Source organism: Chelmon rostratus, chromosome 3, assembly GCF_017976325.1.
Source record: "Chelmon rostratus isolate fCheRos1 chromosome 3, fCheRos1.pri, whole genome shotgun sequence".
Taxonomy (NCBI): Eukaryota; Metazoa; Chordata; class Actinopteri; order Chaetodontiformes; family Chaetodontidae; genus Chelmon; species Chelmon rostratus.
The window spans coordinates 11785896-11907791 of record NC_055660.1 but is presented as its reverse complement, the minus strand read 5'-3'; the positions used below and the strand labels follow the sequence as shown (position 1 = coordinate 11907791).

Here is a 121896-nt window from a genome sequence, read left to right as displayed (position 1 = left end):
TGAGCCACTCACTGCTTATCACCCATGTTTATACATATAAGCATACATTTTTAGGAACATGTGTTTTTATATATATATATATATATATATATATATATCATAGTTGTTTTCCTGCGTGGAAACTGTCTTTGTAAACATGTTTTCAACAAAATATGCAACAATATACTACCATGAATCTTGTAGATATGTATGGAATCCAATATCATTATTATCAAAATAGAGTACAATATTGAGTGATTTTTTGGTAAATGCGGGCAGTTTGACTTGTAAATGGACATATTGTTGTTGTTGTTGTTCTTTGTTGCTTATTATATGCACCCATTTTTGTCACCTGCTTATACAATTCAAGCTATAGATTAAACTACCCATCAGTATATAAAGTAGTTAAAATTAGCTCATCTTATACATGAACAGGAATTAAATACAACATACACTGCATACGCTGTAAAACACTGGCAGGGACCATCTTACTGCACTATGAGTACTTTTAGTTTTGATACTTTAAGTAAATTTAGCTGATAATACGTGTATACTTGTATTTGAATAAGGTTTTGACAACAGGACTTTTATCTTTTCTTGGATTATTTTCACAATGTGGTATTAATTTTGCTGTTAGAGCCGCACACACTGTTTGTTGAGATCAGACAGGCTACATCATTTGCATCTTTTAATTATTTATTGTATTTTTTTCAATTTATTTCATCCTCTGTTATTTTATGATCACTATATTGTTCATTGTTCTCCAGTTTTAGTTCAGTTATTAGTAACTATAATTCATGTAAAAATGTTAATGAATTCAAAGTATCTGATCTAATCTGAAAATAAAAAGTGTGCTCTCACTGGCTATTTCAGGGCTACGTCAAGGTCACGCGCCTTCCTATTGGCTGCCGGATGGACACCTATTTCTGTCTGTCCTAAACCAGCAGAGTGAAGGTGAACCCGGCCCGTCTCTCTCTGCCCGTCGCTGGAAGTACCCTCTCCCCGTTTCCTCCTCCTGCACCGGGATCATCTGCCTTGACCTGAGCCATGTCCATATTCAGCGATGTCCCCCAGGCCCCTCCGGTAGCCGTCTTCAAACTGACTGCTGATTTCAGAGAGGACAGTCACCCGCAGAAGGTTAATCTGGGAGTTGGAGGTAAGAGATGTTTGCTGCCTGCTAATGCTAAAGCCAAAGCTAAGTTAGCTTGCCGGCAGCAAAGACAGCCCACCAAACGCTGCTGCCACGGGCTGTGTTTGCTAGCCTCATTTAGCTGTCTAGCTTTGAGTGCCGCCGTGGCGCGGTGCTAGTGTCATTATGCTATCAAACATTAGCAGCTTTTTCATTTGACCTTCGCTACTAGCTAACAGGAAAGCTAACGTACTGGAGTACATAGTAGCTTCCCTGCATGCTGACAGCTAGCTTACTTACGCCTGTCAGCTCCATGTAAATGCTACTGCTCCTGCATCTGTGTTACTGGAAGAGATTACACTTTACGGAAAGCAGGCATGTGATTTTTCTTTCACCATTTACCCAAGAAACCGTGTCTCATTGAATGCGTCATTCTCTACATAATAAGTTTTTGTAGATGGTATTATGTAACAGCTCGTGCACTTGCAGGACCATACAGATTGGGGCTTAGCTGTTTGATAACTTCTTTACTTAAAGTTCTGGTAATTTTAAATTCTAATGTTGCTCGTTCTGCCAGTTTTGGAGCTGCAGGATCACTGTGCACTTGTTGCATTGTGTTTCAGCTGACTGGCACCATGCCATCTCAGATGAATGCCTTTGTAGGTTACCTGATAAACAATCTCTTTTTAGTATTGCAGATGCTGTCTCCTTTGCTGATGTGTTGATGACAGTTTACCTAATTAGTGCTGGCAGTATGTTAGTTAGTAGTATGATGCTACCTACACCCTGGGACTCCACTACATCTTTGCTCTCTTTACCACCAAGGACCACAATTAGAATAAGTCTTTGAATTTAATATGTCATCCTTGACATTTTGTAGTTGAATATTTAATGTCATCATTCTCATGATGTCAATGAAACAAAAGCGACCCAATGGAAAGAGTCCCTTGTTATTGATTTCATTAATCTCTGACACATGAGTTACTACAGAGAACTGTGTAACTTTCTCAACATTACAGTAACCACAAAACTGGGAGATATGCAGTCTCGTATCAGTCAGTCAAAAACTGTCAAACAGTGTTCTGAAGAGCTTCTGTAAGAGAATTTCTCCATTGTGAGATCAATAAAGTCTCATCTAATCTAATCTAATCACCATATCCTATGATGCAACATTGGACTTGGACCGAGGCTGCACATTAGCACCTTGTTGCTCAAACATATTAGTGTGCACCAAACCAGTTTGGCCTGGAATAAATCAATAATGGAGCCAAAAAAACCCTGAAAGCCTCACCAGTGTGATATAGCCAGCAGCCATGGCTTCATGTCTTCTGTTGACTGTTGACTTGAGTGATAATACATACTCATTGATTCAGATATGCTGTATGCGGAACTGAAAATGAACAAATTGATCAATAAACAGTATTCTGTAGACGTTAGTGCTGTTTCTTACACTATGTAAGTTAGCCTTCAGAAGTCCTTTTTGCCACCCGATCACGTCACACTCACTGCCGAGAGCCGTGGTGCAGTTTCTGCCCTGAACTCTGTTAGAGGTCTTACATTGTAATTGCCGTTTCCTCCATTCTAATCATTTTGGCAGCACACCAAAGTATTTTGACGGCCACCAAATCTCCTTTCAGGTGATCCACAGATCCAAAACCAGCAACATGTTTGTTTGAACTTTTTAAGCGTGACTGCCTTTTGATCCATAGTGACTGTCTACAGCTGTGGTGAAGGCCTGATATTTGATACAGCTCTGTCCAGGCGCCCCATACAGTATGAGGGAGCGCGAGTTCTTAAGGAGTCAAATATGTGCAACACCACACACACACACACACACACACACACACACACACACACACAGTTTAGTCTGGCTCTTAAATGTGACCTTCATAGACTGTCTGTTATTACATGAAATTAATAGTACTGTTTTTCTCTCTCACACACTCCCCTCACTCACTCTACGTCCCGCTGTCTCTCTTCCCTTTATAATTTCAGAGTCTAGCTGTCATTATTGTATAGTCTGCATACTTTGAAAGGATTGTATTTTTCTTACTAATAGAGATAATGAAGAACTTTTATTATGTATCTATGGCTCCAGCCAAAAAAATACACATATATGATTCCGTATTGTTTTTGCCAATGTAAACATGTGGGTTTTATGCTGAGACATTGTTTTTTTTTTTAAAACAATAAACATTTCTGATGCAAATACTTGAATACTGACCCGAAATGCATAATCATGTTTTGGGTAACTAGAAACACTATGAGTGGAAGATTTTTTTCTATAATTCTAGCTTTTCTGTGACAATTTGGCACGAATAGATGCCTGTTGTGCACCGCAAAATTATAGAGCGAAATCTTCCACTCAAAGTGTTTCCAGTCATCCAAAACATGATTATGCATTTCTCGCAAGTCTATTCTCAAGCAGTTTCACAAACAAACTGTTGCACAAAAGCTGTTTTTGTACAGTATGTTTGATCCAGTTTGAACTCCAGCTGTGACTTTCTGCATCCCTGTCACCCGTCTCAAGGCTGGAACTAGAAGGCTTCATGGCTTGTTGATAAAGTGCTGTCACTGCTTTGTGTCTCTCCAGCTTACCGTACTGATGACTGCCAGCCCTGGGTGCTGCCGGTGGTGAAGAAGGTGGAGCGGCTGATCGTGGAGGACGACAGCCTGAACCACGAGTACCTGCCCATCCTCGGTCTGCCCGAGTTCCGCTCCGCCTCCTCCAAGGTCGCCCTGGGAGACGACAGCACCGCCATCCAGGAGAACAGGGTGAGACACACACATTAAGCGCTTACACACAACCTGGCCAGCATTTTATTCAGATGAAACTGTTGCCATGAGGCTGTGAACATGTGTATGTAGGCCCTAACTTACAGCAGTGACATTTAAAAAATACATTTTAAAGAAACACTCCAGCATTTGGGGAAATATGCTTGTTTACCTTCTTAGCCAGAGTCAGATGAGAAGATCAGGATCAGTTTTGTTTCTGTTTGCTCAGCACAGAACAGTGTGGCACACTCTGGTGTTTAACCAAGCTTAGCACAAAGATGAAATCAATATACGATCTTTTAATCTGATGCTTTCTAAAAAGACAAACAAGTGTATTTCCCTAAAGTTTTCATTTAAAATACAGGTTGTTAGCTTCTGTTTTAGCTGTTTATACGCAGTATTAATACCCATCAGTGCTGCTAATGTTATTCTTACTATGCTTAATAATATCCTGCGTAAGGTACTGATATCCAGTTACCTCACTAAATGATTAATGCCTGATAAGGAGTGTTAAATATTACTTACAGATTCAAGAAGAGTTAATGATGTTGTCAATCAAATATCAGATAAAAATCAATGTTAGTTGCAATCTTATTAACAAGTTAAAATTAAAAGTTTTACCTCCTGATTTGCAAATTTGTCTACGTATTATTTATGTTTAATGCTTATGTTTTGTTCCATCCTGGATCTTTTCTCTTTCAGGTGGGAGGGGTCCAGGCTCTGGGTGGAACAGGTGCATTGAGGATCGGGGCAGAGTTCCTGCGGCGTTGGTACAACGGCGTCAACAACACGGCGACGCCTGTCTACGTCTCAGCGCCCACCTGGGGTGAGTAGACAGCCGAGCAAGGAACTGAGTACCACTCTGGAAACAGTGATCTAGATTCCCTAACGCTTCTCTGAACATTTGAGAAGTTTGTCGTTCTTGATGCTGTTTTTGCGATGAACTGGATGGGAGTAGTAAGTGCCACAGTCAGATTCACAGTTGAGATCAGAGCATCTGCTGTATGTTCTTCTTCCTCCCAGAGAACCACAATAGCGTGTTTGCTGATGCTGGTTTTAAAGACATCCGGCCCTACCACTACTGGGATGCTGCTAAAAGGGGTCTGGACCTCACTGGGCTCCTGGATGACCTGGAGGTGAGAGGGGACGACAGTGATAAGTGAAATAAAACTAGAATGGTAGGAATATAATGTGGAATTTCTGGGTGCTTACAAGGCTGAATGGAGGGGAAAAAGTGACTATTAAGTAAAATAAAAACAGTAGCTGATGAGAATTAAGCTTTTTGGCTGTATGTGGGCTTTATCCAGGAAGAAAAGGGTTAACCGTGGATGTAACAGACTCCTAAGGCAGTTGACTGCGTGACGAGACTAATGTGGTCTCACTTGGTCATGTGACTTTGCCTCTCACATTACAATGATGCAGACATCTGTGATGTTTGTCACATGTTACTGATAAACAACTTTAAACATCTACATACAGTAAACACTGTGTTGTGAGTAGAATTTTATGACCTTATAATTTCGGTGTTGATAATTTAATAATACACCTGGAATAGTAATTGTTGCAAATGACATTGCATCTGAAACTACTGGTTAGTCTATGTTTGGTTAATGCTGCTAAGCTGTGTGCTAGAAAGGTAATGAATAAATAACTAACTAAATAATAAATAACTAGCCAATATTGTTTGTGTTTTTCTACCTTTCTCAACAGAAAGCTCCAGAACACTCCATCTTTGTCCTTCACGCCTGCGCACACAACCCCACCGGCACCGACCCGACCCAGGAGGAGTGGAAGAAGATCGCAGAGGTCATGAAGGTAAGCCGGCGTTGTAGTTTTTCGGATCATAAACATCCTGATGTGACTATTTTCACATCTGATTCATGGGATAGTTACATTTTTATTACATGCTTTCAGTAATTTTTGCCCAAAGGTGATACGTGTCTTTAAATCAGACTGCATGCTAAGAGTATTGTCTCAACTTTTATTGTTCTTGCTTTATATTTTTTGTCTTTTTTCTTTCTTCTCTAGAGGAGGAAGTTGTTTGTGTTCTTTGACTCGGCTTACCAGGGTTTCGCCTCTGGCAGTCTGGATAAAGATGCCTGGGCCATCCGCTTCTTTGTCTCAGAGGGCTTTGAGCTATTTGTGGCTCAGTCCTTCTCCAAAAACTTCGGCCTGTACAGTGAGTACACGTGATGTGGACACACATTGGGTTGTTTAGTGCATAACATGGCCCCAAGGACATATAGATGCCAACAATAAGTTTAACCCCCACACGTCCACAGAGTATGAATATTTTTCATGGAAACCCGACCAATTCTCATTTATAGCGTATCTTTTGTTTGCTGATGTTATCAGATGAGAGAGTTGGCAACCTGACCGTGGTTGCCCAGGACAACGAGAACCTGACCCGCATCCTGTCCCAGATGGAGAAGATTGTCCGGACGACTTGGTCCAACCCGCCGTCTCAGGGAGCACGCATTGTCAGCAAGACCCTCAACAGCCCCGAGCTCTTCGCTGAATGGTATGCTCCTACAGTCCACGAGTCGACACTCTGGCATTAAGCAGTTAGCATCAGCTGACTCACCTCTGCACCTCCAGCTGATGATTTAAGTATACCTGAGAACTGATAGCTACCCTTCACGTTGATATTTAAATGTTATTTGTATGCATCTTAAATGCTTTATACTAAATATTAACTTGGCAGGTTTTCAGGGCTGTGTGTGTAATTAGTTCATTTCAGACACTCATTGTTTCGGTTGTTTCCTGACTGGTGTCCTTTTCTTTTCTCGCTCGTCTCACTCATTTCTCCCCCGCTCCTCCCCTCTCTGTAGGAAGGCTAATGTGAAGACCATGGCAGACCGTGTCTTGTTGATGAGGGATCAGCTGAAGACCAAGCTGCAGGGTCTGGGAACCCCGGGGACCTGGGACCACATCACCCAGCAAATCGGCATGTTCAGTTTCACCGGCCTGAATCGTAAGTGGAAAACACACACACACACACACACACACACACACACACACACGCACAGTTGTGTGTTGTTTAGTGAATTAAGACACAACTCTCAATTTGTATCAGCAATCATCTGGCAAGGGGAGGTGTTGCCACCAGATGTACAGACATATTGCTAGATGTCTGCTGGCTTCATGCAGAATATTAATATATCTATATTAAGAATTATCAAGTGCTATCCTGACGGAAGGTCTGCTTAACTATCTTGAAAACCATGACTCTGGACCTTTTAAAGGATGACTTTGGTTTATTTCAATTTGGGTTTGTTTGTTTTTTTCAAAGACCCAATTTTAGCTTCTCAAAGTAAGTTTATCTAACTTTTGTTTTGTTTTTTTTTGACATTGTGTTGACATTTACGATGGTCTGACTGCTGACTCCTCATGTTTCTTGCCCTTTCTGACTTTCTGATTTATTGATGTTACCCTCTTTTATGATCTCAGTATTTAACTTACTGAGTACACTGTTGAACTTTAGTATATTTAGTTTATTCTTGATCTTGCAGATTATAGTTTGACAAAACAATTCCAAGTCAAGGTTCATTTTTAGCTTTTTCCAGAGCTTTCATCCGTAACTAAAACTGCAAAGCTGGACAAGTTCTGTCTTATCTCATGGTCTTTATCAGGGACTGGAGTTTTTCTCTTTTAGATGTAATTGAAATTCCAGAAAAAGCTAGTAAGAGACTCTTGAGTATGGACGGTTTTGTCAAAAAAGACGTATGAAAATGCATGAAGCGTCAGTTCTTCTTCTACTCTGTGTGACTGTCCCTGTGTTGTGATGTGTCTTACAGCCAAACAGGTGGAGTACATGATCAAAGAGAAGCACGTGTACCTGATGGCCAGCGGTCGCATCAACATGTGCGGTCTGACCACCAAGAACATCGACTATGTCGCTCAGTCCATCCATGACGCCGTCACCATGGTCCAGTAGAGGTTGCTTCTGTCCGCCCACTTCCTGTCTCGCGCACGCCACAGGAAGTATCGTCGTGTGTGCCCTTGTACCCCTCCCCTGCTTCTCCTAACCTCTGATTGGTTAAACTGCAGCAGGGATTTTGCAGTTGAACCAATGGTAGGGTGTATGATTTTCTGTTCTCACGTGGAGGTACTGTATAAACCTTTGCGAGGTGCAATGATTTAAGGAAGACACTTGAACGCACATAGCCAGGTCTCACTGTCAGCAGAGCTTCACATCCCAAAGCGTTGAAGTTAAAATGTCCGTTATACCTTCATGTGCACATTGCCTGTTTTTGTGTTGTTCAAATCATTTCTGGTCACAAAAGTCCACTTGAATTTTTTTTTCCTGTAAGATTTTAAATTAAATCAGTGGTTCCTCAATCATTTCTAACACTTGAAAGGATCAGATGTGATGTATCCATAGTATCGAACAAAATGCTGTTAATGTAAATAGACGTACTCACTCATAGAGGTCTTGCTAGTTCCTGCATAAGCACTGAATCTTTATTCAGCATTACAATAATTAATTGATATTGTAATCTGTATCACTGTATATGGTGCAACAAAAAGGCACAGTCAACTCATCAGGACATTTATGTTCAAGCCTAAAGAAGGTTATTATGAGAATGGTTATTGTCTGTCATGTCACCAGGTTTGCTCTTTAAGGTGTAATGCATGCGCCTGACGTAGTTTTTGCCTTGTCCGACCTGTGCAGCTACGTAGAAGATCATACTGCTAGTTGAAGTCCACAAAGCGATGTTGTGCCATCACTGAACAAAATCACCTCTCTTCTCTGTCTCTTATGTTCTGTCCACCCTGCAGTGCCCTTATTCTGTTACAGAAAGCCTCTGTAAAGGCGATTGTTGTAATGAGCCACTCTGATCAGACCTCAGAGCCTGGCACTTGTTAGCCACAGAACCGCACGCCCATTATATGGTGTTTGTACTGGCACACAGCAGTATGTGTGTTCCTATTGAAATAAACTATGAACCACAGGAACTAAATCTTTGCTTTCTGCCTGTTTTTTTCTCTCTCTCCAAAGCTCTTCCTGCGTTCTAAAATATGTACAGTATAAAGGTAATAGTCAGTAAAACCTCTCAAAAAACAAGATGGTTTGGATTTAGATGGTCCTTTTGTTGTTATAATTTTGGTGAGCTTGTTTTAGTCCATCTCTCAATACTTTATGATTTCCTACTCACTGTGTGGTTGTCAGCCACTGACCAGTAGGCTCCCACTGAAGATATAAATCTTTTAAAAATGTCCCTCATAGATCTCCTTTTACCTTTTAAATAGGCTCCGTCATTTCGTAAAATAGCTGGGCATGGTGGTTTTTAGCAGACTGGAGGAAATAGTGTATTTGTTGGGGGCTATTTTCAGTGGTGGATGAATCCACATTTGGTGCTCTATCTGGGGAAGCAGGATGGCGTTAGAATGTCGGATAAACTACAGTCTGAGTTCATAATGAAGGAACATGTTGCCAGGCAGAGGGTTGTGGCTCACTGATGTGTTTTTGAACAACAATGGAGCTCTGAGGCAGAGAGGAGTACATTATTTCAGGCTTTGGCTAACTGGCAGAAGAAGTACTTAGATCCTTTAGTTTTTCACACAAAATTGGTTTTACTTAATGTAACTGCACTTGGATGTCTGAGGAAATAAATGTAATTTTATGTAATAAAATTCTGAGTATTTGTATGCGTCTTATGACATATCTCAAGGGGATCATAAAAGTAGTAATGCCACTGTGTAAAAATACTCTATTACAAATAAAGATCCTGCTTTTAAGATCCTACTGAAGTAAAAGTATAGATGTGTTATCAGAAAATAAACTTGAAGTGTCGAAAGTAAAATTATTCATCATGCAGTAAATCGGCAGGTCAAAGTAAAAACAGAATATTTCCCTCAGAAAATTTAGCAAAGTAGAAGTACATAAAGTATATAAAGTAGTGAAAAAATGAAAATGCTCAAGTACAAATACAAAACTGTACTTAAGTACAGTCCTAGACTAAATATACTTAGTTACTTTCCACTACTGTTGACTACACAGACAATCCTTTTTTGTAGGATCCGTTCATTGTTGGTTTTCATGTGATTTGTTGACAGGCAGAAAAATATCACCTGACTTATTCTTAAAATGACATGAAGACTGGAGACTCTGAAATGCTGTGTGTTGTGGAGCTTTATATTTCTGTTTATTTTGATGCAAAATACCATCACTTAGTTGCTTTCTACTTTACAATTAATATGTCATATTCTTTCCCAAAACACTTTATCTACACGTCTTTCCATTACAAAATACAGCAAAACAGAGCTGAAAACAATACAAATGTCCTCTAAGCAGCAATCAGAGATCATACGGGCTCATAGCAGAAAGAGTGAAAACACAAAACTGACCTCAGAGTCTTTAAGAACGCATACTGATAACCAAAGATCAGATGGATCCGCAGCAGGAAAATGTACCTACAATCTAATCAACAACATCCTGCAGCAGAATCAGTTATTGTCTGTCTTTGACCTCAATGGATGATGCTGATTGGCTGTGGCCGCTGCTCCAATGCAGCAAAGTGACTCAGCAGGTTTGATATATTGCACCCAGGAGGGATGTTCCCCCTGTACACCCCCCCCCTCCTGTTACATTAGCCAATGAGCTGAGTTGGAAAGCACCCCTCCTTCTTTTTCTGCTGTCCCCAGCCTGTGATGCATCAGTTTGGGTGTTTAAAAGCCAATACTGCTGAGAGGCTGCTCAGAGCAGTATTTTCTGCCAATATTGAGGATCTTTAATTTTGATGATTGTCAGTTTTTGAATTCCATCCCGTTTCCCTAACTGTCTCTCTTTACGATAGAAAACCTGCAAAATGTGAGACATGTTGAGACCTTTAAAACCTCCAGTGAAACTGTAAAATGCTGCTCTTTGATGCAGGCGATGCAGTAGCCTAAATTATATCTTGACTGGCTTTTCATGAAAAGGCCAATAACAGCTTTTATATCGGTCAGACCTGAAACTTCAGACCTCTATCTGTATTTCCCCCTCATCCTTCCCTGCATCTCCCACCCCCTTCCTCCACCTCCTCCTCCTACGTGCTGCAGTGGCACAAAACTGATCCTGCAAATGAAGTCGGACAGAGCCACGCCCGTCCACCCTGTCCCCTAAACACTAAGCAGACAAAGACGAAAAAGTCCACAGCAATGCAGGTTCAGGGCCACAGACAGAACTGAAGGATTCTGGGTTGCAAGAAGTCACTTCAATAACATTCAGCTGCAGCTGCAACCAGACCCTCCAAGATGTTCGGTTTGAAAATGTTGAGCCTGATGTCATATTTGATCATAGTGTAGCTGACAGGATTATCAGAACTCCAAAAACATTTGATTCTCCTCTATAGATTAATCAAATTTGACGTGCTTACTGAGGCATCACATCCACAAAACCAACACTTTTATCAGCTTATCTCGGTTGCCATCTCTGTGCAGTGAGTCCCGTAATGAGAGCAACACATCTTTAATGTCAAGGCTCCAGAATTAGTTAAACAGTAACACTGTGACTTCAAAGATGGTAAATTAGGATTTTCCAAACAGGGATACCAATAAGATTACAGCCACTAATGATAAAATCCCCAGAATTCTGTTTCACCCCCCTTTTATTCCTAAAAAATATGTATCCAGTGTACATTCATTCATTTGGCTATAATAGATGCAACAAACAGAAATGCAGAAACAGCTGAATTACAATTAAATCTCTGCCAGATGAGTATGTGACAGATCATCAGCCAGAGATCCTGTCAAGGTTTGTCTTGCTGGACAATGGAGCTTTTTCACAGCAGACAGGTGTCCCAGTAAGCAGTGACAGCGAGCCAGCATCCACAATACCACGACCCTGAAATCAAAGCAGCTAAATGGAACTCAGCCGACAGTAATTGTATTTACAGCTGTGCTTCTTAAAAATAGCCTGTCCAAGGCCGATTCAGTCACACCAAAAGCCACATTTCATTGATTTCTTTTGCCTAATTAGTGAAATCAGCTGGTGCTGCTTTTGGGCGAAATAAAAATTGTCTTGACTCTTGTTCATCATTTCTCTTACACAATCTGCCGAGTCGTTCGCATCAATAACATTACATTAAGTGGTTTCAGTATTGCTGTTAGACACAAAACAAAAATAAAAGAGGGTGATAAGAGCTTGATAAAAACATTTAACGCTAACTTAAAGTGCAACCATTCAAGTCATGCAGGAGAAACTCTGCCATTAAGATTTCATTTGCATTCAAAATAAAAACCTCAGCTCCATCAAATAACCCTTGAATTCACTTTCAAACCCATGCAGCTAAGAGGCAAAGGAAATACATATACATTAGAAAGAATATTCACTGATACTGGACACATTCTTCATCTCAGTTCTCTTGTTTCAGATATCCCATTTATGTTGCCAATGTGGAGACAAACAAAGCTGAAATCAAATCAAACAAACAGCAAAACATATAAACAATATATCTGGAAAAACAGTCTGTCTGCTTGAACTACTTTGGAAATCACTGGAGACACTGCTGAGTCGTAGTATATATGAGAGACTACAGCCATGTGGAGGTCTGCCTGTCCAGTTTGGCTTCATAAACCAAATGACATGTACAATCTCTGCATCCTATAAAACACAAGGGGATAGATGCTGTGTGTCATCCACATCTTGTGTTGTGGTGAACAGTTGCAGCAGCCAGACGCTCAGTTTCATTCTGCCTCCAATAAAGAAAAGCCAGAGAGAATGACATTCATTTATAATTGAAATGGATCTAATGAAAAGGGCTCGGTTCAAGCAATGATTATTTAAAGAGGTTCAGTGGTCACAAGTCGTGTCATGAATAAAACTGCACTGAAATGAAAGGCTGACACCAAATTTCTAAAATCTGTATGCAGACATGCTCCAAACGGTCTTTAATCCATGTCTGAGTCTGATAGTTCTTGCTCTATGGTCCAAATAAAAAAGAAACCAAACAAATGGAAAATCCATGAGGTGTGAAATGCATTTAAAATCATAGATCTAAAAAAAAAAAAAAAAAATCTCAGATAATGAAAAAAGACGGGTTCAGGAGAAAAAAGAGCAGGGAGGGGGTCGACTTTCACCACAAAGCAAAAAAAGGAACATAAAAACTGACCGTAAATACAGCCGCAAGCAGCGATTCAGGGTTCAGGCCCTTTAGTGCTTAGCAGAAAGAAGCAACAATGAGCGGCTCTCAGGCCTCGCAAAGTCACTCTAGTTGAGTTCTGTTTAAAGGAGTGAGACCAATCACACAGTTTATGACAGCCTTTTGTCCCCCTCTATCAGATTTGATCTGTGTGTGTGTGTTTGTGAGATAGCGCACAATGTCTCCAGTGAGTTTACTCCGATTTCTTGCACATCATTTCCAGTTACTGGGCTGAGTTTCATGTTTCTAGCTCATTCCAGCTTATGGCCACATGAGATGTAGCAGAAAAAAACAGAAGTAATAAAAATAATAAGAATAAACTGGCACAAACAGTCCAGTTGTGGTTTAAACCCTTAAAAATCAACCAGGAAGTATGAAAACCAACCATTTGATCATTGTTAAACAACCAGGCAGACAGTCAGTCAGTTATAGTAGCCCAAAGCATGTTATTAGTGGAGACAAGTACAACACACACCACATGATCAAAGGTATGAGGACACCCAAGCATCACACTCCTTAAAACCACCTCAAAACCACTGGCATTAGTCTGCTGCTCTAACAGCCTTCTGGTTTCATGGTGATCCACTAGATTTTAGAACCTGGCTGCAGGGATTTGCTCCCATTCAGCCACAAAAGCATCAGCAAGGTCAAACACGGATGCCGGGTCAAGTTCTGGCTCACAGTCTGTGTTCCAGTTCATCCCAAAGTTGAGGTTGGTGCTCTGTGCAGACCACTGCAGTTCCTCCAGGCCAGACTGGGAACAGCATTTCTTTATGGAGGCTTTGTGCACAGCAGGCTCTGTCATGTTGGATCAGACAAACACAAACTGTTGGCACAAGCACACATCACCGTGTACTGTTGCTTTTCCCTTCATTGCAAATGAACAAAGGAAACCAGGAAAAACATGGCTGTCCGCATACTTTTGGCCATGCTTGGAGATACGTTTGTCGACCTGCATTTTCGAAAGGGAAGAACTTTTCAAAATTGACATCCAGACATAATCTGGATATGGGGCATGTTTCCAACATGTTAGGATATAGAACTAAACAGAAAGCAGGTGGAGCAGTTTGTACAAAACAGTAACATCTTTGGCGTCTTTCATGCATTTCCTATGTACCTTTATTCCATTTAGCTCCGATGGAGAAGTGATCACAAGAGGAGGGTGTATAGTGTATAAAAACTATTTTTACTACAAACCTTTTACATTCGCAGTCATTCGTTTATATATGAGCATCAGCATGAAAACTCTGACGAAGTGAAGCTACGGTTTAATGCATATTACCAAAGCTGCACCCCCCCCACCATGTTTGATAAAATGGCGTCTTCCGTCCATGTGGTCAGTACATTCCTGATGATGGGTCCACTTTATTGTCTCCTGCAGAGGGAGTGTGTTGTTTTCAGATAAAACTCTGATAGCTGTAGTTCACCGACCACATCGTCTTTACAAACAACTTAAAGAGCCATCAGATGATGGAGTGTTCAGGTCTGTATCACACACACACACACACACACACACTGCTAGGTTTTCACCCGTGGCTGTTCTGAAATGTCCTCTGGTGTTTTCTCTCCCTCGCGGGATTTTTTCCTCTTCTTGTGACCTGAGGAGACATGAGATGTTCACAGGAACAGTTAATGAAAAGTTCACACCTACAGTGCATCCAGGGCTGTAGCTCAGATCAATATTATTGTTCCTAATCAATACCGCACTCAAACGAGATGAAGAAAACAGAATGGTTTGTATCTGCTGGTTTGACTCACAGGGATCTGAAACTTCATATTTTTGTCATTTGAGGTAGTTGCTGTGTCATATTTGGTGATCTTGGACTCATAAGTTCTTGCTGTGACTCGACTGAGGCACGTGGCAGCAACAACCAGCCATAGTTTTATGAATGAAAGTGGAGCTGGAGCTAATCCCAGACACTCGGTGAAGGAGCATGTAGGTGAGCGGCACAACTGTGTGCACAACAGGTGGGATTCATTTGGTGTGATGTTCCTGAGCAGACGGTGATGGTGAAACAGTTACAGGCTTGCTGCAGTGAAATAGAACTGCCTTCCTCTTTCTTTCCACCGTGTTTACAGCTGTATGTTGAAGAGTATACAGAACTAAGAGATAGAAGGTGACACGATAGGCTTTTAGCTCAGATGCTGCATCACTGAAATGTGCATTTGTGCAGACTGAACTCAACTCATAGCAGACTGAAATGAACAGAAACTTATGGCTGTCCTTTCAAAGACCTTACAAAATGTTGTTTGAGCTTGTTTGTATTTTATTTTTTTTGGTTTATTATCTATGTTTTGCAAATTGGTCAACAATAATATATACTAACTATATATATTTATACACGTATATATATATACATATACGTGTATATATACATATATATGTATATATACGTGTATATATACATACATATATATGTATATATACATATATATATATATATATACATATATATATATATAGGACAAAAAACACTGGTATGGCCCTTTAAGAAACAGAATACCAACTGGCCAAATTGGAAACAATAATGTAAGTTTAAGTGGGAGGCAGATTCTGGAGGGGGAGCTGTGTGTGTGTGTGTGTGTGTGTGTGTGTGCGTGTGCGTGGGTGTGTGTATGGTGGATTTGTGTTTTCTATGGAGGTGTTTGCATGTGAATGAACGTCAAGGAGGAAAAGAGTGAGAAAAGCATAGAAACAGTTGGTGAATAAGTGGTTTGTGTGTGTCTGTGTGTGTGTGCGTGTGTGTGTGTGTGTGTGTGTTTGTATGGGTGGGCAGGTCTGCTGCCTTTGTGTGGTCTTTGCTGTCTTTATGTGGACCAATTCCAGTTTCAAACCCTCATACTGAGGACATTTCTGCACAGTTTGGAGTCAAGACTTGGTTTTAAGACTAAGGGTAGGTTCATAGGTTTAGGTTACGATATCGGTTGTGTTAAGCATTTAGTTGTGATGGTGAAGGTTGCGGGTTCCCCACAGTTGTATAAAGACAAATGTTTGTGTGTGTGTGTGAGTGAGACTGACTGAGTTTGAGCAGGAGTTTCTTGCCGAGTGTGTCCTCTGAGCCGCTCAGCGATAGGCTGCTGATGAAAGGAGACGTGTCCGTTTCTATGGGAACAGAGGCCATGTCTGTGAGAGAGAGAGCGAGAGAGAGAGACACAGTCATGACCCTGTCAGTGATGAACAGCTTTGGTCCCTGTGGGAGGAGAGATTAAAGTCTTGTAGGGCTTTCAGCTAAAGTTGTGTACAAGGGGAACTTGCTGCTTGAGAAAACACTTGGATGTGAAAATTGAATCAAAATCTGTGCATTCCAACAAGCATCATGAATCGAACATAGACTGTACAAGACATGGACGTGGCAGTGCCTGACTCCGCACAAACAACCAACTGTCAGCTCGGCCAAATGAAGCCTGGTTGCTGAAAGCTAGCAGCTAGCTGTCACTCAGAGTGGCCACGCCCATAATCATGCATAACTTTAAGCCTTAATATAATTTAAACAAATGAGTTATAGGCTATATACATTCACCCCCATACAGTCCTGAACTTTTCTGACCAATCAGATTTCTTGTCTGAAAGCAGCTGTTTCAATGTATGGAGTTGACCGTCGTACCAGTGTGTGTGTCGGTCTCAGGTCTGTCCTCTCTGATGTACGGGATCTCATCCATCCTGAGAAACACTGAATCACTGGGACTCTTCTGGCCATCAGACTTACTTCCTGCAGCACACACATGAACACATACACACATCAGAAGTCAGATCTTTCCATTTACTACATTCAAACCCTAAACCTGTTTTTCAAGCAGGTAAATCCTCTTATAACTGCTGGTGGCCATAAATCACACATCCACCAACTGACCACTGTTTTTGTTTTAATCTGTACTCATGATTGATTGATTGATTTTTCTTTCTTTTCCTTCATATTCAACCTGCCATTTCTCTGTCTCTGTCATTTAAAAGCATCTCTTTGCCGTTTGAGCTGGCTGAGGTTATTGAACTCTATTCATACTGGATATTGTGCCCTAATGGATTCAGAAAAACTCATTTGAAGGAGCAGCTTTTGTTTGTCTGCCTCCGATGGCTCAAATCCTCTTTTATTGACTGACTGTAAACCAGCCGCAGGATTGTCATTTCCTCTTTGACTCTCTTTGTCTGATCTGCCCCTGGTCTGGAGCTGAGGATGCTTACGGACGATGCGGTTCTTCTCGTTCAGCAGGGAGGTGCTGTGCGGGACGCTGGACTGCTGTCCTCGTGTCCGGGCTGAGCCGGGTCGGCTCGGCTCTCTGGGTGGGGGCATGAGGGTGGTGGTAGTGGTGTGCTGTGGGGGCATCAGGGTGGCTGAGTGCTCGGCCGCCGGGGCCTCTGGGGTCAGCGTGTTGCCCTCTGCCAGACGGGCGTCGGCATCGGGCGTCTGAGGAGAGCTGTCCATCCGGGTGGCTGTTACAGCGTTCTGGTAGTGGCTCCGGGTGATCTGACACACAATACACACTGTTAGCTGATTATTTGACTGATTGTTGCTCATTTCCATGTTTTAATTTCAACTGAAGGGTCACGTGTTCCTCTTTCCTTTTTCCTCGTTCCAGGTTAATCCTAAATGCATGCTTATAGCTTTTGAACCCCTGTTGAAATCACCAAATATATACATGAAAGGAAGACAACCCAGCCTGCAGCTGCACACAGTAATGTCTTCACAGATCATAGTGATGGTGAAAAAGGTAATGTGGGGTTCAGGTGTTACCTTGATGATCTGCAGATGTGTGAGCTGTCTCACTGAGTAGTCTGGCAGATAGACGTTCCCCCCTCCGTTCAGCTGGCCCATGCTTCCTCCGTACAGCATGGACTCAGAGCGGTCCAAACCACTGCTGCGAGAGGGGGATCTGTGGACTGCAGAGCAAACTTTCACTATTACTCTAAACAAATTCCAGCAGACGAGAGCTGCTATCAGTCAGTGTCAAATCATGAGTGATCTCAGGGACGCTACCTTATTTCACCCTGCTAAATATGCAAAGGACTTGGCTGTTGTCACGTTCATCTGAGTCCGTTTACTCAATGAATGCTACATTCACTGGTTTGGCAGTTAAATGACTTGGAAGTGTTTGCATATTTTAAGCTGTTCAGAGCAACTTTAATGGCCTGACTGAAGATTTGTGGAGAGTCTAATTTGTCAGGTTTGACCTCTTAAAGTGCACATCCACCAACTAACACACACAGCACACACATAGTCACTCACAAACAGTGCTTTTCCTGTAGATTCATTCAGATTTTTGTTTTTTGTCATTGAACTTGATTTCCTTCCTGTCCACTAAGTTAAAATGATTTAGGTGTTCAGGTTAAGGGAGGAGTTTGGTTTGGGAGTTAGGGAGAGAACTACAAGGCGTATGTGTGTGTATTTGTACCTGTTGGCATGATGGCAGGTACTCCAAAGTAAGAAAAAGCTCCGTTCTCAAACTTTAGCGCTTCTTTACCGAACTCCACCTCAACTCGACCCTGAAGAAACACACCAGAGATACACAAAAACACCACGTGAGCGGAGCATCTTCTGTTTGGCACAAGAAAATGTGGATTAAAGATAACATTATAAGATACACATATTTTTAATTTGCATCTTATCTTCTGCTAATTCATGTGCATGTGTGTTGACATAATGGCCTGGGCTCTTTATCATCCAAAAACACATCCGTTTATCTTTTGCAGCTCTCTGACAGGTCTCAGACAGAAAAAGGCTGCACAGGTCAACTTTGAAAGTAGGTTATTATGACCCATATTTCTGTTTATTGTTAGGCGGTGACCTCGAGTGGCTGTAGTAATTATGACAGAAGCAAAGGAGGAAGTCAGGTGACGTAGTTTAAAGAGCAAGAAGGTCCACACATGGAGGAGGTGGAGTGGATGGATGGATGGATGGGTCAAACAAACACAGGACCTTCACCCTGGAGACCATTATTCCTTTATTGTATGAAACCGAAGGTCAGTGTTGACCCATTTTATTTTACATGTTTTACATACATCTACTTAAGTTGTGTCATGTACGTAACAGTAGCATACGTATTTTAACCTAAACCTAACCAAGCAGAACATGTTGGATGCTAAATGGTACCTTGCGAGTCTGTATGAGACCCTGAACGACAGCGACTGCACAACAAAGTGTTGGTATTTGATACTCTGCGAATGAGAACATGGTTTGAGGATGTGTTGGACACGTTAATACCCACAACAGCCACTCAAGAGGTCCTCTCAAAATGTTACGGAGGGATCGAACCATTGTAAGTCCTTGTAGATAAAAGCACAAATCAAATGTCTAGAAGATAGAGGCAGGTACCTGCAGCACCAGGACGAAATATTCCACTGGTTTGTTGCGCTGGAACAGGAAGTGCTGTTGCGCTCGCTTGTTCTTGTCATCAAACTTGAGTTCTTGAACCACACTGGGGTGTTTGATTAGTCTCAACAAGATCTTCTCTGAGATATGAGCTGGTTTGAAGGGTTCCACCTCTGATGGAAGGAAGAGAGCGTACCTGTAACTGAGTATATTTCATGTTTCCTCATTCTTTTTTTTACTCTTTCATGCATGAACCTTTATCGTACATCAATTTTCGTTACCTCTGCTCTGAGATTGGTGGGTTTTATGAAGATGCAAAAGACATAAAAGCCAAAGTCAATGTCCATTTTAAGGCTGTCACATCAAAGACTAGCAGAAACTTTGCAACAAACAGCAGGAAATGTGAAGCCTGAGTTTGTTTCTCAGGTCTAGTAAGATGTATACTGAACCACCTCATGATTTCCTATAGGTGAGTCATGTAGGCTAATCATTCAATCCCATCCTTGTCCTTTAAACAAAATCCTAAACCTGGACCTTAATTCTAAACCAAACACCAAACCCCTTTAAGAATCAGGAACAAAATAGTTCACAGTTTGGACGATCTTCCTTGTCTCTCCTGTTGTTTGTTAAATAAAACAGAGATTGGAAAAGACATAGCAGTGGGCTGATTGGCTGTTACCTGTGGAGAGGAAGCGGTGCGTTGCCAGGAGAAGCTGAGGAGAGATCTTCACTTTCATCTCATTCTCTGACAGTTTGAAGATGGAGAAGTCCTGCTGCTTCCGCTCGTGGTGAGAAACACGACGCTTCGAACGATTGTCAGCTGACAGGGCAGACACACACAAGCATACACAAAATGAGGATGTTTAAATCACACATCTTTAATGATGATACCAAATATTGTGTCCTATTATGTGTGTGTGATTGCAGGCATACTGTAGAGGTCTGTCTCATCCAGGATCTCTGACTTGATGATCTCCTCGATGACGTCCTCCAGTGTGACGATGCCCATCACCTCATAGAATGGGTCGCCCTCGCCCTCGTTGTTCACTCGCTGCACGATGGCGAGGTGGGATTTCCCTGGAGCAGAGCATTAACAAGGCGCCTCGAGTCAGCATTACGTTTAACCCAGAATGCATTGCTTAAATCCCTTCAACAGCAGAGAGAGAGTGAGTATCATGAAACATAAGAATTAAACTGCAAACTAAAATCAGTCTGATTTAAAAACATCCAGCATTCAAACCAGCAGCCTTGTAGCCACTAAAACTTCAAGAATATGAATATTAAAGTCTTGTGTTGCAGATGCAACAACCACAGTCTTCATCCAAAGCCATTAAACTACGAGTATGGCCCTTTATTCGAATAAAGCAGCTGCACCACTTCTTCATCATAACAGGAAATTCAAATTTAAATGTGAAGATTTAGACATAAATCTGAGAACCTAGTTTTTCCCTTTTACTATGTGGGAAAGGAGGGAGGTGCAGGGGGAAATAGAAGCCAGAGCTCGGAGCACATTTTAGGAAGTTACAGTCATCAATATTGCATATGTCCGGATATTAGCCAAATATGATTAAATTATGTATATGTGTGGTTTGATTATTGATCCGAGTCTCCTTGTACAATTGGTTTGCCTTCATTAACAGGAAGTACTTGATCACATAGATTAAAAACAAGATGCCTGATTGGTTGGTCAGCAAAACAACAGATGAAGCATCGCAGTACAACAACAACCTGACAGCAGGCCAAATTGAGTGATTTTAGTGAAAATGCATTGGCTAAGGACTTTAAACGATATTTAAAAGGTACGGATGTTTTTGCACCTTTGCATATTGTGAAATAAGACTGTTAGGCTTCATATTTAGAGTTTGGATTGGGTTTGAGTAAAGCTGTTTTCCCTCACATGTGTGAATGACTCACACAGAGTGGGAGTGGAGCTCTGCAGTCGATGTTCAGTAAGTAAAGCAACAGCAGAGGCTGGATGGAGTGGGTGTAACAGCAGGGAGGATTCGACACAAAACACGCACACACAATAACTGGGTGCAGGAACAGAATTCATCATGTAAATACACTCAGGTGACATTTCCAGAGTCTGCAGAGCCTCTGCTGTGTTTACCTCCAGGATGATGAGTGCCTGTGTTTGGGGGTAAAAATCTTGGGGCATTTCCAAAGATAAATGGAATAATTAATAATCTGTGCTCTGCTGGATAAAAGTCATGTTCAGGAGATTTTGCAGGAGATGAAAATAAATCAAAACAGAGCAGTCTTTACTCAGGATCTTAAATACGACTTATTTAATTCAAAGTGGGTCTGTAAATGAAGAAGCCGAAGAAATAAGAGGGAAGAGTTGTGTGTGTCCCGATGCCAACATGTGTCTTACTGGCTAACGAGACACTGCACTGCAGACGGCAGCAGTTGTGAGTTGCATCACCCACTCCACCGTTGCATAATTCACAACTTTACTCTCTGAAAATGTGTACAAATGCACAAATATGCCACGATGCGCTACCCTGCACACATGCATGCACTGACAGAAAACAGAGTGAATCTTTGTTTGTCTGGCTCCAGATCAGCTTCCTGACTGAGATTCTCTCTCTGCTTCTACACTCTCTGCCTGCCAAATACTACCTCACACACACACACGCACACACAAATGCACACAATTCTGGCAGAGCCGCATGCAGCTAAGTAGGTCAGCCTTACATACAGGATAGGCTGAGAGTGAGAGGAGAGAGCATTTGCAGCTAATGTGCTTTATGTTCTGTCTGTCTGCATTCTGTAGATTTAAGACCCACACCTCTGTTTTTTTGAGTCCTTGATTTCCCCCTAAGCAGCCTCACAGTTATACACAAATCAGGTTTTCAGATTGAAACAATATCATGATTATACAGAATTGAATGATATCGAGAAACCTGTATACATTTAAATCTAAGACACCGTTAAATCAAAGACAATGAAGACAATCTGTGAAACCATGGATGGGAACCTTCGGATCTTGACCAGAATTTAAAGTTCATTTAATTGTACTTGCCAATAATGTTTATGCTAAACAAAATGTGTTGCTTTGTGAGCGAAATCTTAATCTAGTAAGAATATTTGAATTGAAAAAGCACTGCTTTGGTGAATGAATGGGGCAAAGGTGATGATGCTGGGAAAGAGGGAGATTGGATGATGCCCGACATGAGCTTAAGTCACTTTTTCAACTTTTTTCAACTGGATAATTCTTCTGCACAATCCAGACATTTTTTTTTAAATGTATGTCAGTACTGTAGGTAACAAAGCCCTTTCCCGTCCAGGTGGCACAGAGGGATGATGGACTTAATTACACAAAGATAATGGAATGTGGTGCATGACACACACATTCAACATGTTTATTCATCATTTAAGGCTAGAAAAGTTTAATATAATTAGAAATAAATGTTTCCCAGCAGATTAAACCACTGATGAATCGCCCAGTTCATGAAGCATCTCTTCACGTTTGTTACGTCACAGCAGGAAAAGCACAGGTGTAAGTAATAATGCTAATTATGGCCCAGGATAATTTAAGTGTCCCAGGCTGTGAGCAAGCACCCACAAGGGCCCAACAAAGTGCACACAAAGCTGGAATGATTAATTAGCTTTTTCTGCTGCAACACGTCAAAATGTCCGCTGTGAGAAAAGCTCATGAACTCAACCATGTCAGAAAGTGATAATAATCCAAGATAAATACTCTACATTTATATTTTGATGGAACATTAGCTCAATATTGCTGTTTGATGATACAGCCATTGTTGGACATGTATCACAGGGGAACAAACTGGAATACAGGGACGTCTTCACTAACCTTGTCAAATGGTGTGAACAGAACTGCCTGCGCATCAGCGCCAGAAGGCAAAGGAGGTGGTGATAGACTTCTGCAGGAAGGTGCCACAGATCTGTTCGATCTGTTCGACAGATCGTGGGGGAGTACAAACACCTGGGTGTTCACCTCAATTGCAGACTGGACTGGACCAACAACACAGGCGTCCTGTACAAGAAGGACCAAAGTCGTCTCCATCTGCTGAGAAGACTGAGGTCCTTTGGAGTATGTAGGGCACTGTTAAAAACTTTTTATGACTCAGTGGTTGCATCTGCAGTCTTCTACGCAGTGGTCTGCTGGGGCTGTGGAAGCTCTGAGAGGGACAGAACAAGAGTGAGCGAGCTGGTCAGGAGAGCTGGCTCCATCCTGGACTGCCCTCTGGAGTCCATCAAGGAGGCAGGTGAGAGGAGGATGTTAGCCAAGCTGACATCAGTCCCAGGCAACCCCTCCCACCCCCTGCTTGTTTATATTTATGCACATATTTAAGCTAATTCCTAAACCATGGCTTTTTTCTTGCAAAAATCAAACTTAGCATTTCTTTCATGAGGGCCATTTCAAGCCAGACGAGAGATAAAAAATAATACTAATAAATACAAGATAATATTTACAAATGGAGCTTTGTAAGAGCTATTTCAGATGGCAATATGTGCAAATGTGTGGCCTTCAGACGACTATAGGTTGAATTCACTCACAAAATTCACAAGTGTCACTGCAGGGTCCCATCTGTAGCTTAACAGTGACCAAAAGTAAACCTATTTCAGGCTACTGAATGTGTGCTGTGGACCAGGAAGAAGCCCCCCTCCCAAAGGTTAAACTCAACACGGCTTGCTCGCTCACTGAAAATGCTTTCGATTCTTTTTATGAGTACATGTACCGCAAGTAACACTTTATTTCGCTGCATGAATTAGTGTTTGCACAATAAGAGCTGATCCGCTGAATGTGTAATAAATAGCATTAATACAGAGAGCAGATGGCAGGGAGACAAACTGGAAGTACAGCTCACTGAATATTTTATACTCAGCCTCCTGGGGAACTGTACAGTGACAAGGACAGAGAGGGGAAAGGATTCAGAGGGAGAAAGTAAAAGGCTGTAACATATAAATCAATTTTAAGTGGCAGTATATCAGGTATTTGTCTTACTTTGTCAGCAATCATCACACAAATTCCATGATGTGAACCTTTCTGAGCTTCTTCTTCCTGAAACTTTATTTTTTTGGTCTTATTAATACAACACAATTTTAATTAGCATTTTTTGTTGTTGTTATGAGGAAGACTAGCAACCACTTTGCTGAAGCCATAAATAATACATAAAAAACAATAAATTCACCACATCTTGTACCTACTACCGCTCAGGTACGTGGCTGCAGGGAGGTGACGAACGGAAAGTTGAAAGTCAGGAAAAGTACTTGGCCACATCATTTTGAAGCTAATGATGTTCTTGTTGTATATTTTGGCTCACCGTTGAAAGTCGAACTCCTTCCTTAGTTTGAGCTTTCTGGCAACGGGTTTCAGACTCTGGTCCAGGATTGGTGTGTAATGTTCACCGTTCAGCTTCCCATCTGTCTAAACAAGATCCCCCTGGCACCGAAAAGGTTCTCCGTACCGGCGTGCTACCGCTGCCGTTGTTCACAGCAGGGAAGGTGTTACTTGGCCAGTGCTGTTTGTGCCAGACGTACTGCTTAGCATTCAGGCCAAAGAATCCCTCTGCAGTCTCACCAGACCAGCAGACTCTGCTACACCTCTGCAGTGTATCTGTACTATGTAGTGAAATCAGTGTTTTACAAACTCTTGGCAAGAAAAGATATGATTTACTTTCCAGATACTGATTCTCCCATCCAACTCTTCCTGCTCTTCCTGCAAGCATGGATTGTCATGTCCAAGAAGTTATGTTAAGTTATGTTTTTGTCCTGTGTCCATGTTGTCTTGTGACTTCCTGTTTTATTGTGAAACCTAACTCTCCTCTCGTTTCAGGCCCTTAACTTCCTGGTGTCTTTCCCGCTTGTCTGATTGTCTACCCCGCCCTGATTGTTTCCACCTGTTCCCCGTTACCTCATGTGTATATATAGTCTGCGTTTCCCTTTGTCCCGTGCCAGTTTGTCTTGTCTTGTGCAGTCTGAACCGACGCCATTCCATGCCATGCCATGCCATGCCATGTCTTGTTGCCAGGTTTTGTATTTCTTTGTTACTTTGTCTCGTTAAATACCATAGTCTTGCCTTGCTTTATTTTGATACTTTGCCTTGCCTTTTCCTGTCACAGTCATTTTCCTCGTAAGAGTGATTTTTGTTTTCCTCCATGAGAGCGATCTTTAGTTATTCGAGTAGTTTGTGTCTTCCTCTGTAAAGAGCAATTTATTTTGTTACTTTGTCATTAAAGATTGTTTGCTTTGCACTTTGTCTCCTGAGTCGTGCATTAGGGTTCAGGTCCTAGTTCGGTAGTGACATGGATTTGCTTTTTACTGTACATGTCCAGGTCACATTTACAACTTAGCAATAATAAATATGCAACATCCAGCTTCAGTTTCAAAATCGAGTTTGCTGAGAACAATAATCAATAAGAAATCAAACTTGACTTGTGTTTTCACAGGGGAAATGAACCCTGGTTTCTTGGGAAAAAGTCCTGTGCTTCACCTATTCAAACACCCCACCTTCATCCACACGTGGACATATCTTGCTCTTTATACTACGTCATTTGACCTGCTGGGAGTGAGAAATGGCAGCCTATGGAAGTCTATCAGACTACCTGACAGGTCCTGATCAAGCGCAAACAGATCTAACAGATCTATTTAATTCTTTTAATTTTAATTGTTTCAGCACCATTCATTCATTATGCAGACAACACACAATTCTTACGTCCCATTAAAAACCAGCAAAAGAGGACATTTTCATCAATTATTGTCTTGTCTGCTTGATTTAAAATGCTGGATGTCCCAAAATGTTTTCCAGCTGAATGAAAACAAATCTGATATCATTATTTTTGAACCTTCACAGTTCATCCCAACTTCACAAAAACAACTCAGCTCTGCAAACGTTAAGCCTGCAGCCAGAAACCAGGGCGTAATATTCAAAACTGAACTTTAATTTTAGTCATGCTTTTATCAATTGAGGAGCATCACCTAGGACTTAACAGCCAAGATTTGAGAGTTAACTGTGCGTATAATACATTGCAAAACAATGACTTTGTCCCCCATCTGCCTTTACCCTTTGGTAGCATCAAGGCAAATCAAATGTGTTAATAAGACTACAGTGATCAAGCAATGCATGAGTGGAGAAATAACCAGAAACAGATCAGAGAACAGCTGCAGTTAAACTGGTCAGAAACACGCCACTGTTAGCCAGCAGCCGAGGACCTCCACAACACAGAGATGTAACTGTGGGTGTGTTGCAGGAATTAGGAAGTCCATTGATTTACTAAATGCCAAGACGCTACACAGCTGAGTTCTCTGTATCAGCATCCACTGCTGCAGGGTTCTCATTGAAATGAATGAGGGAACCTGTGTTTTACTGCCGCAGTGCCTGAAAGTGTTGTTACAGAGATAGAAAGGCATGGGAAGAGAGAGACAGAGGGAAAGACCTCGTTTGTAATCCTCAGGTCTGTGCAGATTATCTCATTCAGACCCGTCTGAGGCACAGTGAAACAGGAATCATGTTTGTGCTCATCCTGCAACTCTGATGACATCTGGCTTCATCCAAACCACCCAATTAACACACACGCATATGGAGATCATACTGGATGATGTAAGATTACCCACGCATTTTGGAATCGCAGCTTTTCAAGGTGTGGAAAATTCTACTACCTCTCCTGCTGTAAAGCCTTTAGAAAGGCATTTAAATGTGTTTTCAAAATATGCAAAGGGGTCAAGCTAAAAACAGTCTCGAAAATATGACATTTAGGTGATTCCAGATTTTCCCTCAGCGCTTGTAAAATAAGTAAATATGAAAACATTTGTGCTGTCACTTGTTTCCTGTAAACAGATGCAGCCTTGGTCAAGGTGCCCTCCTGTGTTTACTTTCGTCTCTTCCTGTCCTCACCACAAACCCAGCAGAAAATGCTGACTATGCAGGGTCCCTGAACATGCAGCAAGGCAGTGATGAAGAGCGAGGTCTGTGATTGGCTGGTGAGCACCCCACCCAATTCTGAACTCTACAGTAAAGCAGGAGTAACAGCTGACTCCAGACAGGAGAAAAGACTGTTCTGCTGCAGCAGCACTGCAAACTGGGTTTTACCTCCTTTTTGATGCAGGGAGGGGCTGTGCACACTGCAGGCTCGTTACCGGCTCCCCTTTACACAGCTGCACATTCACAATATGCAACTGTTAACTAATCAGCAGCCTTAAGGGAGCAGATATAGGTTCAAGAACGATGCTCAAGGGTAATACAGCCAGTCCAGGGACTCAAACCGGCAACTCTACATAAAGTCAAGGAAATGTATTCATATTAATGTAAGTGGTCGGGCTGTGAATGGTTTTTTTTTTTTTTTTATTTTATGGTCCTGATGAGCACACCTGGGAAGCACCATCAGAACAATCAACGTGCTTGGTTACATTTACCTTCTGCATGATCTGCGTTTGATCTCCTGCACACTTATCACTGTCAGGTGACAGTCTCACATCCCTGGATATGTACAGTATGACTAAAGGCTGCATTTATTTCAGCTACTTCTACACATTTAAAATGGTGCTTTCTTCCCGAAGGTTGCTCAAATTTCATAACCACCCAAATACAAAAAAAAAAAAGAAAAAGAAAAGAAATCAAACAGATGATGGAGGTGTCAGGTTGATGACATGTAGGTTAAATGACTGCTACACACATAAAAAGGAGTCAGGATGAACTAGTCAGTACCATGCACCCTCACCTACTGGTTACCATGGTAACTAAAGACCCCTCAGATGCCAGTCTCCCCTTTAGCATGCCAACACTAACTCTGGCACTACAGCTGCCAGAAGTATGAACCATGAGTGTGAGAGTCAATAGAGCCATTGTAAATATCCCATAATCATTATTTGTACACATACTGATTTATTGTCATTTATATACACTTGTGTGTACAGTATGATATGCGAATGGTTGATTCTGTATCAATAATAATATTACTAATATCACATCTGAATAACATTTACCTCTGATACAGTGGCTTCAATTTATAATCTTGAACTTCATTTGACCTCAGTAATTCCACTTGCTGAGCTGTTTTCAGTACATATTTCCAGCTGCCACACACACACACACACACACACACACTCCTCACCTTTCTTGAACTCCTCCAGCATGGCGTCCAGTTTGGTGTCGTTGAAGACGCAGTGCAGCGGGTGCTTGTAGAACTGGGTGATGGTCTTCAGCGGGGTGCAGTCGTCCGGGTCCACGAACGCGAGGTCCTTGACGAACAGGATGTCCACGATGTTGGACCGCTCGTTCTCAAACACCGGTATCCTCGTGTATCCACTCTGCATGATATCTGACATGGTGTTGAAGTCAAGCACCACGTCCGAGGCCAGCATGAAGCAGTCGGTGAGCGGCGTCAGGACGTCCTCCACGGTTTTGGTGCGCAGCTCCAGCGCTCCCTGGATGATGTTGAGCTCCTCTTTGACTAGGTCGTGGTACGGGTCGGTGACGCGCAGCATCTCCAGGAGTTTCTCTCTGGTGTAAAAGTTGGAGATCTCCTGGTTGAGGATGAGGTCCAGCAGTTTGCTGATGGGGTAGGAGATGGGGAAGGAGAGCACCATCAGCAGTCGCGTCACCCAGATGGTTTTGGAGGCGATGGCCAGACCGTGACGCGACGCCACCGAGTGTGGAAGGATCTCCCCGATGAAGAAAATACCGAAGGCGCAGATGACCGTGGAGAGCCAGGTCATGCCCAGGATCTGGCACATCCACACGGCGAGCGAGGCGTTGATGATCGCGGTCCCGAGCAGTAAAGTGCAGAGGACGTAGTTACCGTGCCGACGCACCGACTCGATTTTGCGCGCGTAGTTCTGCTCCTTGTCGGTGCCGCTGTTCTGCAGGACCTGCAGCTCCACCGGGTCCAGCGCCAGCAGGCTCAGATTCAGCCCGCTGAACAGAGCTGAGAGCCCGAGCAGCAAGACAGACACCAGCACCTGCAGCCAGAGCTCCGGGACAGCCGAGCGCTCCGCCACGGCCACCCAGAAATCCCTGGTCCGGTAGTGTTCCCATTTGGATCCGTCGAAGGCGCACATGGAGTAGTATTTGATCTTCTCCCCCCTCCGCAGGTCCTTGGCCAGCAGCTCCACCAGCACCGAGTTCTGACTCGAAGCAGACTTGAAAGAACCTAAAACCTCGATGTCGGACGTCCTGGCATTCTTGTCCATGCACATGTTCCGCTTCGGGTGAACTTGTCCCTCTCGCCCAGGAGTTGGCTCCTCGATGAAGGCGATCCAGGGTGCGGCGTTGTTGGCGCGAGTCCCCGCGGTGCGGTTGAGCCTCTGCGGGGAGGTGGAGTAATAAACCCGCAGCATGAAGCGGGTCCCCTCGGTGGCTTTCAGCACCCCGTCCTCCACGGACAGCTCCGCCCCGGTCTCCTCCGGCCGAAAGCCGAGCAAGCCGAGCGCCGGGGCGGGGAGCAGAGAGCAGGCGGACAGGGAGAGCAGCAGCAGGCGGGACAGAGAGAGCGGAGCCCCGCGGGAGAGCAGGGCTCCGGCTCGGAACCGCGCGGCCGCATCCTCCGCAGCCATGATGCGGTGTGAGATGCTGGTTCAGTCCAGGGCTCCCGGGTCACGTGGTGCTGCGAGGTTCCGGTCCATGTGGGAGAAGGAGGGACCCGCAGCTCTGTGCGGTGATTATGATGTTCTGCCGGGCCGAGAGAGGGACGCGCGCTCCACTCTGCCGTGACGTAACTTTCTAATAATAGCCTCGAGCTCACTACACTGACAATGAGTAATGCCACTGTAGTACACCAGCAGCTCAGTGTTATTGAGCATAGCCGCGGATTTATAGTTAATTTCTGGCTTTAGGATCATTTGTAGCTGCTTTTGAACCAGTTCCGGGTGTGGATGCGTAGACTTTGTACTGACTCCATCATATATAGCAATACTACAATGATACTATTACTATTATAGTCTTTACTTCAAGATATTGACCACTCTCATAGAGTGTTTCTAGTTTCTAGTTATCTAACTGTGTTCTCCATCTGTTTTAACCCCCCTTCCTCCTAAAGTAACGATGGTTGGTAGACTGTCTGCATTTACTTTTATTATAATAAGGCATGAGGCTTTTACTGGTTGTTTCTAGTGGCAAATGTAGACAGAGCATAGACATTTTGGGTTGCCAGATTGTGCTAAATCCTCCTCCAGTCAGATGTTTTACTGGGTAGTTAATCGGGAAGAATCCTCCAGTGGACTGTTAGACCAGACAGCCTACATCCTCTGCAAAATGCTGAGGAGAAATTAGACCAAAAGCTTATTATTAGCACTTCATCCATCTGCTGACTTCGTGGATTATTGTAAAACAAACAAACAAACAAACAAAACCAAACCAATCAAACAAACTTGATTAATTACTTACTAACCACTATAACTGCACACATGATGTTTATTAGACTGTGCAAACCCATGAACATTTATTATAGATTACATTTAACTGTGATACTGACTTTTTACATCTGGCAACCAAAAGGTTTATTATTATTTTCTTCATAACAGATCTAGCTACAAAAAGAAAGCAGTATAGTTTGTTTTGTTTCCATCAGTGGCAAACAGTCATTTCTGCGACCTGCAGTGGCTGTAAAATACTTCAAGCACACATGTGTAGGATCTAGTGGTAGACTGATTAATCAGTCGGTTGATTAATTGAATGATATCTGGCATTTTGAGATAATTAGCATCAAACGATACCAGCAATCACAAGGCTGATTAAACTAACAATGTCTGCAGACAGAGACGATGCACATTTCTTTTTTCAAATATTTTCTGTGTTCGGGTGAATAATACTTTAGTGTTATAAAGCAATGCTGCCTGGTGCTACTGTGTGCATTAAAATGATTTATTTATCTTTTATTTATTTATGGAAGTTCATAAGTGCTCCTGCTGTCTGTTGATAAATGCTTCTGTTAATACTTCTTTTAATTGAAAGGCTGGGGAGCATTGCTCTAACATGAGGTTTAGACGTTCTTTCTTTTTAAATGGAAACTTAAATAAACACTGAGATGAGAATATCATTTAAACACATTTACTGTCAGTGACCTGTGTACTAAACACACGTCTTCAGTCTTAGTTAATGTGATATTTGGATGAAACCCTCTGACCCCTTCTGATGTTACTGTCTAAACAATGTTTCCTGACCTTCAACATCAGACTGAAATTAGAAAGGCAATGAAGAATTGAGATCTTTCTCCTTTTTACACATCTGCTTTGCTCTAAACCTGAAACTAGAAATTAGCCCAAACCATGAAAAACAGCTTCAGACCAGCAGTAGACAAAAGTATGTGCAGGGGTGTCCACTTACCTTTGTGCCTTGTAGTGTAGCTGTGCATACAATGGAAACAAGGGAGTGAAAGTATTTCATTTCAGTATTAAAGGAGATCACAGTCACCCAGCTGAGCACCTATGGGAGCTTTTGAATGATGTGTCTTCTGTTTATTTGTTTTTAAGATGCAGACTGATTATCAGCATTCATGACAGGCTGAAGGTAAAAGAGAGAGGTAAACAGTTGTAATAATTAAAACTAACAACGGTGCTTTGGGTTTTATTTGCAGCAATTAAAGTAAATTTCAAGGCACAAACTGCAGAGGACTGGGGTTACACGTTTGTCCACACGGTGGCGGTAGAGTAAAGGCTATCAGAGGCTGTGGAGGTCCATCTCAAACACAAACTGTGTCACATCAGTTAATAACACGTCAGCTTCAGTGATACACTCATTATTGTAATTCATATTTCATTGGCATGAACCTCAAGGTGTTCATTCCAACCTGAGACACCTGCAGTGGGTGGAGGCAGTTCAGTCCGATTCAGCTGAGGACCTTTTAGTTTTACTGTTCAGGTTCTCTCATCAAAGGAAAATTTCAGCAGGTGTTGGAGTCTTTGACACTTGTAACGTTTTCATTGGGTCCCACCGATCGTCCTGGGACAAGCTTGTGGTTGATGAGCCCTTACAGCCGCTGGGCGGAGCATTGGCCCTGTTGCAGCACACTTGGCTAACCCTGCACGGCTGTCAGTCACTTCAGACACGTCTCAGCTCAGTGAAACTAGCAGAAAAACGCGCATTTGAGCACCGAGCAGAGCCAAACGTGGCTGATTACAGACCCACTGGTGCATGAACCGAGTCGTTTCAGCTGGGACGGTTTCAAAGTTGTTCAGAAATCACAAATTCTGGTCAATATTTACAAAAGCGGGTTAGTGATTAACTATCCTCGGTTAAAGCAGCTGCTCGGAGTCCCAGCACACAGTGAGCGAGCAGCTCGGTCACTCTGTCCGCTTCACAATGCTTTGCTTCCGGGCATGGAGAGGTCTGCGGCCCCTGCTCAGAGGAGGCCATTCATCAGCATGGAAACGAACCCAGAGCTGCTCAGCAGCTGCCACGCTGGACCTCAGCGGGATTTACCCGCCCATCGCCACTCCGTTTACCAGCAAGGAGGACGTGGACTACCAGAAACTAGAGGAAAACCTGCAGCAATATGTCAAGATACCGTTCAGAGGTGAGGCCTGAGGCGCAGAGCGCATATTACCGGACTAAACTCAGGATTCAGACAGGCCTGCGGAGTTTAGAAAGGTTCCCAAAGTTAGCCCGGGTTGCAGGGGTCACCGAGAGGGATCCAGAGTTTAATCTCAGTGTATGGAAGCAGTGAATCTTAATCACCAGGATTCAGGTGTATGTGGGACTCAGATGAGGTCCTTTTCTGCATAAACCTGATGACTTTATCTGGAACATTTAGGCAAACTTAGAAACTTTTATCTGTTGTAAAAGCTTCTCACATCGCCACCGGCTGTTTGTTCAGGGACCTGACAGACGGGACAAAGTTCAGCACGGAGAAAAAACGCAAAATCACCGGGTGGCCTGCAGATGTTTGTCGCCCTCTGCTGGTTCATTATTCCTACTACATACATATTTTTTACAGCGATTATAGGAGCGCACCACTGACGGTGTCGCAGCTGCTTTAAACATAAGTAATACTTTGAAATTATCAGTACACGCTATCACTATCAATTCTGCAATATAGCCTACTTGTATCTGCTGATTTTACGACTATGACCAATAAAAGTTCTAATACTAATCTTATCTACACAGCTATGATTACTAGTTCATATCATATACCCTAATGTACACATATATTATTTTTATAAAGGGTTTTACCAGGAAGTAAAGAACTACTGAGGCCTGATATCCTCCGTGAGGTTTCACATTCACAGTCAGTGTCAGTGTGTGCGGATGACAGAATAGTTAAGAAGAGTTTGGTGAAATGATGGCATGATAAAGGTTAATACAATACAATACAATAAATGTAAACCCTCTCTGGCCACGAGGTACAGACGTGACATTTGCAGAGGAAACAGAAGGAAAATAACGTGTTTTGTGCTGCAGGTCTGGTGGTTCAGGGCTCCAACGGTGAGTATCCATACCTGACGGAGGAGGAGCGGGTGGAGGTGGTGAGGACGGTCAGGCGATCCCTGCCGGCGAACAAACTGCTGATGGCCGGATCAGGCTGTGAATGTAGGTGTGTGTGTGTGTGTGTGTGTGTGTGTGTGTGTGTGTGTGTGTGTGTGTGTGTGTGTGTGTTAGTCAAAAACTGTTTATGCAGAGCGAAAAACATGTGCATTTTACAAGACGTAGAGATTGTTGATCTCATTGACAGTTCAGACTCCTGTATGTGGAGCGCTGAGAGCTCTAATTGATTTGTTGTGTGTTTCTCAGTATAGATTTTAGTGACCTTGATTTTAAGCTCATTAGGAGCCGGTGGTGTCATTAATTTTTATGGGCTGATAATTGAAGTCAGATGGATTCTGCAGCAGTGTCATTGGCTGCTCAGTTCTATAGCACATCATGAACATTCAGAGAGACGAGAGATGTGCATTAACTCGTCCTATAGCTCCTCTCCTTCCTCCATTCACTGGTGATATAACAACCTCCTGGGCTCTCACTTCATCAATTATTCACAGATATTTATTCAGTAAATATTGCAGGGACATAGTTGTTACAAAAATTGTCTGGATCCTGCTTGGCCTTTACACCATGAAATGCTGCTGATGGAGGAAGTCATTTAAATCCAAGGTCTGTTTTCCTCTTCTTTTTTATTCCTTTACCTGGATATTCAGTCTTTCCGTCTGTCTTTCTCCTGCCCTCCTCTTTACTGTATATACACTGTGTGCAACCGAGGTCAAGGTTTTCATGTTTAGCTTGCTAAAGCGACATATTTACAGTTCATGTGGAGGCCTTGTACATGAAAGCACACATGCAAATAATTAATATATGCTATAGAAATGTATTGAACTGAGGGAACAAACAGCTGCGACAAGTGCAGGATAAAAAGTATAAAGTATAAAACATGCTGCATTTCCACCTCCACTCCTTCAACTCTCTGTCTTGATTTGAACTTTTTGGCAGGTATGTTGCACCGTTACAAAGATGCAAATGAAAGCTAAGTTTGATGGCAAAGCTGCTTTCCCCTCTTTTGTCTGTTCAGCCACGAGAGCCACGATCCAGCTCACAGAGAAGATGGCGGCAGCCGGAGCCGACGCCGTCCTCGTCGTAACACCCTGCTTCTACAAGGGCAAGATGGACAGCCGCGCTCTCATCCAGCACTTCACGAAGGTCAGCTGACAGTCTCACACCAGCCTTAATCTTTTAACCTAAGGCCAAGTCGTAACCACCCAAACAGCTGTTTCAAGAAATGAGGACTCGCTAAAATATTTTTACTGTTCAAAAATGTTTGAAATGTGTAAAAATGGATGCAAAAACATCCAGAATGGTTTTAGTCAAAGTTGAGTGTCTTGAGGACGAGGTCGAGGGTGCAGCAGGATTTACCTCCATCTTCTGTTTGCTGCACATTTTTAGTAATATTATGATGTTACGTGCCCAAATGTATCAAAACGACAGAAAAAAGCTCATTTTAAGATGATTTATGATGATGAAGTTTGGAAACCAGTGATCTGGAATACTGGAGTATTTCTATTCAATGGACGAGTGTAGCCAGCACACTGATATTGCAGCATTATAATAGTATGTAATTTAATGTTTTATTGTTAGCATTCTGTGCTGAAACTGCGCTGAAAATCTGTTAAACCAGAGTTCAACAGGATGATTAAATGAGAAAAGCTTGAAAAAAAAAAACTCCTGTGTCGTTAAATGTATTGTAAGTGATGGAGACATTAAGGGAAGGAGGCGAAAGTGTGGGATTTAAACATGGACCTGTCTGAGGTGTTGTATTTAAGGGCTCATCTCCCCCTCCCCTGTAGGTGGCGGACAGCAGCCCGGTGCCGGTGGTTCTGTACAGCGTGCCGGCCAACACGGGCCTGGAGCTGCCGCTGGACGCTGCGGTGCAGCTGTCTCAGCACCCGAACATCCTGGGCCTTAAAGACAGCGGAGGAGATGTAAGAAACACTCCCACAACATCCTTTTATTCCTCCATGCAGCCTGTGAGTCATGAAGAAATCCTGACCGGCTGCCAGTGCAGCGCAGCAGTCACTGTGCTGCAGGTAGAGAAACATTATCTCTGTATATGTCAAGCAGCCACACCGACGCTCAGTTTGACCTGCCAGGCTGCAGATTTCCACATAATGTATCAGGGTTTGAATCTCGTTTACATAAAGCTATTTGATATTTACTGATGAAGCTGGACGACATCTCATGGGGTCAGTTTTCGCTATGAGTCCAAAAAACACAGAATTAAATTTCCGACAGTCAGCAAACTGAGTATTTGGGGACTTTTAAAAACTCCTGAACCTCAATAACAAACTAGATGTTAAAAATATAAAATGAAACATGGTCTTGTGACCGCATTGAATGTTCTTTGTCAGAAACTGATTTTAGTGTCTTGTTTAGGAGAAAGTTTATGTTTCCACATCATGTTTTCTAGATGGAATTCTGTAATTCAGCAGGTCATCCATTCAGGTGTAGAAAACGGTCATTTGATTTTTGCTGTACAGCCTGTTGAAAGGTCACCTGTCCCAAGCAAACAGGTCATGCATTACCACAATGAGAGAAGTGGACCCTTGGGGTTATTGTGGTAAGCCTCAAAAATCACAATTTTCCTAAAACTGAAACAAACCACTAAAAGTCTAAAGCCAGGCTCGCTGCCCCGTGAACAATTCTGTTTATTACACCAGAAAATAAAACTGATGAGGAATATAAAAATGCAGAGACCGATTTGCTGTTCTCAGAGCTTTTACTCCAAGTGGGGCAAAAATGTGAAGTTTGTCCAGAGGGTGGCGGCATGGGAAAGGCCATGTTGTTACCTACAATCGCTGTCTACTATCAAAGGATTCATTCTCACAGCAAGGCTCAGCTCGATATTAATGCCGCATTTGCATCATATTCATACCATGTTTACTTGACTCCTCATGTCAGCCTCCGACTTGTATGTCAGAGGCTGAGAATGGAGAATTTCTGACAGAAGAACTACAGTCCATGACCTACTGCCAACATGAATACTTAAATACAATCCAATCTCAGCAAAGAATCATTTCAGGAGCCATAAGATGCCTGTTTGTATGTGCTTTCACTAGTATCTACTGTACTTGTACCACACATACACATATATATACGTATATATAAATATATATACGTATATATATACACACACATATATGTGTGTATTTATACTGAGTTTTAGCTTATTGTTCGGGTTCATTCTCACCGCTCTTGTAGCGTCATTATTGTCCACAGCAGGAAACTGTTTTCAACCCACTGCTCTGTCTCTTCTCAGCATCAAATGGCAGACAAAGTTAGCGACTAGCTGGTGAACATAGCATTTAGCTGATGAGACAACCAGATAACATGACTAGATAAACAGTGGTGTGAACCTTTAGCATGCTAGCTTTCCTGTTGTTAGCCTGTTATTATGCATTTTCATTGTTAACCTTTAGTGTGTTAGTGTCCTAGCATCATTGCTAAACATTAGCATGTTAGCATGCAAATATAACATTTAGTATGTTATATTTATATTAGCTAATATAACATTTAGTATGATACCAGAATTTCGTCTCAGCAGTCACTATAAGCTAACCATGACCTTCTCACCTGTTACATTTTAGGGGTGGACGATATGACCTAAAATTTATATCATCGTATTTTTGGGTTTTTTTTTTTTTCACTATGATGGGATTATCATAGCATTCCAAAAAAGGGATACTCTACTCAAAACATCATTATACCTCTTTCTTCTGCTGGTAATGTAAGGGAACATATTTTAAGAAAGGAGAAAAGAGACATGTCTATCAGGACATTTACATATGGCAGAAACAATAGCTGCGAAACACGAATTCAACAGGCTAATCAGCGAAATAAATGAAAAAATCCTAAACAGTGAGTTAGCGAAATAGCAAAGAAAATCGTAGTTACTTGATGTAACTCCGGTTCTATGAGTATGTGTATAGCTCTGTGCCTGCATGTTAACACAGTGAAGCATGTTGTTTTTAATATTGTGAAATCCATGCTGTGGCAGAATCTGACACTAGTGACAAAACTGGTTTACCAGCCACCCCTATCACATTTATGTTTGGTGAATTTTGAGTGTTTTTTTCTGTTATATCCCAAAAAACTTTATAAGATGGAAAAGAAAAAAAAAGTAAAGCGAACATTTTAAATTTAGATAATAATCACAAGAATATTACAAAAAGCTGTAAAATGCTAATTTGGCAGTAATAAAAGAGCAATGTAAGTCCATTGTAATGCTGCACATTCAGCAGAAACAGGCTTGTATTCCTTTGTTTATTCACTGATTTTTAGTAAACTAGCTGCTTTAGAGAAGAGAGTAGTGACTATTGAAGAACCTAAAACTAAAGTGTGTGTAGTTTCATTCTGCAGGGTTGATTCCAGGGTTACGCAGTGGAAAAAAAGAACAGTTTGCTCTTGTTGAGCTCTGAATACCTTTTCGTCTGTGTGGGAAGTGCTTGCAAGAAGTTGCAAATGGATTTCTGATTTGGGAAATAACATGTTTGTCCACTTGCTGGGAGACAGGAGTGTGGGTGTAGTTCAAGCACAGAGCGGCCCTGCTCAATTGTAGGCGTGAAAAGGCCAAACACAGAAAACAATGGGTGATGGGTCAATTTGAGGAAGGCAGACATGTTGCAGAAATACTATTCAGAAGAAACATATATTTGCCCACATCAGCCAGCTCCTGCTATTTGGCATCAACCATCAAAAATGTCTTACATTCTCAGCAGGGATGGTGATGGAATTGAAGCTTGTTGTGTTTTGGCCCAAATACATTCGAAATGGGTTTTCAGCGACACGATGACATATTTCCAGAAAAGAAACTGGTGTTTCATTGGAAGAGTCTGGTATGGACAGGCGTGTAGACCAAGTTTGAATTTTCCCACAGCAGCCTCTCACTGCATGACCATATCTGATTAATCTAAAATAGCATGTGATTGGTTGTGCTGCCATGTGGAAAAGCTTCTTTATTGCCTCTTTCCTTTTCTCTGCGTACGTCTCCTGACAGCAGGCCATACATTGCACGAGAAACGCAATGTATGGCCTTGCAACTTCGGCTGTACGCCTTTACATTTTATCAGAGCTGATTGTGTAAGCCTCCTGCTGGTTAGGTTAGAACTGTTTATAACAAACTGGGTTTATTCAGCTGGGTCAGAGCAACAGCCCATGAAAATGCTGATCACATTTAATATGTGACTATAAGTTGGTTAATATTACAACGAGCTGACGGCATCAAACGAAAACAATTACCAGCTTGTGACACAGATTAGTCAACCACCATAATGAAAGTATTTTCAAGGATTATGGATGGACATTGTCAGTCGTGCTAAGTTTCCAGATGTCAAAGATGTAAATGCTGCTAAATGCGGTCCAACTCTCACTGCCGTTGGCTTGAAATGTAGCTCTCAGCAGTGAGTGTTGATATTTTTGAGCATACAGTAATGTGAAGTTGGCTCCAGGGTTAGTTTGTAAAGCTTCTAAAGGCTTTTTTTGTTACAGTTAAATAGCATAAGTCCAATGCATAAAGATTCCTGCTCCGCTTATTTCAGGTACTGGAGCTGAGATCCAATGTGAAGAAATGGAAACAGCAGCAGGTCTCTTACTGAACGCTTGTCTGCGAAACAGTAGAAAGTGCAGTATTTCCTTCTGAAGTATGGTGGAGTAGACGCACGGATAGAATATATGTAGAATAAAATGGAAATAATGAAGTAAAATTCCTTTAAAAGCAGCTGTTTTGAGACTCACATTGCAGAGCTTGTTAGAGAACAGCTGCAAGATCTTCTCTGTTGCTTTTGAATCAAACTCACAGTATGAAGACCGTGTGTCTATTTTGGGCACACAAGACTTAGCGGCAGTTTGATTGCCGCGTTTTTCTGTTTTCTCTGCACAGCGGCGAGATATTGTGATCTTGACGATCAGTAGAGAGTGGCGGCAGTCAAATCTGACAGATGTGGAACTGGCTATTTGTGTATAAATGAGAAAGACACACTGAGGGTGAAAACAAGGAGGAGGCTCAGCTGGCAGGCTCAGTCACGTCATGGGTTCAAATCCTGCTTGAGACATTTCATCCTCCCTTAGTCTCTCCTAATAGATTCAACTCATCTTTGTTGTAATGTTCTTGTCATGTCGTTAAGATATTAGGTGCAGTCTTCCCCTCAGGAATCATTAAAGTTTCTCACATTAAAGTATCACATCTCCTCTAATCTGACTCCCACACTGTTGCACACACACATCGGGTGTTTTTGCTGTAAGTCTGTGCACCTCCTGCATGTGCCAGACACCTTTGCCTTCACGCGCAGACTAAACTCAACCTGTCTGTTCAATCCAAACAATTATTCTGAAGTTACTTGTGAAATCATTACAATGCCTACTGTTACTTATCCCTGGAAGAGAGCCAGGATCACTTATCCGTACGTCTTAATGGCTCACACCTGAAGATTAGTCACGAACACTTGAATATAACACGATAACATTTAACTAACGCTAATGCGCTAATGGTAATTTTTTCATCAACTGTCACAAAAACGTGGTTTGAGTAAGATGACAAGTTCAATATACGTATGTTCTGTCAGACTAATAACAACTGAATCTGATTTCTTTTTTTTTACATTTAATATATAACAATTATGAGTTTTAAAATTCAGGTTTTTAGAGACAGAAGCTCTATATTGAATGGAATGGAACTGAATTGAATTGAGGTTTCTGCCCGTTATGAGGAGGTTTTTTTTTCACCACTCCAGCCAAGTGCTTGCTCATGAGGGAACTGTTGCGCTCTGTAGATAACGAGTTTGGTCTGTACCAGCTCTGTGTGGAAAGTGTCCTGAGACAACTTCGGTTGCGATTTGGCGCTATATGAATCAAAGAGAATTGAATTATATTTCCCTTATGTCAAAATGGAAGAGCCTACACCACAAAATATAAAAAAAACTATCCCTCTGCTGCATATCAGAAAGGGCTTTTGCCCGCACCCCACCAATATTTATGAAGATTTTCATTTTTACATGTTGTAATATGTCACTTGAAGTGGGTGGAATCACACTTGTGGCACACTGTCAAAAGTGTTATGTGACTATTTAACACCTTTCAAATTAGGATAATTTGTTGTAAAAAGCATTATCATGTGCATGAATCTCTAAAGAAGCATACTTATCGGTTTAACAATCCATCCATCTTTCCATCCATCCATCCGTCCGTCCATCCATCCACACTCAGAACATTTGTTGCAATGTGCTCAACAATGGAGATGTAACATGGTATAAAATGATGACCTTTGTCAATGTATTTGCTATATACTGATACTCACAGGCAATAATGGACAAAGGTACATGTTATGGTCTAAAGGTGCAAAAGGAACCTGTGCGAGTGCATTGTTCAGGTCTTTTGTAGTGAGGGCAGTGGCCTTGAGGACAGTGACACTGAGGCATAATGGATCCCACGAGCAGGTTTAAAAGGTGGTTGTGAGATGGGATGAAACTCACATATTCTTGGACCGTATAGAATCAAAACAAGACTGATTCATATTTGCCACAGTAGGAACAATGTATTATAAAGTGTAGGATGGAACAGGGTGGAAGTAAGGAATAGGAGAGAAGGAAATGTAGCCATAGCCATGTATTTTATTTCCCGGTCGAAGGCAAAGTGCGATCTCTAACACAACTAAAGCATAATTCATATCTAATGGTTATGAAGCTTGGTGTGACCTTATAATTACGACTGAAACTGGATTTCTCCTGCTGTTTTTATTCCCACATTTCACATTGTTGCCCTGAGGCAACAAAAAAATATCTCGAGCGGGGATGATCAAGACAACTATCTTCAGTAGAGGGTTAAGTTTCCCCGTGCTCTCAAGTTGCATGCCACACGCTAATGACGACAATGAGACTTAAAAAATAAAAACTAATGAGTGTTTTTCCGTCGCCGGGGCAGACAGTACTCTTGCTGCGATGTTATTTTCCCACTGGGGAGCTGTATCAAAATAGCCAGAGTGCTCAGGCTTTCAGGAGACCAGCAGGAGCTCCTGTAACCTGATTGACTGACTGATCAATTACAGTCCTGCGTGTTTGAAATGACTGATACGGGGAAACTGATTGACACCCGGCAGTTATAAATAGACCGTCGTCGGTAACGGTGGTGGAGAGTGAAACCGGAGGCTGTAGGTTTTCCCTGCGGAGTTTTCAGCTTCATGTGCGGAGCAGCCGCCGAGTCGTCTCCCGTTCCCTTTGAACATTTCAGGTTTATTTGGATTCTGCGCTTCATATCCGGATTGACAAAAGAGAATTAAAAGAGGCAAAACAAAATAGGGAGCTTATCAATTATTCATGCACCTTCCCCATCCTCCACCTCCTCTTTTGAAGTTGATTCCTCTTTTTTTTCTCACTTGGGACTTGTTTTCTTTTCTCTTTCTCTTCTGCCTCCTCCTTCTTCTTCTGCTTGGGATCTTGAGTGATCCCCTCCTCCCAAAACATCCGCCATGCGAGGAGTCAATGCTGGTCTCAATTTGAGCGATTTGTTTACCTTGTGACATGTTGGTTTTGTCGTCGTCCCTTGTGACAGCCTCTCCTGGGATTAAAAAAAGACACCAGACATTAGTCCTGACAGCAGGGAGGAGTGACAACAATGAAACACCATCTTTACCTCCTTCTCTCTCTCTCTGTTTCCTTTTTATCCGTTCCTCAGATCACACGGATCGGCCTGATGGTTCACAAAACCAAAACGCAGGATTTCCAGGTGTTGGCGGGCTCAGCAGGATTTCTCATGGCTGCCTATAGTGTTGGTAAGAAGCCCTAAAGCAGGACTAACAGTGTTGTTCCTTCATATCCCCCAGGCTGTTTTCTCTCCATCTAACTAAAATGCAGAAGTTGAATCTGTATATCTTTCTGTATATCAAACAAACATCCATATAATTCACAAATATCTAGTTTGGATAACTAATCATCCACATTTAACTGCTGATTCTCAGATGTCAGCATCCCGCTCTCTACCCATAAACCCTTGCATTCAGGGGTCACTTCCTGTAGTTGTTTCAGATTTCGCTCACGTGGAGCAACTTCCTGAAGGGATTGCGTGTCACTGATACTGACTTAGACAGGCTACACGTCCTGATTTTAATCGAATTAGTCTGATTTCCAACCTCCCAAACAGATTCTATAGTTTAATTTCATTTCACTGTAAAATCAATTTTAAAGATTACTTGAGATAGGTAATCTATCACAGCACAATTGATCAACTTTAATTAACTCGCTTTATCATTGTGTCTACAGTTGAGCACAGGAGCTGCTTTAAAAACTCTCCTCTGTGATGCAGTTGAGGAGATTTCCTGACGTACACTGTAATTAATTTAAGATTTGACTGTTAATTTCAGTGTCAGATAGATTCACTCTTGTGCCCTCGTGGTGCACGGCCATGCAGCGAGCTAACGAACATCCAACAAAGGCTGAAGACAGAAGTTGATATCTGAATTATTCTGTTTTTATCTATGTTGAAATAGCCATTGTTAAGGGAAATACGAAAAACATCAAACATTTGAATGGCAGCGCACAGAGAATGATACCAAGGCGAGTGAAGAGAGGTTTGCCTAGCATGGGCCGGGACTTTAGCTCTTGTGTTCATTCTGAGAAGAATGAATGAACGACTCCACTCGTCGCCGTCAACCTCTCTTTTCTTTACACTGGCTGGTTTTGAACACGCCGTTTCAAACTGTTTCTCAACACTCGCTGAAGTCTGGAAGATAGCAGGTGAGGCCATAGAAAAGTGGTCCAGGTCAGGTCACACTGACATTTTGTTCAGGGTCCGGATGAAATTGTAGCCCAGAGTCCACCTCTGAGTGTGTGGTATCTAAGGAGTCTAATGTTTTTCACCAGAGTTACTGAAACCGAAACCCTATTTCTTGAGAGGCAAGTCTGAATGTCACAGCCGTGATGTTTGTCACCTGCGCTCAAGAGGATTTTATCTGCCCAGTTTTATTTTCACATTTAAAGCCCTCTCATGTCCGAAACGTCAGCTTCTCAGGAGTGAAGGCTAATGGCCCTGTTTTGATACGGACCGCGGTGTGTTTTTACGTTCCAAGTTTAGTGGAGTTCTACTCAACCTGCGGGCACGCATGTGATCTGAAGTTGCAGTGAATCATAAAACCTCAGCAGCAGAGTTATGATGGATGTCTTCTACCTTCTTGGTATGTTGGCCACGTTCGGTGTACTGCAAGCCTGGATGAGATAACACTTTAGGGGATAGCCATCAGTATGATGCTAAGGAACCTAATGAGTCATGTTCTCCCACTGCCACACACACACACACACACACACACACACACACACACACACACACACACACACACACACACACACGCGCGCACACAGCTCTCTGATCTTTGCTCCCTGACATACTCTCATCTCCATAACTGAAATATGGGAGTAATTGGCTGTGTGTGTGTGTGTGTGTGTGTGTGTGTGTGTGTGTGTGTGTGTGTGTGACTGACACAGCTAATGCAGAGCAATGTAGCGGCAGTGAGTGATTGATATGATAATGTGTCCATGCTGTGAGTGCATGTTTAAGTTTTGATGCCCGGATTCATGCTCTCAACGCTTCCCACAATGATGCTGACAGGGGCGGGTCGTCCACCTGTCAGTCAAAACCTCCACAGCAAACAGCTTTGATTTATGAAGTTAAGGCTGTTCGCTCACGTCAGCTACCTCTGTTCTCAGTGAAATTTGCAGACTTGGCTCGCGTGTGTTTTGTGAGGTTGTCAAATTCTCTGGTCTCAAATCCCAAAGTGTTATCCAGTTGTACGTGTCATTATTATGCAAGAAACTGTTCTTTTTCAAAGGGTTGTGCATGTTTTTGCATCAGCACGTTGACGGGAAGCTGCTGGTGTCGTCGGCACCTTAAATCATACAGTGTGACGGTGAATTTTTTAGCATGTTTAGTGTCAGTTCAGCCGCCAACATGAAGTTTGTTAAGGAGAGCCGAACTGAGGGTGACCAGAACTTGAGGTTTTGTTCCACAATTAAGAAAGCTTCAAACATTCAAAGTCAAGGCAGCTCAGAAGTTTAAAAAAAAAAAAGGCAACGTTAGAGGAGCATTCACGGATAAGAAAGGTACTTATACTTATGTAGATAGGTAGATAGATAGATAGATAGATAGATAGATAGATAGATAGATAGATAGATAGATAGATAGATAGATATACTTTATTTATCCCAAGCTGGGAAATTGCAGTGCAGCAGCAGCATTACACACAGTGAAATAAGTGAAAAATTCTGAAATAAGACTATAAAGAGCAAACTATACATAATAAAATATCAAAATAGCGAGCAGTAAAAAGATTATATACATAATAATAAAGTAGCAAATTAGTAAACAGTAGTAATGAAAGAGTATTGCACAAAAAAGAATATCTACAGCAAATGGCAGTGTGTAGAAAATAAAGTGTGCCGTGACTGTAAGCATACACACAGTGAAGAAAGTGAAAATTTGTGAAATAGGACTAAAAGGAGCAAACTATTGAGAATAAAATCTCAAAATAGCAAGCAGTAAAAATTATATACATAATAATAAAAATATCAAGAGTAGCAAACAGTAGTGGTAAAAAGTGTTGTTTTTTTTTTTTTTTAGCTGTTATTGTACAGTGTAATGGCATGTGGCAGGAAAGATTTCCTGTATCTGTCCCTTCGACAGCGGAGCTGTAGCAGCCTGTGGGAGAAGGTGCTCCGTTGTCTGTCCACTGTGTGATGGAGAGGGTGCTGATCATTGTCCATGATGGATAACAGTTTATTCAGCGTCCTCCTCTCCACCACAGTCTCAAAAGACTCAAGTCTAAGTCCAAGTACAGAGCCAGCCTTCTTGATGATCTTATCAAGTCTGTTGGTGTCGCTGGCTCTGATGCTGCTGCCCCAACAAACAACAGCAAAGAAGATGGCGCTGGCGACAACAGACTGGTAGAAGATCGCCAACATTTTGCTGCACACGTTGAAGGATCTCAGTTTCCTCAGGAAGTAGAGTCTGCTCATCCCCTTCTTGTACACAGTGTCTGTGTTGGATTATGTTTCATATAACACATCCCGCCATGCTGGTAAAACTGCAGCTGTTTCTTTTTTAACTTGAAATTAAGACGAGTTTACACTTTTAATAGTTCTAGCAGGTCCACAGTTCAAGGGGATGTAATGAAGAAGCCAAAGCAAAATTTTGGTGCAGCATAGAAAAGTCACATGATGGTTAATCCTGTATTTGGTGCAACAAAAGGCAAGAGTAACGAATCTCTGCTTTTGTTACCAGGCAACAATGAGTATTATGAGCTGAATGAATTAGCTTATAATCCATGTACTGACACTAATACAGATAACTAAGATTCTCAAAAGTAGAGACGATCTCTTTTGGTTATACATTTGATAGTATCAGCATAAAACAGATCCACAATCAGATTTTCAACCCAAGGCAGCAGCGATGAAACTTAAATCAGCTGCTCCTCAAGCTGTGTCTGTTCCGGCATTCTCTCCAGCAACAAACCCGCCACGTGACTGGAGGCGGAGGCCCGAGCCGTCAAGCACTGGTGGATGTCTCAACCTGCCACTGAGCAGCTGTCCTGTGTTTGCAAGTGAAGAAAGAGAAAAAAAAAACAATACTAAAAGCAATAATAGCAGCATAAAGAATGTGTAGGCCCACAAGGCAGCGAAAACATCTAAGAACAGCAAAATTAATCTCAATTAACATTATTATAGATGTGTTGATATGTGTACAAAGAGGTAATTTAAAAAAAGAAAAAAAAATTTGTGCCTCAGACTTTTTTTTTTCTTTTTGCCGCAGTGTCAGATGAGGAAGTTTAAAATTCTGGTATCTTGACAACATTAATTGGAGCTGTTTTCATTTTCAAAATGAAAAATAACCCAAGTGCGACGCACAGCGGAGTGTGCAATTTATCATTGTTTTTATGTGAAGCAATACAGCTCGTGCCTCCAGAAACTGTTGCTTATGCACCTCTATTTGTGCGCTGATTAAACAAACATGTTAATTAGTGTGGTTTTAGTCGGTGTATTATTGAATTTAGGGCAGAGCCAGGCTAGCTGTTCCCCCTGCTTGCAGTCTTTATGCTAAACTAAGCTAATTGCCTTTCAGCATGACATGCATATGTGATTAGTTAGTCTGAAGCAGTCTGCCAGTCCAACAGTGTAATAAATCCTTAAATGACTCATCTCAAGGATTTAACTATCAAAAATGCATTATTTAGGGGAATCTGTGAAGGAGAGCAAGTATTTAATTAGCCTGAATGTGTTTATTTCCATGTGCTGTTGATAGAGATCTGTCTCAGTTGGCCTCACTGTTCGTCCACTTTCCTGGACATTTTGAACCGGATGCCGCCTCTGTTCCCGAGCTGGTACCCGCAGCGCAGCGAGGAGGCGGGGCCGCTCTCGCCTGTCACTCAGCAGCGTTAGGTAAGCCGCCGTCAGCTGTGTGATCTGAGCGGCGGCGGGCCACAGAAATATAAATCAGACAGATAATCCGCCCATCAGCAGCCGCCGGCTCGTCTATCCGCAACAACAACTCCAAGGCCACGGACAGAGTCTCTGCTTTTCTCCTCCACCAGACACAGACAATGAGATGTCACGCTGAAAGGCCATGATATCTTGTTGCCTGGGAAAATGTATACGTACTGTATCTAGCTCTGGAAATAAAAAAAACAGATGTTATAAGAAGCGCCGCTGCCTACTGATCTGTCAGGAAAGAAAAATAACAGGATGAGACGCTGGACTTCTATCTCAAAAACGATATGTGTTGACAGTAAATCATTTATGCTCGTGTGTTGACAACTGCAATGTGAAAGCAGGAGAGTGATGGATGGCTTTATTTAAGAGGAGGCAGAAAACATACCTCAGTCCTTTCTGTCCAGTTTCATCTGCCTGTTGTTTGAACACTGAATTCTCTCCTCACGCTGTCGGGGGAAAACTCCAGCTGGAGGATTGCACGGCTCTCCGTTGGTTGAGGAAATTCTCCCACCTTTTGGGCAACTCAAGCGCTTCTCGTACTGCGCTGTGACGCATGCTAATGTTTTGGCGCGCTGTGCATGATTGGTGGGTGTAACATGAAATGTTCTAAACGTAGAAGGAGCTGAGTTAATTGCACACAGTGAACCGATGAGACGTGATTTCTCACGCACACCATGTGAAACCACCTTAAAATCTGGACAAGGTGCGTGTTTGCAGACGTTCCCACCCAGAAATCCATCAGTTCAGAGCCTCACAGAGCTGCTAGCATGGCTGTTGACTGAGCCTCGTTTTCCCCTTTATTCCTTTTTAATTGACACAAATTATATTCAAAGGATGCTGAGGTTCAGAGGGTCAAGACCGTATCTCATTCTGTAACATTTTATAGAAAAGACAGAACACTTAAAGGAAAGCTGCAGCTTATAGTGATCCTTTCACTGTGACCTGCTTGTCTAGGTGCGGTTGGCGGAGTGTGTGCGCTGGCCAACGTTCTGGGCCGGGAGCTGTGTGAGTTGGAGCGCTTGTGTGCGTCAGGTCGCTGGGAGGAAGCCAGAGTCCTGCAGCAGCGTCTCATCGAGCCCAACGCCGCCGTGAGTACCATCTGCCGCACGGTAGACGCTTTTATCCACCGCACCGCAGAAAACGCTCCTCAGAGACAAACTCCCACAAATAGTGACAGACTGGAGGTTTACTCAGTCTTCTTAGGACTGATCTGGAGCCCGAAATAAGCTCACTGGTTGCATCAAACCTCAGTGGGGGAAGATAAACCACGCTCGAAGCAGGTGGAAAACTGCAGCCTTTAGGGTTCTTTTCCATCGAGATTTTCATTCTATAAGATTTTGGCTCACTGTCTGCATTTAATGACGTTTAACTGAACAAAAATCTCAAATCATATCTGCCTCTGAAAAATGTTTTTATGAAGTCCTGCCTGCCCAGAAACAGCAGCTTCCCCCTCACATCGGGCACTCGTAATGCGATCCATAAAAAGCAACCTGGCTAATTATGCAGCAACCTTAATTAATGTAATAATGATGTAGAATCAGTAGTTCTACCTCTGCTCTAGATGACTTGTCAGAGTTGTGTGCTGCATGTTCCCTGAGCCTCAGTGAGATTTGTGAGGAAACTGAAACTGCGCTGGATAATTAGCTTCAGGCTACAAATGTGTCTGTTAAGGTGTGTTAAATGTCACTGCCCAAACGGCATCAATCTACCACGCAGACACCTCCACATGCTGCACCATGAAAATCCAGCTTCGCTCTAACATCATGTGGCACGTAGTCCGACTGCAGCTCAGCAGCATCATCGATCACAAATAGTAAACATGAGTTTAAGCGACATTATTGATAAAGCTTTGAAACCACACTGCAGATATCTGTTGGGGGTGTATGGAGGCTGACTGGAGCTCTGTGTTGCTAGGTGACCAGGAAGTTGGGAGTTCCCGCCCTCAAGCAGGCAATGGAGTGGTTTGGTTTCCACGGCGGCGCCTGTCGATCACCTCTTCAGCCGCTCACAGAGGCCGAGACTCAGCAGCTGAGGTGGGACTTCTCCTCCAACGGCTGGCTGTGAGGTGACCCGGCAGGTTTTAGGGTCAGGGGTCAGAGGGGCAAGGGAATGTGTTATGTCAATGGAGTGACCCAACAGGGATAGTGATACAAACGATTGAGTGTGTGCGTGTGTGTGTGTGTGTGTGTATGTTTGTGTGTGTGTGTGTATGTTTGTGTGTGTGTGTGTGTGTATACACACGTGTTACTCACATTATGGGGACTCGGCTTCATTATGGGGACAAAAAAGTCCCCAATAGCTGTTAACCCTTAACATGAATGTACACACATTCATTCCATCAAATCCATCCAAAAAGCTAATCAACTCAGATTAAAATCAAATACACATGCAAATTCACTTCATTGCTGCTCAGCCTTTAATGCAACAACACAGTGCAAAATGTTTTATATTTTCTTATAAGCACAGAGGCTTGTTCCAAAATCATTTGCATCCACATTTTTTTCTTCGTGTCACAAAAGAAGCTGGAATAAAAAATATAAACAAACAAAGGAGGAACGGTTAACATTTAGATCTTTGGTTGATGAAGACAAGAACTTTTTACAGTGTGCATCACAACACGTTCATATGGGTCATATCAGACTGTATGGTTTATTAATGGGTCAATATTTTTAACAACATGAATGCAAACTGTTGATACTGTAGAAGAAGAATGTTTTTAAATGAGGTTTATATTCATTCCTCTGTTTCCTTCACACTAAAACAAATCACTGTCATACCATTGAGTAGCTACAGTCACGAAAAGTCAGTAAACTCAAAAGAAATGTAATGCAGGAAGTGTTGTAAATGCATTCGTTTCAACAATAAAAATTGCAGTTTACTTGAATAATGTAACGTTTTCCCTTTATTCTAACTGTGGCGAAAAGGGGGCTGTTTGTTTTGGTGCTCCTCATGCAGACAGATTGCTGTTTAAACTGCTCACAGAGGCGAGTGTAAAAATGATCCGCTCAACCTCAACCTGTTTATTTATTTTAACGGGAGCTCTCTGATTGGCTGCTCGGCGTAGTGAGGCAGTGATCTCCGTCATTTAGTACAGTTTTACTTACAGTACATGTTTTTTTTTTTAATGACAGGTAAGCACTTTGCAAGAAGTTTATAATGGTGAAATATCTGTGTTCGTGTGACTGTGTGGCCAGTATGGACAGATACCTATAGGTCTGTGGCAGAAACATAACGTACCTCATAAACAGCCACATCGTGGTGTTAACCTTAGCAAAACAGTTTTAATAGTAATGGCTGACTTCACTAATTGGCTGTGTTTTGACATATGTTTGCTGGGATAAGTGGTCTAAACACTCATAGTTAGTGAACAGTGCTGTGGGAATCAAGTAGTTATGAATCCTCATCATTTTGCACCATCACTTAAAGGTGTAGTGTTGTAATTTACACATGCTTAAAAGGTGCAGCACTGCACTGATGGATTTTAGAAAAAAGTTCCATGGATTTATACACAAATTTATTAAGGGATAACCCCTTGAGATGCATCATCTCGTCTTCCAGGGGGTCCTTGGGGGCAGCCGTGGTTGGAGAAGCGGCTTGTGACCGGAGGGTCGCCAGTTCGATTCCCCCCACCGGACTGGCAGAGAAACTTGGGTGTGGTGGCTGATGTGCCCTTGAGCAAGGCACTTAACCCCCCAATATGCTCCCCGGGCGCCTGATGCGGAGCCCACTGCTCCTGTGTGTCTCACTGCATGTTGCATGTGCATGTGTGTGTTTCAGTAAATCAGCGATGGGTGAAATGCAGAGACTAATTTCCCAGTTTGGGATTACTAGAGTGAATAAAATTAAAATTAAAAATTAAATTATACATGAAAACAATCAAACAATACAATACAATCACTTACAATCACAACATACACTTACAGTGTACACAACAGCTCCCGAATCCCTCCCGCCTGCCCCATCATACCCCATCAGCCCCTAATCTGATCACAAGGGCAAAAGGAAATAATAATAATAATAATAAAGAAAACAATAATAATAGTTAATTAATTAGCAAAAACAAAACAAAACAAAAAACTAATAGCACCAGCAGGGGGTCTGAAACAAGGATAATAGTGAAGTCTTGAACAGATGGAGGGAAGTGACAGATTTCTTATTTTTTCTAAGGCCTTGTGTAGTACATAAATGTTACACTTCAGACACTAAAAAAGGCACAAAGTAAATAAAATGCATGTGATAGTGCAGGGTGTTTCGGCATCCTTGTATAATCCTGGTCCACAGACAAAGTTGGAGGTTCATTCAGTCTAAAATACACACATGATAAATGTTTCCACTGGTAGATTTGAGATCAGCCATCGTTCAGTAGGAGGCAGAACTGCAGGTCACATCCACAGTTTGGAGCAGAGTAAACTGCCAGAACACTCTTAGACATAGAAAAAATTAAAAGCTTGTAATTATGGCGGTAATTAAAGCCAAGCATAGCAGGTAGCCATGGCAATGAGAGCCTTCAGCTTTTTTACATAGCAGTCTCTTTTCTTTGATGTAAGTGGAACTCCAATTAGCACCTTTTTAGCAGGAGATCTTTTCAAAAATATTTTCTGGATCATAAAGAAAGGATGCATTGAGTCCCTGTATGATGAGGACGCGGCGCAGGAGGCTCCTGAGGGAAGCGCTCATGTGCCACCAGTATGTTGAAATCACCAGCCACCGTTTTCACGTATATTTCTGTTTTTTAAAGGCTTTTAAGGTAAATTCCAGCCTGAAATCATCATTCTTATGTACTGTTCAATGTTCCATAATTTCAAATATTTTTACTGTGGCAGACCTTTCGTATTGTGGATGTTTTGACTTGTTCAGTAGTATAAATACTGGCTGCATTCAGGCTCATAATTACCACTAAGGTACAGCCTGTTACTAGGTGTAAGTTTCAATTTTGGTGGAAATCTGAGAGTAAAGTTACTACATTGGCTGTAGAAATTTAGGCCTTGGCTGCAGTATATTCTTTCCTGTGGGGCATACAGGCCTTGTAACCACGTTCCATGATAATAGTCTTGTGTGCTATATCTGGTTAATAAACTAAAGCTAAACATGTCTAATACACTTCACTTTCAACTTGGTTGAAAAACTTAAAGTGTTTTTTAAGAAATGTGGATGGAAAAAATCAAATATTATAACTGTGAGCCTACTTGTTTGTCACTTTTTCTTTCTTTGATCAAATTCAAGGATTTGATTCAATTGTGTAAAAAGGAGATCTAGTGTCTCTGGAGGACTGTTTGTCTCAACCTGCACCTTCAACCCCCAGCATGTTAGATTGGAGGAGGAGGAATTCATAAATTCGACCACAACCGCTTTTGGAAACCAAATGTTTGCATTTATTGTGTGAGCTGAGTATTTGATATATAAATACTTAAAAATACATTTTTTGGATATATTTCACATGTCACAAGTGGTAGCATACAAATAAAGCCCCATGTGATTAAAGCAGTATTAATTGTAACGGCCCCATTTACAGGATGTTACATGTGCAATTTGTTTTGCTGGGAAACGTATTTGCTGCATGGACTTTGAACACAGGAAATGTTTTTTGCAGTGATTTTGAACCACGTGCAGGTTGTCAGAGGAGTTCAAGGTGGATTGTTGTCGTACAAGGTGCAGGACTTTGAAAACTGGAGAAAAGGGTTTCCATCCTGACCCCCGCAGTCAGCTTTATGCAGCAGCTTTGGTTAAGGAATGATTGAGGAATTGAGAATGATTGTACGCCTGTTATATTTCACTCTCCTCACAGCTCTGCTTTTGGTCTCCTGGTGAACTCTCAAGTTGCTTTTTCTTCATGCAAAAGTTCAGTCGAGTGATAAGTCTGTGACGCCTGCAATGAAACTATTGTGAATCTACATAACTTAAAATAACCGCTGAGTGGCCTTTAAGTTACTAGATCCACCTCTACTGTTGGAAAATTAAAAAGTCTGTTCAAAAAAGATGGGTCGACAACTTCTTTATTTAAAGATCGTGACACGAGTGCGAAGTCTGAAAGACATTCCAGCGTTGAGTTCATTCATCCATTAATTTAATATCCATCAGTTAATTCACCCATTTGGGAGCATTACTTCAATACCAGAGAAAAGGCTCTGTGCAGCAGTGAAAACATCTGCAACCCCTTTTCTTACGTTAAGGCACCTGTTCAAGGATTTCTGATGCTATGAGGTGAATTCTTTTCATTCAGTCGTTGTAAAGCCTCTCTCCAAGGGCAGTCACAGTGCTTAAATTTAAAACCTCTAACAGGATTTTTTTTTCTTCTTCTTAGGCTGCTAAACATCTAAACATTACGTTTCCTTTCAGAAACTGGGAGCAGGAATCATTTTTGACATTCCTTAAAGTTTCAGATTTTTTTTTCTTCACTGTTGATTTGTCGAACATTTGCTGACCCCTGTGATCCTAAAGCCTCTTGAAGCTCAATCAGTGTAATTTCAACAATCTAAAGTTCCACCTGAGGATCATCACGTTGGAGCTTTTTGTTCCTTAAATTAAAAAAAAAAAAAAAATGCAGGTATTTGGTTTGGCGCTTCTTCCCTCAATCTTTGTCTGAGTTGCAGTTTCCTCAAGCGGCCACATGGAGGCGACACGCCCCACCGCGCCTGCTCTGCCTGCTCTGTGTCAAGGGCATCCCTTTGATCTCAATTAGAGGATCTTGCACCCACAGGGCGAGTGATGCCAGCACTCCCGGTGGGCACACAGGGGGGAGGGAGCTAGTGTGTATCTCACTTCTGCTCCCGGGGCGAGCGAGTGGCGAGTCAGCAGAAGCTGCCCTCGGCGCTGCAGCGTCACAGGGAGGAGGGTGCATGACATGGAGAGGACATCATGTCGAAATCTCCCCCCCCGACACACACACACACACACACACACACACTCACTCTCTTCCCCCTCCTGTTTCCTCTGCACTTCATCATCCCTCCACACCTGACAGTTTGTCGTTCATCTCCTCCTCTTCCTCCTCCCTCCATCATCTCTCTGTCCGCTCCCTCTTTCAGTTTCCTCTCTCTCTGCATCCCAGCCCTCCAGGCGATGTGGTGACCTCTCTGTGTAGCGTAGCATGTAATGCCCAGTCCCTCTCTCCCTCTCTGTCTTCGCTCCAGATTAAAACCAAGCTTAAAACACTCCCAGATTCCTCCCCATCCCCCCTTTTTGCCTTCCCATCTCTTCCCTCCTCCCCCATCTTTCCTTCCCCGTGGTTAGCTGCTGCCGCCTGACTCACACCACACTCTCTCTCTCTCTCTCTCTGACACTACATCCACCCTGAGCCGGGTAAATATAAATATGTATGTTCTGCTTTCTTTTTTGGCCCTCCACAGATCTCAAAAACACAGACCTCCTGGCTTTAATGTGTGTGATAAAACAATGATACTGTGTAAACCTGCTCAGACACAGCTGGAGACTTTCAGGCAGTAAACTTTCCGTCGCCTCTAACACACACTATGATCACTCATTATATGTGTCCGTGTAGCCGATCACATTGCGTTACACCCATTTGTGGCAGATGAACATGTCAAGGAGAAGCGTTTATTATCTGCATGATCAAATGACAGCAGAAAGAGAGGAGCAGGCAGCAGGAGGCGACTGAGCAGAGGTTTAAAGAAGGAGCCTGGTGATATTATCTATAATTTCCCTACTGTCAACAAATCCCATGAAAAGACACAGCATGGATAGATTCCACTAACTTAGCGCTGGCTGTGTATCAAAGCCTGATGTGTCTTCTTCCTCTGTGCTGTAGTTTGTCCAAAAACTAACACTGTATCTCTAAATGTTCCTTTGTTACCTAGAACACACACTGTGGATTCATCCGCCGCTGAAAATAGTCCCCAACAAATGCACTGTTTGAATAACAATTGATAAAATCTGCAGTGGGCAGCTGTTTTAGGAAATAAAAAGTTTTTAAAGAAGTATTAAATGAATGGTTTTGGAAGTCTTGAGAGTGCGATCCATTGTTGGGTTTGGTCTTTTCATGGGATTTGCTGATTATAACAGAATAATTAGTATCCTTATTGGTAGCCTTCTTCTCAAACTGGCTGACACTCGGCAGACTGTCAGTCTCTGCTCCTGACCAGAGCAACAGTTTTGTTGTTTACCAACCAAAAGAGGAGCAAGAACATATTTAACCATTTTCCCTTTATCCAGTGAGGAAGACGATCTTTACCAAAACAACCTGAAAACGTCACCATAAACACATTTTTACAGCATTTTCAGATTTAGCGAGCAAAGTGTGGAAGTGCTCTTATTTTATTTGACTTTCTTTGTCTCCTCCAGCCACATCCAGTCCAGCTCACCACTCTGTCACTCCCTATCTGTGAGACACACAGGGAGGAGAGGGGAAGCATGGGAGGAAAGATGAGACAAACAGAGGAGTGAAGGGGAGAAAAAAAATCATGTACAGGTTGGAAGGAGATCAAAAATGACAAGGCCTGTGTGCAGGTCAAAGAGAAAAACAACAGAAGGCAGAGAGCGGTGGAGAAGGTGGCAGATAGAAAATGGAAAAAGAAACAAATCAGCAGACAGATTTGTTTGATGGACGGTAGCATTTCTGGGCCCATTAACGAGCCAACAGTGGAAGACATAATGTATCGCAGAGATTTGACTGACAAGTGTTTGAGGCTCAGTTTTCACAGTGAGATTTCAGTCTCGGATGCCGGTCCAATCAGAGAGCTGCAGGGAGCGATGAGCGACGAAGTCAGCAACAACCTGATTAACAGCTAGTTAAACTGGGCGTTGTAGATCTAAAATTAAGCATAATTGAGCAGCTTCGTGACCTATTTATTGCCTCAGATGGAGACTGTCTTTGGCAGAGAAATGAAAAATCAGCAATGATAGTTCAAGCGACCTGTTTTTTAATGTACTGGACAGTGATTAATAACTACTGTCCTCTTTAAATAGCATGACAAGAAAGAGGAATAATCTGTTAAGAGCAAATACCACCAATAGATTTGGTCTGTGAGGTGGCTCCGGGATGTTGTAGGTTACTCCATGGAGTACAGAGCTAAATACTTCTATATCACAATGCAGTAGCTCTAAACATTCACAGCAAAATGTTCATTTAGTGATTTATTGGCAACCCGAGGGATGTTTGCAGTCCAAATGCATGCAGTACCCTGAGTTTGGCCTCACAGTAAAATTATGTACTGCAGCCATCAGAAACTAAAATCCCCTTTCCACCACAGGAACTTTTCAAGGGACAATTTTTATGTCCCTTGAAAAGTCTGAAATAGCTCTACTATTGGATTCGATTGCATTGAAACTCACAGACATTCATGGTGCCCAGCAGATAAATGCTACCGACTGTGGTGATTGCCTGATCGTTCATCTAATGCCATTTTCGTAAATGCAGAACTGTACTTTGTGCACACTACGATGGTGAACATTAGCAACATGGTGGAGCAGCAACCAGCTCAAGCTGCACCCCAACAGTTTGATACCTTGAAATCGGCTTGGCCCCCGTGTCTGGTATTTTGGTGCCCAGCAAAGAGCGAATGGTGCACAGGTGAGAGGAGAGAGGTGTGAGAATAGATGTCTCAGAACCACATCTGTTTCTGCAACAAACTGCTGACACTCTGCTGATTTTCTCAAATAATTTATTCAATTGATCGTTTGGTATTGACTCCTTCACAATGTTTGTTTTGTCCAACCAAGAGTCCACATGTCAAAATTATATATATATAAAAAAATTTTAACAAAAGCGATTGTTTTTGCATTTAAAATTATGCAAAGGATTATCAAAATACTTCCTTTTCTGTCAGTCAATTAATCAACCAATCCTTCACAGCAAAGTATCATATTTGACAAGCTCTTCATCTGTTGTGTACAAATCTATCTGTTAGATAAATGTGAAGTAAAAGTACCATATTTCCCTCTGACATGTAGTGGAGTTGAAGTAGAAAGTGGCATTAAAGGACAAGACTCAAGTAAAGTACAATATTTGAGTAAATGTACTTAGTTACACTGCTGAAGTTCAAACACCTTTGAGCTAAAGAACAAAAAGTCTTTCAACGTGTCTCACAAAATAGCAGCTGGAATCCACTGAACACCGCAGAAGGATGAGACGTATCTGAGCATCAAAGTGTGGATTTTCCCTTGATGGAACTCTAAATGTTGAATATGTAGATCATGTCTTCACATCCCTCGGTGCACCGCCGTCCCTCCCCCTCCCCCTCCCCCTCCTCCTCTCCTCGGGTCTGCTAGCTAAGCTCAAGTGTTATTCCTCCTTTCCAACATTTACACATGCGACTCCATCCCTCTCGCCCTCCTTCAATCTGCTCATCTTCCACTCTATTTTTTTTTTTCTTCTTTTGTGCCCGAAGCTCCTGCAGGGAGGAGGCGGTGGCATGTTGAAATGTTAAAATGTGACCACAAAATTAATGTGTGCTGGTCTTAAAATCAAGATGTGCATTGATGAATTGCCTGATATTTAATCAATCTTTCAAAATCAAATAAATGCACAAGTTGCACAATTATCCTCCGACATAATATGTTTATTCCCACAACTTTTTAAAGCATTGTTGGCTTAGTACAATAAGATTAAACCATTCGGACATTCACTTTTCACTTAACAATATGTAAGGGAGTCTATGTAGAACACTATTATATTACTGCTTTGGTTATTGAGAGTATTCTTAAGGCACAATCCATAACAATTCAGGCACAACTCATGTGCTTTCAGCTGTCGGTCATCTAAATTTATCTTTTCCTCTGTATGAGCACTTGATGCCATTTAGTGCTCAGTCGCTGACCACCAATTCTATGCATTCATTGTGGGATAATTTGAGTCCAATATATAGGGTCTAATAAGAATAATCATGGACAGCTCTACAAAATGGCACCATGTAGCGGACTAGACGTGGTTATATACAGTGAAGAGTGAAGGATTTTTTCACCATCTAAATGTTGTATTTAGTAAAACTTTTTTTTCTTATTTCCACGACCAATTAAGAACTTTGTCTATAAAATGTTGCAAAATAGTAAAACAACAAAAAAAGTTCCCAGTTCCCAAACTGCAATCCATAATCAATTCTAAATCTGTTTTCATTCTGTTTATATTTTATCTATTTTTACCCAGTACAGTGGTTGTTTTGTGTGTATATCTTTAAAGTAGTATTTTTTCTTACCTACTTCAAGTCAGATGAGAGTGTTGGTCGTTTTTTCCACATTTGATAACTACAGTAGTGAAGGAAGCCAGCCGAAACTCGTAATTAAACGAGTAATTTTCAATCCAAAATACCAACCAATGATCCTTATGTAAAGCACATTGGTTTTTGGCCATAACTCAAGAATTCATATGCTAATTCTGACAAAATCTCACACAAATGTTTCATAGGATAAAGTGAAGTGATGACATTTTATATCCAAAAGGCCCAAGGTCAGCTTCGCTGTGACATCATTATGTTCTGCAGAAGCACTTTTCTGGACATTGTTCAGCACCATCACTCAGCAACAGGAGAGACTGTGACCATGTTTCACATCTGGTCAGACACTGAATTGGTGACAATAACCTCTGACGTCCACCTTGAAACTGTGCTGACTGTATACGTGTTCTGTGCTGCCGGGTTGAAGATGCATCCATTTTTAACAGTTTGTAGCTTCTTTGCAACATATTCAAAGCATTGTAGTCCAGCACAGGCTCATTAGTTCTGCTGATATTGATCTTCAGGTGATTGTTGTTGCACCATGTGATGAAGCTCTCTATCAGTCCTCTGTGCTCCTCTGTAAAAACACTCTCTAAGTTAAGACAGCAGGTTTCTCACTGGAAATTATTCACTGGAATCATACATGTCAATATAGTGATAACTTCCATTTCACCACAAAATACACTCAATACCTTTTATTAAATTCCTTCAAAGCCTTCACTACATATTTTATATGAGTCTGGACAGACATGGATGTGAACTGCAACTTGACTGGTTGGTGCAGGCATATGACCGCGAGGTGGTGATTCTAGTCTTTTAAGGTTAGCAGCTCTTAGAAGCAGCTGATATATGATTTTTAATAAGGAGCCAGTATCAGTCTGATGTAGCCGTCTAACCCTCCTCCTCCTCCTCTCATCATTGAGCTGCAGCAGCTCAGAGTGGAAGAGTAAAAGCTGCTGAAATTTTTATTTGGCAGATGAATACACCTACAGTATTGTATACCTCCCCCAACGCACTCATGCATGCATGTTTACACTCAAACACACGCACAAACTCCCAAATGTGCAGTTGAGAGTGGAGGGAACCCAAAGCAATTAAAACCAGGCTGGGTGTGTTTTCTGTTTTCTTTTTTTTTTTTTTTTCATTATACTGCCAGTTTTTATTTCTTGCAGTTGCGTGTGCAGTGACAGTGTGTGTCCCTGCAGTGCCAGACCTCTCTTATCAGTATGCCGATGTGCACTTCCTCTCTAAACATGGCCAAAGCTTTTGGGAGCCGTGAAGCCTCACTGATAAGATAACAGACAAAGCGTTCTCTCTTTAAGAAAGGCGTGAAATAGAAAATAGGAGATCCCTCCCTGTGGAATTAGATGGAAAGAATAGCAGGAGGAGAGCAAAGAGAAATCATATGTTTGGAAAATTAATTTTAAGAAAGAGAGTCAGATATGAACCATGGGGTTAGGGGAGGAAGGAATTCATTTTTAGTGAAGGAACAAAAGAATACACACACTCACACAGCTGCCACTTCTGGTGTGTTAGGTGAAGATGATCTGCAGAGCATATTTAAATTCTTTGCCATGGCAACAGGATCTATGATTAGGGGCAAATAGGCAAAACTGCTGCAGTACTTGAGATTGAGATGATACAAATTAAGGGAACTCTGGACGGTTGCCAAGGAGACGGAATAGGCAGAGGGGTTAAAGTCCAACCTAAACACACCTTAAAGCTATTTTAGTGACAGCACTGCAGAGAGTGGGTGGGGGGAAGGGAGGACGGAGCGGGGGGAGGGGAGGAGGGGGCTTTCTGACAGCCGAGCTCCACAAATAATCACTAGACCTGCCGAGGTGTGTGATCAGAGTTCAAAATCCCTCCATATCTGTGTGTGCGTGTTGACTTGTGGTTGTGTGCACCTTTCGTTGTTCAGTGGCTTCAGCGTTTCATGTGCCCCGGCAGCCTCTCACACCTCTGCTCCGAAACAACACAAAAGAGGAAGAAAAAGCTTGTAATCCAGTTGAATTTCATGCATTTTCTTTATTGTTCCTCCGTGGATTCATTTCCATTTTAAAAGCCCAAACAATGCTTTTATTCCCCGTGACATCATCTTGCAACAAATTCATCAGAAACAACAAAAGTGACATTATGGCTTTGTGACAACGGTGGGCCTCAGGTTTCAGTGTTCAGATGCTTTTTCAGTGTTTAAAGGTGCAGAAACAGGGACAAAGCCCTGTGTGAAACATACAACATGTGTGTCAGAGGGTTTGTTCAAAAAGTCCCACATTATCTAGATTCTGTTTAGCGGAATATTTTACAGGACTCTGGTGTCAGTAGTTCAAGTTTTCTTTGTCTGCGTGTTCAAACACCTTTTGTTTACTTCTGGCCAAAAATCTACAGTTTCAAGCCAGTCAGGTTCTGGAAATTGACTATGATCTCCTGACTGAGCAGGAACATCTCGGCCCTGATAAGAAGCTCTGAAATGTCATCCACATGTAGGTCATTTATGACACCTGAGTCAGCTCCACTCGCTGAATGAAGATGCGTTTGAAAGCTCTGAAAACTCGTGAGTGGACCTTTGATCCGAGATTGTCTTTACTGTGAGCTTTGTTTTACAGTTGAAGGTGCTCTGCCTTAGGAAATGGATTTCAGTTTGTGTCCAACAAAAACAAGTGAGCGAACTATCTGGGAATAACCTTAACACTTTGTTTTTCATGGCCAATTTCAATTCAAAAGATTTCATTTTTCTCATTGGTTCAGGTAAATGAGTCACAACTGCTTTATTTGTCCCCTTGGGGAATTTCATTTTTTTCACTCTTCTGTTAAATAGTAAAATAGTCATTGTTAACGCACACACAAGTCTGAGTATGCACAGAATCCTATACACATGCAGCTGGTGTGGAGAGGCAGAGGGCTCTGCCTGGAGGGTGAACTGGCACCTCTCCAGCTACCGGTCCCTTCGATCAGTTACTGAAATTCATCCAATGAGAGCCTAAACGTGAAAAGACTCCACACACCAGGTTTGACTCATTTGAATGTGCAGAGCTGCTCCTGTCAGCCAATCAGAGCCCAGTGCCGTGCTGCGCTTAATCCATCGTTTAACATGGAGCTGCAGCAATTTAGCGTTACACTTCTATACAGCTGGAGGACTTGCAATTTTTTTTTAAAATGTAAAAATTGAAGCAGCAAGGGCCGAGATGTCCTGATTTTAGTCTTTGGTAATGTATGCCCTAGGCTCCTAAAATTCCCATGATGCAACTCAATAGTGTCTTTCAGTAGAACCTCCCTGCCTGGTAAAAGCCATTTTTTTTCCAAACCACATATCCACAGTTTGTAGCACAAGCTTCCTGTTACAGAGTTTAAGCATTTAAACTGAGACCACCCTGATGACATCAATCTGATATCATCAGGGTTACTATCTCTGATTTTTGGGAAACTTAACCTAAACCTGTAAAATATGTGGCATTGAACAGGATCAAAATCAATTTCAAGCTAAAACCATGAGAGCTGGATAATGTGGGACCTGAGCCGTTTCATTTCTCATCCTCCTGTTGTTGAAAATCTGAATATTTCCTGAATTACTTTAAAAGCTTCAATGTAAATGTAGTTCATCATCTTTTACTTTACTTTCTATCTTCAAGATATTTGAAATCAGCTGCTCTGCCTAAAAACTGAGCCCAGAGCGGATGTGGAGGCCTGCAGCGAGTCGGTCATGTCGTTAGTCATCTGGTTATAATCTCACCAGAGTACGATATCAACCGATCGACCACCGTCCTCCACTCCCACACCGCCTTTCTTCATTAGGCAGAGAAAGGACAGGTATCTTTTAAAAAAACAGTGACAAGAAAAGTTATTAAAACAGTCAGACGGTATTCAAAGTATTCAAAGCACAGTAGAAGAATTGGTTTTTTTTTCAGGCACTTGTTAAACTCCCTCTGTGTGTTTTTCTTTTTCACTTCCAGTCGCTCTCTTGTTGAGCAACCAGAGCCGTGGAAAGCTCTTTCCTTATTTTCTCATTATCGTGGTGATTGTGGCTATGGGTTTGGTTTTGTTTGTGCCGTACATCAGGCCGGCACAGGCTTGAGAGTGTGTGTGTGTGTTAGTGTGTGAAAGAGTGTGAGTGGTGAACACTGCACAGCATCTACTGAAAATAATGACACAGGTTACGTCTCCATGTCGCGTGTGTGTAGAATAAGGGACACAAGTAAACATTTTTTCTCAACACAGACTCAAGACTTTGCCTCCTAAATACACCGAGAAGAAAAAAAAAAGGAACTTTACATTCACAAACAATAAATAAACAGTCGTATAGCCTCAATGAAAAAAATCAAGACAGCTGAAATATTGACACGATTTTTTACAATAAGCCATTTCAAAGGCATCAAGTCTCCTCAAACTGTTTGAAACCCGTTCTAAAACAGAATATTCAGATAAAGGGTGTCATTCCAAATCTACAACGAATCACTTCCTGGACTTCATCCAAGTGTATGTATGCATGTACCATCCTATCATAAAAACACGTCCACTGCCTTTGTTTGAACTGAAAGGAACAGCCAGACACCTGAGAAAGACGCTTTATCGTTATTTTACCCCAGAACAAATGATTGCTATCAATTTTATGGGTCCAAGATGTGTTTAGCTTAGCTTAGTTTAGCTTAGCACAATGCCTGGAGACAGGAGTAATCTGTTAGCATAGCAGTCGTGGAATGTTCCCAACAGGTGTTTTGTCTTTTGTTGCTCCTGTCCCAACTTGTTTGAAACGTCTTTCTGCATCCAATTCAGAAAGCAAGTTGTCACATTCTGTTTTATTTTTGTTTTCACTGCGTCACAACTTTTTTGGAATCGGGCTTGGAGACATTTTGGGAAATGTTTGCTTTTTTTGCTAACAGCAAGATGAAAAGATCAACATCACTCTCACCTGCAGGCGATAACGGTAGCTTAGCTTAGCAGACAGACTGGAAGCAGGAGGAAACTGCTTGCCTGGCTGGATTTTTTTGCCTTTGGACAGAGCCTGGGTGGCTGTTTCCAGACGTTGTGCAAAGCTAAGTTAAACTCATTGCCTGCTGGCTATAGCTTTATATTTACTGTGCAAACATCAGAGCGGGATCACATTCTAGTCTAAGTCTCGGCAAATAAGCGCTTTTCCAAAAATCTGGAACTGTTTCTTTAAGCAAACAATTACAGTGGGCAAGTTGAGGGCTTCTTGATTTGACAACAGACTGTTAACATATGTTATTTCAGAGATCTTTGATAAGGGGTCAACAGTTGTCTCCCCTTCAGCTCTCCTCATGGTTATCTGCTGTGGTTCTTTGTTTCATCATAGCATCATCATCAAGATGTTTTCCACTCCTATTTCAGTCTCAGCTGATATATAAAGTGTTAGAGAAATGAAGCTGACAGATAAACTCTGAGCTCTCTTGAAATCTTGTTTTAAGACATCTGAGTTTTGATCTGAGGTGGGAGGAAAAGTGCGAATTCTGTTTTAGGGTGGATTTCGGCTGTGCCCTGCGTCATCACGGAGACTCGTCACGGATAAGACGACTGCTGCTGCTGAGTGAAAATCTTTAATGTTAATATCAAACGGCAACTTTTCAAGTTGGGATTTTAAGGTGCGTTTTAAAGGGTTTCGTGATCCCTAACTGTTTTCTCAAAGTGTGAAGGAACATGGGATCATTAAGTTCAAGAAATGTTCCAAAAAAAAAACAACAACAAACAGCCACTAAAAACAAAGTCACAAGTTTTTGTCTGGTAATCCAAGACTGAGAGATCACTGAAGTGCATATCGCACTCCCCCCGGTCTGAAAACCGCCTCAGCTGAAGGCAACAGTCAGCTCCATTTGACAGTGTCTCTGCTCGAGTCCCAGAGCCAATTAAAAGGTGTGAGATGCCTCCATCAGTCCGGCTGTTTTCCATGTCGCTGTCAAATTGGTCAGTGGGGAAGACATCAGCCCCCCAAACCACATCCTAAATTAATCGCACTCGGAGATAATCACATAGCCGACAATTAACTCCATTTCCCATTTAATACCCCGCCCACCCACCAACCAACCCACAGTACGACTACACACATACACATATGGCACGTCTACACACCAGTCTCATTACACAGACAGACACTGATTCCCAGCAGGCACGAAGCACGCATGAAATATGTGTTAGTTAGAGCTTATCACAAGCTTTAAGTTCACAACAGTGATGCTTACACCTTTTTTTCCCCACCTCCTCTGACGGGTTGGGGGTGATTTTTGGTGATTTATACACAAACACTAAACGCTGGAAGTGACATCATTAATCATGGATGTGAAAAGTAGAAGAAAAAAATAGACAAAAAACAAGAGACGAGAGTTTTTGGCTCCCAGACAAAAAGCGTGGCAGGTGAAGGAAAGAGTTTCATTTCAAAAACACATGCACACAAAAAAACATTGGAAATAATCATGAAGTTTTGTTTTGGTGAATTAATCCTGACATTAAGCTAAAGCACGTAATGGATTCCTGATCATGATTACTAATGATCTGTTTTTAGAAATATTGAATTTCAGGCCTTTTGCATGTATTTTTGGAATGAAACCCTTTGAGTTCAGAGAGTCATTTGACACCCAGCCTCATTTCATCACAGGAGCCTCCCTTTGACCCACAAAGCAGCCGGATTCTCTTCTCTGAATGTAAAACCTGCTGGAGGCAAAATCTTGCTTTCAGGCAGAAATTGCACGTTATTATCAAATTGCACCTCCAAAATAGAAACTGCGCTCATTTGGCATGGCATTACCATCCCCCTCCGCTGCTCCCTCCCATCCCCTACATCCCCAGTTTCCTCTCTCACGACGAGCCACTGATTCTGGATCGGCTGCAGCCTTTTGGCACTGCGTGGTTGGCACTGAGGGGGACGTTCCAGCTGATCTGTGATCAGACTGAGCTGTAATGGCACTGAGTGAAAGAAAAACAACAAAAGATACTGCTCACGTTTACTTTAGCCAAGATCTACACCTGTCTGACATTTCATTAACTGATAGTAAACAATGTATATTTAAATACTAGAGCACCAGTAAGAGGTCAGATGTCAGGACAAATGCATCTCTTAACAGGAGGGCAGGAAACCCAGTAAGCACTGATCTGACTGATCTGAAGGTTAAAACATATTTTGATGTCAAAGTTAAAACTGGGTGTAATTTGGTTGAAAAGAAAGCTTGGTAACATTTTTTTTATTTTTATTTTAGAAGTTATTTTTAGTTATTTTTCTGATTTATTAATATTTATTATTTTATATATTTGTATTATTTTGATTAGAGTTTAGTTCAATGTGTTTATAATCAAACAGTAAGCAGGATTTTTCTTAAAAGAACTTTTTGTTCAGTTTAATTTCTTCATCATTAAACTAATACTAGAATTTTACTTGCCATATTTTCTGGAGACAAAGTTACATTTGACCTCTATTTTAAAAGTATTAAAATGACAATATTTCATTATGAAGCAGGCCCTAACTACATCTTTAATACTGTCATTTAAATGCTCTTGAAACAATGATTATATACAGTCAGGAAGTAGAGGTGGGTTCAGGATGCTGGTTCCATTTTGGATCTGGTTCTAAATTGGCATACTTCCTGAATTCACTAATTTGCTCTTTGCAAGTCAGCGTCCCTCAAAGATTTGTTAGACATGAGGCCTCAGTCGTGATCTTATAGTGATTTGTGTGTCTTCGCTTCTGAAATAATTTCATCACTTAAGCTTCAGGAGTCAGAATCTTTAAGCTTTTATGCACACCACATCAATAGTTTGAACGTATTAACTTTTTAGTGTAGTTTTGAATTGGGACCTGCACAAGCTACAGCAAGCAATGTAATGATAATAAATTACATTTCTTTCTCCTGCAGCTCATCTCATTTTCAGGTTGTAGCTACAGGTCTGAAACATTAATTAGGCTGCCATTAAAAAGTTCTTCCTTCTCAGGCAACAAAAGATTCTATCTATCTGAGTTGTAGTTACTTATAACTTTCATTACTAAGATTCAGATATATAAAACTACTGAACACTAACACTATGTAGACTTTAAACATTTTAAATTCAGCCCAGCTTCAACGCAGATGTCTGGATGTTCTTTGACATGAAAATCACCAGGTCAGTGTTTCCTGGAAAATTCCTTGATGCACTTTTGAATCCACAGTTGTGTTTTATCAGGTTAGCTGAGCATGAAGCAGATTTAGCACCAGTGTGTTGACTGTACAGTTAATCTGTGTTCGGCTCTGCTGATCCTGAATCAGTGGCTTTCTAATCGGATGCAAAAAAGAGAATTATATACAGCGGGCAAACATCAGCTTACTGGAGCCACTGATTTGTACTCCAGAGAATACTGCAGGTCACAGGTGTGAGAAATAATGAAATATGAAGTACAAATATGAGCACGAGAGCTAAATGTTAAAAACAAACCGGCTGAAACAGGATGGGAGCTAACTGAACAGAAGAATGCGAGAAATCTTATCATGCATAACAATCAGATGTTCAAACCAAGAGGAGAATAATGAGAGGAGGAGGATCCTGGTTTTGGGGCACTGTGGGTGATGTGGTCCGGGTCACATGGCCAGAGCTCGGGCCTTGGCGGCTGCTGCCTGCGCTCTCTGCACGGCTCCCTGGCTGTTCTCCCTCCTCATGAGCTGGCTGGTCTCAAACAGGCCCTCGTGGCTGCCGCCGCCGCCTGGGCCTCCGTCCGTAAACGTCAACACCCCTGGACCAGACAGACTCCTCGTAACATATTTCATCAAAGCCGACAGGAGCCACATGAACCTTTTTCAACGTATGGAGGCGTATTTTACGCAGTGATTGGTTCTCACTCCACCAAAGAAATAAATCAAATTGTGCAGGAATTAATCATTTCTACAAACTTCAGAGTGCCTTATTTGAAAATACTTAGCTAAACTGTTTCTGTGAGTCGTTCCTTTATGTAACAGGTCATTGTTAACAGCTACCTGAACTTTAGGTTCGTGTTTAACTAAAAACGGCATAAAAAAATAGGAATGAAGCCCTTTCTTTAAAAACACCACGTGGTCCAGCTGTATTCTCAGGAAACTGAAGGAATCTTTATGTTCCACCTCTATTTTTACAAGCACAAAAATGAGCCAGCTGTCACAGTGACACATTGTTCCACCCTGGCCACCAAGCAGCTGTCAAATAAAAACGTGTTGATTGCCTCCAGAGACTCGGAGCGCAGGAACACAGCGGGCTTCAGACCACACTATCAACATGTTTCACGGTTTAATATAAGACAAAACTATTAACAACATTTGGTATCAGAGTCTGGAAACTTTATCTCAAAACTGAAATATATTCTTATTTTGTGACACCAAGTTAAAACGATTCTAAAATGCATCAAACTAAACAAAACATGACAGTGAAGCAAGTGACCCCAAGGTTGAGACACTGAAATCAAACTAGAAATGTTCTTTGCTGATGCGCCAACCTTCTCTTACAAGCCTTTTAAAGTCTTTCCTTTATAATTCATCCAAATCTGACCTGACGTGCCAGAGACGCCAGTTTTTGGTCTTCAGACCGGTGATATCACCTGCATCACTGCATTCAAAAGTTAAGACCTTTCTGAGGTCAATGAGTTGAGTAGTGAGGTCTTACCGTAGCCATCTACACATCCGTTTTTAAACTCGCCCTCGAACCTCATGCCATCGAAGCGAGTGAAGACGCCGGCGCCTTGAAATTTGCCCTGAACAAATTCACCTTCGTACCTAAAAAAACATTCACATGAAAACACTTTTACAAAGTAGGAAAATTTAAATTAGATTCACAGATCTCTTTCAATTTAAATAATGAAGGATGAAGATGAGGGCTTTTTTTCAAAAGCAGGAGCAATGCTTTTATACTAACATGAGGTTTGACTGCTACATTCTACCAATGCTGCCCTTGAATGTTTGAAAATTTAGGCATGAAAATAGAAAATCATTTGAAAAAAAACTATTTGCGACTCAAGTTCGAAATGTGGTGAAGTATCAAATCTTTCCTGAAGCAGTTTTTTACATAAAAAGTAATGAACAGAATTGATGGACAGAATTTCTAGATGCAGCCAAGGGCCGGAGGGAGTCTGGATTGGGGATCACAGGATCTCATCTCTGCTTTTTGCGGATGATGTTGGCTCCCGTTGGCTCCTTCGAACCAGGACCTTCAGCATGCGTTGGGGCGGTTTGCAGCCGAGTGCGAAGCGGCTGGGATGAGAATCAGCACCTCCAAGACCGAGGCCATGGTTCTCGACTGGAAAAAGGTGGCTTGCCCCCTCTTGGTTGGAGGAGAGCTCCTGCCTCACGTGGAGGAGTTCGGCAGCAGTAATGCGGCCGTTGTACCGGTCCGTCGTGGTGAAGAAGGAGCTGAGCTGAAAGGCAAAGCTCTCGATTTACCAGTCAATCCACGTTCCTACCCTCACCTATTGTCATGAACTTTGGGTCATGACCGAAAGAACGAGATCTCGGATACAAGCGGCTGAAATGAGTTTCCTCCGCAGGGTGGCGGGGCGCTCTCTTAGAGATAGGGTGAGGAGCTCTGTCACTCGGGAGTAGAGCCGCTGCTCCTCCATGTCAAGAGAAGCCAGCTGAGGTGGCTCAGGCATCTTTATCGGATGCCTCCTGGACGGCTTCCTGGGAGGGTGTTCCGGGCATGTCCCACCGGGAAGAGGCCCCGGGGAAGACCCAGGACATGCTGGAGGGACTATGTCGCCGCTCGGCTGGCCTGGGAACGCCTCGGGGTCCCCCCCCCACTCCCCCGGAGAACTGGAGCAAGTGTCTGGGGAGAGGGAAGTCTGGGCATCCCTGCTTAGACTGCTCCGCCTACGACCTGGCCCCCGGATAAGCGGAAGAAGATGGTATGGTATGGATGGATTTTTAACATTTAGAAAGGCAGCAGACAAAGGCAACGTAACATAACTCAGCGTGCATACAGAAGCTGCATTTTTGTGACTTCTGCTAGTTTAGAAACAGTAAATTAGAGGTGACAGAAACACAGCAGAGCAGGAGAGACAGCTACAGCATAACGACTTGTAATTGTTCACTACGTTAGTGAGAGTTTTCAGTTTCAGAGTTTTACAGGCGGCTGAGGAAAGTAGTGTGAATCAAAGTGCAGCCTTTTTTATCACACAGCATGAATACAATGTTACAAGGCTGCGCTGATTTCAGGGTTCAAACATCGACAGGAAAGTAAAGAAGCACTGTCTACATTTTATTTTTTTTTAAATGTATTTTGATTAAGTGGTTAAAACAGCAGTTCATTTTCTCAAATGGCATTTTAACTGGAGTGGACTGTAGCTCCTGTGTCCCTCACTGCCTCCCTTCAAGTCTTTGGAAGAATGAACTGTTTTCAACAGATGGCCTTGCACCGGCTACACGTCGTTCTTAAACATGCTCAGCTGTACTTGAACATTTCACCTCCATTAAGCAGAGGAGAGCAGATAAGAAGACCTCTGAAGGAACAGGATCTGACCTGCTGAGGAACTGTTTTCTGTATTTATTAGGGTCACAGAACGATGTCCTTTAATGAAACTCTTTTCTGATAAACAGATAAAGAAAAGCGGCAGACATTTCCATCTCCTCCGGAATGACCCAGAGGCTATTTAAGCACTTGAACAATTCAAAAGTTAGAAAAGATGCTCTCAGCACACACTATCTGCAGATGTGTTCAATGGACTGGGGGAGGAAGGTGACAGATCTCATATTTTGTGTTCAGATTCTCCACTGCCTTGTTTCATTTCATTTCAAGGTGCAAAAGAGACTGAGGCCACCGGAACTCACCTTTAACCGCCATCCTGTTTGGGACATCATTAATCTAAACGACTGAGTCTCACAATAAACTATGTAGCAGAAAAATAACTGACAATAATTGAACATTTTTTGATGATGATTTTTTGATTTATCAAACGAAAACACTAAACATTCTCTGTTTTCAGCTTCTAAAATGTGCCAATTTGTCACTTTTTGCTGTTTTAATTCATTGTAAATATCTTTGGGCTGTAAACTAAACACCTGTAATCTTTGGCACATTCTATAGACTGAACAATTAATTGATTAATCATAAAAATACTCAATAGAATAATCAATAATTAACATTTACCAACACATCCTCATACCTAAATGGCTGAATCAGTCGATTTCCAGTGTTTCCCAAAATGACACAAACCAACGCTGAAGAGTATGAGCGACACGATGAAGGTCGTCTTCGCGTGGATGACATAAAATAGCCACAGTTTGCTTATGTTTAAGCACCAGAACTACTTAGTTAGTTTTAGGAAAAGATCACAAATATGTACGTTAGTTACCTTTGCTCCCGTCATAACTGCTACGGCCACTAGAGGTCGCTGCCTAACGATAAACGTAAACATGGTTCGTATAACCTTCATGATAGATAGATAGATAGATAGATATACTTTATAAAACAGAAAAAAAAAAAGAACGAACCGACAAATAAACGAAACTTAAAAAACACGACGGGATCTGCTGCTACAGGCTGCCACCTGGGACGGAGCCAAAAGCGAATGACCTTTACCTTCATTTTTCTGGTGAGGACATTTGGTATGCTGATCGGCAGAAAAATTATCTGAAACCGTTTTGATTTAATTCAATTAATTGTTTCAATAGTTGTTCAAGATTAAACAGATTTGTTGCTTTTCTTGACAAATATGTTTTAAAACTGAATATCTTTGAGTTTTGGGCCTTTAATTTCACAAGACATTTTAAGACATTCAATTCCGATTCAACCTAAATGTAATTGACAAACAGTGATAGATAGTCGATAGTGAAAATAATCATTCACTGCAACCCTAAACATGTCTCCCTCCATGACAGGTAATATTGTTGACAGGCAATATTAAACTTACTTTATGAGACAAAATAAACAGATGAAGTGGTATTCAACGACAGTAAAACAAGGTAAAGTTTTTGAATCATTTCTAAATGAGGGATTTCATTCTCAAAGGTCAAAGGTCAGGTGAGCAGAAAGCAAAACACAGACCTGGAGCCATCGGGGAAGACCAGCACCCCACAGCCATTGAAGAGGCCGTTCTCAAACTGTCCGGTGTAGCACGTCCCGTCGCTGAAGGTCAGCTGACCCAGGCCATGACGCAGACCTGCAGCAGCAAACACACACAGCTGAGTAACTGACAGTAATTGAGTTCGTTAACAGCTTTTGACAGATTAGGCTCAGTTTATTTAAAAAGTGAAATGAAAATACTTGGATTTAAACTCCACTTGCTGAGATACTGAATCCACCTTTACAGTGGCAGAGAGATAAAAACCCATCTAAGACTCTGATGACAGGATCTCCTCTTTGTACCATCAAGAGGTTCATAAAGCACAGTTGTGTCAATATAATAATAATAGTCGTAGAAACTGAATGAAACCTCTGTAATACATGAGCATATACATATTTGTCCTTCTGAGATATATAATAATTTTGAAAGGCTGATATAACATTAATACTTTAGAGCAGTCTCAGTCATGCATTCTCTCCAGGAAGGCGCCTCCTCCTCTTGTCGCGTAGGATCCCGACCTCGCTGAACCCTCGCTCACTTGACAAGGTGGAGGTTGGAGGGTCAGCTGCCAGCCACCACCCACTATCGGACACTGATAGTTTATAAAATGTCCTGTTTGCACTGATTTATCAGCAATAAGTTGGTCAACCTCTACTTCAGACCATATTTCTCTCCTCAAGGATAAATGAAGCAATTGGCCAAATAACAATATTTCATCTCATCAAAACCACTTCTATGGTTTGTACAGACAATAAACTAGGAACAAAAACAATCTCGCTGCATTGCTCAGACAGGGAGTTTGTATTGCTGCAGCTGATTCCAGAGTTGAACTGGCAGATCTCCAGCTACCAGTCAACCTCTGGAATTCCTCTGGACCCCTAACCACCCGAGGTGCTGCTCTGTAGCGATCCATCACTCTGACATCAATTGCATGTATACATTTCTCTGTGTACTTGTGTGTGTTTGTGTATAATAAAGTACTAACCTGTAAAAGCAAGGGTAAACCTGTACTAAGTGTACTAAGCACAGAGATGAATTTCCCCTAATGGGATTAATAAAGGAAAAGGTAAGTTTTCTTATGCCTCATACCATCAACTGTATCCTATGTGTTCACTTCATTTATTTAATTATTTCTGAGCAACAATGACAACCCATTGTCATGAGTCACAGTACAAAAGATCAAACTGGAACCATAACAAACAGGGTTAAAGCCAAAACACGACGGTGAGCTTCCACCATTTCCCCAAAACAAAAAGATGCAGTTCTTCTGCAGACTGCAAATAAAAGGGCATCAGGGTTTATTATTCATCTGTGGGCACCAATTTGTGCAGTAAACAAATCATGAGCTTCTGTCTGCTCATCAGTGTTTTCTTACTTCCAAATAGATCCAAACATGTGTGAGTGGTGAGGACTGATGCACACACACATTCTTAGAATGGCTTGTGTTGAGTTTTGGGCCATAAAGAAAATAAACACCAGAGAGGAAAATAAGAGATTTAAAATATTCAAGCACGGGTTGTACTTTTTAACACTTTTCACTGTGTTTCTAAAAAGATTTTTTCTTACACAGCACAAAGAAAATAACAAGTGATTTGCTTGGTAACAGAAGATGGATCTTGGTGTACCTGAATAACATGCTTCCGAGCACAAATATCATGTGAGTGGCTGAGTATCTGACCTGGATGCCTGATATCTGCAGTGGGATCTTCCCAGTGCCAACCCACTGATCCATGTGATTGCCTGGAACGTCCAGTTAAAGAACAATCTGAGTTCCCAGATTACCACATGGACAAATCAGTGGTCTGTGCCTCATTCATTAATCAGATTATTTCATTTCATTTTCTCTTTTCAGTTTTTATGGACAAATTTAAGAAAAAATTAAAAGAAAACATTTGTGAATGAGGCCAGATGTTTTTAGAAATCCAAAATTAAACAACCTCAAAATGCATCGCATTTCCTCCTTGTGTGAATCTATGTAATAATAATTGTCATAGATTAATTTTCATAACTTAAGTTAAAAGTGTTTCACATCAGGTAGCAAATAGCAAATGGCTTACATTTTGTATGGTCAGGTACTAACAGGTCAGGAATACACCTTGGAGCGAGGCCATGAAGATGTAAAGTAATCAATAACATCTTCAAATCAATTCCAAAATGTACTGGGAGCCAGCTGAAGGAACACAGGTGTGATGTGGTCTCTGGGTTAACATAGATCATCTAACATATTGAGGCTAAGGGAGGGTGAATAAGGAATTATCTTGATTGACAGGTTTCTCAGCCTACCACAGTCAGATGTGGTGGTTAACGCAGGCTCACGTTTATCAAGGACGGTACATGATTATTTTAACAGCTGCAGTTCGGTAGATTCACAATTGATGCTAAAAAGACAAAAGCTGAGCTGCTCCCTCTTAAAAAAATCCCATGGAGGTGAGAACCAATTTTCCCTCTAATTCTGCGACTAATTTCCAGGATCAGGAGGGTGGCAGTCGAAGGAGACAGAGAGGGAAAGAAGTGAGCATTTCTCCTTGCCAGCCTCTATTAGCAGGCCCAGCAGGAATTAGGAGAATAACTGGATGTGAGGCACAGTTGGACTCAGGGTGAGGAGGTCCTGGGTTCCTCGTGGCAGCTGTAAGCGAGGAATAGGATTGACTGTGAGCTCGCCAAGTGGCGTGAAACCGGTGGAGAGGAGAGACGTGGGGAAGATCCAGCAGGGGGGGAGACCCTAACAGCGGATTGGGATTTACAGTAGGGGAGGGGGGCTGCTTGGTGGGGGTTGAGGCAAGGGTGAGCCTAGTGAGTGTTGTCCCTTGCTCCCAGCTAATGGCAAAGTAAATTAGGCAGTCCATCTGTCAGGGCCGCTTAAAGTGCTGCTCTCTGCCTAATCTCAGCAGGGTTTCCACGGGAGATTTGGAGAAGAGATTTGGCAGAAACTAAATCTGGAGCTCTGCATTCCATTTTCAAAGTCTTTCTTCCCCTCTGACGCCCTGCATCCATATGTGCAGATGTGTGTGCGTGCGCACAAGCAGGGCTCGATTAAGTATATATGGGTAAAGAAGAAGGCCAACAGGGGCTTAAATCCAACACTTCTTTCTGCAGAAACCCTGACAAGTGAGTGAGAGCCCCGAGGAGGAAATTTCACAGACGAGCCGCTGAAACATGACAGTCTGGGGGGTGTCAAAGAGGCCGCGGTCGTCTGGCCACAAACGCCGAGAGGAGCGTCCTCCATCAAGCATTAGAGGAGCATCAAAGCATGAATGGTCTTATTGAACATAATGAAATCAAGTGGCAGAAGTGTAAGCACTTAACAGACCGCTAAGATGCTAACACTTCACTTTTTACTTGAGGGACAGATTGTCATTGGCCTGCTGCAGCATGGGACAGTAATGTCCTCTCTGGATTTGATCCCTCCAGACAGACTCTAATCTGTCGTTCAGCTCCTTTGTAACGCCTCTATCCAATCTCGTGTCGGGTCACGGTCTCCGGCTAATTACGGTTTAGCTGAATTTGTCCGGCTTTTATGTCAATCAATAGCGGTAATGCATAGATGTTAAATGACTGCATGGGCGAAGTACAGTAGTAAATGGCTTCTGACTGTGCCTTAGCTGTTGTGCATGTACCCACCCTACTTCCTGTAACCTGATCGCCCCCGGGCCTGTCTTCACCCAGCGCGCTGCTGAATTATTCATGTGACACCGTAGACCTCTGTCCGACACACACCTACATGTTTGTGTGCAAACAGTGACTTTGCATGCATGGACGCAGAGACACGCCACGCATGAATCTGTGTTCATGACAACACCAACATCAACGCGCACACACACACACACACACACACATGGTCACACACAATTACATATTACAGAGCAAAGTCAGCAGTGCTAATTCAGCGTGTGGTGTTAAATTCAGCAGAATGTGAATGCATTTTGGATGTGCTGGAGAATAATTGTGTCTTAGGGAAGAGTGTGTGAAACGCAACAAAATTTATTCCCAGGAGTACCTCAGCTTTGTTTAGACATGGAATTATAGAAGGTGGGAAGAGACACCTAATTAAGAAGTCATTCACAGCAGGTACAAAATAAAAAATAACAACAAGTAAATGTGTGGGAGGGAGCCATCTAAAACAAAGTAATATCTACAGATGGTTAAAGAAATCTCTCTCATGACAAAACTGACATATTTTAAGATCATGTTCACGTTAAAGATTATGTTCAACGTGCAAGGCAGCAACACTGACTGTAAATGTGTATGTTCTCAGTTTTATGGTACGTGTGATAAGACATTCAAAACTCAAGGCTCTTGCTTTTTTCTGAAGCATTAAACCATATATGTGAAAATATGTGAGATACAAAAGCTCTGGGAAATAAAAAAGAGTAAGTTAAACCTGAGTTTGGAACATTTTGCAGCAAATACTGTACGTGTTCCCAGGATCGAGAGTGAACCACAGCTTTTAGTCATATCACAAGATCTTCATTAGCAGATGGAGTCTGATCCCTTCTCATAACTGTAGATGTAGAAGCAGCTTTTCGTCCATGTCGGCTTAAATGTGAAGATCATGTGATATGAACAAAAGCTCCAGAACTGCTTCTATCTGCGCCTTGCAGTGAGACTGTTTTTGATCTTTTAGAGCTTTTGAAATTTTAACATCTACAATTAGAGAGGGTCATGTGAAGTGATTCAAAGCTCGAAATCGGTGGCAATATTTTTGAATTTTCATGTTGAAAATGTATGTTTTTCTTCTACTGTATTTTAAAGATAAGAAAATCTGTACAATTCTAAATTCTGGCAGTTCCAAACAGCCGACAGGGAGCTGCATTAGCTCTATTAGTGGATTAATTTCTTCAGTCATCGCTTAGAAACGTCTGTGCTAAAAAAAAACACGGCTGTGTACTAAAAACCTGAGAGCATCACAGCCAAACCAGTTTAACAGTTTTGTGCTAACTGTGCAGAGACCATATGTTTCTCCCCGCAGCTTCACGCCCGCTTTGGTGCCAAACTTTTGTTCTTTGTTTAACCTTGCCCTAAAGGTTGTCTTATGTGTTTTTGTCAAACTGCAAATACTGGTCTAGGTAGTGTGATATCCTGGCTCACTGGCACCAGATGGTGTGTGTGTGTATGTGTGCGTGTGCACATTTTCCTGTAGTTACTGACTTCAGTTTGACACCCTTTTCTGTTTTTTTTTTTTTTTATTTTGCCTATGAGATGCAATCTGTGTGAGTGCGGGTTCAAATAAAAGCCAACTAGTTTTGCTGTTGTGACTCATTTAAAGTACACCCTGTTTTCTCCTGAGCCTCCAGTCGGACATGAAATCTCTTTCTTTTAGCACAATTTTATCACATTTGCTGACGTTCCTGCTACATATTTGTAGCATTAAATACGACCATTTACTCACCCAGACAACTTTGGTGGCATTTGGAGTCGTTTTGAAGAAATTAGTGCCAGAGGAGCGGCGCGTATATCCGTATAATGCGAGTACTCGGGGGATCCATGCGCAGCCTCTATATAACGCATAATCTGCGGCGAAAGTCGTTCATATTCCAATATTTTGTTTTGATATACTGGTGCTATTTCCCTCTGAGCCAGCAGTCAGCTAGTTTAGCTGTAGTTTGGCACAGCTATGGTTCGTTATTGCGTATTCATAGCCGACCGCCGCAGAGTTAGCCGTGTTGTGGCTGGCTGCTCGCAGCGCGCGGCGTTCGGTAATGATATCATCCATGTCAGAGGTAGTTGTTTAGAGACGCTGGACATTGATAACATGCCACCACGGGCTCAGAGGGGAATAGCACCAGCATATCATAACAAAATATTGGAACATGAACAGGTTTCGCCTCAGATTATGCGTTTATAGAGGCTGCGCATGGATGCCCTGAGTACTCGCATTATACGGATATACGCGCCGCTCGTCTGGGGCTCATTTCTTCAAAACGACTCCAAATGCCACCAAAGTTGTCTGGGTGAGTAAATGGGCGTATTTAATGTTACAAATAAGGTCCAGGATGTAAAAAAATGATCTTTATCCTTTAAGTTGGGATTCACCCTGCATTGAAACAACCCAGGGGGCTGCGCTGGAGGGGGCGTGTTGTTTAAGGTACCGATGAGACTGAAAATGATTATGCATTTAAAGGCTTATCAGACACTAAAGCACTGCTTTTACAAACCACAGCAGCAACAATTTCATGATAACAGCAAAAGCAAAAATACAGCATTCTCATTAAAAAAGCAACCTACTGGGAAATTGGCTAGGATGGGCCAACGCAGCGGCAGGCGGACGACCCTGCATTGTTTTGCTGGCGCCCCGTGTGTTTGCAGGACTACTGCTGGCCTGAATGTGGTCTAAATCAGGCCTCTCTGGCTCCTCCTGAAGCATTCCTGATTCACAAAAAAACACTGCGACATGAGGCCAAATGTTTGCCATAAAATTGGACCAGTACACCTGACAAATCTCCAGAGATCACGAACCCTGCTGAGAGTATTGCTCTCAAGCTCACGGCCTCATCTGAAATGCATCTGATGCACATGATGCTCCCCTGAATCCTGACATTAATGTGCCCTGAGGAGTTTTGTTGTAATTATGGATGTCATGTATCGGTTAGCCATTAATTGACAAACTGAGAACATTTTTGACCAGTTACGCATGTTGGGCTATAGCTTATAGGGCTGTCAAAGAATATTCCAAGTTCAAATATATAATCAAATTGTAAAAAAAAAAAAAAAAAAAAACAGACGTTTGACGGTGAAAATTATTTAAGAGCAGCAGTGCCTCAGCGGATTGCACTGCCTGTGGACAAGTCATGCTATTAGAATTTCTGTTATCCAGTCATTAATGTTTTTTATGAGGAAAATGTGCTGAAGTCCAACATATTTAAATCTCTGCCTCCATAATGTCCAGTGAAAATATTCCAGCTTTATACACTTTTTCCTGTAATTCTCTGATATCTGCCCTCCCCGATTATGTGAATTAAGAGTTTATTTAAACCAAACCAGAGTTGGTGGTGATTGTTGGAACAGTGAAAGAAGTTTTTCAGGAGTTTTATTTTGTTTCTGGCAGGTTTGAATGTCGTGATAAAATCACAGTTTCTGTAAATGGAGTCTGGTGGCTTTGGAGAGAGCAATATAACTGCAGTTTCTTTTTAAACAAAATGGATCTTACTCTTTAACAAGAAGATATCTCTGTGAGGATCCTTTCCATTACGTTGTCAGACACTTATAACAATCTGAGCCTGTCGGTGGCAAAAACAAACACTTTCAGCGGACGCTGGCATACGCCCGCAGGGATTACATTGCAGCCCGTTTCATGGCTGCCGGCTGCAGCGCTCTTGTTCAATACTGGACCAGTTTCAAAAACTGTTGTCTCGATGAGTCATTTAGTCACAAAAAGATGGGAAAATAGGGTCCATCATATTTGACCGGTATCTCCCGCTCATGGAAATCTCCCAGGACACGAGGACTCTGTAACGTCACTTTCACTGATTGAAAATTAAATGCAGGGCAAGCTGATGTGGGCAAATAATTCAACAACACGGTATAGGACATTATTTTATTTGTTTATTCTGTAATGTGTAGGTATGTAGATCTTTTAAAATACATGTTTATGTTGAAATACATGTACCTGTAAAAGAAGGACTTATCAGTTTGCCCTCCTAAGGACATGATGGACAAAAATAGATATTTGAGTGATTTGAAACTGTGTTTTTTCAGAAGTAATAATTTAGTGTCATTTTTGTTTAAGTTTGACAGCCCCAATGGCTTAATTTGCTTACCCACATGCACCCCGCTAATGGCTTCGAGAAGTCTGAAGTAAAAAATTAAGCTCTCTAAATTAAGCCTGATATGAGAACATTTCCTCAAGAAAGGCAAAGAAGTCAAATGTGAATTGTGTGATGCCACTCTTCACGCACGACGCTGTATTACATTAAGGAGATGCAACGAGGATGTCCAAGGATGGCTTGCAGCCAAAGATCACGTCACTGCTAGCTGGGGGTAGAAATGCGAGGCACGCCACTCGCTGTCACCCAGCTGGTGTGCTGAATGATTGACACCAGTATGCTGCCAATCACTGTGGTAAAGGGTGAGGGATTCAAAGAGCTAGTTTACTGCCTCTAGCCAGAGCAGGATATGTCATTAATAGGGACTGTTACTAAACACACTGAAAAACACTTAAAGGAGAAGAAGGAGATAAAGATAAAAGTCGAGCTAGCCAGGGCAGATGAGCTAGCTCTGACCACCGACTGCTGGACGGGTCTCACTGAGAAAGCTCCATCACAACTACCTGTCGCTTCATCACTGATGACTGGGATATGCAACTGGTTACTGTCTGTCTATCAAAAACAGAACTAACGAAAACAGGCATCCCTAGTTGAAATCAAACAAATGTTATGTGTGCATGCAGTGTTACTCGAATCCTTGAGGTCTAACAAACATGATGAATGCATTTCTGTCCTCAGACTGAAGTTTGAAACCTGCAGTGTTTACGTCCATGTTTACTTCTTACGTTGAGGTGAAAACACTGTGACTCGCCTTTTTGATGTTTCTACCAACTGAAGTGGAGGTGCAACTGAGAAGGTTTTGAGAAGTGACTTCATTTTCTTTTTGAGAATCAACTGTTCTTCCAATCCCGTAAAGACTTGATTTATACCCCTTAATTTGACTTGGGAGACTTAGGTCTCACGTGGAAAACTGGTCCCAGGTGAGGGGCCAGACTAAAAGTGAAAAGCCCACTGCGGGTGGCGCCTTTGGGAATGAGTGACCTTGCCCAGATATGGGAGACCAGGGGCTCATTTGGGATCCAGGAATAGAAGTGGAGCTTGAAAACAGTTTGCTGGTTGAGCCTGTGCCAATGGGCTGACTAGGGTTCAGCCAAAAGGTGTAATATGGGACCCCTGAAAACTCCTGAACCCGACCAACATGCTCTGTGCTGCACAGTGCAAGTACTTGGAGAAAGCCCTGCCTGTATCTCTGCCAACCGTCACAGAGGTCTAATTCAAAAAGCTCCACAATGGCACCCGGGGTGGAGATTCACTGTGACATGCTGGAGGCTCTGGATATTGTCGGGCTGTCTCGGTAGACACGCCTCCTCAATGTTGCAGTGGTTTATAGTTTTTAAACAGTGAGCCAGAGGGTGTGCTCCAATTATAGGGGTGTCACACTGCTCAGCCTTCCTGGGAAGGCTTATGGAAGCATGCCAGATCAGAGGCTCTAACTGATGTGAACCAAACTCTAGATACATAGAGGGTTGTTTTCTATTGCTGACTTGCAGTAATCTTTAAAAAAGGTGCATTAATAAGCAAAAAAATACCAATCTCCTCGATTTCTGTTTTGTTTTATACACTAATTTTTAATACTTATTTCTTAATACTTAATACTGCGGTTGCATGATTGACCTTTTAACAAAATTTTCTAATAATAATAAGGACCCACCGCACCAGAATTCCTTGCACATTCTAGCTCAGTTCAATCTACAAGTTAACTCTGACAACTGATTCTGATAAGTGAATGCCGGCCTTGTGACTGCAGAGGAGTTAATAGAAGAACAAGTTACAAGAGAACACTGATAGAGATAAGAGCCACAGGTAATGTGAGCCACTTTAATGATTCAATGACAACTCCCTAAATTTAGTGCATTCAAGTGAGTAATATGTTGAAATGTCCTGAAAAACACACCCTGCTCTCTGCAGAAATGTCACCTTGCAGGTGTCTAAAACATGTAAGATATCCATGCTTTGCAGTGTGTCCCACTGACTCTATACGGCATGACCTTGATAATAGAAGACTGACTTCTTCATCATTGTCCCTACAGTGAGCCGAGAGCATATGCAACCTGACCTCGGATCAAGAAATGCCTTTAACCTGTACACATGTCCCAACTGGCAAACAAAGTCTGAGGACTACACGTCTCTCCATGTCACGACTCAGGGTTCAATCCCTCACCTCAGCAGGCTACATATTCATGGGCAAGACACTTAACCCCAAATGCTGTGCTCCCCACTCTGTGCCATCGGTGTATGAGTGTGCATCATTGAATGTGTGTGTGAGTGGGTGAATGCAGAGTTGTGCTGTAAAAGCCGTGAGTGGTCATCGGACTAGAAAGCGCTATATGAATACAGTCCATTAACCATTCTCTCAAGAGCATTATTACATACGTCAAATACAGTAATATATGAATGTGTGTCTTAATTATTGAAACAACACTTCTGCTGTACATGCATATAGCCAATGATGGAGAATGGACAGGTGAGAGAGCAGGTCAGTCTTGCCTTCTTTCCATTCGCCGTGATACTCCTCGCCATTGGAGTAGCTGAAGGAGCCTCGTGTCAGGGTCATGTGTCCGGCTGGTAGACACAACAACACAAAGAAACCATCATCAAGACCTGGAGCTCATCACCTGATGCTCTAACATTATGACATACACACACACAGACATATAAAGCCAGGAGTTCATGAAATAATGTGTCCACCTTTGAACTCACTGTTGACTAATTGCTAGTTTTTAGTGGCTCAGGAGGTAGAGTGGTCATCCACTTATCAGAAGGTTGGTAGTTCGATACCTGGCCCCTGCAGTCTACATGTTACAGTATCCTCGGGCAAGATTGCTGGCATGTGTTAAAAAGCACTTTAAGTGGTTGTTAGACTAGTAAAGCACTATATACAGTAAATGCAGTTCATTTACCCCTTGAACACTGCAGTGTGTTTGCAGCACAAATCATGTCCAGATTATGCAGCCAGCCACAGAAACTACAGACCCCAGACAACAATAAAGCCTTTTTTACTGCACTGGAATACACTGCATGGCTAAAAGCATGTGGACACCCCAACTTTACACCCTCATGTGTTTGTTGTTGAACATCTCATTCCTAAACCATGGGCATTCGTCTGCTGCTAAAACAGCCTCTTCTGGTTTCAGGCTTTCCACACGATTTTGGAACCTGGCTGCAGTGATTTGCTCCCATTCATCCACGAGAGCATTATAAGACTCAATGCTGATGTTAGGAAAAAGACCTGGCTCACAGCTGAAGATCCAGAACAGGACAGAAAGTAAAGATTATGTCAATTATTTGACAATTTTACTACTATTCCACTATTAATCAAATAATTGATTAAAATGCCATAAAATGTGATGTCTTCAAATGGCTGATTTTGTTTGTCCATAATGAAAGTTGGTCAGAAATGTAGTTATAGCTTTGCAACAAGTGGCAACGGTAGCCTATTCCCCAACGCTGCCCAGCATCCACTGGACCTGACACAAATAGTCAAGATACAGGAGCTGGAATGGGCCAATCCACTGCGATAACGCGGCTGCTCCTCTGGAGAGCTGATGTACGTCGACACAGTGAAACAGGACGGAGGCCCGTTCTGATGGGCTGACACGTGCCAATCTGCGATTACGAGGTGTCAGCAGTGTGTTAACTTACACTGAAAACGACTGGTGCAGCTAATGGCTAATGTCTGTTAAAATACTGCTTAATGGGGTACCTCACCTGTTTGTGAACCCTAACCATGAGCCCCAGATATAGGTCATCTAGGTATTCCATTAATAGTGTGACAGAAAACACTAGCACAGCAGATATGTTTTTATTCAATTAGGCGTATTCATCCCCTCTGTGTTTACTAAAGGTGTTTGACACTTTAAATTTCCAGTTTTACTCAAATACAGTCTCAACAGCCATGTTTGCTGTGCTCTCTGAGGGCTGTCCTTTCCTTTCTATTGTTTCAAATGAGCCTGTAGTGTAGACAAACTGTCTCCGACAGGAGCATCAAATAAAGGTTTAGGCTTCACAATGACAAAGAAAACATCTAAGGCGCGTTTATTAGGCTGAATAATTGCTCAAATGCCATCAGGCACGCTGTCAGATTAGACGGGAGGAGGAGTGTGTATCCCTCCATCTAATGTTGCCACAGTAACGGCGCCCAAATCCCTTTCATCCTGCCGGCATGACGCTGTCAGCCTCCGAAACACACACACATACACAGTGAGCCGACCTGGAGAAGTAAGATAAACGATTTACCTGTTTTATTAAAGAGGAACTCAGTCCTTTGTCTCTACATCACTGAAAACAACGGCAGTTGGAGGATTTCTGCCCCTCTCAGCGACAATTTCGCCTTTCTGAAGGTGCTGGTTTCCTGGCGGAGCTGCCTCAGCGTCTCTCCAAGGTGCCGCGATCTGATTGGCCGCCATTCCCCTACCTCGACTCAAGGCACATTGCTATTGGCTGCTGGTCCCCGCTGTCCAGCCCTCCGCGGGAGACATCTTTGTCGAGGGCAACGGGTTCAACGACTTAATTAGCCGGAGTGCTCCTCCGTTAAAACGTTTGCCCTTGCCTTTTTTATGTGCTGCCCACCGTCTCTGTAGGATTGTAAAATGGCAGCGCGGCTCCTGTTAATGATACTGTGTCATTTCGTGTTTCAATTTGGTGATTAGACCCGCGTTTTGGCGAGTTTTATGGAACTTGATTTATTGTTCTCACAGTGCGCTGAAACAGCTGCACGGAGGTGGTCAGGTTTTGTTAAATGAGCTGATATGGATTTAAAGCCAGTAAGGCACTAATTCAGTAAAAAGCTAAGATTGAAAAAAAGGAATCAAGGTGACCCAAATGAAACAAAAATCTGCTGCCATGATTTTGTCTCTCTGGGAACCAGGATTAAGTATTATGCTGTATTACATTTGGTTATTCATAAGCCATGGCCAACATTGAACTTTATGTTTCTAGATAAACTGATTAATCAGGATTTATCAATAATAGCAACTCTTGCCCCTTCTTAATCAATACAGACATAGAGTATATTGGTGCAGTTAAGAGTTTGGAAAGGAAGCCAGCAAGATCTCATTACTGCTGTTTCTTTGGTTGGTTGGTTTAATAAAAAATATTTGAATATGTGTAAAATATACAGCAAAGGCTATGAAACTGTGTCAGGGATAGAATGATAAAAGCCATCTTTGCATCATTGCCCCAGGTGTTTTTCAAGGTGCACCAACCTCCATCAAGGTGCAGACATGCACTCAAATCTGACATTAGAAATCACAAAGCACACAGGAATGGACTCATTCATAGGTTGTTCTTAACAAATTAACAAACCAAGTTTTGATTATTGGCTAAGTTTGATTAAACTGAACTTGGGAACTGTTTTTATAGAGGGGTCATTGTGTTTTTCATTCAGTTTTTATGATACAGTGTTGTTCATCCGTGCACTCTGTGATGTTTTGCAGTTGTGTGCAGACCATTTGTATCACCCATCTATGGATGGCTAAGCTAGTTTGCTGTGGTATGTGTGTTATGTGGGCCTAGTTTTTCCTAGAAAAACAAAACTCAATTTATGAGAGGTGCGTTTTGACTGTGTGATCATGTGGTTTTGGGAAACACATTTTCAGTCTGATCCAGTAGTTTCGGATTCAGTATTTCTCCATCAGAATGCTTCTCCTGGCAACATGGAGGAAATACTGAAAAGCATTTAGATCTTAAGAAACAAAACAGGTCTGCAATTTCCCCATGATTCCTCACATTCTTGCCTGGAAAGAATGTTATAGTTTTTTAGTCATGTTGTGTTTATGAGTAGACCAGGAGTTGATGATTTTGATTAAAATTTCTTTGAAATAAATGCTCCATTTATATAAATCTTGCGGAAAATACATGAGACTAACTATTAACCCTCGTATTGTCTTCCCATCTACTTTATGATATGCAAACACTTGAAAACGGGTCAAAATTGTCTATCCCTAGACAATAGGAGGGTTAAAAGTTCAAATAATTACATTTTCTCATCTATTTTGGGTTTGGGGGACAGAGAAACTTACTTTGGTAGTGACATCAGTAGCCTATTTCTACAATCCTGCCTAAAGCCCTGGACGTTTTGTCAGTTCTGGAAAACAGTGCAGGAGCGCCAGCCGCGGAAAGCCAAATAGCCGAGTAGTTGAGCGTTTATGAATTTGATTAAGACCACTCAGTGACGAAAAGCACCATAATCCATTGAAAGAGAACTTGTAGTAATCTTATAATTGGATAAATAAGAATATTAGTGATGTAACTGGTTTAATTTACTGTTTCCGTGAAGACACTGCGAGCCTTAAAGCACGTTGTGGGGATTTTTCAGACAGAGTAACGCTACAGTCACATCAAGGAGCTGCAGGCTCTTTTATTTTCAGGAATTCTACTCAAACAATTTTTGACAACAGTGCTACTTTGCAGCCTTAACAGATCCTTTGGGCTACAGTCTAATCTACTGTTTGTTTACCACCGCGCCGCGATCTGCACTCTGACATATCTGCTAATTTAAACAATGCAGCGTCTTTATGCGCATTTTAAATCCGCGGCACACCCGCGCCCTTTGACACACATAGCTTTGAGCCATGGCAAATTTGGAACACAGGCGCCATGTGCTGAGCCCTATACTACATTAAAACAGACAAACATCCCATTAAACGACCAATGACAGCACATCCTCGCGCAGAGATGCTGGGAGGGATAGAGGGGAGGAGGAGGAGGAGGAGGAGGGAGCGCTTTTGGTGGGTGGGACAAATGAGCGCTATAGAAAGGGGGATGCTGCAGCCCCGTCCCCCTCATATCTCACTCCACCCAGCCCTAGAATAAAAACCACCGGTGACGTGCGCGCAGGGAAGCACCCAGCAGTATGTGCGCGCCCACGGGAGGGGCCGATAGAAAATGGCGAGTCTGTGCAAAAGGCAGCAATGCACGATAGAGAGGCGCGGCTTTCGGCAGGAACTTGACTCTTGGAGGCACAAACTCATTCACTGTGTAGGTAAGCTCTCTTGGCATTGTGTGTGTGCGTGTGTGTGGCGTGGTCCCGGCGGCCGCAGAGTGCCGGTAACTGTGTTTGCGTTTGTTTTTTTGGAGTGGAAAGAGCAGAGAGCCGTGGCTGTAATGTCCACTGGAAAACCTATAGGCTCTCATGAAGCTGTCATTTTTTGTTGCGCACGGCTGTTGCCTGGCGCTGCCTGCCTCCCACCGGACGTATCCAAAAATATTCAGCTCTAAGTTTCTGCGCTCGTGGCAGGCCCGCTGCTAGCTGTTTCACCAGCAGACTTTGTGTTTGCGACCTGTTTGATTGTTGACTTTTGTTTTATTTAGAGTGTCGGCGGTTTGGAGCCGCGGGGGGATTTTTTTGTACATTATTCCATAGCTGTTTGTTTATTGTAAGCAGGGCATGTCACGTGTGCAGATGGAGCTGCGCCTCAGCCAATCGGCTTCCCCTCTATAGGCTGGCCCGTGCCCGCGTGCGCGCCGCCGGGTTGAGTTTTTGGTCTGGGGGGAGGGGGTGGAGGGCGGTGCGCGCTCTCAATCTCCAAACATGACGCCCCCTCCTCCTCCTCCCCCTCCACTTCCCTGGAAATCGGCTTTTGGGAGCGCGCATTGCTGCATTGGGGGAAATGTCAGTGGAAATAATTTTGTATTTTAGGGGGAAGGTACAGGCGGGGGGTCGGCAGGGAGAAACGGCTCGGTGCTCGCCTTTAAACCGGGCTCGGTACTTGTTGAAACGGCGGTCCCGAATGCGGTGGAGAACTCCTCGGTTGAGATTTGTCCGGCGCAGTTTGCATGAAGACATATTTGTGATTTTTGGATGTTTCTGACAGCGGAGCATCTCTCCGGCTCTGCGGGGTCAGCCAGCGGCAGCCTCGTGTGTCAGTCTTTGTCCTGCTTGGAACTGAAACCCAAAGGTTCAGTTCTGAACCTCCCCCTGCTTTTCTCATGAGTTGATGTCGGCATTTATTTTGGATTTTCTCATCCATACATCTCTCCCACCCACAACCCTTCTTCCTCCTCCTCCTCCCCCAATCCTCCATTTCTGTCGTATTTCATTAGCTCAGTATAATCCGGTTACATTGACCTATCCCGATGTTATGGCAAGATTATCATCCACTCTTCGCCTCTGATCTCCTAACCTCTCCGGGTTTCCTCGGCTCTCCGCCCGGCTCCTAATCTGGCTTTTATCGGCGGTCATAAAGCACCGCAGCGGCGGCAGAGTCGGGGTGTTGCGGCTCCACTTGTTTTTGGATGCACTTGTGTCCAGATGTTGAGCTTTGACCTGTCACCTACTTACCCATCCGACCGCTCTATAATAACTCACATGGCCTGATTTCGAGAAGGCTAGCGGGGCTTTTTAGTAAAGAAAGCTCGTAATGAGGAGATGCAGTGTTGAATTAAAAGGTTGGGTAATCTCTGACCTCCACTTGGTGTGATCAGCATGAAGCCATAAGGAATCACAAGCAGCAGTGTAAACAAAAGGCAACAAAATACTTTTTCTCCTTTCATTAGTTTGGTCGTCCTGTGGTTTTTCATTTAGATTATTTCTCAAAAATATGTTTCTACTCATTAAAAGTGAGCTTTAACCAATTTCCTGCCTCACATATTAATGATGATAGCACTGCCTGCTTTGTGTCCTGCTTTTGCCTACTTTCATCTAATTAGTGCTGTTTTACTGATTTAGTGGGTCACTGGGTTTGAGTCAAAAGTGGCAGTTACCCTACAATGAAACGGAGCTGCGGTGAACCTATAATAAACACCGAAAGGATCTGATTCAGTTATGTGGGAGACATTGAGTCCCTATAGGAATACTATAATGATACTGAAGTTGAAATAGATACCATAAGCATGATAAATACACTGTAAGCTCACCATTGTGCACCTTGAATCCACATAGTAATATGACAATGATACCACAGGGGATGCAAATACCACAAAGCAGAATAATGAATTCACAGTTGGATATTACAGCTTACTTTAGCTCTATATAGGATGCTCTGTGTGTGTGTGTGTGTGTGTGTGTGTGTGTGTGTGTGTGTGTGTGTGTGTAGGCTGTGTGTTCGTTCGGCATATTTCTTCTTTCCTGCCTGTTATCGTTCATTGGTTTGCTATGCGTGACGAGTTTTAGGGCCAAGCGCAACGGCAGCTATCAGCGCCCAGATTGAAGTCTGACATGTTTATTCGTCCGAAGGCTAATCAGCTTTGAAACTGTGAGGAACTGGAACATCATAAGACATGTTTGTCCTCTGACCAGCTGAAGATTTTGTTCCCAAAAGTGCTGCAAGTCCTAAAGGAAAAGCGTCGCTTTGAAATGTTCAGGATACAGCGTGTGGAAGTGCTGCAGTTAGTTAGTTTTGCCATCAATTTAATTAATTTTGGGCTATCAGTCACCCTGTACAAACTTTTATCATTAATGTGTAATGGCAGATCATTAGGGCCACAAGTAACAATGATTCGCTCAATATATCCATTAAACACTTAAAGAATAAAATGTCATAAAGAAGTAAAAATTATGTTGTTTTGTCTGCACAACAGTCCAAAACCCGAATATATTGAACTTATTATCATGCAAGATAAAGAAAAGCAGCACATCCCTACAATTGAGAAGCTGTACTTGGGGAATTTGGGGCATTTTTGCTTGAAAAATAACTTGGGATGATCAAAAACAGATGAATCAGTGAAATGATCATAAAGCCATTTTTTTGTGCATCAATTGGAAAAAGGCACGAGGTTAAAACCGGTTCTTGAAACTCTTGATTTGAGTGTTGGTGTCTGAGAGGCCTGCAAGACCACATCCGAGAAGACTACAATAAAAGAAAAATTGTGACTATTAAGCGTGAATATTAAATCACACTATGTCCTAACTCATAACAGCCTTGATACCAAGGACAAGATGATCATTATGTTAAAGGCATGTTGGTCTAAGAAGGTCAGATAACAAAGGTAGACATCTTACAGCATAAAGACAGCACAGTTCAAAGTGATGTGAACCGATGCAGCTTGTCAACACAGCCAGCATCATCTTCTTGCCCTGTGCTTCGCTGATAATAAAGTAGGGCCTATATGCCATAGAAAGGTTAACATTATTAGTTGGTAGCAATTACAGCCCAACTGCTGATTCCTTTGGCACATATTCTGGGTAAGAGAGTGGAGCTAATTTGATTGCTGAAAGGTTGTGGCAGTGCTGGAGAGAGACAGACTGTGAGGGAGAGAGAGGGAGAGGTGTGAGTCTGAGTGGCAGATTGCTTTTTTTTACTTCCAACTCCTCTCACAGGCTGAGCTTCACAGCACTGATGCCACCGTTTCAGCGAAACGTGAGTGTAGCTGCAGTGTGGCTTTCCGGTGAGTAAAGCGCTGCATCCAGCCGTCATCTGCTGACTTATTCCAACCACTGGCAAGCGTTTTGGGACCAGCAGTGGAAGACTGGTATCAAACAGGTTGAGGCACCGTGAGACCGTAGAAATTTTACCATATGCCGCTTCCCTTTAATATTGGTGGCTGTGTTAAGGCACTGTGGAGCGACATTGCCGGTTGTAATACAGGAATATACAGGATTTTTGCATCAATGTGATGAAGTACTTTGATTTATCAGGTGTTCAGTTCACTGGGTTGTGAAAAGCAACGTTTCCAGATGTTTACTTAAATGGTTTTAAGAGGATTTCCAAAAGCATGACTGTAAACCATATATATCGATATATTGATATAACATAACACAAAGCCTGATAGAAAACTTAATAATTCTAATATCATAACTGCTTATTAGCATCAATCAGTCATCTGTAGCTTGTCGTCCATCCTTCTCCGTGTTTCCTGTCGCTAACCCCAACAGGCAACACAAGACAGTGCCTGCTAACCATTTGCTAACAAGTGGATATGGCTCATATTGCTTCCTGCTTTTATGGGCTTTTTTGTTCTAGTGTGTAAACATAAGGTGCAAGTATCAATTATTGTCAGGATCAATTAATCTGCAGAATCTATAAAATGTTTATATGAGTCCAGTTGAAGCCAAACTCAAACATAAAGAAGAATAAAGAAACCAGCAAATATTTATACCCGGAACAGATACGTTTTGGCATTTTCTTCTTAAAAAATTGATTAGCCAATCAGTATTGTGTCAGTCAACCAACTGATCAGTCAGCTAATAGCTGCAGCGCCACAGTTCATCGCTGTCACATGATTAGTTGCGTTGGTCCCTTCAGCTTCATGTTTCAGCTTTATTCCCTTTGTTTTACTGCTGATGAGCGAGACCCTCGCGCTGACTTTCTGAGAGGATCTCACAGCGTGAGTTTATAAAGACACCAAATGCCTCCTCCTGTGCCTCACATGTGCAGATCATCCATTTTGGTTCAGAGCGTCATTAAGTGAACAGATCTTCTAGAATATTTTTTTTTCTGTGTGTCATCTGTCTATTTATCTGGTCCCTCGATTACGCGCTGTACTCAAAGTCAAATCCTTGTCTTATCGAGGCAACAAACCCCCCGATCCTTCCGCCACGCCTTCCCTCTCTGAGTGGACGGTTTTATTTCAGTAATGGACAGATGGACGTCCCGAGAGATCTGCCTGCTACTTTCTCATCTTGCTAATTCTTTTCATGGGCTTTCTGAAAAGGAAAACAAAACATGGCACATTCATCAGGAGCCGGTGGGGAAAGTGGCAGCGGTCCACCCATTCGACTGGACCGGGTGCCAGCACTGTAAATCTCTGCGTACCCTCTTCATTGCATATGCATGCACACACACCCCTGCTCGACGTTAATGTGTGTGAAAGTGTGTGTGGAGCTATCTCGGGGGCCGATCCATGCCAACCATGAGCCCCGTGGGAGGAGGGCTGCTCTCTTTGGGGTGGGGTGGGGGGGGGGGGGGGGGGGGGGGGGGGGGGGGGGGGGGTGTGGGGGTGTGACTGCAATCTGTGGAAAAGCAAAATACACCACTGGCACAGAGTGAATGTTGACAGAAGGTGTGTGTGTGTGTGTGTGTGTGTGTGTGTGTGTGTGTCCACTGAGCGCTGTGCTCCTTTCCAGCGACATCCTGACTCCCCTTCAAACACGCTAGCACACATTCATCTGAAGTGCCAGAAGGATTCAAACCGTTGTCGTTCTGGTTCTGCTTCGTTTGTCCTCTGAGCCTGAGTTTGTTTCTGTTTCATCTTGTTTTCGCTGGCTGTGACGCTCTCGACAAATATTTCACAAAGTAACCTGTTCAATTCGGCCTGCGTGACAGCTTTTAAAGAACAAACTATTCTTGAGTCTCAGGAGAGGAGATTGTTGGCACTCTTCTAGTTTTAATCTTTTATATACAGCTACGTCTTTGTTGTATTTTATTTGGTTTTGCAGTTTTCCTCCCCTGAGACCTTTCTGGTGCTTTGATGGGAAACTTTAAATTGTTGTTTTTGAGCGTCGAAGCGTCTTTAAGAGAAATGTATGAAAGTCTTAAAAACCACATAAGCGACGGACCAAGTTTGTTCGGTTAGGGACTGTGTAGCTATCAGATTAACTACAGTTAAAACTCGAAGTTACTTTGTTTCATTTAGTTACTTGAAATCTGAGACAGATTAACCAGATTGAAGTGAAAATGCCAAAAATTCACTGATTCATTTCTCAAATGTAAATGTTTTGCTATAAGCATGAACATTTTGTTGACTGTTTCCTGACATTTTATTGACTTAATTAATTGATCCAGAAAGTGTCCAGCAGATTAATCGATAACAAAAACAAAAAGCCACGCTTCTATCTGTTGTTTTAAATTGAGGTTTCTGACAAAGAAGCAACACTTCACCTTCTCGTCTTTCTCTCTTTTCTTCCCTTCACTCTAACCAGCGGACAAAGTCCTCCATTTACTTAACCTAAACTTTGTACACAGCGTTCCTGACACAACCAAAAATTTATGTAAGTGTTCCTTAATGTGTGTGTGTTTGTGTGTGTGTGTGTGTGTGTGTGTGTGTGTGTGTGTGTGTGTGTTCCTTTTGTTATGTGAGCCACCTGACCTCCTTGGTACAGTTCTTTGGACACTGACGGCATGTGGGCTCATGCGCTGTATGGGGTTTGTGTTTGGAGTACACACACACACACACACACACACACACACACACACACACACAGAGGACTGGTGAGAGGTGTCAAGGCTTTAGAGCAGCAGGAATGTTTACTTGGACCCGCCTTCAGTGAATTCCTCCTGGTTCTTCAATAATGGCTGCTTTTGTGTGGAAGGTCATATTGAGCAATTTGCTTTTCATAGTGTTCATCAATGGCATGGCGGAGCGTGTGTGTGTGTCCGCGTGTGTGTGCGCGCGTGTGTGTGTGTGTGTCTGTGTGCACTCTTCTACTTCTGTCTTTGTAAGGACCAGTTTTGGGCCTTGAGGACATTTTAAGGAAGGTGAGGACCTCAGCTGCTCTCGGGTTCAGACTTCAGGTTGTTCGTGTGCTTGTGATGATTGAGCAAAGGGAACGCTTTATTTTTTTTAATGAGGGAATTTTAAAATCTCTGCGTCTCCCTGGGAATTCAGTATTAATGGAATTAAAGTAAAAGTGTGTGTCATTCAGACTGTCATTAACAATTAATTAATACTAAGTAGCACTTTGGCATTCCTGAACAAGAGGAACCGGCTAATGAGATAATAATGGAGCTGAACAGTCGGTTAAGCGGTGTTAAGCTGTCATGGTTCAGAGTTAAAGGGACAGTCCACAGGCAACTGCAGTCGACTGCTCTGAATCACTGAATAAATAGTTGGCAACTTTGTCATAGAAATAAATGTCGTCTTGTTCGCTGTCTGCTCTACTGCAGCAGGAAGTGGTGCATCGATGTTTAAGGAGCAGAGCTGCAGCCACTAGTCGATTAATCGATTGGGCAACTATTTTTTTGACAGTGGATTAATCATTTGAATCCTGCTTTGAGGATAAATGTCAAACATTACTGAGTTCCAGCTAATTGTCTTTGTTTTTTATCACTGTATGAAGAATATCTTTGGGTTTTGGACCGTTGGGGGACTGGGGGTATCGTTATGGGCATTTCTGACTATTTTCTGACATTTTTATACACCAAATGATTAACTGATTGAATAATCAACAGATTATTCAGCAATGACAGTGAGCATTAATTGCAGATTGTTTGTAATAAATATCAGCAGGTAGAGAAAAAGAAGTCCTCTTCCGTACAGCAAAATCTCAGGTCCACCAGGTGTATTAATCAATAATTTCTGCCACATGCAAAGATTTGAAAAATAATTTTGTTCTTGCGGCAAAATGTTGAATATAAAGAAAGCACTGTGTGACGTGGAATTACTGCACCCTTACAGATGTGCAGTCACTGCTAAATACTATAAACAGCGGCTGCTTGTTGTCGTCACTGTCATCACTTTCTGTTACTTCCTGTGTGACAAAGCCAGTGGTTTTTGCACACTTTGTCACATTGACTTGGAATGTTAAGTTATTTTAGTTACGATGTACCAAATCAAATATGTGGATCTTCATGCCGATATGCCAATATGCACTTATGAATTCAACAAGAATTTTTTATTTCTTCTTCAAAAGTTGCACATTGTGGCTTTGAGCATTTATAACACATGAAAACAATTTAAAACATATATAAACATATACACTTAAGGAAGACACAAAACAATACTATAAATACGTATAAAATAATTCAGTAAAAGATGATAAAATGCAATAAATACAAATTAACAAGATTAAAATTCTGGAACAAATCTGGTACAACAAACTGAAAGAAAAAGTACTTTTAAAGCTTGTGTCTCTGTACAAACATGTATGTGTGTTAATTGGGTTTAATCTGGGCACATTTGGGCACTGGCTGCTGTTGCACCCTGGGAAATGTAGTTCCTCAAAGAGGGGGAGCGAGAGACAGATGGGGGAGTTGGAACAGCAGAGAGAGACGGTGTGGGGGAAGGGAACGAGGAGGGAGTGTTTAGTAAGGTATGCTGCTTTTATACAACAAACCCTTGGAGGACACATGACGGATGAGGTTTGCACAACAAATGTCACAGAAACAATGGACGATTATTTGCAATTCAAAGTCTGAATGGGACTTCATTATGATTTGGCCTTCAACACGAGAGTGCACGTGGAGACACAGGTAAACCCTCGACAGGAAAATGGTGGTTTTTGAATACAGTGAAGCACCAAGACATTAATTTGTCGATGAAAGACAAAAGTGTACAGAAGTTAATTAACCTCTATTAACTGAAAACATGCATTTATACTGGAAAATACTCAGAGCATATTGGGGCTGAGTTTTGTTTGAATCTTTTCATGGTATTGAAAAATAAGCTTTAGTACAATACAGGAACAAAAATTAAAAGTCAATATCTTGATAAATACATGTCTTTCAAACTATCAAAAAACTGTCTGATAACAGAGATGAAAACTGGCCTTAATCTGTAATAGACATTTGAGAGAAAAATATAATAAGAATATTTAAAAGAAAAAATTCTTCCTTAATTAATTTATTTATCATTCTATAGAATATAACCCATCTCTCAAAAGCATTTAGAAAATATCTAAATCTGCTGTTAGAGAAACTAAATGTAGTAAATCTCTGCTATTTACTGCTGAAACTGATTTAATTTGCATCAGAGGTGTTTGGCTGAATCCTGATGCACTTAAAATCAGTTTTGATGCAGATACCAACAGGTCAGACTGGTTAACTGCCAAACTTTCATCTAAATTTCTTTAAATGTGCTGAGTTTTTTTGACCTAGTGTGGTGTTATGTAAAAAGAAAACCATCCAGACAGAAAAAGAGTGACACAGAAAAATGCATCACCTTAGGACACAAAGATCATCCGGTAGCATGGACGTCACCTGTCTGATCTCAGGTGTGGCGAATCACGGCACTGAATCACTTCCTGTTCATTCGCTGTGGAGAAAGAGAACCTGCAAAATGTCTGTAGTGTTCAGTTGTACATCAAAACAAGTGTGACAGAACTGGAAGAGGAAGGCAGGATCTGAATCTATATGTTCACTTTGTCTGCTTCAGTTGGCTGTTACCACTGCAAACCTTTTGTTCCGGTGTGTTTTGGTCTTCCTCTGCCTGACAGCCTGTCAAGACGAACACCTGGAGTAAAGGCTAGAGAGAAAACAGACTGAAACAAAGCACCAACCTTCCCACTCACTGCCAGGAGGTGCATTTCTAGCCACCTGTTTTTATGCACATTTTCAATTTGTGGAAACAGAAAATTCTAAAAGAAAGGAAAAAAAAGCTACCTGACTGCTGATAATCACTGCTGTGGATGGAAAAGCACATTTCACATTCTCTTTTGCAGATTTTCTTTCTGGCTAAAATTTCATTTCTTCTTTATCTGTCTGCATAGTTCGCTGTCTTCACCCTTTTTCTCTGCGGTTAATAATCTCTGCAAATAATCATAACACGGACGCTGCGAGCGAGCCACAGTGCAAACGTTTCTCTCTGCGGTGTCGGAATGAGCTCGTTTTCAGAGCGATCGCCGTCGACGCCACATTCAAACAGCACAACAGCCACAAAAGGGGGTCTTGGCGATGTCAGCGTCGTTAAAAACACACAGCAATCATTGTAAGGAGAGCAGAACGGTGGATCGGCTCCTGTGATGCTTTCCGAAGCTGCAGGCTGTGACTCACACTACCCGAGGAAGACTGACCTCCTTGTCATTCTTCAACACAAAACAACAGTCGGGCAGAAGCTTCTCATACAGGCCACCTTCTGTTTGGACCAAGAGCTTTGGTGTTGTTAGGGAAATGGATGCAGCGAGGGAGACAAAATTAGATTTTTCCCTGCTAGCAACACAACCTAAGATTAGCAAGTTTGGTCCGTCAGATGATCCGCTGCTGGCCCAGCTGCTGGTGTTTCATGGTTGTGAAAGGGTTTTGGTGACCCCCCTAAACTCTTCTCTACTGCTACCATCAGGCCAAACATCCTCTGTACAACACTTAATGTCAGTGGCAAGCTATTTTGAAACAGATGTGACAGATTTCAATAAAATTTGCTGTGGCTATTCGTGATCCCCAGAGGATAAACTAATGTTATTAGAGACCCCCCTAATCTCTCTTCCATCAGGCCACAAGTCCACTTCTAAACGAGAACAAAGCCTGGCTGATTTTGGAGGCAGATAATGATATTGATGTTTTAGAGCTTTGAGGATGGCATCGCCCATGTTCATTTCTCTACCATAAAGCCATAAAAGAAACAGTTTTGATAAGAAAGAATTTGACTGATTGAAATACAAATGGCATCACTATTTCTAAACCTCAATACTGTAATTTCTTAGAATTTACACGATATATCTGCAATAAGCTGAATGTTGGTGACGCCAACTTTCAACTTTACAAAATTCAAATTTACAAAATTTACATTTAATTGAAAAAATTCAATGTAATTTATCTTTTTAACACACATAAACCTTTTTTTTCATTTGGTTAGGATCTAAGGAAAGCAAAACCATTATTATTTTGTTTGTTCTGTCCTGAACTTGCATATTTTCCCTTCAGCCCCCAAGAGCAGCCAGTGGCGGCTTTAAAGTTTTGTTTATGATAATAAACGGGAGCAAGCATGAAACAGAAATCAGCTATTCAGAATTAAAAAGGGTCACATCAAGGGAGCATTTGAATGTAAAGCTGACAGTTTGGTGACCGAGGTCAGACAGTAATGGCAGCTTGGGGGCAAAAAGCCTTTTTAAAATTCATAAAACAACAAGTTGATTAAAAATAAATGCCCCTGACACTTTAGAAAAAGCCTGTTTTGTTGACTTTGCTCATATTTTATTAGTGGTGTTGACCAACTTGAACGCAGCTGTTGTCCTCTTTGGGCCACAGTAGGAGATTCTCAGTAGCCAATAAGAGGTTGATGTTCTTCTGTGATTTGGATAAAAAAATAATTGAACAGTTTCAGAAAAAAAATGCAGCATGGAGGAGGAGAAAAGGGCACCATGCAGCCAGCTGTGGATGATCAAATAAACTCGACACAAAATAATGTAGATGAATGAAACAACCAACATCACAAAAGCCTAAAAAATGGAGGGGGCAGGGGATGTTTTAGTTATGTGCAAGAGGAGGAAGTGGAGGCGGCAGTAGGGCAAAAGTTAAATCTTTGTGGCCCAGATGGAGGAAACGATACAAGATCAATTAAAGTTTCAGGCTGCTGTTACAATTCCCCTTAAAAGACCAAAACCAACAATGTGTTAGTCTGTCCCTTAATACTTCTGACCTCTGTACCCTGTCTGTGTCACGCAGCCCCAAGCCCATGGGTTCCTAATCTTAAATCTTTAAAAAGGATCATTAATATCTACTTTCATTATTAAAAAAAGTCACAGTAATCCCTAAATCAGCTGGGCACTGTGGTTTTTTTTTTTTTTAAATCAAACATTAGTCAAACAGGAGTTAACGGTACATTTGTTGGGCACTATTTTCTGCAGCAGATTAATCCACATTTGGTGCTCTAGTGAGTATTTGAGGTAGCAGGACGGTTTATGTAGGACACATAATAAACTACAGTGTGTGTGTGTTCATGGTAATGAAGGAAAATGTCAGCCAGTGCGACAGTGTGGCTCACTGTGTGTTTTGGACAACAGTGGAGCTCTCTGGCACGGAGGAAGTAGATAAACACAGTACTTGTTGGGATCAATTAATTGTTGGTTTTGGTCCTTTCATGGGATTTGTTGACAATAAGAATAACATGTAAAACCAGTTTAAAAGATAAGTTACCCCTCATAAAATAGGCAAAATACATCTAAGTATAAAATCAAGGAGCAAGAAATCACGCTTAAAAGCTCCTGTCTATGATCAGGGGCCTCATTTATAAAACTGACTTGTGATCAGTTTTGATCTTAAGTATGACTTAAGCAGAAGGCCATGTAAGTAGCTATTCCTAAAACCTTGATTTGTGGTGGGAATGATCTTATCTCTAACAAAGTCTAGACTTGATGTAAGTAATTTCCCTGCTGGTTATGTTGGGGTACTGCAGTTTGGGACACAGTGTCAGGCCTGTGTTGAACTTTGCATGAGATTTATGAACAATGTCACAGGAAGTACAAAATAAAGGTGTGAGGAATTAGCAGAACTACAGTCATTATTTAAGTTGATTTGAGATGTATAGATCACAGGTGTTCAAGTTACTAATAGGATTCTTAGCAGCTGGTTAAACAAGGTTTTTTATGCTCGGTCCCTGAACTACTCATCACGCTAACCAAATGTTATTCTCTCTGGTTAGCTATTGGTTCTGTTGCCCGCACAAAATTAAGTAGAGGAAAGCAGGTGTGGCAGCTTTGATTCAAAATGACATTAGATCGAGTGAGTCGTAGATTTCATCCTGTGGGCTTTAGCGAAGCCGCTGATGAGCAGCGATGCAGATTTTCTCTCCCAGGCTCGCGCCTTTTCTTCAGCACCGCCTACAGCCTACCTTAACTCCCACCTTACGAGCCATTTCTGTTTCTTTGTCCATAAACCTGCAGTCTGTCATTCACCCTGCTTTTTTTCCTGCAGACTGCCTGCTGCTCTCACAGTTGCTCAAATGTGTAGGTGTGCACAGTCACATACGTTTCTTGTCCTCCATTATCAGAGTCTGCGACTAGCCTGTTGTATAGCTTATTGTTTTTGTTCCTACGTGAATACTCCATTGTCTGCAAGCACAAACAGCACTGTAAAAGCAGCTGATAAACGAATGAGGTTTGATGAAGCCATGGAGAACATTCTGCTAAAGAGGAGCCAAAAAAACCCACCATCTTTTATGTTCTGTAGAGTGTTCACCTTGAGGTCGCTGAGAGGCTAAACCACACATAATAACCCCCTTACTCTGTGGATTTGTGCATAAAATGAGAACTGTCACTCTTGTCCAAAACTGCTGTTTCCTTGCCCGTGTCCCATTGGTCCTCTGTTGGCTCAATAGTCGCCAAAGTGTTTTGAAGATGCTCCGTGTACCCACCTGCCTTCGCCTCAGTCAAGTCTGGAGATGAAGGGGTGCATTCATTTTGAGACAACCAGTCAGTATTGAAAAACAGAGCTGGCATCGCTTGCAGAGAATTTATGGCTACAGTGGCGCAATAACATCATTTAATGCACCTTAACGCTCACAACCCTCTGCATCTGGCTTTTGCCAAACACTTTCCTGGATGGACAACTTAATGTATTTGAAGTCATTGTTTCAGGATTATTGAGTTGCATGTTTGTACTTGACACAATGGATTCTTCAGCCCTTTACCCCAACCTCAACTATCACAACCTAATGCCTAACCCTAATTCTAACCTGACCCTTAAAACCAAGTCTGAACCTTCAAACAGCCCCTTGAAGGTGAGGACCGGCCGAAATATCCTCACAGTCCAAATATGTCCTCACACCCGAGGTCTAAAACTCAAATTGGTTCTGACAAAGATAGCTGTACAAGAACACACACACTCCCAGAGTCACTGTACATGTGGACTTGGAGTCGGCAGGATAAGTGGAGGTGACAGGGCCAGCTGTGCTGTGTGAGGGCTGGGCTGGCTGGCAGGGCTGGGGGCTCTCAGCTCTCCTCTGTGTGTGACCGTGTCACCCTCAGTTAGGTGTCAAGCCCACCAGGCTGCTGCACACACACACACACACACACACACACACACTCCAATAAAACTGAAGGTCAAGCAACAAACGCCGCTCTGCTGCTGCTGTTACCATCAGGAGGAATGTCACTTGTATTTTTATCCCCTCCTCTCCCCGCTGCATCCTTTCTATCCTCTTTTTATTTTTCCTGTAATCCTCCCTCTTTTTCTTTATTGCGTCTCTCCTCCATTGCTCGTCTCTTCTCTCCTTCGCCTTCACCTTGTAACTTTTGAACTTTTTCTCCTCTTAGATATTTTTTCACCTGCATTACTCTTCTCTTCAGCCTTCTCACCATGTACCCTCCTCTTCTCATCCTCCCCCGATTCTCTTCACCACCCTCATATCCTTCCTCCCATCGTCTTCTCTTCCCTGACCTCCCTTCTTCTCCTTGTCCGTTTTCTTCTTGATAATGTTTTTTCCTCATATTGTTGTCAGACGTGTTTTTTTTCCCCTTCATGTCTACGCTGATTTTTTATTCTGCCTTCAATATTTTGAGGTTTTGTCAAGATTGTGTTCCGCAATGTCACTACAGGTCTGACGTTTCTGAAGGCAGAATAAAGGAGTCAGTCAGCTGTCGTGAGTCCGTTCGCTGAAGGATCTCTTGAATGTCATTTCTGCCAAGAGCCACTTATATTCAGAAACTTTTTATTCTGGTAGATTTTCTAACACCCACCCTCAAATGAGTGTGTGCCCGTGTCTGTAGACACACATGTCTGTAGACATTTTCGTCTCCAGACTTAATTGAGGCGTAGGCAGGTTGGGTTTTTTTTCCTGCATATTTTCTGTCTGGTGTTTATTTTCAAATGTGTCAAAGTTGGCCTTTATGATATACATTCTTTTCTTCTTCTCACTTGTTATAACTTGCACTATTCTATCACGTAAATGTCCAGATTTCTGTGTCATTTACAGAGAACTCGAATGGTTTGAAGAGCTACATTTGCACTCACATACGATCACTGGATAAGCATGCGATTCCATGTTTAGTTGAGTAAAGCTGAACAATAGAGACAAGTGTTCAATATTCTGACTGGGAGATAAATTGTGATCATGTGGAGCATGGCTTTTCAAAGTAATTGCTTTTTCAACGCATCAGCAGGTTCAGAGGACTTTTGGGGTTTGGAGCTTGTGAAAGAAATTAAATATTTTTTGTTCATTTTGCACGGTTTTGCAGAACAAAGCGCATTTGACTGTGGTAAATAAACGTGGTAGATTTCAGCTGCCAGTGTTGCAGTTTTGACAATGAAACAATGAAAGCACTGTGTCGCGCACCGGGGAGCTGAAACCCGTAGTAATGAATGTAAGGGTCAAAAGAAGGACGCATTCCTTTGAAATATTATCTTAGAGAGAAATGGTGGTAAAAGTGGAGGAGAAAAAAAGCATCAGTGTTGCAGTGAAGGGGGTGGAGGAAAAAGTCAGTGAGGGGTGACTGGCCACTTGAGTTTGTCCAAAAACTGGATGGACACACTCTCAGCCGAAAAGTTGGTTCATTGAAGGACTTTGATGATACGAAGGAGAAGAAGAGAAGTGAACTACAACTCCCAAGGAGCATTGTGATGAGAAACATGAAAATTCTGTCGCTGTGCAGCTAATGGCCAAAGTGGAGAGGTTGTAAAACCTGTCGGATAAATTCAGCAGTTTGAATGTGTAAGGACGACATCTAATGGCTATATTTAATCATTTCACAATTATATATTCAATTAAGCTAATTAACTCTTGAAAAAGTTCCAAAATGTGATATAAAATAGTGAAAAACAGCACACATTTGGGAAGCTGAACACAGAGAATGCTTTAACTGCTAAGTTTAATTATATATTTTTGATATTTTTGGCTCATTGTTGCATTATTTTCTTCAAAGTGAACTTTCAAAGGCAAATTTACAGCGGAACAAATATGTACTACGTGGCCAAAAGTATGTGGACACCCAAACAATTTCATCTATACTCGATAGTCGAGCACTTCTTTGAGCCACATGAGCATTCGTGAGGCCGGCCACTGATGCTGGGTGATAAGGTCTGGCTTGTAGCTGGTGTTCCAGTTGCAGACCAGCCAAGTTCTTCTACACCAAACTGGGAAACGCATTTCTTTATGGAGCAAGCTTTGTGCATGTGGACACACGTTGGAACAGGAAACACAAACTGTTTCCACAAAGCTGGAGGCACTGTGTTGTCTAAAGTATCATTTATATGGCGTAGCATTAAGATTTCCTTTAATTGGGGCTGAGGAGTATACAAACAAGTGTCCACTTAATTTTGGCCATATAACATTCTTCCACAACCAGAGGCTCAGCCTAGTTTTCTTCTCTCTTATTTTTGATTCATATTGCAACTCAGATATTAATGGTAATCCATGTGTTGCAAGAGGTTTTAAAATAAATGTATTTTGACATGTAAAATGATAGGCAGTTGTTCAGGTTCGGATCGTCCAAATGAAATGAAAGAATTTTTTTTATGTCGGACTCTGACTTCTGAGTTGTTTTGCTTCCTTACATAAAAAGCTGCATTAAACACTTCCTCTATGGCTAATTGTCATTGCAGGCTTTTGCAATTTGGACATTTTATCTATTATTCCAGTGTTGCCGTGACAAACGTGCATTTCATGCTGGCGAGCTGAAGCTTTTATAAATCAGCGTACGAGATCAGAACCACAAGGACGAACTCATGTGAGACATATTAAAGAAAAATGGTGTCAGTAGAAGGGTTATAAGAGGCCTTTTACATGTCACCACATGTCTGTTTCTGTTTCAGTGGAAGTGAATAGATGTGATCAAAGGCAGATACAACAGAAAAAAGCTTGTTTCTGATTGGCTGGGAGTTTAAATTGTAGATCAGGACACCTCAGACATAGTTTTGGTAACCAGCTGAATCCATTTTGAATTACCTGCAGAGCTTTGATGTGAACCCAGAGGAACTGGTTCGCTTCTCATTTTTAACTCATGCAGAAAAAAATGTTTCTCAGAGAACGTGAGAGGAGTGGTCCCTTATCTGTGGCACATTGTTTTGCTGTGTGTCAGTTTTGGACGTGGTTAATGAGTCGCGAACATTTTGTGAACTAAGGTGTGTTGCAGCCTATCAGCGGCTCTTTGGACTGTCCACCTTTGGACTGCGAGGACAAATTGGGCAGGAGGCTGTTCAGTTCAAGGATAGATACAGCTATAAACACACTGAGAGGAATGACTTCCTCTGTGTGTGTGTGTGTGTGTGTGTGTGTGTGCGTGCGTGTGTGCGCGTGCTCGCTGAGCTGTAGGTGGAGCTAACTAAGAGAACATTCCTTCATATCAGTGATAATATCATCTAAAATTAATGCAAGAAGGCTCCTCCACTGCTGTGTCAATATTGAACTCTGGAGCTGCTCTCCCTCCCTCCTTCCCTCCCTCCCTCCCCCCCTCTCTATCTATCTATCTATCTGTCTCTCTCGCTCTCTCTCACACACACACACACACACACACCACCAAACTATGAGAGTACACCAGACCTTTGATTTGCGAAAAGGGAAATATTTATGACCAGTTAAAGCTCTCTTGGGTACAGTGCTGTGTGTGTGTGTGCGTGTGTGTGTGTTTGTGTGTGAATGTGTGTGGGTGGGTGGAAATATATTGAAGACAAAAGATTTGAGACGGCACAAAACAAATACTGAGCGTGAACTCAGTCTGCGAGCCAGTGTTTGAGAGCGCACAGGAACAGGTTCACAAGAGCAGAATCAGATTTGAGTGTTCAAATCCCGACCGTGCACCCCCTCGCTCTTCTCTGAGTCAGTTTTTCTCCAGATATTCTAGACGCTTCTGAGCTTGAGATCACAAGAGGTCCGTTTTGGACTGGCAAGCTGCGACAAGATGTACCCCCATTCGGACGGCAGGGTCGTGTCTTTTTCAGAGTTAGAGTCCACACAAGGAAATCTTATAGTCCGGCATGCAACCGATCGATCCCCTCTCCATCACCTGCTCTACCTGTGTCCAACCTGCCTAGTCTGAAAATGCTGTCACTCTGATTGGAGCCACAATCCATACTATTATTATTATTATTATCATTATTTCTTTTGACATTTTTTCTTTATTTTTAAACATTCGTTTTTTTGAATCCCACAAGGAGTTGGTTCACGTCACAGTAAAACCAACCAGTCCATATCAGGCTCGTTAGATTTCTGAGGGCAGCATTTAGCTCAGAAGTGACGACGAGCCTCTTCCATGAATCTTTTTCTTGGTTCTAATAAGTTATAATAAAAAAAATCCAAAAACTCTAATCAGCACATCAGGGCAGTCATGATGTTGAAATTTTAGCTGAGGCTTAATGTCTTAATGTCACTGTCATACAAATAATTGCGATTGTCTTTTTCTGTTCATTTTATGCCACTATTATAGTTTAATCGCGTAATACTGCACATGCGCCATATATTATGGTCTCATATGAGCTGAAACAAACATGACCAAAAAAAACACGATCTGAGCAAGTCAGCGAAGCTCAGCAGGCAAAGCGCTCTGCTTCTGAAACACTCCTGTGGAGTCTGAAGCCGCGTGGAGGACGGAAGAAAGCCGGGTTGCATCCGAAACGGGTGCCGGGTACCGATTAAGAAAAATGATAGCGGTCAGCTCAAATAATCCCGATCAGGTGATTATGTAATAACTGTGAGTGGCTGCCGACATCCGGCTCAGAAAATCACACAAGAAAACGTGTTGTTGTATATGATAAGTAGCTGGAAACTTATTCGAAATTAAGCTGACTTTTCAAAAAATCTTAGTTTAGTGCTCAAATCTTTTGTCACCAATATACCTGCACATATATGTGTGTGTTCACTGCGGGTCAAGAGTGTTATATAGACATTTCCATTTTAAGACCTCCTGTGCTCACTGAAGGTTAGCAGCATGTTTGTGTGTGCATGTGTGTGCCTGTGTAAGACTCCTTAAAAGCAGCCATATGGTCATATCTGTGTGTGTCTGCAATTATGTATGTGTGTATGTCACATGGTTGCCCCCTATTAAAGTCGGTGCAGCACTTAGCCTCGGCTCCAAAATGGCTTCAGATCTCAGGCTCTCAACATGGGGTTTTCCTTTAATGCCATGGTGTGTGTGCGTGCGTGCGTGTGTGCATGCGTGTTGGCAGTGCAGGTGCATGAAGAATTCTCGTCCCTCTCTCTCGTGCTTTCTCTCTCGTTTTCGAGGAAATGATCTTTCTGCTTGGCTGCTCGTGCAGGTCTGTTTTTTTTATGAGCAGAATCTTGTAAACATCTCCAGGACCTGTTTTGCTGCTTTTTCTAACCAAGCCACCAAAAACGCTTCTTTATTTAAAGAGGCCACATAAAGGTCCCATGAGCTCCGGTGTCAGGGCTATGGCCCTGCTCCCAGTCATGTTGCAGCATTGAAATCACACCTCAAATAAATGCCAGTCAAGTCTTGTAAGACCACAACATTGGTTGCAATTTGTGTTGGTGGTGAGACTAAACCTTTCCTGCCCACATGTTGATCCACATGCCTGCCTCTTCACTCGGCTGCAGTAAAACCTGTGTAAAGATAGCTGAATATTCAAGTTAATTGAACTCAGTGAAAAACAACATGACTCAATGATGGGGTCAGTGGTTTGCAGAAAAACACATCAGCCACCTCCCAATTCTAACAGCAGACAGTCGTCTTTGTGCGTGTTTTTTCAGGGAATTTCTGTCAGTAAATCCATACATCCTCCTCCTATGTGGCCGGGCTGCCTGTGAATCGCTTTCTTTGTCCTTCAAACTTAAAACAGCACAACTTCATGTGGACATCATATGATAACAAGAAGCTCACACACACATTTAAACTGCAAACACACAGTAGACACACTTAGCACCAACACACACACACACACACACACAAAGTCAAAAAGTGTCTTTGTTCCATGAGCTCTGGGCTTCCTGGCCTCGTTGACTAACCCACATTTCAACCAATCCTCACATCTGGCTGATGTTAAATGATCCCTGCATCTTTATGTGTGTGTGTGTGTGTGTGTGTGTCTGTGCACACGTGCAAGCAAATGTATTTACACGAGCAAACGGCTGCTCTCTGCTATAAAGCTCATCAGTGCAGTGGATTCTGTTGTTCTTGTCAAGGTAAAAGTTTTCAGGTGATATTTGGACGTTTTGGACACCTGAATGCAATGTGTTGTGTAAATTTAACCTCTTAATATGCAGCTTTAACGTTGTCAGAAGGTATATCTATTCTATATAAGTTTGTTTCAGCTCTTCCTTGAAGCTCTATGTTTACACTAAGTGATCTATTCAAAACTAAGACTCCATCTTTTCTAAGGCTAAACTCTTCCATTAAATCATTATATACACATTTCCTGCACATGTGGCACGATGTTTCACCTGCATTGGATTGGGGTGGTGGCGGCATAATTCTCTCAGATGTAAATCTCAAATCTTCTGCTATGAGACAGTTTTGATAAAAGGGTCAGAAAAAAGTGAAACTCAATTCAGTTAGAATTTTTTTCTCCTCTCAGTAAAAGTGCAGCATGTCGTGGTTTCATTTCAAACAATGGTGGATTGAGCTTTGGTCTTTTTGACCTTTGACCTTTGAAAAATGTAATTTCACGAGTTGCGAGATGAAAAGATTAAAAAGCCTCCTAGTATATTAAACTTTCTCAAAGTGTTTTTTATTTTTTACACATTTAAAGTCCCTCCCATAATTTTAATTTAGGAGTCCTTTAGCTAATATGGGTTCAAATGAAGTAATGATACATTATATAATGTACCCATAACATAAAAATAATAGCATAATACAGTAAATTAGATTCACCAAGACTGCACATAGACAGAAGAGATATAGTTCTATTTGTTCAGTGATGGCAGTGTGAGGTCTGACTCAAGAATAACAAAGTGCTGTTTCACATGTAATCCTGTGTCTGATTTGTTTAATTGAGTTTTATAAATAAAGTTATAAAGTGAACGTTATTGGGCCAAAAACATTACACACACGCTCAGACACACACACTAACTTCCTTCTTTTATGTGGGAGGCAGAACTTTTCAGTCTTTATTAGACTGTTTCAAACATCACTAACTGGCTGTCCTCATTGCAAAAGCCTTGTAGCTCTATTTCTGATTATTTTCAGATTTTTCTTCAGATTGAAGATGATATAAAAACCAAAACAAAAGAAGTCGGAATTCTTAAAGCAGCTGTGATAAAAATACAGAATTCGCATTGAATTGAGCAGCTGCTGACAGTCACACGAGCTGATGAACGTCCTGTGCTCGACGTTTCGCTCCGTTACCTTTGATTTGCAGTTACTTTTAGTTGTTGTAGAATCATTTTTGTTTTGTCCTTGCTGGGCTGTGATTGGTTTGTCACTTTGATGCAATGCAAAAGTAAAAAAATAACAACAACATGATTGTATTTTTTAGCTGCAGGATGCAAAAGAAGTGACAATGGTTGAGATTGTCTCTGCTCCTTTGAGTAGCATGTGACAGGTTTCTTGGCCTGTTTGTTGTCTGTTTTATATAATCAGACTGGTTTTTATGTTGCTTTCTGCATATGTGGTTATTTGAGTGTTTCAAAGTGCAGCGTTCAGATGACGTTGGCTCAGCTGGACGACTGTTGGCCTTCATCGGTCTCTGTGTGCTGGGAAGGTTTCCACACTTCTGAGCTGCTGACAGCCGAGTCTGGAGCCAGTTAATTTAAACACAAGATACTTGTGCTCAAAAAGAGGATTCATTCTCAGTGAAGAACCTTGGAGCTCTAATCTGCCTCTATACCTGCCAAAGAGCAGTGATTCCTAACACGTCTCTGGGGGTCATCAGGTGGAAACCTCCCTTCAACAGTGTTTCGCCTACTTAGTCCCACTACACCTCCAGGAGGTTAGGCAGTGAACTCCGGCGTCCCAGAGTCACCCCCCCTAGTGCCAGTTCACACTGCTCCTACACAATCCAAACAGCACCGCCACATTCAACTGACCCAGAGATACTCCAGGTAGTGGCCAGTACCGATGCTACCATTTAACTATTGCTAATGCTAATGCTAACCGCTAGGAAGAACAGAAGAAGACAATACAGTTCCGATGCTACCATTTAGCTAATGTTACGTGCTAACCGCTACCTGCTAAGAGGAACAGAAGAAGACAATAAAGCTAGATTCACCTATGCTGTTAATGTTAATTGCTAGCTACCAATACTAACTGCTAAGATACTATCATACTCTCACCGCTTTAGCTATTGTTAGCTGCTACAATGCTACCACAGGCCTAGATGCCACATGTAACTGCCGATTGCCACACTACCATCATCTACCCCTGCCTCTCACCAACTGCACCAAGAAAAAGCGGGGTGGGAAAACAAACCCTGGTTCGGGTAGGGGATAGAAAATAAAGAGGTAGAGTCAAAAGATGAAAGTAGGGATTGGATACAGACCCTTGTTCGGGTAGGGGGTGGAAAATTTAGAAGGTGCTGAAGGTGGAGGCCTAAACCACAGACTAGATTTAACAGCCTCTTCTAACATTTCCTTCAAGAAGCAGCAAACCCTACCATTTCCTTCAAAAAGCAAACAGAGCAGGAAAACAAACCCTAACATTTCCTTCAAGAAGCAAACAAAACAGGAAAACAACCAAAAAGATCAAAAAACAAGCCAACTCTGTGTCTTACCACGCAAACTCACCTGAACAGGCTGCATGGTCCCAAAGAGAGACTCTAGCTGGCCACACCCCCACCTTATCTAAACTTCCTGGTTCTCTTCCTATTGGCAGAGCGAGAAGATGGGGCGGGGAATGAACTCAAGGATGAACAGATTAGATTTTGGTCCTCTGACATCATAATATTATGCAAAAAGACTTTTCTGGCCATTATTCAGCACTGTAACTCAGGGAGATTTTGACGATATTTCACATCTGGTCAGATAATGAATTGGTGACACTAATCTTGGGCGTCCACCTTGAAACTGATTGTGGAGATCTTCTGTGCTGCCGGGTTGAAGATGTGTGTGAAGAATCCATGTTTTGCATATTTGAAGCATTGTAGTAACCACAGGCTGATTGGTTCTGCTGATATTGATCTTCAGGTGATTGTTGTTGCACCATGTGATGAAGCTCTCTATCAGTCCTCTGTGCTCCTCTGTAAAAACACTCTCTAAGTGAAGACAGCAGGTTTCTTATTGGGAATTATTCACTGACATACATGTCAATGTAGTGAGAACTTCCATTTCACCAAAAATACACTCAATACCTTTTAATAAAATCATTCAACGCCTTCACTGCATATTTTATATGAGTCTGGACAGACATGGATGTTAACTGCAACTTGACTGGTTGGTGCAGGCATACGACCACGAGGTGGTAATTCTAATTTGGATTTAACACTCTAACGGGTTCTCTTGGTTTCACTTTTCTCCCTGTTGGACAATCGAGGCATGTGGCTCACTGGCTCTCATTTAGTGCACGTATGCTGCACAACACACACACACATGCATATATAAATATAGAGTTAGTCAATCAGTCAGTCAGCATGAGGCCTCAGTAAAAGCCTGCACCATGTGTTTATGGAGAGAGGGGGAGGAGACGGATGGAGCTCCACAGCAGGGCACTCTCTCTCTCTTGGCTTGTGGAGGATCGCTGCTCCGTCTGATCCTTTGTGTCTTATTAAAGAAAGAAGATGCCCTCTTTTCCAAATGTGATCTTTATGTGACTGTGTCTTAGCAGAGAGTGAACCATACAATTTGGACTGTGTGTCGTATGAGTTTCCATCATCTACAATCATACAAGACATGAATTGCCTGATCCTCTTTCTACCATACTACTTGACATAGTTGTCATGTGCACATATTGTTGGAATAACAATATAATACATGAAATAAAAATAGCAATAATGCTGATTATGATAATAATATAATAATCAGAATGAGTGAAAAATGTGAGTACTCAGCATTTTTCAGATCTGTAAAATAAGATTGTGTGTAATATTTTGTAGAGAACTGTGAATTTGAGCCGCATTAGAAGAATGTTTTGCTATTTTTTTAGAGATGAAACAATTAGTTGATAAATGATTAGTCAGTTGACGGAAAAGAAATTGTTTAAATTACTCATTAAGGTAGTTTTTAAACAAAAAAATGAAGAGGAGCTTTTAAGAGAAGAGATTTTTGCTGCTTTTCTATGAGTGTAAACTGAATATGTACACTGTTCCAATAGCGTGGTTTCAGGAAATCTCAATGGATATTTTTCACCATTTTTTGATATTTTATGGCCCACAAGATGAAAAAACATTTATTTTTTAGGATGAAAAATTCAGGATGTAAGGTCAGACATGATTATAATGCAACTGGTTGCTGCAGTACTGTCTGTGAGGAGCCAATCAATCAATCAATCTTGACCTTTCGAGGTGTAGCCCATGATTACTCTCCCTGCAATCCAAATTCATTCACATTCCACAATAAAATACATGTCAAAATGAAAATAAAACCAATATTTATGTATTCTCTTCTGCTTTGAAATGAACGAACAGCCATCAGCACAGATGGTTGGACGTCAGCCTGATCTCACAGGAAACGTGTCCTGTATCATTTTATTTTGAAATATGTTTGTTTTTTTTTTTTGTCTGATAAATATAAAAAACCTGGAGGAAAAGAACGGAGAAGAATATTTTACACTCACGTGAAACTGAAACAGCTGAACTAACCTGAACAAAGAAGCATGGCAGCATTTTCATAGCAACAGAACAAAAACACAAACAGTGACATGACTGGACGTGATGCAAACATGCTTTCAGAGCCAAAGCAATGAATCGAATCTTGTCAATCCACAGAAAGTCGTTCCTTTTGGAGAAGTTGGAACACATTCATCGGTTCCAGCCTCTCGAATGTGAGCGTTTTGTATTTTTCTGAGTTTCTCAGTTAAGTGAATATCTTGACATATTCATAGATCAAGCCATTAATTGATTTAACTGCAGGTTATTACAGAAAGGGAGGGATGGAGGAGAGTTTAGCTAAGAGTAGAAACTGAAGAGCAGGAGAGGACGAGAGATATGCAAGCATGGACATAGAGCAGGACACGAGTAATTAAAGGAAACTAATGAATAAAAAGGGAATAAAGAGAGAATGTGAAGGGTATGACTGAAAGGGAGGAGGGAGAGAAGGTGTGTATTATGTGTCTCCAGCTGAAGGTCGGCTTCCATCCTTCCTCCCTCAGTATTTTATGCTCTCTTTAACCCTCACTCAGTAAATATAGCTCTGCAATGATCACATAAGCCCTCTCTGAGTATATGTGTGTGTGTGTGGAGCCCTCTTGCTTTCTTTTGTCTCATCCGACATTTAAATCTCATAAGGAATTTACCCACGTGCCCCGGCAGGTCAAGCGCAGAGGAGAGAGGGGCCCGGCTAAAGAGGTTTAGTCCGCCATCAACCTTTAAACCCAGCGGGACAAAAAACACCCAAAACAACATGAAATTAAAAACAAAAAACAAAAAACAAAACGATGATACACGGTCAGCAGCTTGTTCTCAGCTTAAAGAGCAATATATAAAACAGTGATCAATAGAGGAAAGAGGTTTTTATGTGTGTCCTGGTGGCTCAGTGGCCGAATTGCGGGTACACATGACACAATAACACAGGACAATAGGAGATGCAGCGCTGTAGTTTGTTGCCTGGCGGGCATGGTGGCGTTTGTACTGAACAATGAGGCTCAGACGGCGGGCTCACACATTAAGATTCAGCGCTCAGTTTCGTGGCGAGGGATGTCGATACCCCGCTGTGACCCCTGAACAAACAGGGCTGATTTGGTTTCTCTGGGCCACATGCTGCAGCTGTTTGTGTTTTCTCTGGAATGAAAATGTTTTGGTGCTCCGTCCTCATCAACCGGCTTCCACTCCTGAAAATGGTGATTTGTGAAAGTGGTCTCCAGTGTGGATGAATGTGAGTTTGGGTGGTGTGAAGCAGGGAGTAGTGGAAGAGGCGCTCAGATCTTTTTCTTACATAAAAACATTAGCATTGAAACATAGTTAAAGTACCAGATGTAAAAGTTCTCATTATGCAGAATGACCCATTTGAGAATAATACATGGTTTAATGGTAATTATTGGTGCATTAATGTGTCACTTTAATATTTAAGGTGGTAAATGTGGAGTTAATTTTAATAACTTTATACTGCTGAATAGTAGGTATCACTAAAGATTAGTCTTAATCAATAATATTCCATCAGAATTTATTAATCTGAATCTAAGGTAACTAAAGTTGTCTGATGAATGTCGTGCAGCAGACGTATTAATGGAAATAAAATGTCAGCAATCTGTTTTTATGTTTCCGCTCTCGGGAGACTTTTTAAACATTAAACCTCAAATTGATCGACAGTCTTTGTTCCCTTTTGGCTGACAGGTAGCATTTACAGTCTGAGCCACATCAACAGACAGCGACGGTATTTGACATCTAGAACGTGTTCCCTTTGAGTTTGAATGTTCTTATTGTGACTTGCTTTGGATGTCTGCCAAATGAGAGCGACTCCGTGCAGGCAAATTTGTGAATGAGAACAAGTGAACTCTGCATTTGCCGGCACTGAAACAGAATACAGGACTGAGAGCAGAGGTTTAACCTGCTGAGCTCATCAGTAATAACTGACGGAGGCAGAAAGGAACAGCAGGAAGATGAGAAGGAAGAAGAGATTTTGCTCTTTTTTTTGCGTGTTTCAGTGTGGATGGAAACATTTTAGAAAACAATTAAGAAATATGGTATATAATATATTAATGATATACATAATGTGATATTTGAGTGTAGAAAGATAAGGCAGATAAAGTCTGACTAGTTTCCTGCTTCACTGTAAAAGTTAAATCACTTCTCTTCACCGAGAGATTTTAACAGTGAAGCAGCTTCAGGTTTTGTAAAGTCTGGGGGCAGCAAAGGCAGCCTGAAGTCATGTGATGTGGTCAGGGGCTATGAAGCCTTAGCTCAAGTCTATATGAGTCTCCCCTCGCTGTGAAAAGTCTAATAACGCAGAAATGTCACGTAAAAATTCCTCAAATATTTTAGAACAGCCTGAATAAGAGGCATCCAGTGAAGATTAAACGTAGTCACAGCTGCTCCGGATGGTGGATGCCTCACATCTGTCTGCTCTGCCAGAAAAGGAAAAAAAAAAACCAACACATGTATTCGGTGCTTAGCGGAGAACCTCGAACCTCGCCTCTGGCTTTAATCGCTGGCATTAAAAGCTTAAAAAAAGAAAAAACACCCCACCCCTCCTCTGCGCTGGTTTGACAGGGGGTGGAGGGTGTTGGCCCCTCAGTGTGTTAGGTGGCCACGGTCCTGCCTGCACAAATTGGATTTTCTGCTGTCCAGTAGCTCAGCTGTTCGCTAAGCATGATGTCACTGCAAAGCTGCCTCCCTCTTGCTCTCCGCCCCCCTCGCCCCCACCCCCGCCCCCATGCTCAGAGCGAGTTTTAATTCAAGTGAAATCTAGGCCAAGTGGGGACCAGATGAGATTGTTTAGTGCAGTAACGCTGCCTGATGCCACCGCTGCTAAAAACTAAACAACACAGCACGTGCGTGTGTGTGCGTGTGTGTGCGTGTGGTGTGTGTGTGGTGTGCGTGTGGTGTGTGTGGTGTGTGTGTGTGTGTGTGTATTAGTGTATTTGTGTTAGGCTTGTGTGCTGAAGCGCTACATCTTTACTCAGTTGTGTGTGTGATGGAACAGCGATTCACTGAACCTCTCTCTCTCTCTGTGTGTGCGTGTGTGTGTGTGTGTGTGTGTGAGTCCACTGAATCTTTCAGGCTGAGCCTTTTTAACTTATCAAAATCTCATTATTTAAACGAATAAACTCAAGTGTTCATGTTGGATCCTTTCATCACAGGACCAATAGTTTAATCTGAACCTGAACAGATTCCATTCCGGAATTTTTTTTAATGCCTCAATTAGGTTTCCTTTGTATTATTGTTGACTGTTTTCAAAGCTTCATTTATAAAATAAAAAAGGCTGCCAGTGATGCACTACAGTATAAACAGAAGAGCTCAATTTCATTTTTCTCTTCACATTCAAAGATAAAAAACAAAACAAAAAACAAACAAACAATGATTACTGTAATTGCTGTCTGATTGACACCACATATTGTGTTGGCTGATCTGTAGCACATTGAGCTGTTCTTCACATTTTCTCACTATATTTCTGTTTCTCTCTATAAGTGGAAGCATGTTGTGAGCTGTTTTCACCACTGAAAGATTTCTGTTTACTGGAAACTTACTGAAGGATTTTCTCTGCCAGCAGGAAACAACTTTTTTAACAACCCTTTTTTCAGAAAACATCCTGGACTGTATTATGCAGTGAAAATTAATTTCCTTGTTACCACATAATTGATTGAATTTGGGATAACATCCCAGTAGTTCCATTCTGGTAAAAATGTAACGAGTCCTCAGTCTGACGGTGTTTGTTCGCTGTGCTGTCCAGCTCAGCTCATACATGTGAGAGACATCCACATGCAAAGTGATTGATTTCAAGCCATGTTTTTTTAGAGAAGCAGACTTGTGACCAGAGCATAGCTGATTTCAATTTCTGGGAAAAATGGGAGCAAGGCAAAGCAAGTGGTCAAGCAAGTTTTCATTCACAGTGTTTAAGAGTTGAAAGTGATTTTTAGAGCGTTAGTGGAGAAAAACCCTGCTAGCAGCCCCGTGGAGCTGCAGTTCATTACAAAAGAAAAACAATACAGGAATGGCTGGAAAAACAAAATAAACATGTTTGGCCTGTGGGAGGCACAAGAGCAGAGTTTATGAAGTGTCAGAAATGGAAAAGGTTAATCCTCCAGGTAGCAGTGATCATCTCTGTAAAGTTCACATCAGTCTCTCTTTTAGATGTTTTTTGGCCTTGTGTAAGTAAAGGTAGAATTCAAATGAGTAGGAATCATCCTCTGTGGAGCATGAACACCCACAGCAGGTTTCACACAAATCTGCCCTCCAATTGTTGAGAGATCTTGTTCTGAACTAAAGTTTGTGAAAGGCAGACTGGGTGCAAGCTCAACACTTCCTCAACGCTTCGCAGCTGCTTCACAATAAAAGCATCCTCTCTGAACCAAACATTGGAGCCTTATTGTGAGCAGTTCTGCAGGGGATTATACCTGTGACCTCTCAGATGACGGGTGATTTCTGACCTGTCACATGACCACTGTGACAAACTCTACTCCATCTGCTGTCCTACGCGCTGACCGCTGCCATATAGTTTGTATGTTGATGCGGTCTGAACTAGCCTCATGTTAGTGCTGAAAATAACGAGCTGCTGATTGGCCACATAACGATGTTGAAGTTCTGAATGGTGTAGGACACAGCAGCACACACTGCCGACTTCAGCTCAACTAACAAGATTAGATGTCTGCCTCATTTGCTTTCCACCCGAGCCCGGATGTTTCTCATTTGATAGTAGAATGCCTCATTTGTGCCGTGGATGCTTTTTTTGTTACACAGTGGAGCCATTATGTTTTACTGTCTAGAAAAAAATGGTAATTTAGATCATCAGATCCCCACCTCCCTTTGCAAAGAACTTGATAATAATTACCAGAGTAAGATTGAGCTCAGAGGCTCCATGTTAGGAGATATTGAAGCAGACAAATGCTTCGGTTTCACAGCTCTTATGTGCTAACGAGGAGATTCAGCGTGCATTTGTTCGCTCGTGTGCCATTGCCACAGAACTTGCCACAGTGTTGCTTGAAGTGCTGAAACTCTGCCACGCGCCAGAACAAGCGGCCCTCACACAAAGCTTCTGGGCGCCCTGGCCATGAACTGGATTCAGCAACCTTGCGGACTCCGAAACAATTGTTCTTGTCTTGTCTGCGCTAAAGCTAAAGCCTCTCCGTGATCCGCTCTGACAGCCCCTGTTAAACTAATGCATGCTTTCTGAAGGTGCAGCTATAATAACACAAATCATTAAATCAAAGCGTTTTTAAAGAGTCAGTTCACCCAAATTTTGCACAGAACACATTTTCTCACTACTTGTGTCTGAAGATGCAGGTTTGGTTTTATTTGTCCAGGTGTTGAGACTCAACAGTCACTGTAACAGTTTCAATCAATAATTGTAATGACTGTTCCATATCTTACACTGAATAGTTTTCACAAGAACTGCTTTCCAGAAATAGTCCCTGTTGACAGCCCAGAGAGATCTTCACAAAACCAGAATTTTGGACCTCATCGAAACGTTCCACTAAAGGTTAAGATCAAGCAGTTTAGTGTGTCATTTTCATAAAGTTAGAGACAGATAAAACAAAAGAATAACATCAGGGCCAGTCTTCAGAAACACTTCGACGAGCTCCCTCCAGATTGATGGCTTTCAGATACTATGAAGAGATGTTGCTCTTGGAGTTTTTAATGGATGTTTTCAATGCAGTTAAAAAAAAACAAAAAAAAACAAAATCCCATCCATCTGCATTGTATTGGGGCTGAGGCAAACATCTTCAGATCTCCCACAACCCGATCAAATAAAACCAAAGGTATCTGGAAAACCAGATACCAGAAGAAGTAAGAAAATCTGTTGTTTTTGTTGAACTGAGCTTTTATCACAGACTTCAGGAAACACTGTGAGAATGAAGATTGTCTGAGCTAACAGCTCGTCTCTTTCTGCCTGTTCACTGGACTGTGTTGCCCCACATAAACAATTATCTCCCTGATACTTATCATGATTAATTAATGCAAATTACGCAAACCGTAATTATTTTCTGTTTCAGTTTTAAGAAGACCGTTGAGGCCGCGGAGCTACAGTAGTTAGTGATCTTTCCTGCTTTCTCCTGTTCAACAGGCTCATGTGATGGAAACTAGCAATTCCCACGAGGCTGTTTTTCCTCTTTCTGTGGAGAATCTGTTTTCCGCTGGTGTTCAAAAATGAGACTGCATCATTGCCACGAAACTGGTAAAGAACCTGTAGCTGTGAAAGGATGATGTGTTCATGGTCAACTGGAGGTCTGTTATTGTCAGAGCATGTGATAGAGAAGAAGGATATTAGATGGAACACAGAACAGATTTCACCTTATCTCTCGCTCTATCATCGCCCACCCCCCCCCCCAGCTCCGTAAGCAAGAAGCAAGAAAATCTCAAAAAAGGGAGAACATTTTAAGGCCAGAGGGGGGCCGTGTGTCTTCAATGTTTCTGTTTCCAGTGAATCGAAAAAACTCAGTCCTTTAAAAATTACAAAGTGAGGCGAGGTGGTCTTAAAAAGGCAAGGTTTCTGTCTCAGTAACGGTTCAAAACCTTTTCTTTGGCATTCCTTCCCCCCAGCTTCAAGCTAATATTTTAGATTCTTTTCATTCCAGCAGTGAATAATTTCTTCTTGTGCCTGAAAAGAATTTCAAGAGAGGTCGATGAGCAAGAAAAATGTTATAGGCATCACAAAACTGTCTGCAATTTATTTCATTTCGTTTTATTGTCAGCTCTCTATGACATTCATTTTCTATGTTATTTTTCTTTTTTTTCACACCATTGTTTGCGACCTTGTAGCATAATGAAAGACCTATTCAGTCATGGGGAAAGGAACGTGTATGGACCATAGAAAGGAGAGGTTTTCGTCTCTTTCATGGTGACGGAGGAAAGGACCACATTTTAAATGTTCACAGAGTCGGAGCAAAGGTCCAAAAGTAAAAAAAAAAAAAAAAAAATCAAATTATTTTCTTAAAAGAAAGTAGAATGAAATATCCGGTCGAGGACCACTTTTTAAATGTTCACAGAGTCGGAGCAAAGGTCCAAAAGTAAAAAAAAAAAAAAAAATCAAATTATTTTCTTTAAAGAAAGTAGAATGAAATATCCGGTCGAGTGTGGAGCAGGTTTTCATTATTATTTCATCTTTAGGCAGCGTGTTCATGTGTCAGTGTGCATAGGTCCTACAAGAGGCCACTGCAAACAAAACCCCGACACTGACCCATTTTACACCGCCAGTCTAGTCAAATCACATTTAATTATTCAGGTTTGAATTTTTTTTTTTTTTTTTTATCACAAAATGCTTCACACAGCAAGGACATCAAAACACATTAATAAGACAGAGCTAACAGAGCTGACTGAAAGGTACAAGGTTAGACCTTGTATGCATGTGTGAAGGAGTATATTGTAGGTTTATCTGATGCTAATCAGCAGCTGAACAAGAGCTCCATATCCTGCTTCCTAAATCAGCAGGAGGCAGATGTGATATTGTGATAGTAGAGATTTTGTGAGGCATTAACTCAAAAGTTGAGCTTTTCCTCCCGGAAAAAAAAACAAAAAACATGTCAATCAACAGAAAATTCATCTACAGGAATATGGATGGTCCTTTTTATGTATTTATCAGTCAAAAATGCCAAAACAGTCTCTGGCTCCAGCTTCTAAAATGTGAATTTTTGCTGTAGGTCATTTGGATGGTTGGTCAGATTAATCAAGTAATTTTAAGATGCCACATTTCGGCCTACACATTTACACATTTTATCAGGTCAAGGGTGACTTTATTTATAATAAATGATGATAATAATAATAATAATAATAATGATCATTAGTCCCACCAGAAATGGCAAGACTGGACCAGTGTTATCTATCTACCCCCCCACCCCCCGCCTATTTTACAACAGGAACTTGAACTTGAACTTAAAGAGGGCCAAACAAACGGTTGAATAGAAACAACAGTTTAGGTTCAGCCTGAGACTGTGTCAGGATCATGGTGGGGTGAAATGACAAAGCAAAAGGAAAAAAGGTGGCTTAAGAAGGCTTTTCATCAGACCTGGCTCCAGCTCAGGAGTTTAAAACGTTTCATTTTAAACAAAAACAGCTACCCTGAGACTCTGAATGACTGCAGTTTGCATATTGAACCCATCAGGATGCAACTATACCTCTGCTCAACTTCATTTATAAGTAGGAACCATGCCAGACTTCTCATCAGCGTTTAACAGCGTACAACCTCACCAGAAGCTCGTTGAGCATTTGAAGTTGGACACGAACCTCACAAACTGAACACTAACCTGTCCTCTCCTCTCCTATACATCCTGTACACCAGTGACTGCCGCAGTGAGACTGATAACCGTCATAATGCGAATTTTGGGGATGATACAGTTACAGTGAGCTTGCTGAAGGAAGATAAAATGATCCTGTCATAGATTATTTTTCTTATAGATTATGTCAAGAAGCTTTTTTGGAATTAAATGTGACAAAGAAGAAGGATGTTTGTATTGACAGCAAAAGGAATGGTCAGGATGTAGAAATTGTTGATGCACAAGTACTTGGGCTGTATAATTGATAATAAGCTGAGCTTTGATTGTAACACCAATGTGCTGTGTAAAAAAAAAAAAGCCTTTATAGCCTGAGAGGCTGGCTAAGTTCGGTGCTGACAGCTCCCTGATGACTTTGTTTTACAGATTTTTTTATTGAGTCTATTTTTACCCTCTCTTTTATCTGGTTTTATGCTTTTCTCAATCTTAAACAGAAAAATGCCATAGCAAAGGTGATCAAGGTCTGTAGCAGTATCACGGGCACTCATCAGAAAAGTCTGAGATATATAACAATCAGTTAAAGAAAGCAGGATCCATCCTGTCTGGCAGGGTCTACGGTTTAAGACCTCACCTTTGGGTTCCTGCTTCAAATACCTAAAACCAAATATCAGCCCAACATCTGCCACGCTTGGTAAATATTGCTTTGCTCTAATTTCAGCATCGCTTTTACTTCTTATAACATGTGGTATTTCATTGCCTTGTGTGTTTTTTGGATATTGTGTGGTTTTCTTTTCTGCTTCACTGCTGCACAACCAGTTTCCCCTCTGGGGACAAATGAAGTTCTACTTGACTTGACTTGGAATTCGATCATTTCTCTCAGCATCATTCTCAGTAAATTCAGTTGTGCACGAAAAGCCTGCGATAACATCACCATTTTGTGTTATATTGGCTTTTGTGAACTTTTTTATCCAGTCCAAAGCTCAACTGAGCACTAGCTGATGCTAGAAACCCCGCTTTCCTGATTTACGCATCACACCACTGTCTCATGATCTTGCTTGAATGGAAAATTTGTGTGAAAAATGCATTTTTTTCTTAAATAAATTGGAAACTCGTGTAAAGTGTTCTAAACAGACCAGTAGCATCTGTTTTTCAGGTGTCTGGACGAGGCTGCCATACGTTGCGAGCGAATGTTGCTCTCATGTGAGAACATGTAGCAGGTGTGAGGATATAAAAATAGAAGAAAATGAAAGACAGGCATGATAGATGTATGACCGAGGCACTGAGATCTCTTCTTGGGCAAAATGGGATTTTTTTTTTTCTTATAAAACTTATTCTTGGCATTTGTGGCATCTTGGCAGGTAAAGCATGAAGTTAATTTGCAGACACTGCCAGTATGTTCTCAGGGCTCAGAGGCAGATGGTTGAGAACCGCTGGTCCAGATGGTGCCGCTGCCTCCTGAGTGACCACAAGCGTCGGCTCGGTGGTTTAGAAGCAGTCAGGAGTATCGTTTGGCTGGAAAACGGCCAAACTAGCACAAACGGGGAAGTCAGTTAACTTGATGCCATTCTCCTCTTTCAATGTGTCTTCCCTCCTTGCCTCCTTTGCTTTCAATTCCCCTGTCTTCCGTTCCATGAAGCTCTCTCCAAAGGTGCAACACCCACAGCTGGATTTCTTTCGGCCATAACCGACAATTTGCGAGAGAAATGGAGGTCACATGACTCAGTTTTAGCTGCTTTGCTGGACAGGTGTTTCGTCGCCTGTCATCCTGCCAACTTTAGAGATTTCTGCGGCAGAGAAAGTCAAAGCAAATCAGAATTCAAGTCCCTTTATAAGCATGATGGATTTAGCTGTGCTTTACGGCAGTTAACACTTAAATAGCAAAAATTGTGCATAATCACAGAGCAATGTCCCTCAGTTTACTTTATCTCGTGTTTTATTTGTTCTATGTTTTAAATGTTTTATTTTAATTTTAGCAATAAACAGCTTTCCTAATTTTTTAGATTATTTTTAGTTTGCAATTTCTTATTACCAGAGCAAGTAGAGACCCAGTTTTGAGCTTGATTTAAAAAACACAGACGAGTATTATAATTTCTTTATAATTTAATACATTTAACACAATAAAAAAAATCAAGTTTTTTTTTTTTTTTTTACAAAAATGAAGCAAATAATGAATAAACCAGTTTAAGAAATCCCTCATGAGCCTGAATGCACAGCAAGCTGCATTCAATGGAGTCTCGACTTGAAGGTTGAGAAACTGGAGGCTTTACTATTGTTTTTTTGGCTCTGTCTTCAGTTTAAGTCATCAGCTCCATTGCTAGTAAGATGGACAGCAAACTTTTTGTTTTTTTGTTTTTTTCATTTTTGCATCTTAATTTACTTTGAAGATGACACATTCACAGATCACCTCAACACTGAAACACTCCAGAGCTGAAATAAACTGCAGAGTGAAGGCATCAGACACTTCAGTTCATGCCAGTTCATTGTCTGTAAACAAGTCCAGGATCCAGTCTGTTCCTCAGTCTGTTACCAGGTCTTCTGCTCCATCACACCCCTGCTGTTTACCACCTTAGCAGACAAGTTAATTGGCAGAAAATAAAAGAATACACCAATTACCACTCTCATTCTTTAATACCTCTCTAATCACCTCTATCTCCCTGCCCCTCACCAACACACCCCCCCGACGTCCTCATTCATTTGCACGAATACACAAACTCCCCCGCCTCCCCTTTAATTGTTTTCAATTTGTTTCTCGTTAGCACTTTCATACGCCTGCACCGCCTTCTCTTCTCGCTTTTTTCTCCATCTAACATGCTGCAGAGAGAGGGAGAGAGAGAACATGCAAAAGCAGAAAGGTGGAGACGTGAGGGGGTTGCATGTTTGTGTTGCAGGTGAAATAAATGAAGAGGGGGAAGAGAGTAGCAGTAAAACCTGCACAGGAAGAAAGGTATTACTTTGAAATATTTCCAGGTGTCGTCACCAGGAGCGGAGCACAAAGGACGAAAGGAAACACAGAGACCATTTTCATCCTCCTTCCTGCGCTCCGGCTCATAATGAAATAATTAGATAATTAGACGAGTAATTGGACTGTTTCTTTTTTTCCTTTCCTCCTGCTGTGACATCTGCTCGGCTGCAGACATGAGCAAAGTGAAGAGAAAAGAGGAGTGTGGCTTTAGAGCGGCACCACACCCATCTGAATCCAAGCCTGCCCCAGCGCATTATGGGGAAGCAGGGACCCAAATTTGCTGTGACCAATCGTTTGCCTTTTTCTTGCATATGTACTACTTTGCAGGGGGAGGAGAGTGATACGTCGCACACATGCAGTCATCCGTTGTGCTGCTGTTTGATGTTAGGGGGTGATTCGTCAGCCAATCAGAAAGCTTGACCTATTTTT

At 42.0% G+C, this 121896-nt stretch overlaps 4 protein-coding genes across 4 annotated transcripts; 2 read left to right on the top strand and 2 right to left on the bottom strand.

The window, feature by feature from the left end:
* Window positions 1-908: 908 nt before the first annotated feature.
* LOC121603801 (aspartate aminotransferase, cytoplasmic-like) lies at window positions 909-9421 on the top strand. Its single transcript, XM_041933029.1, has 9 exons — window positions 909-1135; window positions 3702-3883; window positions 4586-4709; window positions 4907-5019; window positions 5594-5698; window positions 5912-6062; window positions 6239-6404; window positions 6715-6857; window positions 7681-9421. Exons 1-9 carry the CDS (start codon window positions 1027-1029, stop codon window positions 7818-7820), a joined length of 1233 nt encoding a protein of 410 aa, XP_041788963.1. The 5' UTR covers window positions 909-1026; the 3' UTR covers window positions 7821-9421.
* Window positions 9422-14526: 5105 nt separating this feature from the next.
* Window positions 14527-29831, bottom strand: LOC121604391 (metal transporter CNNM1-like). Its single transcript, XM_041933888.1, has 10 exons — window positions 28391-29831; window positions 20247-20390; window positions 19993-20133; window positions 19317-19486; window positions 18397-18487; window positions 17739-17884; window positions 17189-17471; window positions 16614-16718; window positions 16028-16132; window positions 14527-14606 (listed from the first exon to the last, which is right to left on the bottom strand). Exons 1-10 carry the CDS (start codon window positions 29829-29831, stop codon window positions 14527-14529), a joined length of 2706 nt encoding a protein of 901 aa, XP_041789822.1.
* A 2507-nt stretch (window positions 29832-32338) lies between these two features.
* hoga1 (4-hydroxy-2-oxoglutarate aldolase 1) lies at window positions 32339-50015 on the top strand. The gene is made up of 7 exons (XM_041934104.1): window positions 32339-32788; window positions 33673-33801; window positions 34772-34899; window positions 35544-35678; window positions 42418-42514; window positions 48171-48304; window positions 49131-50015. The coding sequence occupies exons 1-7, from the start codon at window positions 32575-32577 to the stop codon at window positions 49278-49280; spliced, it is 987 nt and encodes a 328-aa protein (XP_041790038.1). The 5' UTR covers window positions 32339-32574; the 3' UTR covers window positions 49281-50015.
* Window positions 50016-66933: 16918 nt separating this feature from the next.
* On the bottom strand, window positions 66934-81692 carry LOC121604696 (MORN repeat-containing protein 4-like). The gene is made up of 4 exons (XM_041934272.1): window positions 81626-81692; window positions 71357-71471; window positions 67985-68094; window positions 66934-67085 (listed from the first exon to the last, which is right to left on the bottom strand). Exons 1-4 carry the CDS (start codon window positions 81690-81692, stop codon window positions 66934-66936), a joined length of 444 nt encoding a protein of 147 aa, XP_041790206.1.
* Between the last annotated feature and the right edge of the window lie 40204 nt (window positions 81693-121896).

Excerpts from the sequence above, each read along its gene's own strand:
- LOC121603801 (XM_041933029.1), top strand. The coding sequence starts at position 1,027 with ATGTCCATATTCAGCGATGTCCCCCAGGCCCCTCCGGTAGCCGTCTTC. Across the intron at positions 5,020-5,593 it reads GGCTCCTGGATGACCTGGAG|AAAGCTCCAGAACACTCCAT; the intron begins GTGAGAGGGGAC and ends CTTTCTCAACAG. Across the intron at positions 5,699-5,911 it reads AGATCGCAGAGGTCATGAAG|AGGAGGAAGTTGTTTGTGTT; the intron begins GTAAGCCGGCGT and ends TTTCTTCTCTAG.
- LOC121604391 (XM_041933888.1), bottom strand. The coding sequence starts at position 29,831 with ATGGCTGCGGAGGATGCGGCCGCGCGGTTCCGAGCCGGAGCCCTGCTC. Across the intron at positions 20,391-28,390 it reads GCTGGAGGAGTTCAAGAAAG|GGAAATCCCACCTCGCCATC; the intron begins GTGAGGAGTGTG and ends GCTCTGCTCCAG. Across the intron at positions 20,134-20,246 it reads GGATGAGACAGACCTCTACA|CTGACAATCGTTCGAAGCGT; the intron begins GTATGCCTGCAA and ends CTGCCCTGTCAG.
- hoga1 (XM_041934104.1), top strand. The coding sequence starts at position 32,575 with ATGCTTTGCTTCCGGGCATGGAGAGGTCTGCGGCCCCTGCTCAGAGGA. Across the intron at positions 32,789-33,672 it reads TGTCAAGATACCGTTCAGAG|GTCTGGTGGTTCAGGGCTCC; the intron begins GTGAGGCCTGAG and ends TTTGTGCTGCAG. Across the intron at positions 34,900-35,543 it reads TCATCCAGCACTTCACGAAG|GTGGCGGACAGCAGCCCGGT; the intron begins GTCAGCTGACAG and ends CCTCCCCTGTAG.
- LOC121604696 (XM_041934272.1), bottom strand. The coding sequence starts at position 81,692 with ATGACCCTGACACGAGGCTCCTTCAGCTACTCCAATGGCGAGGAGTAT. Across the intron at positions 71,472-81,625 it reads TCACGGCGAATGGAAAGAAG|GTCTGCGTCATGGCCTGGGT; the intron begins GCAAGACTGACC and ends TTGCTGCTGCAG. Across the intron at positions 68,095-71,356 it reads GTCTTCCCCGATGGCTCCAG|GTACGAAGGTGAATTTGTTC; the intron begins GTCTGTGTTTTG and ends ATGTTTTTTTAG.